This window comes from Notolepis coatsorum (genome assembly GCF_963971535.1).
Source record: "Notolepis coatsorum genome assembly, chromosome: 6".
Lineage (NCBI taxonomy): Eukaryota > Metazoa > Chordata > Actinopteri > Aulopiformes > Paralepididae > Notolepis > Notolepis coatsorum.
The window spans coordinates 86,092,894-86,226,891 of NC_140170.1; the positions used below are offsets into that span (position 1 = coordinate 86,092,894).

Consider the following 133,998-nt stretch of genomic DNA (forward strand, 5'->3'; position numbering starts at 1 on the left):
AGGCCCATCTCTTCATCGTGTGCCACTTTGAGGAGATGTTGCACGTCTCACAGGAGTTTGTGGAGCTGTCCCCGCAGCAACTGGTGGACATCATCGAGAGGGATGATCTGAATGTGAAGAGCGAGGAGACGGTGTTCGAGGCCGTCCTCCGTTGGATCGACCACTCCCGTGAGGAGCGTAAAACACACATCCTTTTGCTGCTGCCCAAGGTAACTAATTGTATTACTGTGCATTACATTAAAACAACACTAGGTTCCCTAGTACAGTGGTTCTCAAACATTTGGGTCCAAACTGTTCCCTAGCAACAGAAACCGTCTACAACCGATGTCTAAGTTGTACCCGCTGTCTGCTTGTCTCTTCCCAGGTTCGCATGGGCTTGATGAGGCCTGACTACTTCAGGAGCAACGTCCAGAACAACCCTGTGGTGAGGGACAGCCACGACTGCAGGCCCCTCATCCTCAGCGTTCTGAACCCCCCTGGCTCCGACAGGCTCCCAAACCCCCTGACCCGCCCACGCCTGCCCCAGGAGGTCCTATTGGCCATCGGAGGCCGGGGTGGCATGGAGCCTTACAATGTCCGAGCCGGTGGATGGATGGACGTGAGCGTTGAGGGGGAGAGTCCCCGGGCCTTCCACGCCATCTGTAGAACCATTACCTATAAGCCTACTGCGAGGGGCAAGTGGGCTGGCTTGAGTTAGACGCGTGCTTGAAGAATTCAATGTCCAGAGAGCTCGTATCATTTTCGATATGCCAATCCTTTTATTGACCATTATCAACCAAAAAATATATACAAAAACTCTTTTTACTAATAACACTGAACGCCGACCTATACGGCACATCAACACGAACACGACAAGACACGGTCAAAAACTGTATGGCTATTCCCCTTTCGCACCTGGGGCTCGTCACCCACTGATCAGTATATATGGGTAACCACTAGGGATGTCCGATATTATCGGCCGACCGATATTATCGGCAGTAAAATGTGATATCGGAAAATATCGGTATCGGGAAAAAAAAATTTTTTACATTTATTTAACCTTTATTTACCCAGGCAAGCAAGTAAGAACCAATTCTTATTTTATTTATTGTCAAAAGTATGCATGTTGGTTTAATTCAACAACAAGAGATATGTAATGTTAATTTTTACTTTTTTAATTATCATATTTTGCACAGATAATGCTTACATTTAGAAAGCCTTTTGAATGCATCCAGTGAAATTATTAATTACCTGAAATTATTCAGTTTTTTGGGGGGGAAACCCTGCATATATCGGTATCGGTTGATATCGGTATCGGTATCGGTATCGAAATTAAGAGTTGGACAATATCGGAATATCGGTATCGGTAAAAAAGCCAATATCGAGCATCCCTAGTAACCACCCCCTGTGGTGGTTGCCATGGTGACTGATAATGCCAAACCTCTGCACCGTGAGTTAAAATAAAACTAAATAAACAGAAGGGCATTTTGGCTCCAACACTCCGGCCCCTAATTGAGAATGGCAGGAGGCCAGGAACAATTCAAAATAATATTTACATAATGGAGCCAATAAATGTATACAAAAGAACTCAAAAAACAATTCTCTGAATTAGAAGCTTTAAATTGCAGCTACTTGAAGCAAGCAAAGTTTAGTTACTGGTCTATTAAATTGCAGCTTCTTGAAGCAAGCAAAGTTTAGTTACTGGTCTACACTCGTGCAGAACGCACCAGTCCTTTCCTGTCGGGATAGGTCTCCAGGACTCTTCCAAGTAACCAGGAACCACATGGGGCTGTAGCGTCTGCGATCAATACAATGTCTCCAGGGACAAGACTTTGTCTCTCCTTACTCAACCTCTGCCGCTCCTATAGCAAAGGTAAGTATTCTCTCAGCCAGTGTTTCCTGTTCCACTTTGTCTGCATCCTCATGACTCCGTTTCTTTTATGACTCATCTCCAATAGAGTCTTTCGTAGTTTCAGGATCCAAGCAACTGACCTCTTCAACCTTTTCTAGTTAGAAAAGTAGGTGATCAGTTGGTGTGTGGCACTTGGTGCATCGACAATTACTGCATTGATGTTGAGATCCTTTTTGACCTCAGGGTCATCAGCAGAAATTGTTGTACTCCAAGATACCATCTGGCCACTCTTCCTCTGGTTTCCAAAGAAACTCAGGGCCCTCAATCCACCTTCTGTTGGTCAGCAAATAATCCACCTTAACTCCCCTTGAAGTTTTGTCAGCAGGGTTCTGAGTGGTATGAATGTACCTCCACTGCGTGACATCAGATGTTCTTTGGATGGCAGAAATCCTGTCTCGGTGGAACTTCTCATCTCTCCCAAACCTCCTTTTCAGTCCAAGGATGCGTTGCCTAGCAACAAACTGATTGTTTGGCAGAGACACTTCTTTCCTTTTAAAGGGAAGCTCCAAGGTGTAATGTCCGTCCTGAAGTTTGCATGAATCAGTCATGATTTCCATGAACTTCATATCATCCCTCGACATTTCCTCTTTGCCTTCTGATGACCTTTCATTAAAATCATGGTCCTCCAGATTAGTTATAGAGATCCTATTAACAATAGCAGCGGGGTAGACACTCTCACTCCGCTGCTCACTGTAGCCTGAAAGGGGACCATTAATGACCCATCCCAATAGGGTCTTAATGGCATATGGCCCATTGCCACGACTGTTCACAACTTCCCAAGGTTCAAGCATTTTGGAGGCATTGGTACCTATCAATAACTCCACATCAGCTTGAATCCGAGGAAGGACAACCCCATCCAAGTATGGCCACTTAGCCAACTCCTCTTTGCTAATGATGTTACTTGTGGTTACGGGCATCCTCTTCTGGGTGTAGACCTTGGGCAGGTCATAGAACTGTTTCCCAGTGAGGCTGGCGATCTCCAAGTCTGTCAGCATGTAGCTGGACACAGATGCCTTTGGGCCCATGGTATGTAAGCTGATTTGTGTTTTCCTTCCTGTAAGGTTCAGCCTTCTCATTAGGGTTTCTGAACAAAATGTGTCAGTGCTGCCTGGATCTAAAAATGCATATGTTGTAATGATGTTGTCTCCCTCGCCGGACTTCACCTGTACAGGCAAGATTGACAGAGCCCCATTGCTGCTTCCGGCCCCTGTTTGTCCACATGTCTGCAAAGAGATCTGTGCGTTACTCACCGAAGGTTTCTTTGGCTGGTTTGTGTTGCTTGCTCTCTCCTTCTGATTTATATGAAGAACACTGGGATGGTTTTGGCTGCACACCTTGCAAGTCAAGCGCTTCTCGCAATTCCTGCTAAGATGTCCAATGCGAAGGCAGCCAAAACAGATTCCTTTTTGCCTTATAAAAGTAATCTTGTCCCTGTGTGTCTTCTCCTCCATCTGAGGACATTGATCCAGAGTGTGGTTTTTAGAGCAACATACACAAGTGTTGGTGTTGTGAGCACATGCATTTCTTTGCTTTGCAGGGGTTTCGATAGTAACTGTGGTTGCAAAACTGTCTCCTGTGAATTTGGGTTTGATTTGGGACTTCATTCTGCTCATGTTCATAGGTTTACTTCCTGTACTTTGTGGTGTATTTTGAATGTCTCCGAAGACTGGGTCTGAGACAATCTTTACCTGGCGTTCAATGAATGTGACAATATCCATGAATTGTGGTCTGCGATGGTGTTTTTCCATTATCGAACATACAGAGACTCTCCAATTATCTCTGAGCTTGTATGGAAGCTTTGAAATCAATACTTTCATGTTCGCTGGCATATCGAGTTCCCTCATGTACTGGACATTCTCCATAGCATTACATCACTCCCGAAGGAAAAGAGCATAGGCTTGAAGAGATTTTATGTCTTCAGCCTTCACTAGCGGCCAGTTGAGCATCTTCTCCATGTAAGCTGCTGTGATTTTATATTCATCTCCAAAGTGTTGTTCAAGTAGGTACTTTGCCATATCATAGCCTCTGTCTGGAGCCATGTGTTGACAGCTACGTACAAGCTCTTTAGGCTGACCCCTGGTGTACTTCTCCAAGAAGTACAAACAATCACCTCTGTTTCTCGTGTTCTTCTCCACACAATGAACAAAGGCTCTGACAAAGGTGCTGTACTGCAGAGGATCCCCATCAAAATATGGAATCTCTCTTGGTGGCAGTAAGTGAGTGGTTTGCTGCTCCACTAGCATTGCTGTTATCTCATTTTGTCTTTTTAATAGGTTGCATACAACTGAGGTTTCATTACTTTGAGGTGAAATTACAGTTGGGGTCGTTAGCTGCACAGGAGGGTCCATGTGAGTTGTATTGTCCTGTTCTCCATCCCAAGACACATGTTGTCTTTGTAAAGATGGCGGTTGTGTTTGAATGAGGGTTGGCTGTAACAGCATAGATTGTCGTCTTTGCCAAAATGGGGGCGGTTGAATGGGTGTTGGCTGCATCAAGTGCATAGGTTGTTGTATTTGCCAGGGTGGTGGTTGTTGAATGAGTGCTTGTTGCTGTTGCATAGCTTGTGGTATTTGCCAGGGTGGTGGTTGTTGAATGGGTGCTTGTTGCTGTTGCATAGCTTGTGTTTCCATAGTGATGGTTGTTGCACATATGATTGCTGTGCAGATGGTTGCTGCAGTTCTGGTGGTTGCATAGACGGTTGCTGTGGTAGTGATGTATATTCTTTTGCATGAGGATTGAGAGTGACTGAGGGTTCCTTTAACCTTGTTCCTTTCCTGTAGTAGGAGTCCATTCCATCGGACTGTGTGAGTGAAAGAGCTTGGTGACTGGGGGATTGTAATACTGCTATTCTTGCGTTGGTAGCTGCCAATTGTGCATCAAGCTCCATCGTTTCCTTTTTCTTTTTCAGGATCTGTTCCTGCTCTTCCAGAGCGTGTTTATCCTTTTTCAGGATCTGTTCCTTGGCTTCCTGAGCGTGTTTCAGGATCTGTTCCTGCTCTTCCAGAGCGTGTTTATCCTTTTTCAGGATCTGTTCCTTGGCTTCCTGAGCGTGTTTCAGGATCTGTTCCTGCTCTTCCAGAGCGTGTTTATCCTTTTTTAGCATTTGTTCCTGCTCCTCCAGAGCGTGTTTATCCTTTAACGCTGCAGCGCGAATCACAAGTGAAGCTCTATCTGCCTCGGCCTGTAAGCGAGCTGCTGAGGTAGAAGATCTGCTGGACCTGCTGGACCTGCTGGTACCAGACCTTGTGTGACCTTTGTGAGCAGATTTTTTACTTCCCACATTAGAAATGCTGTCATTTGGATTAATTAGATGTTGCACATCCTCCTCATCCTTATTAACACTTTCCACATTAGAAATGCTGTCATTTGGATTAATTAGATTTTGCACATCCTCCTCATCCTCATTAACACTTTCCACAGGTTTTGTAATTTTTGTCCATGCATTCATGTGATCAATAAAGTCATTGACATTGATCATTTTGGCTTTGAACCAAATGTCATGTTTTCCCCTTTCCTCAGGAGGTACTATTGGCAACAGAGCCTCCTGGTTTGCTGCTGCTTCCTTGCATATGTGGAGATATTGCATAAATGCGCATTGCACCTCCTGTTTGCATCCACTGTGCATTAACTCCAAAATAGTTTTTTGCAAGTTAGAAGCCTTGTTAAATTTAGATTTATGTAATTTATGTAATGTGTCAATTTTATCCAATAGGGCTTTTGGTGTTAATTTGCTCTTGCGTTTTGTGACCTGCTGATCGGTATCAACATTGTGTGTGATTTGACCTGTGTCCACCTCGGACTGTGTTTTAGCCACTGTGGGGGTGGGCTGTGACTTTTCAACCAATGAAGGTTGTTTACAATGCGTTTCAGCCGTGGCGGGCTGTTCAACCATAACGCTGGTCTCGGTTGGATTCTGAACACCTTTATCAGAATTCATATCAGCAATATAAGACCAACAGATTCAATATGAAACGGTACCTTTGGTTAAATCACAATAAACAAAACCCACAGTTAATCATCACATGACGTTCTAACCAAACCTTAATAGACACACACACACGAACGGGTTGCACAACCATATACCACCAATGCATTGGAATTTTCCCTTTTTATATTTTTCTCAATTGACCCTGTGTGCACACATTTGTTTTTTATATGGCCATATAAGATATACCGGTAGCGCGCTACATACCTGTTCGTTGCGCAGCGCTGTCGGGCCCGTTTGACTTTATTCTTTGAACTTCGAAAAGTCTTCAAACAGCGCTCCTTGTCCGAGCGCTATTCAACTTCAAACAGCGCTCCTTGTCCGAGCGCTATTCAATAAACTGCTTGCGCGCAGGACAGCTCCCTGGTCCGTCCCCTCGCCCAAATGGTGCTGGGGCAGCCAGGTGGTGCCGTCCGCTCCTTGACGGTGGTACCGTGGACAGCTCCCTGGTCCGTCCGCTCGCCCAAATGGTGCTGGGGCAGCTCAGCTGATGCCGTCCGCTCCTTGACGGCACTGGGCAGCTCCTCCTGGTCCGTACGCTCCCCGACGGTGCTGGGCAGATCCTCCCGGTCCGTCCGCTCCCCGACGGTGCTGGGCAGCTCCTCCCGTTCCGTCCACTCCCCGACGGTGCTGGGCAGCTCCTCCCGGTCCGTCCGCTCCCCGACGGTGCTGGGCAGCTTGGTCCAGATTGTCCACGTTCCGCACAATTCCAAGCGAAACGGTGAACCAAAAAGTTGTCACTAATGTCTTTCAGCGGCCTCAAAAATCAAAACACTGTCCCGCTGATCAGCTGTTGAATCTTGAGCGCAGAGCGCGCTGTCTCGCTGATCAGCTGTTTGAATGAATCTTGAGCGCCGAGCGCGATTATCCTCGTCTTCCAATAAGTAACAAAGGCAATTGTCCATTTCAAACGAAGAGCCTCAGTTTTTGACTAATGTAGAACCATTACCTATAAGCCTACTGCGAGGGGCAAGTGGGCTGGCTTGAGTTAGACGCGTACTTGAAGAATTCAATGTCCAGAGAGCTCGTATCATTTTCGATATGCCAATCCTTTTATTGACCATTATCAACCAAAAAATATATACAAAAACTCTTTTTACTAATAACACTGAACGCCGACCTATACGGCACATCGACACGAACACGACAAGACACGGTCAAAAACTGTATGGCTTTTCCCCTTGCGCACCTGGGGCTCGTCACCCACTGATCAGTATATATGGGTAACCACCCCCTGTGGTGGTTGCCATGGTGACTGATAATGCCAAACCTCTGCACCGTGAGTTAAAATAAAACTAAATAAACAGAAGGGCATTTTGGCTCCAACACCATCGCTTATCTCCACGGTCTGGTCTACTGCGTCGGCGGCCGGGACGGCTGGGAGCGTCTCAGCAGTGTGCGCAGGTTCAACCCCGTCACTCGCAGCTGGCTGCAGGCGGCTCCCATGCACTCACGCCGCAGTGAGCTCAGCGTGGTCGCGTTGGACGGCTGTATCTACGCCATGGGAGGGCACGACGGACACGTGGAACTGAACACCGCAGAGTGCTACGAGTCTGAAACCAACCAGTGGACACTGATCTCACCCATGCTGGAGCACAGGACCTACGCCGGGGCAGCAGCCCTCCACGGCAAGGTGGGTGGAACTGAGGGACACAGGGTGCTAGGTGAACACAAGGAACGTTAGATCAGAAATCATAAATGTCTTTATTGCCAAGTAAGCTTGCACATACAAAAGATGTGTCTGGGTCCTTTGGTGCATCAACATTAACAGACAATTAAAGTAGGGACGGCTACGTGGCGTAGTGGGCAAGGCGCTCGCCACGAAATGCTGGAGACGCTGGGCTCGCCTGTTCGAGCCCAGCGCTCCACATTTGCTTTCAGTTTAGCTGGTCGTCCATACTAATACACATTGGCCGTATTAGGGGGTGGGAAACTGATGGGTGAGGATCGGGCGTTGTGGACAGCGACTCCTACAGGTCGGTTGGTGCGCCTGCGCAGTAGAATCAGGAAGTGTCGGGGGCAGCGTGAGCCTCCCACACGTTACTCCTCGCCACTGAGAGATCGAGCTGCGCAGGTGAAAAGATGTGACTGCTGTTACCTCAAGTACCGGAGGGGACTTGTGCTATGTATGACTTAGTTCACATTGCAGCCGGCTTGTGGGAGGCAAGAAACAGCGTCCGTGACAGGGGAGGGTTGAATTGGATGATACGAAATTGGGATGGGAGAAAATATAGAAAATGGGAGAAAAAGTGGATCAAAAAAAAAACAGACAATTAAAGTAGAATGAAATCAAATGGAATATATAAACTAAATTAGAATATTCTTTCTTATTACAGGTTTACATCTGTGGTGGCGACAACGGGGCAGAGCATCGGCTCACAGCTGAGTGCTACAGCCCAGACACTAACCAGTGGACTCTGATCGCCCCCATGAGCAGCAGGCGTGGCGGAGTGGGAGTGGCTGCATACGGAGGACAAGTCTATGCGGTAGGTGCACACAGAGACAAATGCTTTATACTAGATATTTTTATAGATATGTATCATTTGACTTGCAATACAGTGTCTGCCTGCCTGCCTGAGCCACACACTAAAACATTCCTATCATGTGTCCTGTCCTCAGGTGGGAGGGTTTGACGGTATAAACTACCTGCGTAGCGCGGAGGCCTACAGCCCCTTGACTGACTCCTGGAGCGCCCTGCCCGCCATGATCACCCCCCGCTGCTTCTTTGGCATCGCGGTGCTGGACGACCTGCTCTTCGTGGTCGGAGGCGACAATGACTTCACCTCCATCTCCAACGTGGAGCACTACGACCAGAGCAGCGACAGGTGGACTGTAGCTGAGGACATGAAGATCCAGCGCTGTGGCCTAAGCTGCTGCATAATGCATGACCTGCCTAACATGAGCCAGTACGCTGCTCCCCGTGGAGGAGGAGGAGGAGGAGGAGGAGGAGCAGGAGGAGGAGGAGGAGGATGAGGAGGAGCAGGAGGAGGAGGAGGAGCAGGAGTAGGAGTAGGAGGAGGAAGAGGAGGAAGAGGAGGAGGAGGAAGAGGAGGAGGAGCAGGAGGAGGAGGAAGATGAGGAAGAGCAGGAGCAGGAGGAGGAGGAGGAGGAGGAAGATGAGGAAGAGTAGGAGCAGGAGGAGGAAGATGAGGAAGAGGAGGAGGAAGAGGAGGAGGAAGATGTGGAAGAGTAGGAGGAGGAAGAGGAAGATTAGGAGGAGGAGAAGGAGGAGGAGGAAGAGGAGGAGGAGGAGGAGGAAGAGTAGGAGGAGGAGGAGAAGGAGGAGGAGGAAGAGTAGGAGGAGGAGGAGGCAGCAGGGGATCCATCTAAGAACCTTAAACATTTATTAGACCAAAAGAAATCCTAAGAAATTAATAAATTACTATCAGCCAAAGGTGGTGCATTTCTTTCTTCTAGTAATTCAGACAATATCTGTTTTTAGTTTGTGTAATGTAATGTAATATCTGTTTTTAGTTTGTGTAATGTAATGTAATATCTGTTTTTAGTTTGTGTAATGTAATGTAATATCTGTTTTTAGTTTGTGTAATGTAATGTAATATCTGTTTTTAGTTTGTTTAATGTAATGTAATATCTGTTTTTAGTTTGTGTAATGTAATGTAATATCTGTTTTTAGTTTGTGTAATGTAATGTAATATCTGTTTTTAGTTTGTGTAATGCACATAATATGTGACCTTTTATCCATATGGTTGAGCCTGTTAGGAATTGCACCCCCAACCCAAGCAGATTGCAGATCACTCTCTCTATATGGAGGTAAAAAAGAAAATATGGTCAAAATAATTGGCATAAAAAGGGCACTTTTTTATGAGGCACAAAAGGGCAGGTGCTTGTGCACCCATTGGGCTCTATGTGTGCACGTGCCTGCTCGCTGTGCCCTTGAGCAAGGCACAGGTCAAGATACAAGGCAAGGTCTCTATTGATCGATTTATGATAAAGAAATAGGGGGACCTTAAGGCTTAACAGGGTATATTAATATTACTATTGCACTTTACTGTTACATTTGCACTCGGGTTGGATGCCCCACTTATTTTCATTGTAATGTACTTATGCTGTATGATGACAATACATTTCAATGTAATCTAATCTAACTGGTACTATGACCTGAATGATGGTCCTAGAGGTCAGTGATTTGATGCTCTTTTGGTGTTTTGGCGATGGTGGCGTAAGAGAGTGCTGTCTTAACGTAAGAGAGTGCCGTCTTAACAGGTCGTGGGAAATCTCCCATATAGGCATTGGATTGGGTGGAGACCTGGTGACTGCATGCGAATGCCCTCGTATGCCCTGTGTATGGGGCCATGTCACCCATATAGAAACACACCTCTTCAATCAATATCTGAAATGCAAATCAATAAATAACCTTCTTAATAAATATAATATTTATATTGTAGTGGGTTCTATAGAGACATAATTCCCCATGGTATTGTTTTGATGTGTTGATGGGGCACTGTCACTTTAAGGAGGTTGGTTTTGGGGTTGGGCCCTGTGTGGGGTTTCATTGATAAATGTTTGATTACTACGAGCTGTCAGAAGCTAGCACGGCATAGTTCTGACAGCTGTCACTTGTGCTACTGCGAAATAAATGACACGCGGCTTTGTGTTGTCAACTGATAGAAATTGTGCGTTTCTCTATTCCGACGATTTCTACAATATAATATATATATAAATAACTGTCTTTTACTAGTACCTTACTACTATGTACTATGTTACTATCCGTATACTACTACCTACCATGCTAATATGTCTATTATACTATGCACTCAGGGTGTAACACTCAAGTTCAACACTATTTGACGAACAATGCCACTGACCATACGCTGCCAGAGATGCACATCTCCTGCTGACCAGAAAACCACACACTTTTCTGATAGTGGGGTGCCTGGACACTCAGTCATTTAAAATGTATGCGAAAGTTTCGTTTTCACTTCTAATTTGAAGATAAGGATCTATAGAACAATTTGGGCTTGAGTGTCAAGAAACCAGTTGAATTTAATAAAAATGTATCCAAAATGGCCACAATCGAAATCATGAATTCTTTAAAAACGTCTTAATGTTCACACAATTGCTGTGTAATATAATTTTGTATTGCTATTTTAAGTTAATACTGTGTGAGGAATCAACTTGAGAGAAAACGGTGCTTTTTCAATGTATGTGATGTATAGATTGGGGAGAGATGACCACAGCTAAAATGGTAGATCGAAATGTGCATGGAAGCAGGAGACGGTGATAGAACGGTGGTGGAACCAGTGGTTTCACAGGCACAGGCCGCGTCAGCAAGGGTTTTGTTATGAATTCCTTAGAAGAACATCTGAGATTAGAGTGTACTGTCTCCCAGGACATGAGGGAGAGAGGTTCATCTTAATGAAACGTGAGTTTATTAGTGTTAAAGGTTATGCAGTTGTCATGACAACACGTCGCATGACAACCAGAAGGCAGGGCCGTCGTTGCGACGACGAACATCTATAAATCGAACAGTGTTTCCGGGTGTAAGGCAGACTAAAATCTGACTGAGACTAAGAGGGAAGAAACCAGAAGAGACTCTCTCCTCTGATTGAGAGAGAGGGGGGGGGGGGGGAGAATGGCACATCACCAGTAGCTTCGGCTACCACGAGGATGGTCTTAGGCTAACGACTAGGCCTGACCACTATTGGACTGAATAACAAAAGGACAATCTGAACACACCGAGAGATCATTAGAATAGACTCTTCAAGGACGATACAATTTGATAACATCTGATAACATGAGGTTCTGTTTATAGCAATAAAACAACGCTTCTCCTCATAAGGTATCTCACAGTGTCGAAGTGTCGAATTCTTACGGAAGTGGAGAAGTATTATGGTTTATGGATTGCACTAACGGGGGGGAGATAAGGATCTTATCTACCAGTATCGGAGACGTCAGGACCATTAAAAGTACACAACGCAGAGGAATTGGATGGAGAGCCAAACAGACGAAGACGTGATACTGGCCAGTTTGATCAGAATCTTACAGTTGGTGCCGTTGGGACCCGGATTTGCAAGAGATTAAAACAACGGGAACAGTTGGTTGTTGATGACAGCCGGATTTGCAAGAGATAAGAACAACGGATAAAGACTTTTTCAATAATGGGGCGACAGTGGACAACAGTCATCAATGTGTGGGAGAATCATGATCGAAGCAAGGCCGGCCAGCCCTGGGAGAGAGCGGCGAGTCGAGCGGTCTGGAGGCGAACCAGCGCTGTAGGGGAAACAGCGCTCCGATCAAAAATGTGAGTTCACTGTGCACACGGTTGTTTTGATTTTAAGCCAAATAAAAACGAACAGATAGTGAATCCGTAAACGTAAACATTTCTAGTTCGACACAGAGAATGCCAGCTGTAATAATATGAGCAGAGAGCCATGGTGAAAATCGAGGGTGTTATCTACAGAGAATGAAAAGCAAACGAGGCAGGCTGCACAGTTTTGGTTTACGGAGGGTAAATGCGAGATGAGGAGAGGGGGGGGGCGCTTGAATCAGATCGAAAAATTGTTATGGCGGGACTGTTTTCATAACAGAAGGAAAGTCGAAAGGAGATTGTACCAGTGTGTATTATGTCCGATCAGGCAAGAGTATTAGTCTGAGAAAGCGTCCCCTGATAATGGATAGGAAAGAGAGGAAAAACAGCGGTGTTTTCAGGCCTTGGAAGGAAGGGCAGCGGCCGTTTGTTGAGAGAGTAGCCATTTGCACCGAGTCAAAATGGCCGCAGAGCCACGAGGGGTTTAGAATCAGGAAGTGACACGTCAACTAAACCACCATAGAGGAGGAGTAGGTGTGGTGGAGGGGGGGTAGTGCTGGGGAGTTTTCATTACCCATAGGGGAATATTTAGCACAGAGAGTGGATTATTATTATTATTATAATAATAATATTAGATATAGAGTTTAAGCATACAATGGATTAAATAAGAATTGCACAGACAGAGGAGGTGCAGTTATTTGAATGGGTTAATTATGGAATAAAGAGGGAAGTCCAGTGGGGCCTTCTCACACCTAATAAATAGGCAGAGTCTTGAGGGGACACGTCACCAGAAAGAACTGGCGCGCGCTGGGGGTCACCCGTGGGACAAACGTAGAGCGCCGAGTGGGTATCGTTTAGCTGCTGGTGTCACGCCGGAAGACAACAAAACAGGGAACAGCCCTGTAGGATTAGATATGGGTGTGGAGAAGGTGGTAGACTAATAGCAAAACAAGGGAAGTCGAATGGACAGACGACTGCCGGTGTTGTGTTTCTGCTTTCAAGGGGGGAACGACACCGACAGCGATGGAGATGACCAGGAGGACAGACTGGAGGAGGAGGAAGCCGCAGGGGCCAGGCACCGCAGCCTGGTACACAGATGATCCACGACGAGAGGGAGGAGACGGCGGCAGTGGAGGAGCAGATGTGGAGAGGACAGCCAGAGACACTGAGCAGTAGCAGACCAGGGGAGCCATTTTTGCCTAGGGGACCGCGCCCTGGAGGGGGGACCAGCTCAGGAAAGGAGCCGTCACTGAAAGGGGCCCTTGCCTAGAAGACGGGACCGGCCCGAGATGGGAGGTGTACTGTAAGAGAGGGAAGGGAGCGCTCTGATTTGGACGTGGGGTACCTGATAGGGGGGCCGAAGGGTTTAGGTGTGTCGTTTGGAAAGTTGCAATCTGTGTTTTTCTCTGTCTCTCTCTCTCTCTCTCCTCCATGACCGTTGTTTATCCTTTCTGGTTTGGGTGTGATGCGGGTAATGGAAATCAAAAGGAAAACAGCAGACGGCGGGGCCCTAATTGTTATGAGTCTATTTTTGTGTATAATTAATTGAAAAACCAAGTAGTCTTATGATTCTGAGGGGTGATAAGAATCAAGGGGGGATTGAGAGAAAACGGTGCTTTTTCAATGTATGTGATGTATAGATTGGGGAGAGATGACCACAGCTAAAATGGTAGATCGAAATGTGCATGGAAGCAGGAGACGGTGATAGAACGGTGGTGGAACCAGTGGTTTCACAGGCACAGGCCGCGTCAGCAAGGGTTTTGTTATGAATTCCTTAGAAGAACATCTGAGATTAGAGTGTACTGTCTCCCAGGACATGAGGGAGAGAGGTTCATCTTAATGAAACGTGAGTTTATTAGTGTTAAAGGTTATGCAGTTGTCATGACAACACGTCGCATGACAACCAGAAGGCGGGGCCGTCGTTGCGACGACGAACATCTATAAATCGAACGGTGTTTCCGGGTGTAAGGCAGACTAAAATCTGACTGAGACTAAGAGGGAAGAAACCAGAAGAGACTCTCTCCTCTCATTGAGAGAGAGGGGGGGGGGGGGGGGGAGAATGGCACATCACCAGTAGCTTCGGCTACCACGAGGATGGTCTTAGGCTAACGACTAGGCCTGACCACTATTGGACTGAATAACAAAAGGACAATCTGAACACACCGAGAGATCATTAGAATAGACTCTTCAAGGACGATACAATTTGATAACATCTGATAACATGAGGTTCTGTTTATAGCAATAAAACAACGCTTCTCCTCATAAGGTATCTCACAGTGTCGAAGTGTCGAATTCTTACGGAAGTGGAGAAGTATTATGGTTTATGGATTGCACTAACGGGGGGGAGATAAGGATCTTATCTACCAGTATCGGAGACGTCAGGACCATTAAAAGTACACAACGCAGAGGAATTGGATGGAGAGCCAAACAGACGAAGACGTGATACTGGCCAGTTTGATCAGAATCTTACAAACTGGAGTTCAAATATTGATGTTTTGAATATTCTGGTATGGCAAAAATCAAAGATGGCTGCAATTTCTGTATTTATTTCGAATTACGCTTCATAACTTTTATTCTATTGAACCTAGAATGGTGATGTTGGTGCCTGTACCTAGGTTTTCATGAATGAGTAATTGAATAAAAATAAAATAAACATGATTGGAGCATATATTATATGATATTTCACACAATGAGACAATAAATATGTGGAGAACTAGAGTTAGATATGAGAACTGTAAACAACAGTTGATTGTGAAGAACAAATGATACGTTATGAATATAACCGTAGTTCTATGAGTATTAGTGACGCTCAGCGTCAACTGCACATATCTCACTTAGTGCATATGCACTGAATAAAAACTCACAAATGCACCTTTACATACCAACATCCGTCTGGCCACACCCCATCCGCTACCTACATAAGCAGGTGTGTGGCCACACACTCGCCTCCTTCCCAATCTTTCACCACAAGGCAAGATCAAAGGCCACAGTGGCGCCCAGACGCTGAGCATCACTAATACTCATAGAACTACGGTTATATTCATAACCTATCGTTCTATATCGTAGAACTTCCGCTCAGCGTCAACTGCACAACAGGAGCTGAGCGGGAGCTGAAGCTCGACAAATGTACCCCACTGAGGCCCCCCACAACCATCAGAACCGGGGAGGACCGAGCCCCCCGACCCTCCCTAATGGAGGGATACCCCCCCTATTGGAAGACGGGAGGGAACAGATCCGACCGTGCGAAGAGGAACTTGAGCAACTCAACTCACAGGGTGAGCAGACCGTGGCTTGACCCCACGACTACGCACACGCACAACCCGCATGCCACCAGGGAACGAACGGAAGGAACAAACCTCGTTACCGCCCCCAAAATCACGGGGTCAAGAGCAAACTCAACCCCGTGGCAAGGCCGCAGCAGCGGAGCGCGAAGGAAGACCCAGACCCAGAAGGGACTGGATCCCCCCGAAAAAAGGGGGCCTGGAGAGGCCAACGACGCCACAGCATCAAGACCTCACCAGGCGGTCACTAGTGACACCGCCCCCCACATCGCCAGCGTATTCGGACAGGGCCCATCCAAGAGCAGGCCCTTCCCCCCACTAGCACGCCGCCTGGCACACTGACCCTGACATACTCAGGCAGTCAGCATGGCTGTAACTCGAAGCACTCAAGAGGCTACACTACAGCGGGAGCAGGCAGCGCACCGGGGAGACGACCTCCAGAAGAGGCCGATCCCTCAATCCAGGCAGCAGGCACTTGACCCGATCAACTGAAAACAGCACCCCGGCGGAAGGGGCGTATGCTGGCATTGTTGAGCACCATGTCAAAGCCTCCACCAAAAAAATCCCAGACGCTCTAGAGGGGCTGAGGCAGAGAAGGCTGACACAATTGGCAGATGTCATGAACGTGCAGGGGCACACTCAACCGGGTAACCCAGGAGTTGACTCCGCTCCAACACACCAGGGAATCAACCACCCTCTTGGTTCAACATGTGGTGGTTGTTCCTATAACCCTTCAGGAAAAAACTCCAAAACACACCTGCGGGTATACACTGGCTATACCGCAGTACAAGTGTTTCAGTTTTCAAAAAGGGGTTATCCCAGGCCTACGGGTCGACGAAAACAACTTCGGACCGGGCCCGGCGGACCGGGATGCACACAGGGATGCCAGAGGAGTTCTATAAAGACCACCTCAACAGCCCCCTCTCAGCCATGCGTAAGTGGGAGAAGAGAGGGGCAAAAAGAATGGAGAACCAGCCCCTTCATGACAGCACAAGGTACAACATGTACCCAACAACAGTGTCTCCATAACGCCCAACCCTGTGACACCCGGGCCGACCCGGCATTTTTCCGCCTGAAAAAAGCACAAGTCCCTCAGGGTACCAGAACAGAAGATCTGCGTCCCCGGCGGACAACGGGTTAACTGACCTGGACCAGCGTGACCAGAACCAGTCCCGTGCCCTAATCACGCCGACATCCCCAACTCCAGGAGGGGGGGCAAGTACGCGTGTCGATCTAAAACATTATAGAGGGGGTGCCACCCAGACGGTCCCATTCGTACCGCGCTCAGTGGCCCACCCCAAGGGCGTGAGACCCCTCTACCTATGCTTTGATCTATTCCGTTAACATCCCCCAGATATGAACGAGAATTCGTCGAGACAAACCTAGTAAACTGGCGCTCGGAAGAGAAAAACTCCATCCCAGTTGCCCTATAAAAACGCAGTTTTAATAACGAGCAACCAAGGCGCACCAGCCTTATGCGTGATTCCTATCAGAAACACCCAGAGCCAGCACTATGTACGCGTCGAGACCCAAACACATCAATGGATAGTCTAACAAGACACCAGACATTGTTCCTCCAAGTCGCCTGGGAGAACGACAAGAAGCCGTCGCGCTTCATTTCCTCTCCTCTTTTTATTAAAAAAGAAAGAAAACACAGACTGACATGGATCCCATGTGACGCGGCTGAGGGAAAAAATATTTTCATTTTTACACCCCGCCAACCTCACCACAGGGAGGAGACGAGAATCCTCAGAGAGACTTCCCACGTGAGCCATGAATTGAAAAGTCACGGTAACATTGAGCCATGTGACCAACAGACTCAAGTTACACATACATCGAGCGTAGCAGAACACCAAGTTCCTACGCTCTGCCCTGACAACTTGACAATAACAGAGAACCACACATGGGTCTGTAAAAAACTCACGGAAGTCGTCGTCCAATAGAAACGTGCCCAGTGACGTATTCTATGACGGGGGGAATCCCATGACTCAACTGCCCGTGATAGGTGCGGAGTCAGGGAAACCCTGTGAACACGACACCCGTGTTTATGTTGTAAGAACACAGAAGATTTGATAGAGAGAGAGAGAGCGGCCTAAAAGACCGCTGTACCCTTACACACACGAGCATTACTGCAGACCAACACAACAGTGTTGTGGCTCAATATCACCGTTTAAGCAACAGAACACACAACTAACCTCTACCTTTATATGAAGAACCTTCATAAAGTCTTCAGGTCGAGGAAGAAAAAACCCTTTCGACCGAGTGTAAGCTGCAGGCCTTGTTTAAGCACACATGTAATGTAGCGACCAAACAAGACTATAAAGTCTAGCCCTCCTATCAAACCCACACTAGCGAAGGTTCACACATCGTATCCCCATCATATGTAGTGAATAAACACACCGTTTGTAACAAAATACAGTCCCTTTTTATTTGACAAAATCATATGCGGGCCGGGGAAGGGAACAGGGGGAACGATACGGGGAAAAGTCACTCCTAGCGACGCCTGCCACGAGCTGCTCAGGGTTTGCCACCCCGGGGAGCCCCGGAGGGACGGTAAAGGATTGGAGGCTGGTCTCGACGATCCTTACCGTCACCTCCGAGCGTGGATGGGCCGGCTGCGCCCTCTCTCCTCCTGGCCTTCTTCGCCGAAGGGCCAGCAATGGCGGTGGTAGCGGCGGCGGCTTCGGCCGCGGATCCCCGACGACGAGCCTTCCGCCTGACTCCACCGGCGACATCGGGCGAGGGGAAATGAGGCTGGAGCACGGACCGCTCCTCCTGCATTTCCCTGCAGGTTGAAGTCATAAGCTGCAACGCCGACCCGAAGAGCCAAGCATCGGAGAGGGGTGCCGTCAGAAGTGGTGTCCTCTTCTTCTCCGGCACACGCGCCTGCTCCAGCCAAAGGTGGCGCTGGGCTAGAGTAGCCAGGGCGCGTACCTTCCCAGCGGCGACGGCCTGCAGCTGGATCAGATGCAGGATGGCTCCGGCCGCCTGGGTGAGCTGATCACGTTGTATTTCGGTCAGCTCCGTACCGCCCGCCATTACCCCGGACATGAACCTCGCTAGCTGCGCGATGTTAGACGTGGCAGCTAGGGATTGAGTCGTGGCGATGAACGACTGGTCGCTCCAGTTGGCCAACCGCCTTGCCGATTTCCCGTGGGGAACCGGCTTCCGTAAAGGCTCCCACACCACCTCAGGACAAAGGAGAGCTGCCATCGGCCTATCAAGCCAAGGCACCCCCTCCTTCATACCCTCTACCAAACCCACCACCCTTGTGACTCGCACGTAGGCGGGAGTGAGGCCCGTGATGTGGGAGACCACCTGTCCCTGACGGATGTAGGCCTCCATTGAGGGGAAAAATGGGCAGACAACGCCCGTCTCCCTCACAGGACGACGTTGCCATAAATGACCTATGAGATCATCAGGGACAGGAACAGGCAGTGGCTGCGGCAGCGGCACGCCATTTGCGACTGCCGCCGCCGCCATGAGCTCGGGGAACAAACCACGCAGTTCCCCCTGCATACTTTCCCCCACCGAGCCCGCGTCCCTCACATGCGGCAGACTATTGGACATCGCAGAGCCACATTCGGATGTGGCTGATAGCAGGGCATCCCGTCGCTGAGTTGGAGGTTCTAACCCAAAATCAGCATACGAGGGACCCCAAGGAGACATATCACCCCCTGCCAGTTTATCCTGAACGGGAGGCGGACATGTCTCCACCGGGGGGCGTCGAACAAGAACCCATCTGCCTCTACCATGTAATCCTCAGTTTCCATCGGCCACGGAGAAGCAGACGCATCCTCATCCGGCTCCAGCAACTCCCCGAAACCAGGCCGTTCGCGTCTGCAAGCCACCATCTTACGACGGGAGCGAGCAGACGCAAAAAGCTTGCGTCTCAAATCCTCCGCCACAAGAGGAGCCGGCCGCCCAATGGCGGACGACTCTCCGGCGGCAAAGGAACCAGAGCAGGAACCAGGCCATCTCACAGGAGAGGGCGCTGGTGCACCAGCTCCTTGGAGAGGCAAGCTATCCACCAGATGCCTACCGGGCGCGGATGCCGCCCACGACAGTGGCGTCAACCCCGCCCCAAGACGCACGGCAGAAGAGGAAATGGAGAATCGCTGGTGAAGGGTAACGTTGCTAGCGCGACCCCCCGAGGTAAACATTATAGCTTAGCTTTTTTCTTTTAAAAAGTATGAGAGAAAGAAAAAAGCAAGAAACAATGTGAACACTTAACTCAACTTTCTTCAGCTAAATACCCTTGTCAAGTGATTGGTATACAGGCACTCTCTTGTGGTGAAAGTGAAGAAAGAGGCGAGTGTGTGGCCACACACCTGCTTATGTAGGTAGCGGATGGGGTGTGGCCAGACGGATGTTGGTATGTAAAGGTGCATTTGTGAGTTTTTATTCAGTGCATATGCACTAAGTGAGATATGTGCAGTTGACGCTGAGCGGAAGCTAATACGATATAGAACTATGATTGTGAAGAACGTCCTCATCACAAGAAAGGATCTGCATCTCAGCACCAATGTCAACGCCATGCCAAAGACCTGATGGAGGTGTTGCTGAGCAATGGGAATCCCTTTGAGGAGGGCAGTAAAGACCTGGTTACATTAGAAAATAAGGTGTGTGAGTCTGCGGCTGCTGCCGTATCTGTCCATCAACTCGAGTCTACGGGACAAGAGCAGTACAACAATTTCAGGAAGAGTGCTTGAATCAAATGACAGACTTCTGACAGCACCGATCAAGCGAAATAACTTACTGTTGTTCCATGAGAAGAAAACACAGAAGAAGACAGCAAATAAGCTGAGAATGCAGCACTTCAAACATCATGCAGAGCTCTATGGGAAAGCTTTTATTGTGCTAGACACAATACACGTCAAGTAGAGATATTTCTGTTGACGAGGAGTTAGTTGCGCCAGGTGTAACAAGACATTTTCTCATTCCTGTCAAATAAGTTGTTAACAGATGGACAGTTCCCAGATGACAAGGATGTCTACATCACTGCAGGTGATCAAGTCCACCATGTTGGAAACAGTCCACCAATGGATCAATGCAACCATGAGGAAGCTGACACTCGTGTCCTATAATACATCTCCTCCACGCCCTCCAAACATCATCACTTGGGAGGGTGCATACTGGAGATACAGATGTTTGTCGTAATCCTTCTGACTAATTTCCATCACATCAAGCCACTAACAGATACACACCCACTCAGGGACGTGCACAGGACTTTAGAGGGGCAGGTGCTCAAAGGCTGAAAAGGGCACTATACCTGTGTGTGTTTTAACCGAGCGCGCGTAGCGCACAAGCCCGATTTTTAAGGGCCCTTTTCGGGCGGGGCCCCCCTTTTTATGCTTTTTGGGGGGTTTTGGTGATCAAATATTGAATATTGAACTTTATACAACGGCATGCAAATTTCTCGATTCTGATTGGCTGAAACAGTCATTTTACACGTCTTTATTGGCAACAATCCACGCTGCTGGCCCAGGACCCGCCCACAACCGACCCACATCACATCACTCCGCCGGATCACAAGAAGGTGGCCAATAATATTTACAAATGGATATGTTAATGGCGACTAAACGACTAAATATGAAGCGATTCTGTCAAGGGGAATGTGTTAGCCCTTTAAACAATGTTGGATGATGTAATTGATGGGTCTTGAGGCAATCTAGAACAAAAGAAAAATCGCGGTTTGATTGATAGATTAATTGATTGATTTAAATGTCTACTTCCTTCTTGCTACTGACTGCAGCGTTCTCTCTCACTGTCCGACGCTGGCGTACCCACAAACACACACACACACATACACACACACACACACACACACACACACACACACACACACATACACACACACACGCACACACACACTGTGACACACACACACACACACACACACGCACACACACACACACACACTCCTGTCTGCAACAGCGGGGGAGTCAGACTGAGAGAGAAGCAGCGCTGTTTTAAGTGAGCATGGTCTATTGAATTGATTGATTGGTTGATTGCTAATTTTATTACTGTACCCCTGGTTTCCAACTGGTTAAGTTTAGGCTAAAAGAAATAAATAAAAAAATAGGGCGAAGAAAACGTTTTTTTCCTATGCATTCCCTTAACAATTGTGTGTATTGAGCCGTACTGTATTGTACCCATTCTGCATCTGGTAATAAAATTTTCAATCAATCATTCCAATAATACACAGTTGGATGTGTTAGTTGGTTGGATGCACTTCAAGCTGCTTCCACATGAGGCAACTTCTCTCAATCATTCCAATAATACACAGTTGGATGTGTTAGTTTGGTTGGATGCACTTCAAGCTGCTTCCACATGGAGTTGTGGGAACTACTTTTTCTGGCGGATGGTTTTTTCAATAAATCTTCGATTAATGTGTGTTTATTGTATAGAAATAAGGTTGGATGAATCTGGCAGTTGTATAAAAGCTTTACACCACGTGCAGTCGTGATTTGTGACCAATAAACCATGCCTAGGGGGGTCTAACGACCCTCGGCTGCGCCTCGGGCCTAACAACCACCCCTAGGCATGGTTTATTGGTCACAAACCACTCCTGCGTGTGATGTAATGCTTAAATAATAATCAGTGCAGGAGCTCACTTATCCTTGAAAGACACTTTTATCACTGACTTAAAAGGCCCATACATCTCCATAAATGTTCAGGGGGGAGGGAATAAGTGCTTACCCTACAGACCCCAAGAAGTGCTGTATATTCTGTATTGTTTAATATAAATGCATTTTTTATTCCAATCCCGATTTGTATTTGAGATTCCCAAATCCCATCGGACTTGACTTCTTTGTGTAATACCAGCATTCAACTGTATGTGCCACAGCGGTTTCTATCATCATCATCATCATCACCACCCACGCTATGCATAAAATATATAGGTCCGCGGAGAGGCACGCTGAGGAGGCAGTGCAAACTGCAATGGAATATGGAGCATCTCTCTCTCTTTACCTAATATTTTGATTCTATCCTGACATTTTCAGTTGGAAGGGCAGTCTATATGTGTTGAAGTCAGAGATTCTGTGTAGGATTGTTAGTAACTGTCTAACTGCACATATGGCTGTTTACACTGGTAACTGTTTAGTTGCATATATATATCTGTTTCCACTAGAGGGCGCTCTAGGCGGAGCCACTCAGGTACACCACCTCGTGGTGAGTATAAAAGAAAATGTATACACCCACTTCCTTCTCTCCCCCATGTCTCTCAGTAAGAGAAGACCTACAGTGACTGCTGCTTAACATGTGATTAAATAAACCACGCCAGTTTGGGCTCAAGATGGAAACCATGCCTCTTGACCACATTATTGTCGCCCTATAGCCGAATTCTGTTAAAAATATGCGTAACGAATTCTTTTTTTTTTTCAAAAAGGGCACTTTTTTTATGAGGCTCAAAAAGGCAGGTGCTCAAGCACCCCATGGGCTCTATGTGTGCACATGCCTGTCTATTCTGCTAAAGCTAACGTTACCTCTCATTGTGTCTATTCTACAAGCTTTAACGTTACCTCTCGTGTCTATCTGCTGACGTTAACGTTAGCATTAGCATTAGGCTAACAACAAGCTTTAACGTTACCTCTCGCGTCTATCTGCTAACGTTAGCATTAGGTGTTATGTACTAGAGGCTGGTCACTCCTGTGTCACCAGGGCATGCAGGTGAGGGCTGCCAATTAGCCAATTAGTGCTGATTGGTTACCTGCTGGGGAGCTTCAAAGGCAGACCCAGTAACACACATGCACTGTCTGTGCCTAGAGAGAGAGCTGTCAGGTTCTTACAGTCCTTGTCCGTTGGGTTACCAGTACATTAGTTTATAGTGTAGGAAAGCCTGCTAATAAGACTATTTGGTTGTAATAGCCCTTTCATATGTTGTTGTTGACAGGAAAGGGTAACTGATTTATGCCTGTGTAATCGTTCAGTACCATGTGCCCCGATCAAGTGTTGCACTCTAGTCTTCTGATAACGTTACTGACCATTAAGAGTTCTCTCCCTTTAAGTGAGCAAGCCGGTCTCCGTGTTACTGCCTGACGACTACTTCGTTCTGTACCTGCCCTTTAAGAGTCCCTCCCCTTTAACGTGCACAAGCTATTCTGTGTGTTGCTGCCTGATGGTGCGGCTGCTGTAGCAGTAATGCCCGTCCCTTTGAGGAACGTGTGCGTAAATGACCAACACAACCACACACATGGAAATATCCCAACCACACACACCTTTCTGTTCCCAATAAAAGACAATACCTGCAGCACGCCTCTGTGACTCTCTAATAGGAGTTACAACGCCATAGTGTCCGCCAGCTCTATTAAACGCAACCCGTGGAGGCCCTAGCCCTCCGTTTCATGGTCCTTCGAAGCCGGATAGAGCTCCTCCAAGACGCTATGGCAGACCAGGACACCACAGAGACCACCGCTCACCCGCAGAGAGAGCGCCACCTACCAAGCCACCTACGTGACCTCGAAGTGGGTCATGAACCTGAACTCAGTACTCGGATCAGTCAGTACTCGGATCAGTCAGTACTCGGATCAGTCAGTACTCGGATCAGCCAGTACTCGGATCAGTCAGTACTCGGATCAGTCAGTACTCGGATCAGTCAGTACTCAGATCAGTCAATTCCTAGACCCACCATAAGGTCAGATGTCGGCTCCCATCGTTCATACCCGGCGAGTACCACAAGGGCCCCGTATGAAGGTAGTAGGTCCTCACGTCTGTCAATTCCTAGACCCACCATAAGGTCAGCTCTCTCACCAGCCCAGGAAGCTATCCTCCAGGAGTACATCCACTCCCTGGAGCTTGAGCTACAGCGCCAGGTACAAGAAGACTACGACGCCAACCTGGAGTGTAAACGTTTACAACGCATAGAGCAGGAAGCACAAGATGCACGGGAACGCCTAGAGCAGGAAGCACAAGAGGCACGGGAGGCTAGGGTTAAACGCCTGGACAGGCAGAGGCGGCTTATGAAGAAGGAGAAGGAACTTCAAGTAGCCAAACTGGTCACCTCACTTCAAGAGTCAAAGATGAGGGCTCTTGTACGTGCAGCAGCATCTGAGCCGACCTATCCACCACCTGGACAACAGCACCACGTAGTGGCACCTGTGCCTCTAGCCCTTCCTACCGTACCACAGTACATGCATCCCCTGCCGGCTATCCCAGCCGCCATCACTCCAGTGATACACCATCCAGCACAGGCGACGCCTCGCCCTGCTGCTCCCCCTGTGTCGCCAACCCAGCTCCCAACATGCCTGGTTCAATTGAGCAACCTACAATCTCACACAGGGCCCCCTGTAGCTACTCACAGTACCAAGAGTCCTACCTATGGTGCGACCATCCCTAGTACTCAACTCAGTACCCAACCTAGTACTCAACTCAGTACCCAACCTAGTACTCAACTCAGTACCCAACCTAGTACTCAACTCAGTACTCAACCTAGTACTCAGCCCAGTACTCAACCTAGCACCCAGCCTAGTACTCAACCTAGTACTCAGCCTAGTACTCAACTCAGTACCCAACCTAGTACTCAACTCAGTACTCAACCTAGTACTCAGCCCAGTACTCAACCTAGTACTCAACCTAGTACTCAACCTAGTACTCAGCCTAGCACCCAGCCCAGTACTCAACCTAGTACTCAACCTAGTACTCAACTCAGTACCCAACCTAGTACTCAACCCAGTACTCAACTCAGTACTCAACTCAGTACCCAACCTAGTACTCAACTCAGTACTCAACTCAGTACTCAACTCAGTACCCAACCTAGTACTCAACTCAGTACCCAACCTAGTACTCAACTCAGTACCCAACCTAGTACTCAACTCAGTACCCAACCTAGTACTCAACTCAGTACCCAACCTAGTACTCAACTCAGTACCCAACCTAGTACTCAACTCGGTACTCAACCCAGTACTGAACTCAGTACCCAACCTAGTACTCAACTCAGTACCCAACCTAGTACTCAACTCAGTACCCAACCTAGTACTCAACTCAGTACCCAACCTAGTACTCAGCCCAGTACTCAACCTAGTACTCAACCTAGTACTCAACCTAGTACTCAGCCTAGTACTCAACCTAGCACCCAGCCTAGTACTCAACCTAGTACTCAGCCTAGCACCCAGCCTAGTACTCAGCCCAGTACTCAGCCCAGTACTCAACCTAGTACTCAACTCAGTACCCAACCTAGTACTCAACTCAGTACCCAACCCAGTACTCAACCTAGTACTCAACCTAGTACTCAACCTAGCACCCAGCCTAGTACTCAACCTAGTACTCAGCCTAGCACCAAGCCTAGTACTCAGCTCAGTACTCAACCTAGTACTCAACCTAGTACTCAGCCTAGTACTCAACCTAGCACCCAGCCTAGTACTCAACCTAGTACTCAACCTAGTACTCAGCCTAGTACTCAACCTAGTACTCAACCTAGTACTCAGCCTAGTACTCAACCTAGCACCCAGCCTAGTACTCAACCCAGTACTCGACTAACTCAACCTAGGAACTCTCCCAGTCCTCCGCTCCCCGCCGTTGAAGACCTCTCTTCACGGAAAGATCTCGTCCAAGCAACAGTCAGGTCCCTTCACGGTGCGGCTGATGCCCAGACCACTGATCAGCCTTATGAAGCAGCCGACTTCCTCAACGCTGAGAAGGTCCTCCTTAAACGAACCCAGCTGGACTCCTTCCCAGAGGAGATCAAGGCCCTCAAGTCTGACCGACCTCTTCCCCCAGACAGTCGTTTCGCCACTCTATCTCCAGAGTACGACAAGGCTACCTGTCTCCCCAGAGTAGGCGGTAGGCCGCACAGGGCCGAGAACTTGGAGATGGATGACATTCACCCAATCGTCTTGGATCCACATCACCCCCTGACAAAGCTGATCATCCAAGATTATGATCAAACTCTTCTCCACCCCGGGCCTGAGAGGGTATTCATCGATCTCCGATCCCGACTCTGGGTCCTACGTGGAAGAGGAGCAATCCGCAAGCATCAGCACACCTGCCGAGAACGTCACGCCAGGCGAGCAAAGCCTGACATGCCTAAAATGGCCGCCCTTCCGCCCTGTCGCCCGCGTCTCTACAAGCCCCCATTCTATTCCACCAGAGTAGACTGTTTTGGGCCATTTCACACCAAGATAGGGCTCCGGAGAGGCAGAAGTGGAGGAAGGACGGCAAGAAAGTCGCTCGGCCAGGTGGCCCTCATCGTTGACCCGCGGCTTCCTCGGGCACTCTGGCAGCCAGGGAAGGTCACTCAGACTTACCCTGGAACTGACGGGCGCACTCGCACCGCAGCTGTCCAGGTGAAGGACAGAATATACCTGCGCCCTGTGTTCCGGCCGGTGCAGCTCCCGAGTCTCCCGGATACAGAGGACCACTGAGACTTTCCTGTTTAGTTCAAAAGGTCTAAGTAGACTTTTGGGTGCGGCTGTGTAGGAAAGCCTGCTAATAAGACTATTTTGTTGTAATAGCCCTTTCATATGTTGTTGTTGACAGGAAAGGGTAACTGATTTATGCCTGTGTAATCGTTCAGTACCATGTGCCCCGATCAAGTGTTGCACTCTAGTCTTCTGATAACGTTACTGACCATTAAGAGTTCTCTCCCTTTAAGTGAGCAAGCCGGTCTCCGTGTTACTGCCTGACGACTACTTCGTTCTGTACCTGCCCTTTAAGAGTCCCTCCCCTTTAATGTGCACGAGCTATTCTGTGTGTTGCTGCCTGATGGTGCGGCTGCTGTAGCAGTAATGCCCGTCCCTTTGAGGAACGTGTGCGTAAATGACCAACACAACCACACACATGGAAATATCCCAACCACACACACCTTTCTGTTCCCAATAAAAGACAATACCTGCAGCACGCCTCTGTGACTCTCTAATAGGAGTTAAAACGCCATAGTGTCCGCCAGCTCTATTAAACGCAACCCGTGGAGGCCCTAGCCCTCCGTTTCAATAGTTATATTAGTAGTTCCTTGGTTTAGTAGCATTTTTTAGTTAGAGCACAGGGTTTTGGTGTTGATTACACATAGGTTGCGTACCCATGAGCCAGGGTCGTAACAATTGGGCGCTCGTCCGGGATCTTTTACCCCTAGAACTTTGTTTGGTGATTTTTTTGTGTGTTGCACGGGGTGTCATCGTATTATGGTTTGGGTGGTGTTCGTTACATAATGGTGTAACGTGGGGGCTGAGCCATTTCATCAAACAGGTGAGTATGCCGTATTTGTTTGTAATTTGATGTGACTACTTATGCTGTTAAAATATATAGTTTAGTAGGCACCACATGTAGATAGGGATATTATTTTCTGGTTGTTGGTTAGCGTCCGGTGCACCACGTACTCCTGGGGCGGTCAATGAAATGATTGGTATATGATCTTTGACTGGTAGCAGGTGTGGTTGAAGAAAGTTAGGTCTACAGGGCATTAGTTTAAGGGTAGGTAGATTAGGGCGGCCAGGAAACAGGTAGTGTGGTAGGGCTTGATTTAGTGTTTCTTAGGGTAGACATGTGGTAGGCCGGTTTTTTCTGCAGTTTAGACGTAGAAGCATATGTGGTCACATCAGGTTAGAAGGCGCACCTGTTTGGAATATTTTGTTGGATTTATTTTGTTTGTTTAAGTGTTTCGTGAGCATACCTGGTAGCACCTAACACCCTGAGTGTATGACACGTCTATTTGGGGTGGGTGTTTTTTTTTTTTTTTTATGTTTTTTTTTGCGTCCTTGAAATGTGCGCTCCGTAGCACACATTGCCACTGCGTCCCTTTATTATTATTATTAGTGGCTTTGGCATTCTGTATGGTTCTTCAGTGGTTTAGTGTTTCTTTGGTGGCTCGTTAGGTGGATTGTGTGTGTGCTAGGGTGCTTTTGGCAGCTTTTTGGTGACTCTAAGGTGAACGGGTTGTGGCGCTGGTGCAGAAAAGATGGCTTCCGTTAGGGATTTTGTGGATCACCCTTCACATGACATATTGGAGAGGTTTTCAAAAGAACAGCTTCTCGAGCTTGCTGTGCACTACAAGGTCAAGCTTACTCCCAGTGAGAAACGTTTGAAACCATCTGCCTTGGGTGCTTTGAGGGTTTTGCTCATTAGGGAACAGGTGCTTGAGGAGAGGGTGGAGGAGCCTCCTTTGTCTGACGTGTCTCCGCTATTATCTGGTGCTGAGGGTGAGTGGAGGATTAGGGAGTTGGAGTTTAAGGAAAGGCAGCTGGAGCGGGAGCGTGAGGAGAGGAGAGAGGAGCGTGCGCTTAAGGAGAGAAGAGAGGAGCGTGAGTTTAACAGTGAGCGTGAGCTTAAGGAGAGAGAACAAGAGCGTTACTTGAAGGACTTAGAGCACGAGCGTGCGCAGAAGGAGCTTGAATATAAGCATGCTGCCTTGCTGGTGGGTGCTCTGCATCCAGAGTCACGTTCCGGGTTTGATGTAGGCAGGAATATTAGGATGGTGCCACCATTTTTTGAGAAAGACGTGGAAAGATATTTTCCCCTTTTCGAACGGGTGGCAACCACATTGATACCGCCTGGACACTGCTGCTGCAATGTGTTTTGGTTGGTAGGGCACAAGAAGCCTACACTGCTCTGTCCCTTGAACAAAGCGCTGATTATGAGCTGGTTAAAGCTTCCATTTTGAGGGCTTATGAGTTGGTCCCTGAGGCCTATCGTCAGCGTTTTAGAGGTTATCGTAGGTCCGAGGGGCAGTCTTATGTTGAGTTTGGAAGGGAGAAGGAGAACCTGTTTGACAGGTGGTGCACTTCTCAGAAGGCAGAGTCAAGAGAGCAGCTTAGGCAGTTGATTCTCCTGGAGGAATTTAAAATATGTGTTCCTGATACCGTTTCCACACATCTAAATGAGCGTGGGGTATCGAAGATAAGCGACGCCGCTGTCTTCGCCGATGAGTTTGTGTTGACACACAAGTCCGTGTTTTTGGAGGACTACCGTGTTGAGTCCGGGAATAGGCGTCCTGTTCAGGGGGGCCGTTTCCCAAAACCGGTGTCTGCTGGTCAATTAACTTCACCTCCTAGGCGGGGTGGTTCTGCTGGTGCATTCCCAGAAGGGATTATCTGTTTTTACTGTAAGGAACCTGGTCATATCGTTGCTGGATGCCCGGTGCTTGAGCAGAAAAATGTCAGAACCGTGGCTCTGGTAGAAACCATATGCAGGACGCCTATGCCAACGTTAGATGGGGATGGGGAAGGTATCAAACGTGTGGACAAAGAGCTCGAGGGTTCCTCGAGGTTTATGATGAATGGATTTGTTTCCCTGACTAATGCACTAGAGTCCAAACAGGCTATAACAATTTGGAGAGATACCGGTGCTTTTCAGTCCCTCATTCTGGAGGGGGTTTTGCCGTTTTCAGAAAACTCTTCTTTGCATTCCGATGTCGTTGTTCGGGGCTTTGGGGGTGGATTTGTGGATGCACCTTTGCATGAGGTCACGCTCAATTCTCCCTTAGTATCAGGCAATGTTGTTGTGGGGGTATGTTCTCACATTCCCATAAAGGGGGTGTCCTTCATTCTAGGGAATGATTTGGCTGGTGACAAAGTGTTGGCTACTCCGGTTGTAACTCCCATTCCTGTGGTTTCTGAGGTCTCTAATGAGCTGGCACAGAAACATCCAGGAGTGTTTCCTGTGTGTGCTGTGGCACGAGAAATGTCAAAGGACAAAAGTGATGTTGTTGATACTTCGACTTGGGACATTACACTTAGTGACACATTCTTTGTTGAATTAAAAGGTGCACCTGTTGAGAATTTTGGAAAGCACACTGTGGATGTACCTCTGCATAATGATTCTCTTGATTGTGGTTTTGTGTTAGGCCCGGTGGTGAAACCAGAGTTGACAGGCGTGCCGGAGAAGCATGTGACAGGAGATGATATGGCAGCGCAGTGTCTCAAGGTCTTCCCAGCCTGTACGGTGGCTGAGGCCACGAACGAATTGGAGGAGGAGTGTGGGAAGGATGCTATGAGAGGTGCTGTTTTTTTATGTGACACCGTTCTAGTTGGAGGGGCTACTAAGCTTGATTTAGGCTGCCAGCCTTCCCACAATAGCTCTATTGTCCCTAATGTTTCACTTGTGGGCAGGGATGGTCCCAGTATGTCAGTTGATGATTCTGACATTGATCCACATGTCCACACTGATTCTCTGCCATGCACTAGGTGTGATGGTCAACCTAGTTACCTGTGTCCTGTGGAGCAGGAGCCGCCTTCGCGACCTGGTCTGTTGAGTGGCAGCCATTTTGATTTTGATCAGGACAAAGTTATTTTGGGTGACGCCATTTTAGATGGTGTTCCAGACGTTATTGTGACTGTCGTACGGCCAGGTTCCCGGTACACTGGGGCTGTACCTGAGGCGGTACAGCCTACTCTGGATGTTCACGGTGTGCAGTATCCTGAACTGCCAGTGCCAGGTGGGATGGATATGGGTGCGGTGGTGGTATCAGTGATTTATGGTTTTGTTGTGCTGTGTTCTGTTCTGTTAAGTGCAGTTCTCAGGTTGATTTTGGTTTGCAGTATAATTTTGACAGATCGGTATCGGTGGTCGTGTTCGACAGGGGCCGACCCGGTTCTTGCCTTGAACCATTTTTATGTTTACGTTGGATCCTCCAGTTTACCCCTTGTTGTGTATACAGACCATAACCCTTTGGTTTTTCTTCGCAGCATGGTGAATTCGAACCATCGTTTGATGCGATGGAGTTTGTTCCTCCAGGCGTATAACTTGGATATTCGCCACATTCGTGGGAGGGACAACGTGCTAGCAGACGCCCTCTCATGATCATAGTACCGGTGTTTGTGGTACCCGTTATCGCTGTTGTGGTAGAGGCCCTGACACCTAAGGGGTCACAGTTGTTTTTTTGTTTTGGTTTATGGGTTGTTGTGTAGTGGTTGCCTCTTGGGCAACCAGTTTGGTGGGGGAGGTGTTATGTACTAGAGGCTGGTCACTCCTGTGTCACCAGGGCATGCAGGTGAGGGCTGCCAATTAGCCAATTAGTGCTGATTGGTTACCTGCTGGGGAGCTTCAAAGGCAGACCCAGTAACACACATGCACTGTCTGTGCCTAGAGAGAGAGCTGTCAGGTTCTTACAGTCCTTGTCCGTTGGGTTACCAGTACATTAGTTTATAGTTATATTAGTAGTTCCTTGGTTTAGTAGCATTTTTGAGTTAGAGCACAGGGTTTTGGTGTTGATTACACATAGGTTGCGTACCCATGAGCCAGGGTCGTAACAATAATAATGAGTAATAACCGGTTTAAAATGGATGGTGATTACCTCATGTTGTGTCTATTCTACTAGCATTAACGTTACTAGTACAAACAACCAATAGCGAGTTATATTGATCACGCTATGTACGCTAGCCATGCTAAAATGCAAGCACATTAGCACCTAAGCTGCGTTATTTTTTTTCGTAGCCGCATTTTGCGGAGACGCTCTCTGATTGGCCACTGACTGACGCTCTCTGATTGGCCACTGACATGTGCGCCCAATCGCGTGACGAGCTGTGTCTTTGCCCATTTCCGGGTCTAACAGCCTGCAAACTACCTAACGCCTAGTTTATCACTGGTTAAGCTTAGGCGACTCTTTCGAAGTTGGTTAAAGGGGCTATGTACTGCTATTCCTAGCACTATTTGGGCAACTTTACACAATTCCTGTTAGTCTATTGAAGACATCTGTCAAAAAAATGCATTGTTTTATATTTCTAATCAAGTACTCAAAACCATAATTTTTCAGCTCCAAGATTTCAGGCCGTTATGGCCTGGCTCCGCCCATAAGCACTTTGAGTGACAGTCAGTCCACACAGTCTGCGACTGGTATGAATGAATGAATGAATGAATGAAAATGAATGAATAGACAGAGAGAGGTAATAATAATAAATAATAATAAATCAAATTTATATAGCGCCTTTCATAGAACCCAAGGTCGCTTTACAATCAGGACAAAAAATAGGGCAAGGAAAGTAGGGGGGAAGGGGGAAGAGGGGATGAGGGAAAGTAGGGGATAATGGACCTAATTTAATCTAAAACTAACTGATGGGGAAAGCCTTGGTGAAGAGGTGTGTTTTTAGAGCGGATTTGAAGGTGTCCAGGGTTGGGGCGTTGCGGATTTCGGGGGGGAGAGAGTTCCAGAGGGTAGGGGACGCCACGCTGAAGGCTCTGTCCCCAAAAGTCCGTAACCTGGTGCGAGGGATGGAGAGGAGACCTAGATCAGAGGATCGTAGGTTCCGGGATGGAGTGTACTGATGGAGGAGATCAGACAGGTACCGTAGACAGAGAGAGATAGAGAGAGAGAGAGAGAGAGAGAGAGAGAGAGAGGGGGGGGGGTGCGAGAGAGAGAGAGAGAGAGAGAGAGAGAGAGAGAGAGAGAGAGAGAGAGAGAGAGAGAGAGAGAGAGAGAGAGAGAGAGAGAGAGAAAAAAAAAGACAGGCCGGGGCAGATTGAAACCCGACACCTCTGAATACTCTGGAGGGAGAGAGAGAGAGAGAGATAGAGAGGGAGAGAGAGAGGGAGAGACAGAGAGAGGGAGACAGAGAGAGAGAGGGAGGGAGCACTTGGGGGGGGGGGGGACCTGCCGCGCCACACGGGAGAGGGGAGGAAGGGAGACCCCCCCACCCCTCGTTTTCGAGAGGGTCCCACCTCCCGTGTGGTGCGGCAGGTCCCCCCCCCCCAAGTGCTCCCTCCCTCTCTCTCTCTGTCTCCCTCTCTCTCTCTCTCTGTCTCCCTCTCTCTCCCTCTCTCTCTCCCTCTCTCTCTCTCTCTCTCTCTCTCCCTCCAGAGTATGCAGAGGTGTCGGGTTTCAATCTGCCTGCAGTATGAGGAAGTAGGCGGGCATTAGCTCCAACCACAGAGCCAATCGCATCACTGTGCGCTACCCAGCGTCCGAATGACGTGACTCAGACGTTCAAATCAAAATGGCCTGATTTACTGGAGGAGGAAAGGGGCTGAGCTGAATCAGAGCAATCCGCCAATATGGTATTTAGACACTAAAACACATTGATACGAACTCCTATTACTATAATACAATGCTAGAGACTGAAAAATGACATTTATAGTACATGTCACCTTTAAGGTTAGAGTTTGGAATCAGGGCTGGCGTTCTATCGCCCTGCTCTAAGACAAACTCTAACCTTAACCAACTTCGAAAGAGTGCCTAAGCTTAACCGGTGTAGAAACAGGCGTCACACGATTGGGCGCACATGTCACATGAAGTGGCCAATCAGAGAGCGTCTTCGCAAAATGCGGCTACGAAAAAAAATAACGCACCTAAGCTAACAAGCTTAAAGGCCAACCTTCATGTTGTATTTTTGTTCAATAAACAATGTGGACTAGGCCAACGGTGACTTTCATGAAGGACAAAAAAGTATTGAAATTGACGCAGTTTTAGCGTTTTTATCAAACATTTTGTCTGCCCAACACAATCACCACGCACGTGGATATTTTAATCAATGGTTCATAACGTGCGCGTGTAATCGAAATGATGTCGTCACAAGAGGTGCAGGGCACCAGGGGGCTCACCAGGGGGCGCTGAGAGTCACACACAGCTAGTGGCAGGCACTGCAGGCAGAGAGCCTGCTTGCTACTAGCCGAATGAAAATATATCTGTTTCACCTAACAACACTATTGCTCCGTGATCATAGCCATCCATCTCTAAAGCTAACCACTATTTGTAAAAGCCACAACCACGTTACCATATTTGTAATAATGTAAATCATTGTGTCGTTGTACATATTGTGTATACACCGTTAGAAGCTAACATAGCTTAGCTTGGTAGCTATTGTGCTAACAACATATCCCGACGTCCGGCTCGCTGGCCGGCATGAACGGCCGACCCAAAATGGTTCTCTCCTCTCTGTACACCCCCGTCCCCACGGGTACCCTGCCGGGGAGCCCATGGACGCGACAACGGCGGCAGCCGTAGGGTGCTCAAGCCCGCCGTAACGCTAGTGGTACACGATAGCTATGAGCTAACTAACGCTACAGGCTCAAACACCCTACGGCCGCCGATGTTGTCGCGTCCACAACAGTGGCGTCGTTAGCCCTGGGCTTCCGGGGCTTTAGCCCCGGATGTTTTTCTCCTAGCCCCGGACCTTAAAAGAAAAAAAAAGAAAAAATTGTTTACATTTTTTTTTTTTATGTCAGCATCCCCATTGACTGTGCTGAATGTTTGTTAGTGTTTGGTATTTTTTGTTGGTTTTTAGTACTTTTAATCCATTTTTAGTAAGTAGTTTTCATTTGATCCTATCATTCTTTCATTCACCGATTTGTGGACTTGAAGATGTGCACTTTAACACAGCAGCACCTGGAGCCATCCATACCCATGTCCAGTGTCCACTGACAAAGACATGCTCATGATACTGTGATAAACTATAATAAGCTTTAATCGAACCCTGGTTAATTTCCTCGGATAGTCCGGTTGGTTTGGGGTGGTGTGAAAGCTCATTCACTCTTGCAAGTGAACCCTGCTACGGTTCATTTGAGATGTGAATGCAAAGCGGACCAAAGGCAGGAAAAGACCCAAAAATCGAATATTTTTTTTATGAGAAGACTGAAACATAATTATAATGAAACACACAATAGTTTTTTTTCGATTGCTTAAGCATGATTTTGAAAACGGGGCCCGGTGTTTCAAAACACACAATTAGCACAACCACACACACAATTATCAGAACACCTCAGATCCTTTGCTAAATTAAACACTTGTCAAAACCATACACTAATTTATAAAAACTACATTTTGTTACCATATGAAACACACGTTTCATATGACTCAATTCTGTTTGAACCAGTTACACACACTGCTGTGCTTAACCTAAAACACATTTAGCAATTCTACTTCTCAGTGATTAGAGTACTGTAAGTGAAGTATGCAGAGAATGTGCAAATATACAATAAATTCACCAAACACTACACAAGACCAATGCTGTAGAGTAGACTGATGAAAATATAATTTATTTATCTACATACCCAAATCAATGATGCAAACTGCTAAAAAAAACATTTTCTCTCCATATACCCAAATCAATGATGCAGACTGATGAAAATATAAATGTTCTCTCCATATAACCAAATCAGTCAACATTTCAACATGGAGAATCACAACAAAACATGTCCCAGTTTTCATGCTACTATGTGCATAACACTGTAAGCTCAGCAAATATCAGACAAACATAAAATACTGTATCCAGTACAGGTTAAAATGTAAATAGAGTACAGAAAATACTAGACATTATCTCTTTGCCTATGGATCTGGCAAGATAATTTTTTGTTGTGATTCTCCATGTTGACATGTTGACTGATTTGGGAAAATGGGAGAAAATGTATATTTTCATCAGTCTGCATCATTGGTTGTCTTGTGTAGTGTTTGGTGAATGTATTGTATATTTTCACGTTCTCTGTGTACAGTACTTCACTCTCTTTCCATTTTGGTTGAAGACAGGTGAACTCACCTGCTGCATTTTTATAGTGCTTAAACCTGATTGGTGTATCTACAATTAAGCAATGGTGTGTTTGTGCATCTGATGGCTGTGTTTAACCAATTGGCTCATATGTGTGGTAATTTGACATTCTGTGTCTAATGTAATGGAAGTTTGTTTAGTGTTTTGCAAATCACTGTGTGTATTGTTTTGCAAAAAGTGTGAGGCTGACATTGTGCTTATAGGGGTGCAAATCTGGGCCTACGTTTTGCTCCTTGAGTGTAAGGTTTTGATAATTGTGTAATACTTTTGATTTGAGTGTTTATGCAATTGAAGAAAACTGTAAAGACTAGAGATGAACTGTTTATTTCTTTTGTACATAGGCTGTGCATAATGTTTGTTTGTTTATTTGCTTATGTGTATGATTCTTAACTGTTTTTATTTTGTTATTGGTGTATATGTGTGTATGTATGTACAGTATATGTATATATATTATATATATATATATGTATATATATGTGTATATATGTATATTTGTACTCCTGTTGGGGCCTCTTGGACCAGATCAATGTTTTATCTGGCAAAATAAAGGTTAAATAAATAAATAAGAAACTGATGATTTGGTCCTGTTAACTTTGAATTTTCTATGGGAACTGCCCAGATCCCTCTCATGGACATGGACCTCACTTTGAGAACCTCTAATGATTCGAGTTCTTCAGTATTCATCTCTAATTACTCTAAAATTGCGTATTTCTGTGTTTAAAAAAATAATAAAAAGGGGGGGGGGAGCCCCCCTCCACCCCCCGGGCTGAAGCCCCCAATGTTTTCTAACCCTAAAAACGCCCCTGGTCCACAAGCTCCCCGGCAGGACACCCGCGAGGACGGGGGCACACAAAGAGGAGAGAACCACCACACAGGTCTGAGAAGAGGACCTGCACATGATTTTACTCGTTCCCCAAACTCCTCTACATGCCCCGATCTAAAATGGTTCACGACAGTAGACATAATGCTAACGTTAGCCAGCGCCAATTATCCAGTAGTACTATGACCCGGACGGGCATAAGGCATACGTTTCCTGTTGTGACGTCACGGCCCTAGTTAGCGTTTGATAAGCTTAAGCCTAGTTAGCTCATTAATATGCACCTGTAGTGACGTCGGCGTTTGATAAGCTTTTTTGATTCGCGCGTGCATGTTATTCGTGCATGGACCTTTTTAACTCTTTCGGAGTGGCATTTCCAGTGTCAAATGGAAAAAAATAAATAATGAAATTATATACCAATGATGTAAACTACCCATAATTGATCAGTAGGGTTTAACCTGGAGGTTGGGCTTTAACAAATCAGCGATCTTTTTGTGACACTAAACTCTCCGCTCGGTGGTAAATTGGGTTGATGTCGGTTTTGTTTCATCAATAAATGAGGCAGAATACACAGTGAATCTATCCTTTTTTGTTTATTGCACTTGTTCCTGCTGCAAACAAATAATTAATCCTAAGCGAGGCATTAAAGATGGCGGCTTTCTGTTTTTGTGCGGACGCTCCAACGTGTGACGCGTCTCTCTTCTGACCAATCAATGGTCTGCAGTGTTTCACGTCACTTTTCTGGTACCAGTTCTACTCGCTTGGAACCTCGACAGAGCAGGGACTAAAAAAGTACCCAAAAAGTACCCAAAAAGTACCTGGTACCAGGTACTTTGGTAATGGAAAACCGAAAATGCCGAGTAGAGTAGAGTCGAGTAGGTACCATGCAGTGGAAAAGGGGCATTATTATAAGAACTGAACGTGCTCATTCTGTCAGCCAAGTCTGTGTATAGTGGGTGGCAGGGGTTGTCCCTGATGGCATGGAGCTTAGCAAGGCTCCTCTCCGCTACCACCATTAGAAAGTCCATCTGTGTTTTGAATATCAGCTATTTAAACAATCAGTAGTCAAGAATGGTTACACAAGTACTACTGAAATGATTTGCCTGCTCATCCGTGTTGCTTGGAGACTGCTCAGTGGTGCTAGTACAAGATGCTGAAGGGAGATGGGGGCTATCCCACCCCCACGCCCAGATAACCTAGTCCAACATCTATATCCCACATTAGTTCCAACTGAAGGAAGCAATTTTAAGTGACCTTAAGTGACTTACCACACAAGCACACTTATTACATGCACACACTGCTGCTACTTACACCGTAGATTTTTTTTTTCTTCTCTGTTACCTTGTAAAAACATACAGTATACCTTGTATTGTATAGTTTGTATCTGGATTGTTGTGTATTGTGTTTACAAATCTACTACGGTTGAGGAGCCGGGAAAAACAAGCATCTCACGTTTTTCTGAATGTATGTGGCTACATTTAAAAAGTTGTGACAATAAAATAATCTTGAATTTTTTTTATCCACTTTTTTCTCCTTGTTTTTCTATTTTTTCTCCCATCCCAATTTCGTGTTTCCAATTCTCCCCTCCCCTGTCTTGAACGTTGCTTGCATATGCCCCCCACTGGTCGGTTGTAGGGAGGATAGAAGCCTTGCATCACGTGTCCCCTCCGGTACACGAGGAGGCAGCCTGTCACATCTTTTCACCTGCCAGCGCGGACTCTCATTGGCGAGGTGTAACGTGTGGGAGGCTCACACTACCCCCGCTATTTCCTGTCTCTGCTGTGCAGGCGTCCCCAACCGACCTGTAGGAGTCACTGTCCACAACGTCCAGATTACCACCCATTGACTTCCACCCGCTGACTCTGCCAATTGAGCCAGTATGACGGCCGGCCCAAGCCGGAGGCAATGCTGACACCCGGATTCGAGACCGGAGTCTCTTGCATTGGTGACGAGCGCAATCTCCGCTGCGCCACCCAGCCGCCAATTATCTTGAATCTTGAATCTAATTTCAATTTCAGAGATCAAGATATCACTTTATCTGACAAACAAAAAAAAATTAATAAAAAGGAAACAAGAATTTTGTCAACAGAATGTACTTTTGAAACGTGTATATTGTTGGTATTTATTTAAAATCAGAGAAATGTGCCTTTACCTCTGCGCTTCACTTGCTCACCCAGTCGACAGTTTCTCTCTGCACATTTGGAGCACACATGGTCAGAACACAGGAAACCCAGACGGCACTGGCACTCTGTGTTTGCGGTCGCTGTACATTCCCTAACATACTCTGTAGGCAGACGAGGAAACAAGAACCACAGGATTCTCAGAATGTGACTATATAATCTTCAATGAAATGACGACATGAATCTTTTCGACATGAATGAGTCCCTTTTTCCACACTTTTTATCAGAAATATACTGTCATCACTGACATCCATTTGACATCTGTTCTTCCAAAGTGTATTCTCACGAAACACTGTATTTGAACGAAACAATGTTCTAACTAAACACTGTATTCTAACGAAACACTGCATTCTAACTGAACACTGTATTCTAATTAAACACTGTATTCAAAGTAAACATGTATTCAAAGTAGGGATGGGCGTGAGTAATCGATTCGTAGCTATGAGAAAAATCGGGGGGGGGGAATCGAAATTATAAATTTTTATAAAATGTTTTTTTTTATTTTTATTATTTTTTTTACATATATTTTCATAGTATGTGTAAGATTATAACTGTTTGTTGGTTTCCTTAAACATATACGTGAATGAACACAAATTTGAGTAATACACGATCAATCGAGTATAGCATGCATGCGATCAATCGATGTGGATTTTTCTTTAAAATGCCCATCCCTAATTCAAAGTAAACACTGTATTCTAATAACTAAACACTGTATTCTAACGTGCTTGTAATTATGCCATGTTCAGTGTGATCCTCTTGCCAGGAGGGGGAGGTAGCTACTGTACTTAAGCAAAATGTTGAGGTATTTGTACTTTACTTGAGTATTTCCATTTGAGGAGACTACTTTTACCCCACTACCTTACAAAGCAAATGTCCTGCTTTTCACTTCACGACCACTACATCTGTAATACATAATACCTGTAACGCTGTAAGTACCTATTAATAGAGGGGGTTGAATATAAGAAATGCAATTGATTCATAAAAATTACTTTTCAACATTGAGCGAGCCAATGAAGCCGTCGGGGACCATCACCATATTCTCCCAGAAATATGAGGGTGTGTGCCGCGTGAACGATGCCGAACGAGCAGGCTATACCTTCTTTACTTTTTATACTTGATACATACATTCAGTATCAAATACGTGAAAGTATTTGGGTACTGTCATGTGAATGAATGTACTGGAAGTACAATTGTGTGTGTGTCTCTAAGACCAGACCATATTAGGCGCTCATGCGCCGGAAGTAGGGAATTCCATGTATGCTACCGAAACAACGCTGTGTGGAGGTGTCTACGAGAAGGATAATAAACACAACAACCTATGGAGTTAAAGCAGGTCGTCAAGAGTGTTTATTATATCGGTCATAACTTGAACAGGTACTTCTTACCATGTTGGCACGTGCGGCACTGGTGACAGCTCTCCCAGCGGTCCGTGTGCTCGGAGTAGGACCCGTCCTCACAGGGGCCGCAGACGGTGGCCCGGGTCTGTGTGCACGCCTCTTTCACGTATTTACCTTGTACCGTCCACCAGATACAATTAGATGTTCAAGTTTTGTTTTATTTGTCACATAATGTACATTAAAGTGAAATGCTTGGTTCTGTGTCCCCTGAGATTGTGCTTCATACAGTAGAAAGAAAAAGTAAAAAAGAATAAAGACTAAACACTATACGAAATATACAATATACAAACTAAAGTACAACATATAAATATTTAGTAGATCAAATATTGTTACACCATCAAGAGAGCCTCACTATTAAACTGGGATGAAATCGTTCACCATCGGCTATCTCCACGAATTATAGAGTATATAAGAAGAAACTATACGACAATCCAGGTGTTGAATTCAGGATTTGAAGCGTGTCGTCGTCACACAATTATTCAAGCACAATTAGTAACGAATTTTACCTGGAGGGCAAAGCTCACAGCATCTTCCGTTTTTCTCAAACTGTTGATCACCGCAGTCTGTGGCAAAAACAATAGTCCAAACGTTTGACAGACATGTCGCGACTAATAAGACTACGTGCAGCTTCAGTGAGCCCATTGTGATTAGTGGTCAACTCGTGCCCCCGAGGGCTTTTATGTCCTCGCACTGACGTCTGACTGTGCGATGTGGTTGAATGACAACAGCAACATGGAAAATACATAAGAATACAGAAGTGAAAGTCATGAAAGCAAGAAGCACGGTATACTTAGTCAAAATGAAAATGAAAGTGTATAACTGCATATACTGTTACAACTTACACCGGTTCCTGAACCTGACAGGCAGCGAGCGAGCGAACTGGAGACGAAATCGCGCGCGACACTGTCCTGATATGAGGCGGCGCGTGTCCGAGTGTGTCTACCTTAATGATAAGCAAGCAGTGCAAAAATGCGGAAGCATTCGTCACCGCACGCCACTACGGTAAAGCGCCTTTCTTTTCAGGCCCGCTTTGGGAGCTGTCGCGCGGAAATAGGCTGTCTATTGCCATTCTCTTTGACAAACTCTAACCTTAACCAGCTCCTTAACAGCGCCTAAACTTAACCGTTCTAACCTTAACCAACTCCGAAACAATGCCTAACCTTAACCTTAACCTTAACCATGCCTAACCTTAACCATAGAAATTATATTGCCATTCTCTTTGACAAACTCTAACCTTAACCAGCTCCTTAACAGCGCCTAAACTTAACCGTTCTAACCTTAACCAACTCCGAAACAATGCCTAACCTTAACCTTAACCTTAACCATGCCTAACCTTAACCGGCGAAAGAATACACGTTAAAAAAAAATCACGTTAAAAAAAAAATATTCGATGGGATTCGAACTCGCCAGCAAACAAGCCATAGGATCCACAGCCATGTAGTCTTGCCAATTGAGCTATTTCTAGATACTGAATAAGGGGCGGTGACTTATATATATTGAGCTCCGCTCGTGTCGAACCAAGGCGGGATCTCATGCGCATGTGCGGGCACCTCGCGCGAGCACGCCGGCGCACGCACGCACCTGAGCGAGCACGCCGCCGCCGGTGCACGCACGGGCGCTGGGCGGCGGAAAATGAAAGGCGCATTACCGCACGCCACTACGGTAGAATGCTTCCGCATTCTTGCACTGCTTGCTTATCATTAAGGAAAAGGCGTCCGGCGTGTCTGTGTGTGTGTTACCACTTACCTGGAAGCACACGGGGGGCGGGGCCAGAGCCGTATCTGACGGGGGCAAAGCCATTCTCGAAGACACTCTGATGTCACGAGACCGCCGCCATCTTGGTATAGGGGGACCATACGGATTTCTACCATCAAATGCATGCGTTGAGGTCCGTTTTTATTACATGTTTTATCACATTCTTGTTCATTTCATAACATTTTCATACGATTTGTTTTGAAAATATTGAGGCCAACATGGCATTTCACTATTTCGAAAGCCTTTCTGGTGATTCTAAGGCGAGATATGAGTCAAAGATCTCCCCCTGATTGACGACATAATGTCCATACAAAACACCTGCAGACATGGCCATCTCTCGAATACCCAACTTGAAGCTGCTGTGTTACGTTTTGTACTAATAACGAACACAGAAATCCAAATCGCAAGTTTTATATAATACCAGCTGATGCATCACGGAGGAAAAAGTGGCTGGTGGCTAACGTTCGGCTAACTCGCTCTGTGTTGTGGTCGTGGTAGCTACATGCTAAGCTAACAAATGACCAAGTAAGGCTTTGTCAATATTCCAATGTACAGTGTAAAATGTGTGTGTGTCCCCTTCCCAACCCCCCCCCCCCCCCCCCCCCCCCCCCCACCTCCAATGTACAGCCCTCACCCAACCCACCCAACCCCACCCCACCCAACCAACCTCCTCCAATGTACAGTTTCTATGCCAAATGTATATACACTCCTTTTCTGGACACTTTTGTATCACAAACAGTACTGTATTTGCAAATCTGATATGTCATAAATGTATAGATGTAGCAGTACTGTCTATCTGTATGTCATGTATGTCATATATGTTATGATGAATTGAAAATGGGGGACCCTGATGTAAACAAGTCGAAAGTCTTTCTCTGGTCTGCATCCCCTTAACAATTGTATGTATTGAGCTGTACTGTACTGTACCCATTCTGCAATCTGTTAATAAACTTTTCAATCAATCAATCAATAACGTTAATTACATAATATCGAACCGATAGGAGCTTATCTTATCTAATCTTACGTGGTGGTACCACGTGTGCCACTACCCGATCAAACATCCACGTAAGATTAGATAAGATAAGCTCCTATCGGTTCGATATTATGTAATTAACGTTAGCTTAGCATGTAGCTACCACGACCACAACACAGCGCGAGTTAGCCGAACGTTAGCCACCAGCCACTTTTTCCTCCGTAATGGTATAAAACTTGCGATTTGGATTTCTGTTTTTGTCATTAGTACAACGCGTAACACAGCAGCTCTTTGGCATTGTGAAGGACTGAAGAAAATTCCGCTTGATAGTCTTTAATTTGACGCTTTAACGATCCGTTTCTGCACTAAATGAACCGTACACAATGTACGAGGCGGGGCAGTTACCCCCCACGCTGCAGTTGCCTAGCAACAACAGGCAGGAAGTTGACTTCGAGAATAGATATCTATGGGCAAAGCAGCCTGCGATTCTTGACCAATAAAAAGTGTTTAGGGGCGGGACTCGGCCGCATAATCGCTCAACTAGAGACACAGCGAGCGAATATTTGAGGGGTGGACGACATCGCTGCTCAGTTCGCTGTCGCTCGCGGTCAGGATGCCTATAGGTTATTCCCAGCGGAAGAGTGCTGCCGAGTGCTTCCCTGATTGGCTGCGACACGCCCCGCAGCAGCGCGGCAGCCGCAGAGCGGAGCGGAGCTCTGCCGCGGAGCGGAGCGGCAGAGCTTGCGGCATTATGTAGCCGTAATCCCTGATGTTTTTCATTCGAAGCTCAACTGGCAGCGCTGCGGTCCTGCGGTCCTGCGGTATGTTGGTGACAAGTTCGAATCCCTTCAATTTTTTTTTTTTTTTTTTTTAACATGCATTCTTTCGCCGGTTAAGTTTAGGCATGTTAACTTAAGGTTAAGGTTAAGGTTAGGCATTGTTTCAGAGTTGGTTAAGGTTAGAAGGGTTAAGTTTAGGCGCTGTTAAGGAGCTGGTTAAGGTTAGAGTTTGTCTTAGAGAATGGCAATATTCTTTCGGAGTTGGTTATGGTTAAGGTTAGGCATGGTTAAGGTTAAGGTTAGGCATTGTTTCGGAGTTGGTTAAGGTTAGAAGGGTTACGTTTAGGCGCTGTTAAGGAGCTGGTTAAGGTTAGAGTTTGTCTTAGAGAATGGCAATAGACAGCCTATTTCCACGCTGCAGCGCGAGGCAATAGACAGCCTATTTCCGCGCTGCAGCTCTCTCGCGCTGCCGTGGTCACATGGGCGTCATGGCCAATCAGAGAAAACGCGGAAGCACGCGACGCACTCTTCCGCTGGGAATAAGCTACACGCGGTCAGGATAGTCTGTTATGCGTTTGATTCGATTTTATTTTATTATTACGAACGTATTATCATGAATTGTTATTTTATTATCATGGACTACTAAACACTGTATTCTAACTAAACACTGTATTCGAACTAAACTCTGTATTCGAACTAAATACTATATTCTAACTAAACACTGCATTTGAACTAAACTATTCGAACTAAACACATATTCGAACTAAACAATGTATTCTAACTACTGTATTCTAACTAAATACTGTTTTCTAACTAAACACTGAATTCTAACTAAATACTGTATTCTAACTGAACACTGTATTTTACTATACTGTATTCACCTGTTATTGATTACATTGCATCATTTTAACATTGTGCAGTCATATTTCCTGTAACATGGCTTTTCAAGTTGAAACGCATGGATGAATAATATCTTCTGCATGAAGGCAGCAACAATACAGAGACCAGACCACTATGAAAATAAATAAAATATATTTATAAATATATACAATTTAAATGTAATTAATGATTTTTACCCTCGTGAAAACATTATCATAGTATTTCCATCATTTCCTGGTCGCTACCAATTTACGATGGAAGTGGTACCAGTTTTACCATGGAAGTGGTACCATAGCAATACATGCCTTTTACCATGGAAGTGGCATAGCAATACATGCCTTTTACCATGGAAGTGGTAATAGCAATACATGTCTTTTAACATGGAAGTGGTACCAATACATGATCATGCCTTTTACCATGGAAGTGGTAATAGCAATACTTGTCTTTTAACATGGAAGTGGTACCATAGCAATACATGCCTTTTACCATGGAAGTGGTAATAGCAATACATGCCTTTTACCATGGAAGTGGTAATAGCAATACATGCCTTTTACCATATATTGGCTGGCACCAAGGTAAAAGTCAAATGACTATGGAACAATCATGCTAGTTATTTCTCCAAAAGTCAAAAGTTCAGTGGTATACTAAAGAACTATTTCATATTCATACCTCTCAAAATGCTCTCTCCCCCCTCTCTCTCCCTCTCCCCCCTCTCTCTCTCTCTCCCTATCCCTCTCTCACACTCTCTTTCACACTCTCCCTCTCACACACACACACACACACACACACACACACACACACACACACACACGCACGCATGCACGCACACACACGCACACACACACACACACACACACCCACACACACACACACACACATGCACACACCTACTGCAACTGCCAACTGCAAACAGCAACAGCAAACCACACAAGAGCGTCATGATGGTCTTCTTGCTGTAACGTCAGCTCCAGCCAGGTGACCACAGAGAACAACAATAAGCCTTGAATGTCAGACAGTAGGATCCAGCTATAGTGGCAGATACACGGTAAACAGAATTTCCTTTGCAGTGCTGCCATAGTATCTTGACCTTCAGTACGCCTTGTATGCCAGGGCCTTATTACTGTAACAAAATGGGTGATTTAAATATTTGAAACAAAAGATGACAATTTAAATGATGACCTCATTTAAAGAAGACAGTTTTTTCTTTCCACAGGTCAAGTGTTAACGTTTTGCAACATCATACTGTACACACACACCATCTTCTCAGGTGCTGTGTTGATAGAGGATCAATATAATATGAACTAAGTGTGAACCTGGGACATATGTTTGGGAAAAAAAAGAGAATTTTGTCAGACAGTCTGGAGAGCTTGATTTATGACGTGATGTCATTTTGGGACCGGTAACGTTCCCGTCGGGCTTAAGAGGTTTTAAAGAGATCATCTCAGACCATCACCACTGGCATTGAATTTGGAGAACAAAAAAATACAAAAAAGACTTATATCAAGCACTCTTCCTACTATACACTCAACACTGCACCACCAAAGTTTCACAACTGTTTGATGAACATTGTTACGTATACTCAGCTGAAAGAGTTGTACCCTTCCTGCTGACTTGTCATACATAACTTGTAAGTTGCTTTGGATAAAAGCGTCAGCTAAATGACAAAATGTAAATGTGAATGTAAATATCTTGGAACAATCATTGACGATAACCTGACATTTTATGCAAATTCTGATGTGGTCTGTAAGAAGGGAGAGCAACATGTTTACTTCCTCATGAAGTGAAATGCTTTTAAAAATACCTTTTGTTATGTGTCGCCGAGACTCCTTCAGGAATCTGAATTCCATCATTCAGATTCAGATTCAGTTTTATTGTTGCATCTTGTCACATTTACATACAAAAAGAGCAAAGTGGGGGTGACAGTGGCTCGGTAGGTAGAGCAGTCGTCTGGTTATCCGGAGATTCCTGGTTCGATTCCCGCTCCTCCCGGCCAGCATGTCGAAGTGTCCTTGAGCAAGACACTTAACCCCTAATTGCTCCAGGTTGGCACCTGGATTGTAAAGCGATTTGGATAAAAGCACTATATAAATGCAGCCATTTACCATTTATTAAGTCATCTATAAAACCATACTTGGTAAAACACCTCTCTACCTCTCCTCCATTCTGCATGTCAGTTCTGATTACAACCTAAGGTCCAGCAACTTCATCAAACTCACCATCCCCAAAGCCTGCACGGTTTCTGGCCGCAACGCCTTCCGATTTGCTGCTGCATCTGACTGGAACATGCACCTTACAAAACACCCTTAAACTCACTGCCCTCACATCGCTCACTGCTTTTAAACAAAAATCTGCAACAGATCATAACCACCCCTCACCTACCTCTCTCCTTATCCCCCTTTCTTCTCTCCCTCTCCCTCTGGTTCTCACTCCCCCCTTTTCCCTCTCTATCTTTCCTTCTCTCTCCCTTATTTATTGTAATTTTCCTTGTATACTATTGCTATTGTAATTTTGTATTTTATTTACTTATGCATGTACATAACCTTGTTTTTGTTGCAGCCTCGCACCCCCCTGCCCCCCCCCCCCCCTTCCCTCAAAAGGCCTTTGCTTTTTGGTCAGGCTGCTTTTGTATATAATAATTAGTTCTTACTTGCTTGCCTAGGTAAATAAAGGTTAAATAAAGAATTAAATAAAAAATTTATATTTAATAATTTTTTATAATTACATTTCTTATTTTTTATTCTTTTATTTTAAAGAGAGAATTAATTAGGCTATTTTCAACTACAAGTAAACTTCTGTTTCACATCACACAGGTCATGTGAAGGAAACCACCCGTGGCAAGCTTTTGGTTAATGGTTTTGGTTAATGTACGTGTGTTTTATCATGTACGTGTGTTATACCATACTCTGGCTTCCTGGGAAACCAAGCCGTACACACAGTGCTCAAACCAACTGTGTTGTATCTTTAGAGTATATTATGTATGTATATGTATATGTATATAGTATCTGCAGAGTAAAGATGCGTGTGAGAAGCTGCACTCTATCATTCGTCTCCTATGTTCATTTGAAATGAGCAAGTAAAGACCAATAGGCTACTGTTTCTTGTCACCATGGCGCCAGGTGGCAGACTTGACTGTGTCTGCCACAGTCTGTCTGTGTGTCTGACACTGTGCCTGTCACATCCTGAGCCATGTGGTGATGATAGCAATTGTGAAAAAATAACGTGTCTAAACACAGAGGCGGTGTATCGGGGGAAGTCTAAGGCAAAGTATGAACGTTTTTTTTCATGTTTGCAGCCCTCAGACTTTCCAAGGGCTTGAATCGAGAACAACGTTAGAAGAAGTAGTATCTAAGGGTTGAGTTGAATCCACTGGAGGGACATCCCCTGTTTTGTATCTGAAAGCATCTATTTTTACTCTCAACAGTTGTGACCTTAAAACACTCGTCACCAGTGGAACGTGTGGAACTCAGACAAAACATTACAAAAACAGAGAACAAGAAACATGTTAAATAACTTATGCCTACATTAAAAAAAACTAAAGATAATTTATCTTTGCTTATGCTTATGGCAGGGTAATATAAATGATAATGCAAATATAAGAATAGAAATATAAGAATAAAAGGTAAAGAACAAGATAAAATATGAAATAGAAAATAAAGATGAATATGCATCCATATAGTATACATCATACAAGTATTATGTAATAAATTGTAAAACATACGTACTGGCATTTATTCTATTTCAAAATGGTAAAACTATAACTTTTCACCAGAATGCTAAGAACAAGCATTACCGATGACTTCAGTTTGAGGAGGGGGGGCATAGTCATATTTCTGCTCTTCTGACTCTGATCCCCTAAAACAGAATTGCATTTTACAACTAGCCACACAACAATCTACTTAAATCTACCATCTCCTTAAATCTGTGTAGGTATTAAACACTACGATGACACAAAAAAAAACATTGATTTACTAAAGACATTTTTACTATCAATCAATCAATCAGATTTATTTATATAGCACATTTCACATGACGCGTGTCAACCAAAGTGCTGTACAGAGGGTAGATACACAAGATACATATAGACAACAATCACACTCCGTTTTATGGGAGGGCACACAGGCAAACACATAGAAAAACAGGGCATGAGTCAGTGAACGGGAAAGGCTAGTAGGTAGAAGTGGGTTTTGAGCCTCGATTTGAAGGCATCTATCGAGGGGGCGAGCCTAATGGAGGTGGGGATGCTGTTCCACAGTTCAGGGGCTGCGATAGCAAAGGCACGGCCCCCCCTGAGCTTGAGGTTAGACCTCCGGACTGTCAGGAGCCTCTGATCGGCTGACCTGAGGGACCTGGGCCCTGTTTCTCGTACCTGGTTCAACTAAGTCGATCAAGATGTCATTATCCAGATTCAGTTAACCCGATGTTCGAAGCCGGGATTTTCCTGTTCCTCGAAGGTGGATTCAGTCTCGTTAACTCGATTCAGACTTGAGACTCAGGCTAAGTGCGCGCGGCCGCTTTAGGTGAAAAGCCAGCACGTATCGATGGCAGAGATCCTGATTCTCTAACGGCATTGATTGATTAATTGATTTAAGACTTTATTGACAGATTGCAATACGGCTCAATCGCCTCGCCGACAAGTTAAATGCGTTATCTATAGGCTAATTCTAAGTCCCTCATTACCTCAATCAATCAGATTATATTTCTTTAAACTTGCCTGCTGGATTGAATAATCAAATGAGATCTTGCTAGCGAAAATAATTAGTTAAAGTGTTATACAGAATTACGATACGGCTCTCTTACCCATTGATTGATGTATAGTCGATCTTTAACTTATCTCCAATGTGGTCTAACGGGTTGTTCTTTTGACTTTCACGCAGACGACCGGGGTTCGAGACCCTAGTCTTTTCCTTCTTTTTGCAATATAGGAATAATTCAATTTGGTGCACGTTGAGAGCTATATAAAGAATGACATCCTCAATGCATGTAGATTTATAATATTTTAACTTAAAACCAGGCTACTTTGGCGTATAATCATTAATATTATATTCAAAAAAATTATATTGGAAAAACGGGGTTTTGAACACCGGTCGCTGGGTTGGCAGGCTTGAGCACTACCGCTGCGCCACTGGACCAGATGGGATAATTTCATTGTTTATACATTAATGAACGAGAGACCCGTGTTTAGAATATTCTTTATTTTTAATGAAGTTTTATTTCTTTATCCTCATTCATTAATGTGACGTCAACGGCTCATTCAATTTCTCAAATCCGTCAAACAGCGCATCTCATCAGACATCTTAATCCCAGTTACAATTAAAATAACCACATAATGTGTACATCGCACGAGCGAGCGCCACGGTATATATAACGTGCATTATTTAGGACAAAGTGAATTTAGTATCAGCATTTTGGGTCTATTTTACATTTCAAAAGCCTCCTCTGGAAGAATGGAGCACAAAAACGTAATTCAGAATGGTATAATGCAGATCGTAGACTGTGGGAATAATTTCAGGAAACGGGCTGTCACTTTTTTGCGGGGGCGTGGCGATGGTTCAGGCTAACTTGAACTTAAACTCTGCTTTCGACCAGGCTCAAACTTTTGGATCTGTTGTCATGGTGATTTGGAAAATCCAGGTACGGGGAACCGGAAAGTCCGGCTAACTCAGTTATCCAGTTAAAGTTATCCGGCTAACTCAGTTATCCAGGTACGAGGAACGGGGCCCAGGTGTTGGAATAGGGGGATAGGAGGTCTGAGATGTAAATCTCAGATGTACACTGACTGATTGCATTGTGCATCCAAGCATTATGTTAATGGTTTATTCTAGTAGTTCCTGACAGTTGAACATCACAGGAGAGTTAAACGTGTGGAACAAACAATGATACAAACCAATGCATGGGTTTACATCACTCACAGAATATTCCATTGTAATTGAACAAATTATAGTCAAACATTGACAATATTTCAGATCCTGAATTCGACTGCCCCATACAGTTACCATACTGTATACTGGCTGTTTTCCAATCTGCCATTTTGAATCTACCAAAATAATGGTCATCTCCCATGAAAGTCAAGGAACTGGTTGATATAACGTCACGGCTGGAATCAAACAAAGTCAGAATCAACAACAACACCACCAACAACAACAACAACAGCAACAACAAAAACAACAACAACAACAATTTTTTTTTTTTTTTTTTTTTAAAGATAGGCTATACAGCTTGTTTGGCAATTAACTCTAAAATCTAACCCTAACTAACCTTACTGTCATGCACTTGTCCTAATAAACTAACCTACACTGTAGCACTCAACACTTTGATGAACATTGTTACTCAGCTGATAGAGTTGTGCCCTTCCATGACTTGTCATACAGAACTTTTAAGTCGCTTTGGATAAAAGCGTCAGCTAAATGACTAAATGTAAATGTAACTCAAATGAAAAGAGAGGAGGGGATGGGGCTTGTTAGCAGAGACTAGAGCAGATGTAGTAACCACCACTATGATAAGATTTTACATACACACACACACTTTTCACTGGCTTGGTGTCGCCCTGGATGCAGGGGATGATCATCAGCTTACATGTGACAGTGGCTAGTGTTAGAATCAGCAGCAGTCCTATAACTCCAACTAAAGACCTCCCCATTCACACACTGTACACTGTACCAAGTGTTGTTACTGCTGTACCTGCAGGTAAGGTTTTCACCCACCACCAACCCAGCCTCCACCTGCTGTGGTTCTACTTTGTATTGTATGTAACAAGTGCTCTGTGCATGTGATGGAAGAGTGGTCTGAGCATTTGATGGAAGAGTCTTCTGTTCATGTGATGGAATAGTGTTCTATGCATGTGATAGAAGACTGCTCTGGCATGTGATGGAATAGTGTTCTATGCATGTGATAGAAGAGTGCTCTGGCATGTGATAGAAGAGTGCTCTGGCATGTGATAGAAGAGTGCTCTGGCATGTGATAGACAGATAGAAGAGTGCTCTGGCATGAGATGGAATAGTGTTCTATGCATGTGATAGAAGAGTGCTCTGGCATGAGATGGAAGAGTGTTCTGTGCATGTGATGGAAGAGTTTTCTGTGCATGTGATGGAAGAGTGGTCTGTGCATGTGATGGAAGAGTGTTCTGTGCATGTGATGGAAGAGTGTTCTGTGCATGTGATGGAAGAGTGTTCTGTGCATGTGATAGAAGAGTGTTCTGTGCATGTGATAGAAGAGTGCTCTGGCATGAGATGGAAGAGTGTTCTGTGCATGTGATGGAAGAGTGTGCTGTGCATGTGATGGAAGAGTGTTCTGTGCATGAGATGGAAGAGTGTTCTGTGCATGTGATGGAAGAGTGTTCTGTGCATGTGATGGAAGAGTGTTCTGTGCATGTGATGGAAGAGTGTTCTGTGCATGTGATGGAAGAGTGTGCTGTGCATGAGATGGAAGAGTGTTCTGTGCATGTGATAGAAGAGTGCTCTGGCATGAGATGGAAGAGTGTTCTGTGCATGTGATGGAAGAGTGTTCTGTGCATGTGATGGAAGAGTGTTCTGTGCATGTGATGGAAGAGTGTTCTGTGCAGGCAGAGGGTTGTAATTCTACGGCGTTCCCATTAAATACTATGCTGGCCATGTGATGAAGTACACTGCACATTGAATACACAGTGCAATTAACATTAAATGGGGATATTTGAACCAAAACATGCCACAGAAATATTGTCTCATTATGTAATCATTTCACTATTATAAGCTAAGGTTTTCATTGAAATTGGGCACATAAAAAAAAATGCAGAAGGTTAAGTTTCCAGAAAGTTTCCACTCCTTTGCAACCCTAGTTCGGCTGCAACAGCTTTGTAATATAGTAAGAGAATGTGATTTCAGAGCATTTACCATGACTGATGTCTGTGTCACTTGGGCTGAAGGGCCCTTTGCCCCTTGAGGTCGACACAAGGGATTGATTGATTGATTGATTGATTGATTGCTTGATTGATTGATTGATTGAAAATTGTAGAATGGGTACAATACAGTATGGCTCAATACACACAATGGACCTGTCTCAAAACCCTGCCCTCTTTTCTTGATCCTCCAATCACAGCTGTCGCTTACCTCTGACAGCTGTGATTGGAGGATCAAGAAAAGGGGCAGGGTTTGAGATAGGTCTATTGTTAAGGGGAAGCAGACCAGAGAAAGACTTTCGTCTTGATAACATCAGGGTCCCCCATTTTCAATTCATAACATTTATGACATACACGGCATAGAGATATACAGTACTGTTACATCCAGACTGTTATGGTTTGTAACCGACCCCAATCGCACAACACAAGACAGGTATGAGAGTAAGCCAAAACAGGGCATTTATTCATTACAAAACAAAAATCGGCACTGTCCCTTTAAGGGAGAACACAAAAACACTGGAGTCAAAGAAAATAGGGAAAATGCGGCACTGTGCCTTTAAGAGGCGAACAGGCTAAGGGACTAAGGCTAAGGGACAGGGCCAGGGCAAAATGTCCAGGACCAGGACCAGGGGCACTGGAGAGGGGGACAGGGACAGAGGCCCGGAGAGGCGGGCTGGAGACAGGGACAGAGAACAGGGTTAAGGCCTTGGACAGGGCGAGGGCCAGAGCTGCTTACAGGGATGACAGGGTTCCGACGGCGGAGGCCTGGCACGGGAACAGGGGCCCGACGGCGGAGGCCTGGCACGGGGACCAGGGGCCCGACGGCGGAGGCCTGGCACGGAGATCTTCCTCGGATGCTGCAGACGGGCAGCGCAGAACACCGGGGTCCCCGGGGACCGGGGCGAAGAGACGCATCCTCCCGTGGAACTATGAAGCGATGCGCGCCGGCTTGACGTCTGGAGTGGGAACACTGGAAAACCTCCCGTAGAGAATTAGAGAGCGTAGACGGCGTCCCACTCCAGGCAAACGGCGACAGGTGGTGATGTACAGGGGTGGCACGACGTCTCACGCCGGAGACGCGGCAGTAGATTGTAGTAACAAGAACGACCCGACCAGGACTGGAGGGAGGTCCAGGTATTTAAAGCCCTCTGGGGCGCTAATCATAAACTATGACAGCTGCGAAAGGTAGTCCAAGGGTGGGGGCTGGTGAAGAGTAGAGGAGAGTAAAACATTGCAAGGGTGGGGGCTGTTGAGGAGAGTAGACAGGGAAAGTCCAAAGGTGGGGGCTGGTGAGGTGAGGAGACAGGGAATAAAGGTCCAGGGAACAGGCGAATCCTCACACAGACATTTATGACATACAAGATATACAAATATACAGTACTGTTTATTTACAGACAAGAGTTTCTAAAAGAGAATATATAAATTTGAGGCGAAGGAAACTGTATATTGGGGGGGTTTCCAATGGCAGTGTTAAATCTGGATTTAGTAATTTCCTCAAGTTTTTTATGATAAAAGAGATATAATTAGCATTTTTTCGATAAATTCTTATTTTCTGTAAATCTTAAAAAACATTGGTAAAAATGAAAATATACACTTTGACTGCTGTTTTGATAGGGTTAAGGTCTTTACTCTTGGCTACATTTGAAAAAGAAACACAACATTAACCTCTTAACATCCTTGAGGACGATTCTCGACCTGCCACTTTGCCGACCTATAGCGGCTCGGTGTGCATTTCTTTTAATATATATTATATATATATATATATAATTAAAGCCATATTTGTTGCCTGTAGATTGCAGCTTCAGGCGACAAAATCCGTTCAGCGGTTCTCGAGTTACATGCCGATATGTGAGGTGTGCGCCAAAGTAGCTACACATTACCACCTCTGACTCCCAGGGCTCTAGCTCTGTCAATCATTTGGCGATCTCGAATATTTTTTGAATAGGGTTGTAGCCAATGAGTGTGGCTTTCCAATGATACACCAATTGGGGGACCTTACAGCTTAATTAAAGAGATCTCACACAGTATTCCAAAAGAACAGCACAGTATTGAATTGTGAATATGAACATGTCTGCAAAGAGCCTGTTACAATCAAGGCCAGGGCCTCTCTCTCTCCTGATACTTCCACGCCCTTATAAGAGGACGTAACCTACCTGCTGCTCTGTCCATTTCTCTGCCTTGTCCTAACCCTGTCTTCCTGTGTCCAGGATCGCCTGCCGCTCGGTCTATGCTGTCTCCCAAGACACCACCCGCCTGGACGTTCCTGTAATCACGAGGAGTGCTCCTGCTCGCATCTGTCGCACATTCCTGTACATTCATAACACTGTCTGCATGGTACCTTTTTGGAACAGTGCAAGGTTAGGGGAATAATATGTGGGAGGTCTGGTGGAATTTATTTATTCGTTTGTAATTATTTGTATACTGTAGTGATTGTAATGGTACATAACACACCCACGGAAGTTCCGGCCGAACATTCTAGAACATCGAACATTCTGGAACATTTGTGGTGATGTCAAAGCCGACCGTTCTAGAGGTGATGTCACCGTATGATGTCATGACCAATGTTCTAGAACATTTGTGTATGTATATGTATTCGGCAATTCTCTAATTATTGAGTGGAGTGGCGATGAGATGGAGGGTTCCCCCTCTTGGGGGGGCCCTCCAAGAGAGGAGATGATGTTTGTATTGTGATTGTATGACAAGAGGAGCAGAGAAGAAGGAGACAGAGACGATAGAAATGTGTTTTGAAGATGAGAAGAAGAAGAAGAGGAGTGTAAACTTTCTCAAGTTTGGGCGAAGCAAGAATTGTGGAGGGCAGTAATACGCCACGATGCGTCTACACTGCCGGAAATTCAAATAAGAAGAAGAAGAAGAAGAAGAAGTCAGTCAGTCGACTGCAAGCAACATACCAGTAGCATGTTGTATTTCTGTGCTTAATAAATGCTATACGCTCTGCCTCGAGCCACCGTCCGACTCATATCTCGGCACTACAATACATACAATTATCATACATCATTATTTTAGGGAACTTTGTACTTTTACTTTTATTCAAAGTAAATATTGTACTTTTTACTCCACTACATTCATCTGAACCCAACCCATCAGTTACTAGTTACTTTGAAGAAAAAGGTTTTGCATTGAAAACATTGATGAAGATAATGTACTTGAAGCCTGCTGAACTTCAACTGTACCACAATTATAACTGGACCACATACCACTAAAATCACCTTTAGAGGTAATTGGATCGAGGATTAAATCAAGGTTTAAGTCTACCTCATTTGCACCCTACCCCAAGTTTTGTACCTCTGCATTCTACCTCACTGTTACTCATTTTACTCTGTATTGTATATTGTATATTGTATATATGTATTGACTTTACCTACTTTTTACTTCTTAATTCTCTTTACTGTATGTAGCACACTCAGGGGCTCATAAGAAACAAGCATTTCATTATAAAGTATCCTATATTTTGTTCTGACAAATAAAAACACTTGATCTTGAACATGAACTTGAGAGACTAAGGCTCAGCTTCTTCCCTCAGGCCATCAGAACATTGAACACTGATCTCTCCACACACAAGTACACATGAGCACACACATACACACACACACAATACACATGCTGCATTCGCTCACACACAAACGGTCACTTTAAACTGAATGGAAAGGACACTTTCAAGTCAAGTCAAGTCAAGAGTTTTAATTGTCACGGCATACAGGTATACAATGAAATGCGGCTGGTCTTGCCCGCGACGATGTGCAATACAGTGGTACAACATATAATAGAATCCAATAAAAATACAGTGGTACAACATATAGTAGAATCCAATAAAAAACAACAGTGCAATAAACAGGTACATGGTGTGCCATCTTGGTATCTGTACATAGTATTTACAGAGCATATAGGACATGCTAGGTAGCTTTAGTAGTGCAATACACTGTTCCTGATGTTATACTAATTTAAGTGGCCTTTCCTCTGGCCATAAGTGTGCGTGTGTGCGGCATGAGTGTTAAAGTGGCTGCTAGTGTGTGAGCGTGCTCAGCGTGCGTGTCGTGTATGTGCTAGTGTGTGCTTGTGTGTGGATAGTTCAGTTTCTGTGTCTCTCAATGTTCATTGTTCAAGGCTCTGATGGCCTGGGGGAAGAAGCTTAGCCTAAGCCTCTCCGTCCTAGTAGCTGGGGTTCGCAGGCGTCTGCCTGACCTCAGCAGCTGGAACAGGCTGTTATTGGGGTGGTGGGGGTCTTTCATTATCCTGCAGGCTCTGGATTTGCACCTCTTGTTGTATAGAGCCTGCAGGGGAGGTAGCGCAATACCCGTGGTACGCTCGGCTGAGCGCACCACTCTCTGTAGGGCCTTCTTGTCCTGTGCCGTGCTGTTCCCATACCAGGCAGTGATGTTTCCGGTCAAGATGCTCTCTACAGCTCCTGAGTAGAAGGACTGGAGTATCTTCCCCGATACTCTGAACTTCCTTAACTGTCTCAGGTGGTAGAGGCGCTGCTTCGCTTTCTTTACTACTGTGTCTATGTGTGTTGACCATGTCAGATCCTCTGAGATGTGGACCCCCAGGTACTTGAAGCTGCTCACCCTGTCCACGGTAGCCCCGTTAATCATCAGTGGTGTGTGTGTCTCCTGCTGTCCTCTCCTATAATCCACGATCAGCTCCTTGGTTTTACCAATGTTCAGGAGCAGGCTGTTGTCCTGGCACCAACGTTCCAGTACCTCAACCTCCTCTCTGTAGGCCTTCTCGTCGTTGTCCGAGATCAGCCCCACCACCACTGTGTCGTCTGCGAACTTCACTATGGAGTTGGAGCTGAACTTGGCCACACAATCGTGTGTGTAGAGTGAGTACAGCAGGGGGCTTAGAACACAGCCCTGGGGGGACCCGATGCCGATGCTCAGGGTGATGGTGTTGGAGGTCTGACCCCCCACCCTGACCGCCTGGGGTCTTTCACTCAGAAAGTCCAGTACCCAGGCGCTCAGGGCGGAGCTCAGACCTAGCTCGATCAGCTTGTCCACCAGTCTGGTGGGGACTATGGTGTTGAACGCTGAGCTGTAGTCAATGAACAACAGTCTCACATAGCCCCCCTTCTGACGGTCAAGGTGGGAGAGAGTTAAAGGAACGAGGAAAATAAAGGTCACTTTAAGGAAAGAACTGATGTGGTTCTTGTATAGTTTAGAAATAGCAAGTATAGCATAAGGATAGAGTAAAACTGTATATTGTATAGTAGTGTACATAGGACCCAGTGCCTTAATCCGTAGCTAACATTGCATCTCAGGACTTTAGCATGTCTATTTTATCATGCCTATTTTATGTCTATTTTATTTCCTGTTTATTATGTCTATTTTATTATTTAGTATTAATGCACAATCAAAGCGGGCATGGACACCTGCATTTCACTGTATGCCCTAGTATGTATGTGACAAATAAACCTCTTGAATCTTGAATTAAATGCTCCCAAGCACTGGAATACACAAACAACATGTAGAATGTATATCTTTACTTTTGATACATAAGTACATCCAATACCAAATACTCATACTGGAGGAAATTTAATTTGACCAGAGTACTATTTTATCTATTCAGCAGGGATACTAATGATTTTTGGACCCCTAGCCCTATTGCTTATATTACCAGTGATGATGCAGAGTCCTTTATCAGCACACTCCATGTTCTTCCTCATACTAGCTCTGGAAAGTTAGCCACAAACCCCATTGACTTTGCATTAAGATTAAGATTAAGATTTGTTTATTAAGGACAATGCAAATTAATGAACATCATTTACATTAATTGGTTTGTGGCTAACTATCCGGAGCTAGTATGAGGCTTGAGGAACACCGTGGGCTGTGCTGAGAGAGGACTCTCATTACTATCCCTTTAAGTGAAGGAACTGTGTACTTCTTACACCACTGCATATACAGTAAGTTAACTCATAGGTGCTGTTGTAGCCTTAAAATGAACCAATAACAATTAAATGAAAATGGAGAATTAAATGATTAACAGGAGAAAGAAGATCTGTAAAAATATATATATAAACGTCTTACGTTTGTAACTATGTTGCTTGTTCAGGTCATTCATCAACCAGGGTGTTTACCAGCAGTACAGGAATCCTATCATCATCCACGTGCATTGATCACAAAGATACCAACACTGTAGGACTTTGCTCCAAAGCTGCATCTGTTCCCATTGCATTTAGCGAGCATCATAATGATGATAAAGCCAGAGTTCCAAAGGCTGGGCCTAAAATAGTGTTTAAAGGATCATGCTAGGGATTTCACTGTGACTCGTCTGTGGATGATGTTACAATTTGGTTGGTCTGGTGTGAGTGAAGAGGGGGTGCTACACTTGATGTATTTATGAAACTGTTGCTTTCGGTTATTGATAAGTATAGCACCTGTCAGGAAACTGAGCCCTGTGGATTGATGAGGAGTTGAAAGTACAACACATGGTTGAAACAGATGAAAGTGAAAAGATGTGGCAAGTAAGTGCAGCCGCACATCTGAATGGCAGCAGACATGTTGTAAAAGAAGGAACTGATTGATTGATTGAAAACTTTATTAACAGATTGCAGAATGGGTACAATAGTACAACTAGTGACAAAAACGGAAATAAAATAAAAAATAAATTGTATTATGATAAATAATATAAAGCATGATGGAGTACCTTAAATTATGTCACAGGCAGAAAGAGTAACCCAACTGCAATGAGGCATGTAGATTCTCTTGCAAAGATGGGGAGGAATATATCTGTTATAAAGAGGTGCTCTGCCTTTCTAACACCACACTACAGGACCTGTAGACACTAGTTTTCTTTCTTTTTTAAATCTATTTCTCAATTGCTGTACCACCTCACCATGTCCCCTCCTCACCCCCCCCCCCCCTCTCGTCTTTTTCTGTTTGACATTTATTTTGTGCATGTGATTTGATTTCGACTGTTCTTTTAATGCTGTCTGTGTATACTGACAGTTTGAAATAAAGATTTATAAATATATTATAATGAAATAAGTGGGGACATAACACCAATTGGCCAGTAGAGGGCGACGTTAGACACGTCATACGGCATGTCGAAAATACAATTCGAGATACGGCATCATCCCAGTGGTGCTAGTTGCTTTTAGTTGTTGTCAATAAGCTGTCTGACTCTCGCAAAGTTTAAATGAGTTGATTGTTCAGGAATAATATCGGTTTCACTTCGGTGAGGTTTTTCCACAACTTCATCTTAGGTCAAAGCAAAAAATAGCATTTATTTGGTGACACACGACGAACTGTTGTAGTGAGAGCAGGAGAAACGACATTAGCTAGCAGCACAGCGCCGGGCTCGTCCAGTAATCCTGCCCCAGAGAAGCGATGCTGGTGACCGTGTTCTGCGCACCGAGGGAGCGGCCAGAAACCACTTTCGCCCTCGATGTGTCTCCAGAGCTCGAACTCAGAGACTTTGTAGCACTTTGTGAAGTAGAATCGGGAATCCCAGCCGGGGAGATTGAGGTAAGGCTTATAGCATAGATCTGCTGGCTAGCTGTAGTGAGAGCTAGCAGGAGGCTAACGTGACTGTAGCCAGCAGCACGGATCAGACAGAGAGGCTGTTTTGACATCTCGGGGTGTTGTTGCGAAATTGCACGCATCAACAACAACAACAGTCATAGCTAATAATACCCAACGCCACTAACGTTGGCTGCTATCTAGTTATTATGGGCCTACTGTTAGACATTGTATCACAAACAGTACTGTATTTGCATATGGTATGTCATAAATGTATAGATGTAGCAGTACTGTCTATTATGTTATGATGAATTGAAAATGGGGGACCCTGATGTAAACAAGACGAAAGTATTTCTCTGGTCTTCATATTGAGCTGTACTGTATTGTACCCATTCTGCAATCTGTTAATAACGTTTTCAATCAATCAATCAAAGCCCGAGCTTGAGAACTATGGTTAATTATCTCACCTAACTGTTATTAACGTTACGTCTTCCGCAGTAGATTCAGTTGTCAACTTGTCATGTCAGCTCCCTAGATTTATGCGGCTGGTTGCTTGCTAAATACAAGAGTTGTAGATCAGCATATAGCATTATCTAACTTCAAGCTAATCAAATTACTTGAATTTGGGTAATCTAATAATGGGACAGGCACATCGAACATGTACTTTTTTTGTTTCCCACCCCAGGTCTCATATGTAGATCAGCTCTTGAAAGACCCGACCCGTGCCATGGGGACCTATGGGCTGAAGGATGGGGACGTGGTGGTTCTCCGACAGGCAGACAGAAGACCACCACAAACTCAATCAGCATTCCCTGGTAAAAATAGACTGTTTTTTTTTTTTATTTTAAATCTGTTGTCAACTTAGAGCTGAACGGAGAAGTGTACTAATGTGACCTCTGGTAGGGAGGGTAGGGATGTACTGATACTGTACTCTGTAGGGATGCACTGATACTGTACTCTGTATGGATGCACTGATACTGTACTCTGTAGGGATGCACTGATACTGTACTCTGTAGGGATGCACTGATATTGTACTCTGTAGGGATGCACTGATACAGGTGGTATTGGATTTGGATATATTATAGAGATCAAAGCAAAGGGATTAGATTTGCTGCATTTCTAACACATAGAAGCATGTTAGATCTCTCTAATGGAGGCAAATGTATTATTATTATTATAATAATAATAATAATAATAATAATAATAATAATAATAATAATAATAATAATAATAATAATAATAATAATAATAATAATAATAAGTATTATTATTATTATCTCTTAGCATATTTGTCCAATGGCCCACAAACTGGTGGTGGAAGTCTATACTGGACTGGTCAGGAAAAGTGATTGATTGGATCGATACTCATCAACGATACTGAACGTTTAGTACTCTGAATGAGTGATATCGGTGCCTCCCTTAGTGCTCTGGGATGATTATTGGATAATGATGAACACTTTCCGCTCTCTTCCTCCCCTGCTCCTGTAGGTTTGCCCCGTATTGACTTTAGTTCCATCGCGGTCCCCGGCACGTCTTCATCGACCAGCCAACGACCCGCTACGAGGCCTCAGCCGTCGCAGGCCCCACAGCCCCAGGTCGAGCAGCAGCGCTCTCCGCCGCCGCCAGCGCCTCTCACCCTCCGCGGCTCGGGCGCCGCTTCCACTTCCGGCTCGGGCTCGGGCTCTGGCTCCTCCCCGCAGGGCATGGACGACCCCGCCTTGCTCCAGCAGATGCTGTTGGCCAATCCACATGAGCTGTCGCTCCTCAAGGAGCGCAACCCGCCACTGGCTGAGGCCCTGCTGAGTGGCGACCTAGGTGAAGAAAATATAATTGGACATATGATATCATACAGAATACAGATATATGGTTGGTGTAGACTTGGGAAGTAGTCCGTTCTGAGGCCGTGTCTTTGACTGTTTCCCACAGAGCGCTTCACCAAAGTGCTGCTGGAGCAGCAGCAGGATCGAGCCCGCAGGGAGCAGGAGAGGATCCGGTTACTGACCGCTGATCCCTTTGACTTGGATGCTCAGGCCAAGATTGAGGAGGACATTAGGTGAAGCGCTCTTAACACTTGTCGGTAGACTAAGTTAATCTCAAATCTGTTTCTATAATAGTAGTACGGCTCGGTTTCACATTTGTGAAGAGGAACAAGTCTCCTCAAACACCAGAGAGACGAGCCTCTAGTGATGATGTCATCCAGAGACTAATGCTGGAGCCGCTCCTGTAGACGGTGACTCCTGGGCCACCATGACCGTATCCATGGTGATTCTACTGGAACATGGGTACATTTTCGGATTCATAGCTGTAAGCCCTGCATTTAAATACATCTTACTTGGGTGTAATAGCTCAAACAAAAAATATTTGGACCCTCAAAGTTGGTTTCAGTGTCAATGGGCCAACTCCAAAAAAGTGTAGCTTGATGACATCACAAATTCAAGTTCTGATTTCCAGCTTAGGGAGACCGTTGTCCCTGTGTTTATAGATATTGATTTAACTGTCCCAAGAGAATTGGAATAGCACAATGTGAATTCCTTTTTTGGGTGGATTCTCTCTTTAACAACATGGTACTACTCATTGCCCAGTTGCAGTACTGACTGCATGAATGGACATAATGTATGTCACTTTTTCATTTCTCCATTGTTCAAAACGTTTTTTTTAAATATCTGACCAGATTTATGATTCATTAATGTAAATTCCTCTGCCCCACTCATTGGCACCGCCTTAGAACGCTTGACACAATCAGATTCCTGTGTAATTTTCTCTGCTGAATAACCTAGATGGCAGTGATTAAAATATCCTTATATTTCTTAACTAGTCTAAGGCGGCATAGCCAGTTTGATTACCCTCACCAGTGTGACAGCGTGCCACATCATTGATTACCCTCACCAGTGCCACATCATTGATTACCTCACCATTGCCACATCATTGATTACCCTCACCAGTATGTGATTACCCTCACCAGTATGTGATTGCCCTCACCAGGGCCACATCATTGATTACCCTCACCAGTATGTGATTACCCTCACCAGGGCCACATCATTGATTACCCTCACCAGTATGTGATTACCCTCACCAGGGCCACATCATTGATTACCCTCACCAGTATGTGATTACCCTCACCAGTATGTGATTACCCTCACCAGTATGTGATTACCCTCACCATTGCCACATCATTGATTACCCTCACCAGTGCCACATCATTGATTACCCTCACCAGTATGTGATTACCCTCACCAGTATGTGATTACCCTCACCAGGGCCACATCATTGATTATCCTCATCAGTGTGTAATGCCACATCATGGTAGTGAATAAGAGTGTTTTGTTAGAGGAGATACTTTTGTTTTGTTTCACTTTCAAGTTGAAATGTAATATTGGGCAACCGGGTGGTTTCCCACTGTGAGGCAACATGAGTCAGAGACGTGCTCCTTGACGAGAACCTTGTCTGTGTCTATTTCAGGCAGCACAACGTAGAAGAAAACATGACCATTGCAATGGAGGAGGCCCCCGAGAGCTTTGGGCAGGTGGTGATGCTCTACATCAACTGCATAGTTAACGGCTGTCCTGTGAAAGCGTTTGTTGACTCGGGTAATGAAATAGTTAACAGTCCTGTTCTTCGCCGCATCGACTTTTCTCCTCAGGAAACAGTGAAGCTGGTGTTTGTGTCGTGTTGCTCCGTGGGCCTTCTGCCTGAATATCAGTGTATGGATGTTTCAAGAGATTCATTATTTTATTTGTCACATACACACACACACGCAAGACATGCAGTGAAATGTAGGTGGCCATGCCCACCTTGATTGTGCAAGAATACAAATAAATAAAGTAATAAGAATAAAATACAATGTTAAACATAAAAGGTAATAATATACAAATTATACAGTGGGTTCGGATTATTGCAAAAAGTAGTTTTTTTAAAGTGACCTTTTTGTAGTGTATTATGTACAGTATGTAGGGTGTGTGTTCACTGTTCATGTGTGCTTGTATATGGATAAATCAGTATTAAGTGTTCTGATGGCCTGGGGGAAGAAGCTGGATGTTATTGGCCAATATTGCTTACAGATATAATGCTATTTTCATATATTCAGACACTATAGTGATTGATTGATTGACATCATTGCAACATCACCTAAGGTTAATTTCACATTTACACTATACCTTAAGGGGGGAAACATTTTACACAAACCCACTATACAGCTGAGAGGGCTTCTATTTTATAGGTGTGCCTGCTTTGTGTGAAGCTCCTTGCTTTTGATCACAGACAATAAGTCAATATTGACAAAACCACTTGGTTTTGTTCACTGGTTTGTCACCAGGTTGTCATTCATCCATGCTGATCTTTGTGACTTCCCACATTCAATGAGCTCATCACACATGCAGTGTTTCCCGTACATAGAGTTATGTGTGGCGATATCGCACAGGCCAAATGCATTTCCCAAACTGAAGCATTAACGGATTGATTTTGTCTCGTCTTGCGCACACAGTCCTCTCCACTGCCGGCTGTAATATTTATTGTGTATCTTGTCCCTGCTTGAACCAGTGTGGAAACGCTGACTAGCGGCATTGTGAACATTTTCAAACGTCATCATTTCTTCCGAAACCATTGGAGCTCTCTCACAGAGTAGAAGGAATATCTTTACCTTATATCGTTGATCTGTCATGTCGGTCTTCCACATCGATCTGTACTGTCTGTGAGCCATGTGTCCTCATTAGTTCCCTCTCCACTGTTCTCTTCTGGTGGCTCCTCTTACACCCCCCCCCCCCAGGTGCCCAGATGACGATAATGAGCCAGGCGTGTGCCGAGCGCTGTAACATCATGCGTCTAGTGGACCGCCGCTGGGCCGGCATCGCCAAGGGTGTCGGCACCCAGAAAATCATCGGCAGAGTTCATTTGGGTGGGTGTCTGGTTCTTCAAGTTATCTCGCACACACCGAACGACACGAGACACGGCCAGATGCTGGGGGGGGGGGGGGGGGGGCGTTAACCACCTCTCGGTTCTACTTGATGTGTCGGTGCACCTGAAAGGGTTTTGCTTTGTGTTCGACTGATCCAGCCCAGGTACAGATAGAGGGGGACTTCCTGCCTTGTTCCTTCTCCATCCTGGAGGACCAGCCGATGGACATGCTTCTAGGACTAGACATGCTGAAGAGACATCAGGTATGAGGACCCTGTTTCATTCCAACCCGGCGTGCATTAACACATCCACCGCCAAAATCGCTGTTCAGCGTGTTTGCCGGCCATGCGAATTCTGCCAAACCACGCTGTACAGCGATATTGAGATCATATTTCATTTTTTCGCCATGGCATTCATAATTCCGCCACCCAGCCTCTGGTGATACAGTGGGACCCTGCACAATAGTGCAACGCCTCAATACCGCCGCCTGGTGGATGATCGGGCGAGTTACAACCGGAAGTGACCATCGGTGCATCTGGGAAATCCATCCGGCAATCACATATCGTTGCGGGACTACAGACAAACACTGGCGTGCATATGGATCGCTGCCATAACTCAATAATCAATATGATTTGGGCATTTATTGCGCCATACAAACCGGAAATGGATCTAGTAGATCGACGTCAAATAAGTGGGATCTTTTTCCTCCAGTCTCATCGGCGAACGGTAAGAGGACAGTAACGTTACTTTCAGCTTGATTGTTTATTCTTTTCACTGCAAACCGATCTGATCAATATATCACCCATACTACATAGAGCATTTACTGACGATCACGGAATTATAAACGACCCCCCCCCGTTCATCCGCGCATGATGAGTCATAACGTATACGATCATGTACAGTTGAATTTTTTAATATAGTGCGTATCGGCAATAAACAGCAGTTGATAATCTATATATGCGTTTATGCCTATAACTCACATTCTATGAATTACTGCAGAAAACGATAAAAACATACTTATATTCTAGAAGGTATTTTTGGAAGAATCTATGAATGAAAAAGTATAACGTTCCTACATCCTGAACGATAGATAATCGATGTTGAATGGGCCATAGTAATGTCAATTTAGCAATACAATTTAAAAAGTTATAGCCCTGCAAAGAAGGTGAACATCTCCATAGGCTTAGAGTGGTGGCAGAGAGGGGCATGAGAGGGGCAAACTGCAGGTGAAACTGAAATGTGTGGTTTGGTTCTCTGGTGATCACATGACCAACCTCAGCTAGAGTCTTTGGGGCAATCGGGACCTTTATTTCTTTATTTCTTTATTTCAGATCCCCATTAGTCACTGCCTCAGCAGCGATTATTCTTCCTGGGGTCTGGATACAAACATACCGGTATACAAATCAAACAAGAATAATCAATAAAACAACATAAAAACAAAACAAATATCATGTCATGGTTTTGGTCAAATTATCCTCTATTTAGTGTAAATCAGTGTTGTTGGTTCAAGTTGATCTGACACAATTATAGCTAAGAATTATGGACAGGGGTGCTCCAGTAGCACACCATGTACCGCGCTGCGTCGCGGAATACCGTGCTGCGTCACGGACCTGGTTGACTCCGAGTTCGATTCCCGGACTCACCGTCATTTGCCGAATGTCTTCCCCTGCTCTCTCTCCCGTTTCACCCTACATCTGTCGGTCATACTTGACGCTAAAAAATGAAGTAAAAAAAAAAAAAAAAAAAAAATTATGGACAATGTTATATGATTGCCCCAATGACTCCCATTAATGTAGCATTTAGCGTAGGCTAAATGTAGCTGATGTTTGTGTAGCAATTACTGGAGAACCACAATACCTGTTTGATTACTGGAGAACCACAATACCTGTTAGATTACTGGAGAACCACAATACCTGTTCGATTACTGGAGAACCACAATACCTGTTCCAGTTTCACCTGGTGCTTGGACTACTCTCAATCAAATGAACCATCTGAACATCACATGAAACAATACAGGAATTACCCTTTAACCCAGTGTTTCTCAAAGTGGGGTGCGCGCAGAGGCATGACAGGGGGGGCCTTGAGATTTATTAAAAAAAAAAATTGTATTACAGAAAATTATCACTAAAGTGCTATCTGTTGCAGCTGCACTGTTCTCCATGAAAATACCATTTCTCAAAACCTGAAAATCATTATTTAATAAAACACAGAAAAGAATCGCCAAGTTACTCTGGATAAAAAAAAACTTTACAGACAACATTGAGACAAAGCTTCCTGACACATCTCCATCCAAACTCTTGGAAGAACTCTTTGAAATCTCATCTGATACCACCTAGAGAGCTAGTTTCAGAGTGTGGTGCTGAGTACCAAGTATCTCATCTCATGGCCCACCAAGTATCTCATGATGCAGCAGTTAAGGTGTTGATACCATTCAGCACCACATATCTGTGTGAAGCTGGCTTTTCATCCATGACAGCTCTGAAAACAAAATATAGGGCCAATTTGAAAGGTCACGATATTGGTGTTATTTCAATAAATTTAAACATGGCCCATTTCATGACTATTTTGTTGGGGCGAGGGGGGGGGCCCAAAATATTTTGGTCCGCCAAAGGGGGGCCTGACAGAAAAAGTTTGAGAAGCACTGCTTTAACCTCATTATAGGTCTGAGATGTTCACCTCATTATAGTCCTGAGATGTTCTCATTATAGGCTTGAGATGTTCTCATTATAGTCCTGAGATGTTCTCATTATAGACCTGAGATGTTCTCATTATAGGCCTGAGATGTTGTCATTATAGACCTGAGATGTTGTCATTATAGACCTGAGATGTTGTCATTATAGACCTGAGATGTTCTCATTATAGACCTGAGATGTTCCCCATTATAGGCCTGAGATGTTGTCATTATAGACCTGAGATGTTCTCATTATAGACCTGTGATGTTCCCATTATAGACCTGAGATGTTCTCATTATAGGCCTGAGATGTTGTCATTATAGACCTGAGATGTTCCCCATTATAGGCCTGAGATGTTGTCATTATAGGCCTGAGATGTTGTCATTATAGACCTGAGATGTTCCCATTATAGACCTGAGATGTTGTCATTATACGACTGAAATGTTCTCACTATAGACCTGAAATGTTCTCATTATAGACCTGAGATGTTGTCATTATAGACCTGAGATGTTGTCATTATAGACCTGAGATGTTCTCATTATAGGTCTGAGATGTTGTCATTATAGACCTGAGATGTTGTCATTATAGACCTGAGATGTTCTCATTATAGACCTGAGATGTTCCCCATTATAGGCCTGAGATGTTGTCATTATAGACCTGAGATGTTCTCATTATAGACCTGTGATGTTCCCATTATAGACCTGAGATGTTCTCATTATAGGCCTGAGATGTCATTATAGACCTGAGATGTTCCCCATTATAGGCCTGAGATGTTGTCATTATAGACCTGAGATGTTCCCATTATAGACCTGAGATGTTGTCATTATACGACTGAAATGTTCTCATTATAGACCTGAAATGTTCTCATTATAGACCTAAGATGTTCCCATTATAGACCTAAGATGTTCCCATTATAGGCTTGAGATGTTCTCATTATAGGCTTGAGATGTTCTCATTATAGGACTGAGATGTTCTCATTATAGGCGTGAAATTTTCTCATTATGGGACTGAGATGTTCTCACATCGGTGGTGTAGTGGTTAACACTGTCGCCTCACAGCAAGAAGGTCCAGGGTTCAATTCCCGCTTGGGGACCAGGTTTCCATGATGCCAGGTACCCAGGTGGGGTATCTCCCGGGCCTTTCTGTGTGGAGTTTGCATGTTCTCCCCGTGCTCGCAAGGGTTTCCCCCCGATAAGATAAACCCAATGGAAAAACATGCACAACAACAGATCGCTAACGCTGTGACGTCCTTGACGAAGACGGGCAGGAGCACTTGGTTTGGTCCCCGGGCGCGGCCGACGCCTGTCTGCACCCGGCTGCCCTTGGGGGGAAGGACGACAGGATGGGTTAATCGCAGAGACTAATCGCATCGGCGATCCTACAAATTCAATGCATGCGTGTGTGTTCCGGTGTGTGCTAACCACTAAACATTGAGGATAATTACATGCCAATTAACACTATGGTCGCCAAAAACGCTGTACCACGTTATTCCCCGCCATGCTCATTCTGCCAAAGACGCCGTACCACGTCTTTGATATCAATATTTCAAAAATCTGTGATCGAAATCATATTTCTCCCCCGGAGACTTGAGATCTACTGTTGATCCCCTCTCAACTCTCCAACGGTTCAAGAGCGCCATCTGGTGGCCGATCGGCGGATCGCCCAGAGCGGAAACAGGAAATGGAAGCTGGTGCTCATTCCAATTCGGTCCGATCACTCGGTAATAGTCCCAGGACTCGAGCTAGACACAACGGATAGCAATCCGTTACCAATAACTCGATAAACAACATGATTTGGACGTATATACTATTATACAACCTGGAAATGGATCGCATATTTCTACATCCCATAATAGGAATATTTCTGTTCCACGCTCATCGCCCAACGCTATGAGGAAGCTACGGTAAGATTCAGCGTTATTTTTTAACGTGTTCGATACTAACTGCTCTAATGATCATATCACCCACACTAGATGAATCATCTAACGTTGGCCACGGAATTATAAACGACCCCCCCCCATCCGGTCAACATCAGATGATCAGTAGTAACTTCTAGAAGCACGTCCATTTGACATTTTTTATCTCGCGCAGATTCCTATCAAACTGTATTTGATCATCAATATAATGCATTTGGGGCTATAAATCACGTTCTGGAGAAAGCTGCAGAAAACGATAAAAACATACTTATACTTTAGACCGTATTTTAGTATGAATATGTGAATGAAAAAGTATAACGTTGCTACACCCTGAACAATAGATACTTGACGTTGAATGGGCCATAGTAATGTCAATTTAGCAATACAATTTAAAAAGTTATAGCCCTGCAAAGAAGGTAAACATCCCCATAGACAAATAGAGCTGGCGGAGGATGGTATATTAAGAATATAAGCCTGGCGACCAAAGTGTTAAAGACCTCTGAACAGGTCCTGCATTATTATTATTATCTCTTTTCTGTGCTTTCTCTCTCTCTCTCTCTCTCTCACCCTCTCTCTCTCTCAGTGTTCCATCGATCTAAAGACGAGCGCGCTCCTCATCGCCACGACAGGCACCATAACCCGCTTCCTGCCCGAGGCGGAGCTGCCCGAGTGTGCCCGGCTGGCGTACGGGCCGGAGGGGCGTGAGGACGCCCCTGCAGACGAGATAGCCGACAGAGAACTAGCCGAGGCTCTTCAGAGATCTGTACAGGAAAGCGGTAAGAAGGAGTTTTACCCACGGAGAGAGAGAGAGGGGTGGGGGGTTTCTTGTGATTGTTCTCTAAGCTCTGCACATTTAGCCTGTTTTCCAGTGGACATTTCTTATTTTATTTTATTTCTTTAGCTCGACCAAAGAAAATTACATTTGCATGTTTCATTGTTTTCTTTAGCTTCTTACTCGGTACTCCTGTTTCTGCAGTCATTTGAATTTCTCAGTCCCATGATCACTTCATGTCATCACCTCAGCACCGTGTGTTACTGTAAGCGCTAGAATCACGTGAGGTCATGCAACTTGAGGCCTGCTCTCCGGCCATTTTATTTAATTTCAAACAGTCATTTTTTCTCGAAGAGATGTTGAGGTTTCCCTCATTGCCATCACTGTCGAGATTACAGGCATATCAAAACAGGTAAAAACACAAAATAAAGACAAAGAAAATATGTTTAGATCCTTAGACATTGAATACATGACAAAAACACAGATGAGGGGAAAAAGAAAGATCAAAATGAATTAGTTACAAACTGAAGCAGGGAGGTTTGTAATCATGTTTTTAAATTGTCCAGTATAATTATTGATTTTTATTTTTACATGAGTTGAAGATCATTCCCAGAAGCTGGGGCATTCAAACAAAAGGCTGAGTTTTGTTGAATATAAGGAAATATTATATAAGTTCTTTTAGGGAAGTTTGTAAATGCCTATAAATAACTGCATTATATTATTATTATCTCTGCATTGCTGCTACTCTGGTCAATGAAACTCGCTCACAATAGATTGTGAGTATGTGTCCACGCGAGGATATGTTTGGTGTAACATTACGTGATTAGGGATGGGTACCTTTCACATTTGAACCGATACCGGTACCGGTACCTGTGAATCGATACCGGTACCCAACGGTACCTTTTTTCGGTACTTTAGTCTCAAGAAATTTAATTTACCTACCTCAGTCGTAAAAAAAAAATCCAAACTTCAAATAACTACAATTTCGACAGTTTTCGGCTTGTCATTGCTCCGACTGCTTTGTTGTTGAATCAAGTCAAATCCTAGGTAAGCATATATTGTGCGTGTGAACGTTGACATGAAAAAAAAAAAGTGAAAAAAAAATACTCTGTAGTACCGACGTGTTTCGGTTCGGTACCTCAAAAGTACCGAATTCGGTACCCATCCCTATACGAGATTCCACTGAAGTCCCTTGGAGCCAAACCTTTATTTATTATTTAACCAGGCAGTTCAATTAAAAACAAATTCTTATTCACAATGACGGCCTGGCGTAGCTGGCTAGCTGACCTCTCTCCTTCAGATCACAGGTCGTAGGTCATAGTAGTTCTTTTGGCTGACACTTTTCACCACTCCGTGTGGGGAGGTTGACCGTGTGTGGCGCATGCTTTTGTGTGTGTGAGTGCTAACTCTCTGCGTCCCCTTTGCATGATGTGTGCGGTGTGTGACCTAACACGCTGAGCAGGACAGCACTGATGCATTTGGGGGAGACTGCTGGAGAGGGCCCGACCAACCAGGTACTGCAGAATCCACAAGAGAGAATCAACGCTAAGTCACCATCACCATTTCCTTTTTGTTTCCGCTTCAATATGTTGCCGCCATTCTCTGTTAATTGGTGCTTTTTGAAAGGATATGATAAGAGATTGTAAAAGAAGCAGACGAACGAGAGAGCGTATAGAGAAGATGTAGTTAAAGTTAAAGTGTACCTGATCGATGATTTGTCAAGATCTTCAGTGTTTCAATATCGTATTTCATTTCAGAAGCTGGCATGGACGATAAACGGCATGTTTTGCACCATAGTGGTCCATAGCAGGATTCAAACACGGCTCTCTAACTCTCGCGTGTATTTTCTCATCACAACAGACACTGCAGATCGACAAACTACCTCACCGAAATCCCCACCATTCCCATTCAACCAACAACTGTCCCCATCCTCCTCCCCCTCCACCTCCCAAGGCCTCTCTTCTGGCCGGCCCCAGAGTCTGGCCCTGGACCGCTCCACGTCTGCCCCGGGCGCCATGCGCCAGGCCCCAACACCGGGCCAGTGTCGGGGCCATCCTGGCTTCCAGGGCCTTCCTGGGCCTTCGTCCCAAGCAGAGGACACAACCCCCGTGGCCCCTCAGGTTCCCCCTCGCATTCTCCCTTCCCCCAACAGCTCCGCCTTGTCCCCCTCTCCCTTGTCGAAAGAACCGCCCGCATACACACCTGCTACGGAACGGGCCGTGATTGGCTCTCCGACCCAAGGAGATCCGCGGGGCGAGGCGCTGCCCGCCGCAGATATGGGTGACGAACCAGAGGGGTGTCCCTCAGCGGACAACCTGCCCGTCACGTACACACAGGCTACAGAGAAGGCTGCCGCAGGACATCCAGAGGGTAAGGTACCTAACGTGGATATGAGTGGCGAGGCGGAGGGGGCGGTGATCGGCCCTTTGCTCCCACACAGCAAGGAGCCGGTTCAGCCCATGGAGCAGGAGGACGACGACGGGACGACCGGCGCTCAGCACGCCCGTCAGAAGGATCCCGGCCTACAGAGCCAGGATCATCATCCGCTTCAGCACGCAGCCACCAACCCCTTGTCCCTTGACCTTGGCTCTTGTCCCGCTGACCACGCTCCGCCGGGGGACGCCATCGTGGAGCCCGAACCCTGCTCCGCGGAGATGGAGTCCCCCACTGAAGTCCAGAGCTCCGCGGTGTCGTCCGAAAGGGACCAGCCCGAGGGCGAGCGCTGCTCTCGGACCAACAGCATCCCCTCCCTGGCGGCGGCTCTGCTGGAGCTTCACGCCTTGCTGGTGTCCAACAGCCGCGCCCTGTCGCAGGACCGCAGCGCCTCCTGCTCCCCGCACCCCTTCAGGCAGGACGCTGACGGACTGGACGGCAACCCCGGCCCGGAGCCCACCGCGATGCCGGAGAACACCCCACCCGCTCCCTCTACTACTGCCATTACAGTCTGTGCACAACCCAGCGATGCCACAGCCAACCTCCCTGTTGTACTCGCCAAGGGACCATCTGAGTGCGTCCCCCCTGGTCCCTCTGGCCCAGAGCTGCGTCAGCAGGCAGAGGCCACGGAGGGACGGGAACCACAGCCGCAGTGCCCAGGTGTCTCCGCTCCCACGGAGGACCTGGAGTTCAGAGAGCCCCCCGAGGGGCAGCAGGGGAGAGGGATCGCGGACGGAAGAGCCTCTGGCACCGGCACCCCGGACACTCTGGGCCTTCGACCCCAAGCCCCCCTGCAGAGCCCTCTGTCACTGGCTGTGGGCTCCCCCGTGGAGGACTCTGGCATCTCGCTCCCCGCTCTCCCTCCTCTCGCTCAGGCTCCCCGGCCCACCGCATCGTCCCCGGCGCCTTCGCCCTCTGCTCCACACCCCTTTACGGAACAGTTTCCAGCCGAGCACGTTCGGAGGATCCAGGCGTCTGGCTTTTCCGCCAGGGAGGCGGCGGAGGCGCTGGAGCAGGCCCACGGCATCGTGGAGCTGGCCCTGTTGGCGCTCCTCGCCCGCAGTATCACTGTGCCCTCCTAGATCGCCCATCCCCCATTTCCCTCCCAGCCTGCCCCCCCCCTCCCAGTCTGCCCTTTCAGCATCTTGTCTCAGTTCTACTTACGTGCTACAGGGAAGCGCCATCTCTCGGTTTACAACAGACCACCACACGCTAACAAAAGAAAAACTAACCGTAAAGGAGAACTGGTATTATTTCCCTGGATTAAAGCAGAGGTGCGAGGTGTGTTTGCATGTAGATGTTGTGGGTGCCCATCTGTCTCATGGGATTTTGGAGATTCGGTTTGGTAGATTACCTTCTTTTATCTTTGTTTTTTTTGGCCCCTCATCCAGACCCCACGCCATATTGTGATTATTATTATTATTGTTATTATTGAACAACCCACCTATGATGTCATTTCCCAAGTGATAAGTTGCAGACCTTAGTAAAGGTGCTTATTCTTGTGTGTGTAGTGTACAGATTATGGAGAGTAATGATGATAAAGTTGGAACCTCCTAGGCTGTTCCTGGGTCCAATTCACCTATCTCAAACCCCGCCCTCTTTTCTCAATCCTCCAATCACAGCGGTTGCTTCCCTCGGCTCGGACAAACAAAGTTGTGAGTTGGAGGATCAGGGAATGAGGGCGGGGCTTGATACAGGTCTATTTGACTCACTGGCCATTTGTCTGCTGAGCTGCAGAGAATTCCACGTGAATGCGGACATTTGAGAATTAGTACTTTGCCAAAGTCAAGCAACCCGATACAGTAAAATGACTGTGTGGACACTGCTGAAGTATTTTGTGATTGGTGCTTTCGATCACGTGCTGACGACTTAACAAAACAGCCTTTTCTCCTAATAAGTGGAAAGGTTGCAGTTCTGTCTTAATAAGCCTGCGTAGAAGGCACGACGAGCAGAGCCTCAACAACCACTTTTTAATCTGTTTTATATCACCGCACCAAACATCTAGTGTGCTGGGAGAATGTGTTCTGAACTTCTGATACTTGATCGTTGGCATTTACATGATGTAATAATAGATGTTTTTATATATATATATATATATATATATATATATATATATATATATATATATATAAAAACATATATATATATATATATATATAAATCATCATCTCACATGTCTGGAGAGCTTTGATGCATAGGTTAGAGAGCTGTTGGTCGCTGCCGTTCAGATGACATCCTACCTTATTTTTTTTATGTTGTGTTACCAGTTCAGCTTCATCATACATGTCAATAACTTAATCACCCATATCTGTATTTGGCTATATCTGGTTAAAAAGATTGACCCTGCTGTCAACAATGATTTGTCATTAAATATTTTTTTTTCTTTTTATAAATGGCATCATCTGGGTCATAAACCAACAATATTCAGGCAGGTTGAATTATTTACTTTTATCTTGTATTCAATTTAAAATTGCAAATAAAGTGAAACAGTTCTTTGTATTCTGCGTGTGATTGGTATATTTCCTATGAATGAATGCTGACTTAATGTGTGATTAAAGCTATGTTTTGCCAATGTGTCATTTTGTTTGTACTATTCCTTTATCTTAAGAATATTTAAAATAGTCAACGCCAACATTATGGGAAATGCACTTTACAGTCTTCTCCAGAGTCGGACAAGAAGATGGATACCAATTTCCTGTGCGTTCAGTAGAAAGCTAGCTGGCTGCAAGCTAGTCTAATTTAGCACAAATCAATGGAAGCGGATTAGGCTAGGCTAGTGGTCCATATCCGCTTCCATTGATTTGTGCTGTGCTAGACTAGCTTGCAGCCGGATAGCTTTCTACTGAATGCATAGAGAGGAAATTGGTATCTGTCTTCTTGTGGGGAGAAGACGGTATGTGCATTTCCCATAATGTTGGTTGGTGTGTTTCTTTAACCCTTTCAGGTGTGCTATCACTTGTGGGATGGAATTGTTAACTGAACATTCAAGTGATGATCTAACATGGCCACTGGTAATTCAAATCAATGGAGTTCCTGAATGAGATTTCATACATGTTATTTCTATGGTCTTACTCTTAATTAAAGGAACATGCCAACATGATGGGAAGTGTGCTTACCTTCTCCAGAGTCTGGCGAGAAGATCGGAACTCCGGGAGAGTTGTTTCTGGCCAACAGCTAGGCTAGCTGGTCCGTATCCGCTTAGATTAATTTGTGCTGTGCTAGGCTAGCTTGCACCTGGATAGGTTTTTACTGAACGTATGGAGGAAATGTATATCTATCTTTTTGTCGGTAAGCACATTTCCCATAATGGTGGAGTGTTTCTCTAAGATGGTTAAAAATAGGAATAATAATATAAAACTGCTGAATCCAAAAACTAGAGTTCTAAAAGTCTTAACTTGTGATATATGTGGTATAAAGTCTGAAGCTGCTCTAGAGACGAATTGGGAAAGATTGTATAGATGACACTGAAAGCACCCAGGGGCATGTTGTGTGCATATGGTTACTCTTTCAGAATTGAGAACACTACTATAGAATAAAGCTCATGGGTATAAAAACTAAAACAAATATTCTGTGCGTCTGAAAACCCATTATCAGTGGAGCAGCTCCAGACTTAAAAAATATTTATTTGGCACACATCCCAAAACTGTTTTGCACACATTAATCTAGTTTGACAGTCATTTCTTGTGTTGTGTTAATTACAGCTTACGGTATCAGTCCCTACAAGGTATTTCATCTACATAATTTTATGGAGCTGTAATTAACACAACACAAGTATTCAATGTCCCGGATGACAACAATGGTGACCATATTCAAACTAATTTACTTCATAACTAAATGAACGTGTGCAAAAACTGTTAGTGAAATGTGCAAAATAAATCAGCATTGTTTTTGGTGAAGTGTCCCTTTAATACCTGATGACATCACAACTTTTGAGTTGACTTCTCTGCTTTCTGGCTTTGGGAGAGAGTATTTCATATTCACAAATATGAATTGCACTTTCCTAGGCCATGGAAATAACATAATTTAATTCTTAGGGTGGCGCTCCCCTAGAAAGAAAGCAGCAATGGCATTTTGATTTATAACCGAGTATGCAAATGACAGTGTTAAGCCAATTCTGAGCATGCGGTCAGCACCTAAATGTGCACACCTGTCACTAGTTCTTGTAATTGCAATGTCAAGAGGGTGTTGGAGGCTAGTGCTGATGATCAACCCACACCCAACAGAGACCAATTAAGTTTGGGTTGTCCTGTAGCAGGTGAATGATTTTGTGGTAGGGAGGTGGAGAACACACCACCAGAAAACCACATCACTACTGGGCGCTGGTGGTGAGCTTGGTGCGACAGCGGTAGTAGCCCCAAGCCAGATGGAGGACACTATGGCTCAGCTTGATATCCAAGGAGATTCACCCAGAGGAGATGAGCATGGGGCCTGTGGAAGCTTTGGAATGGGCCTTCCTGAGAATCATTTAATAGAAGAAATATCAGAGCGGTTTTGTCCTCCTGATGAGGCTTCCCTGCAAAATGACGCACAGAGTGCTGGGTTCCCTGAGGGTAAAGGCAACAGTCATCTGAACCAGCTCAGAGTCAGGTATGTAACTATATACATGGTGCACTGCTGAATATTGTTACATCTTAAGTCTCTGGGTTGGTGACGGTGTTATTTCCCCCTGTTTCCAGTGGTCCAAAAGACCTGGCTTCAGCCCTCAAGACCTTTGCTTTGTCGTGTGCGTGGGGTTTCGAAGGAATGACTCTGCTCAAGCCGTTCTCTATCCCTGGTCTGAGTGAGAGGGAGGCAGACTCCTTACTACCAGCAGATGAAGATGAACACAATGAAGGGTATGAAAGGGGGACATTATACGTTTTATTTATATTAGGACTAGTCTTTGTATGGATTTGGCAATCTGATGTTATTTAGGCGCTGCGAGAAATGACACACAGGCCTGCTCCTTGCTGTTTGGCCAAGGGTTCACGTCTGAAGATGGAACAAGCCTAAACAAACGGTTCAGACCTGCCTCTACTCATTGATGTCACAATGGGACACGCACTTTGATTCATCAATTAACTTTTTGGAGGTGGGAACACTGCTTACCTAATATGATGTCCCAGTTTGTAAAGGGTTTTTGTGTGCGTTACACCCACCAGAAATGGCACATTCAATACAACCAAAGAAAGATGTGCAGGAAAGATTAGATTTGGACTAATTTAGCAAATTGATTGATTGAAAAGTGTATTAACAGATTGCAGAATGGGTACAGTACAGCTCAATACACACTTTTTAAGGGGATGCAGACCAGAGAGACTTTCGTCTTGTTTACATCAGGGTCCCCCATTTTCAATTCATCATATGACATACAGAAGGACAGTACTGCTACATCTATACATTTATGACATACCAGATTTACAAATACAGTACTGTTTGTGATACACAGAAAAGAGTCTAAAAAAGAGTATATATATTTTACGAAGAAACTACATTGGAGGAGGTTGGGTAGGAGGGGGGGAATAAATAATGTTCCACAGATTCAAGGAAGTCTATTGTTGAAATTATACATAAATGTGTTCCTTGGAAAAACTAATTATGAAACTAAATGATTCATACCTGTGCCATAATCCAGGCAAACGGATTCAACTGAAGACAAATTACCTGCTGCATTTGCTGCATTATTTCAGTCAAAGTACATTCAAGCATGTAAGTATCACTGGGATACTGCTCCCCTTTTCTCAAGGCATCTGGTAATGGCTGCCTTGTGTTTATGGAAGTGAATTTAAATAGTATAGTGTTGAGAGGGTTATTCTTGGTTCCCCAATTGACTGTATCCACACGGTGGCCATTTTCTCTAATGTCATGCTTGGGTTGAGATTCCTTTCCACCCTGTTCCCAAGTGCGATGGTTGTCCTTGGTTCCCCAATATATACCCAAGTTGGGAACAGGGTGGAAAGGAATCAACTTGAGAAATTGCATAAGAGCAAAATGGCCACTGTGTGAATTGCGTCAATTATTCTTCATTCCCTGCAGTCCCTTTGTACCAGGACTATTGTCTGCAGTCTGTGAAAGCGGACTTTCTCCGGGTGAGCCAGAGTCCTCCGTCTGAACTGGTGAGATCCCAGTGTCTGCCGGGTCTGCAGTCCTCACTCCTGCCCACCTCTTGCAACCATATTGGGGTTGGCTATACTCCTTTTCGACCGCAGCGCTTTCTCAAGCTGTTCGTGACCTCTCCTCCAGCCTGCTCGGTGTCCCCCTGGACCCTTTGGCAAGACCTGCCCGAGGTGAAGGAGCATGGCCTGCTCAACACACTGACCGCCAGAGAGATCCGCTTGCAGGAGGTGGGTACTATTGTATTCTAGTGGGTACTATTGTAGGGGCCTAGGTTGTTCACAATCTTGTAGACTGAACATAAAGTCTTTGCCACCTCAACTAACTGAAATAAAATTGGCATGAATTTAGTTTTTAGGCTTTTGATAGTGTTATGTTGAGTATTCAAAATACAACAAAGACTAAAGCAAGAAAACTGTCGAACCAATTGAATCTGAATATTGAAAACGTGAAAAACCATAACCTTGGTATAGGAACCAGAAACGTGTATGGGCTCATACGATCTCCAATGACACCTGCACCAGTGGTCTATAATGAAGGTGTTGCACCAGTGGTCTATAATGAAGGTGTTGACGATGTGGCTGAGAGAAGACATTGACTCGTCCCTCCTGTCCTCCTGCAGGCCATGTTTGAGATGATTGGCTCTGAGGCCTCCTACCTGAGGAGCATCGGGGTCGCTGTCGAACATTTCTACGCATCAAAGAGACTCAGAGAGAAGCTGTCTCGCATGGAGCATCACATCCTGTTCTCCAACCTCCGAGACGTAATGACGGCCAGTGGGAAGTGAGAACACCTCCGTTGTCATTCATGTTGATGCAGGCTTTTTATTGTATAATGAGTGGCTGTTCTGGTACCTTCAGGTTTCTTATGGACCTAGAGGTGCGACTGGGACAGTGTGTGGTGATCTCTCAGGTCGGAGACATTGTGCTTCAACATTGTCCCACGTTCCACTCTCTCTACGTGCCGTACGTGACCAACATGATGTTCCAAGAGGCTCTCATCAGCCAACTGCTGTAAGTCTGTTCCCGAAACATTGCTGCCCATGGTAGGGCCCACCCACAGGACATGGTAGGGCCCACCCACAAGACATGGTAGGGCCCACCCACAGGACATGGTAGGGCCCACCCACAAGACATGGTAGGGCCCACCCACAGGTCAGTAGGGCCCTCTGCAGCACTTCTTTTTTTGCCACTCCAAAGGGTTTCGGGGATTACATGCATACAAAGCATGTTATTAACAAACGCTTGACACGGGACCCAAGAGTCTGTTAAAGACACCGTTATACACTTGTTACATCTAATAAGCAATTCCCCAACGTTTCATACTGTGGCTCGTCATGACCCACCTCCCGCGTTGCCTCCATGTTGAAAAGAGTGGTTACCCTTTAAAACACACGGTACCTAGAAGTCAGTCATGTTTGGTTTTCACTCTTTTCAGACAGGAGAACAAAGGATTTGTACTTGCAGTGAAGAAACTTGAGATGGACCCGGTGTGTCAGAGGCAGGGGCTCAAGTCCTTCCTGGTCCTTCCTTTACAGAGGATCACTCGTCTTAAGATCGTCATGGAGGTCGGCCTCTCGGATATACTTTCATCTCGTGGTTTTTGTTCATCTTTTCACTATCATTTATTTTCCTTTGAAATTTGTATCAGATTTTATTGCGTAAAAATTTAAGGGATGCTACTATAACCCCTTTATTGTTCCTATGTGTATATATAATAATTCATACATTTCTAATTGGCACGTTTGCTGTCATTGCAGAGCATCCTGAGACTGACTGAACCAGACTCTGATTCAATATTATGTCTCAAAGAGGCAATTGAGGCTGTTCACAAGGTGACTGATATGATATCTATTAATTACAGAGTGTTGTATTTAGCTCACATCCGTCTATGCTGTTGTAGTGGTGGGAACTGAACAATTGGGTCAGGCTGACTCCTATTAGTCGACTGAACAATTGGGTCAGGCTGACTCCTATTAGTCGACTAATCGGTCGAAAGGTCGACTGCCAACCTCTTAGTCTAATAAAAAAAATCTTTCCAAAAGAAAAGAAGCCTAGAAGCGTGGCTAACGCTAATGGCACGCATACCAGAGTCTAACTGCCTACGAAAACGGGCACAGAGGCACTGAAAGAAGATTTCACCCATCTAATGAACACACTAGACTAGACAAATATCAAGATGTATCCATCAGTGGACCAATTGCATGCTTTTGCAGATGACAAGAAGCCTTCAGTCGACTCCTTCAGACATGAAGCGCCCCCCCCCCCCCCCCCCACAGCCCAAATGGAATGATAAAAAAAATTAAAATAATAATATACTTTTTATTTATTTTTGTCGACACGGCACATTTTGGCCAGTCATAGTAGACTATCCAAATCCCTTAGTCGGAGACAGCCCTTTTAGTGAATTGAAGGTTATGATCTGCTCGGTGACTCATGAACAAGGGAATTGAATGCGTCCGTGTTATGTTAATTAAGTACCACTAGAGGTCAGCAGTCATGGTCTGAACATTGGCATCGACCACTTTCAATATTGTGGGAACCATGTCTCCAAAAATCCATGAACTGGTGCTGAATTAAATACCTGAAGCCCTTCTAACTTAAATACTGTACCGGATTAAGCCCTTCTGAGATACTGTACCGATTAAGCCCGTCTGAATTAAATACTACACCTGATGAAGCCCTTCTAAATTAAATACTGTACTGGATTAAGCCCTTCTGAATTAAATACTACACCTGATGAAGCCCTTCTGAATTAAATACTACACCTGATTAAGCCCTTCTGAATTAAATACTATACCCGATGAAGCCCTTCTGAATTAAATACTATACCTGATGATGCCCTTCTGGCTAAAATGTTGTTTAATTTATTAGGAAGCACATTAACTGTAGCATAGGCAGCAGCTATTCTTCCTGGGGTTCCTAGTTTGGTTTGGTGATATAAAGCATGTATACTGTGAGAACCACGTAGAACCAGAAACCTAAACGAGATGTCTGCCCTGCCCCTCCCACGTTGTCGAGAGAACAAAGTGAACAATACTGATTTCAGTTGAACAGTCAACTCCGTCAGACTTTCCCGTCACTAATGTGTTGCTCCGAGCAGATCGTGGTGGAGTGTGACGAGGGGGTCCAGAAGATGAAGCGGATCGAGGAGCTGGTGCATCTGGAGAAGATGGTGGACTTTGACAACATTAAGGTCTCTAGAATCAAATCTTAAATCTTAAAGGTCTCTAGAATGTCATTAGTCTCCGGTTTGTCCTGGTGCCAACTCTCTATTGCTGATACTGAGCCATACGCTTTAAGTGTCGACCGATGCAGAGTTCTGATCGATTTTCTTTTACTGAAAAGGTTTTGGGGTTGAGGACAAAAATTATTGTGATTTTTATAATGCATCTTAACCCATTAGAGATCTAACATGCTTCTATGAGCTGAAAGAAAATGCAGACAAATCAATCAAATCACTTTGATTCCTGACGTGTTACACATGGCTCTTGGCATCAAGTTTACTATTGGGGACATTCTCTGATACGAATATCCTGTTTTACGCTGGTGCTGGCCCTGGAGCAGATACTGGTGCTGGCCCTGTATCTGATGCTAGTCCTGGTGCTGGATCTGATCCTAGTCCTGGTGCTGGCCCTGGATCTGATCCTAGTCCTGGTGCTGGATCTGATCCTAGTCCTGGTGCTGGCCCTGGATCTGATACTAGTCCTGGTGCTGGCCCTGGATCTGATACTAGTCCTGGTGCTGGCCCTGGATCTGATACTAGTCCTGGTGCTGGCCCTGGATCTGATCCTAGTCCTGGTGCTGGATCTGATCCTAGTCCTGGTGCTGGCCCTGGATCTGATCCTAGTCCTGGTGCTGGCCCTGGATCTGATACTAGTCCTGGTGCTGGCCCTGGATCTGATGCTAGTCCTGGTGCTGGCCCTGGATCTGATACTAGTCCTGACCGCGTGTATCTCTTCCGCAACGGAATTCGGTTTCCGGGTTCTTCTGATTGGCCGCGACCCCCACGTGACCCGCCCCCCTATCCACCGCAATGCCGCTGCCGCGGACGCGCTCGCTTCCTCAATTTATACGCATGGAAGTATTGAATGAATGAGAACTTTATTTAACAGATTGCAGAATGGGTACAATACAGTACGGCTCAATAAGGGGTTAATTGTTAAGGGGATGCAGACCTGAGAAAGACGTTTGTCTTGTTTACATCAGGGTCCCCCATTTTCAATTCATATAGAACGACGCGATATTTTATTTGTTTGTCATGACAAACCAATTACATAATCCAACATATGTATAAAGGCACAACATATTCCAGTTAACGGTATATTTTTTTAATGATTTGTTACGGCGTAGTCGTTCTATATGAATTGAAAATGGGGGACCCTGATGTAAACAAGACAAACGTCTTTCTCAGGTCTGCATCCCCTTAACAATTGTGTGTATTGAGCCATACTGTATTGTACCCATAGTTTTCATTCATTCAGTCAATGCTTCCATGCGTATAAATTGAGGAAGCGAGCGAGTCCGCGGCCGCTCTCTGCCGCGCGCGGCAGCGGTGGATGGGTCACGTGGGGGGTCGCGGCCAATCAGAGGAACCAGGAAACCGAATTCCGTTGCGGAAGCGATACACGCGCCCTGGATCTGATACTAGTCCTGGTGCTGGCCCTGGATCTGATACTAGTCCTGGTGCTGGCCCTGGATCTGATGCTAGTCCTGGTGCTGGCCCTGGATCAGATACTAGTCCTGGCCCTGGATCTGATACTGGTGCTGGCCCTGGATCAGATACTAGTCCTGGTGCTGGCCCTGTATCCAGTGTTAATTTTGGCAGCTATTAAAATTTTAGTTGTGTCAAAAGCTCCTTCGTTTTTTCATCAGATTTAGGTCACCTTCATTTCTTTTTAGTTTAGTCAGTTTTAGTCAACTACAGGTCTGAGCATTTCAGTTTTAGTCTCGATTTTGTCTTTTTTGTTTTAGTCTAGATTTAGTCGCAGAAAACGGATGACATTTTTGTCTAGTTTTCGTTAATGAAAAAAAGGCTTTTTATTCTCTTGTAATGCAATTCTATGTACCGCTACATTCAGTCAAATTCACATTATTTTCTATTGGGATCATAGATTCATGTAGACGCCCGATGGTCACAAATGGAGGAACTCACCCGAGTTGGCTTCAATATAGTGTCTGTTATCCTTCAACCATGAACTATTGTAATTGAAATTTAGTTGGTTTATAGCCAGTGTTAATTTTCAGCAATTTTTATTTTAGTCTTAGTCATGTGTCAAATGCTCCTTTTTTCATTGTCGTCATATTTCACCTTCATTTATTTTTCATTTTAGTCTTAGTCAGTTTTAGTCAACTACAGGTCTGAGCATTTTAGTCTTGTCAGTTTTGGTCTATATTTAGTCGGGGGGGGGGGGGGGGGGGGGGGGGGTGTGAGGGGGGAAAGCTTTGCTGGCGACTATATTTACTGTAGTCATTTTCGTTGACAAAATTAACACTGCCTGTATCAGATACTAGTCCTGGTCCTGGATCAGATACTACTAGTATCTATTTGTGCATCCCTGATGTGAGCAGACAGAAACTTTATTATTGCTCTACCAATTCTGTCATGTAACAGTGTTGTGGTTTTTTAATGTAACTTCCTCCATGCAGTCGATCCCTCTGATCGTCAGTGGCCGGTACCTGGTGCACCATGGGCCCATGAGGCAGCTCACTATGGAGGGAGCTCAGAGCTGGTGTTCCAGGACGTCCTTCATCGACGTCTACCTCCACCTCTTCAATGACCTTTTGATCATCTCCTTGAAAAGGTACCGCAAATCAAACATTAATTTCACTCCAGTTACATGGATCCAAACTAGGGGATGGGCAATATGGCCAAAATATAATATACACAATAATTTTCATGATAATCATATTTTTTACTTTGCTTTTTGGTGCTATATTTAGCAATTTACTGAACATTACAAAGTGACTGGTAACAATATAGTACCTAATTTGCAGCCAGTTTAGGGTCTAAAAATGGGGGGAGTTAAACCATTTGAGCTTATTAACTCAACTCTGAGTGCCACGCTCTTTTCCCATCTTTACTCAATGATGCCATTGTTATTGACTATTTTAGAGATGTTTGCAGACCCATCGTGTGTTCTGTATTATAGCTATGGAGACAATAGTATGGCTCATTTGACAGGCATTGTTTATAGTCAAGAGTGACTAACCGCAGGTAATTTCTACATACTGTAGTTTGTGCGCTATTACACACTAAACATCGCCCCTTTCCTAAATAATCCAGTCTTTTTTCATAGATCGCAAGATATGACTCGTTATATGCATTATGCCCAAATCGTTCTGGTTGCTCGCCGGAAACCCCAAATACTTCCAAATCAAAGGTATACCATATACATGTGTCATTTTAACTAGAAACTGCGATTGTTACAAAAAGCATGTTTTACGTCCGGTAAACTATGACACTGATTGGTACAGAAGCATCGTTACGTAAAAATACCAGCAGGTTACCTAAGATAGACCTTACCTCAGTCAGAAAGTACAAAATGAATAAATCCCAGTCGATCTCATGGCGATCGCAATTACTTGTGTATATTGGGCATGGCTACCATACGGGAAATAATAGCTCTGAGGCACCAAATCTTCCATTGATTGCTATGTTGTGATCCACTCCTAGGCGGAAACAGCCAGAGTGGATCACAAGACATCCCCAGTTCAAAAGGTAGGCGATACTGCCACCTGGCGAGATTCGATCGTCATTGCAATTCCAACGTAGGCAGATGAGCCAGGGAGACCTAGGGTGTTTAGAAAGGGGATCAAGGGCGCCCTCATGGCGCACCGCATAGTGCCTCGCACACCTACGCGGCTGTCCCGGGTTCGCCTCCCGGTGACATTAGTCTCATGTCTTCCCCGCCTCTTCTCCCGTTCATCCTCTCCTGCTCTGTCGGTCATGTCTGACCATGAAAAAGCAATAAATGCTAAAAAATACTCCTTATTGGCGCTCAACACGGGTATATTCGTTATTGGCGCAGAATGAGTTAAACTTGAGTAAAAGTATCAGGAGTGAATAGAAATTGAGCGTGGATTGTGCAAGAATATCGGTCGGTACATCACAATCTCCCTGTGGATGCATACGGTATTTTAACCAGTGACTTGGCACACTCGTAATCCAACTCCAGGAAAAGTACCTAATTTATTTCCCTGGACATAAGATAAGATATTCCTTGGAGAAATTCAGGCATCATGGGGGAGGGGAGGTACAGGTAGTAAAAACAAGCGGTGTAAACAATATAACTAGTCAATATAACTAACTGAAATATACAGTATTCACAGTATCACATAAGGTGCAGTATGTGTTATTGTCCTTTTTAGGTTCCTAATGTTTGTAGTTGGATGTCTGGCAGCAGTCCCTGCCCCACTGTTGTGGAGCCTGATGGCTGCTGGTATGAAGGACTGGCCCAGGCGGTTAGTTGAGTCTGTGACTGAACATGCTTCTCATCTTCACTAGCTCATCGTAGAGGGTGTGGGCGGGATTCTCCAGGATAGCAGCCAGCTTCCTTCTCATCCCCCTCTCTGCCATAACCTCTAGTCTGACCAGCTTGACTCCCACCACGGAGCTAGCCTTCCTGACCAGCTTGTTCAGTTTGTTGGTGTCTCTTGAGTTGATGTAGCCCCCCCAGCATGCCACAGCATAGAAGAGGACGCTGGCCACTAGACTGGTAGAATGACTGCAGCAGTCTATTGCAAACATTGAAGGACCAGAGTCTCCTCAGGAAGAACAGCCTGCTCTGTCCCTTCCTGTAGAGGGCCTCTGTGTTGTCTGACCAGTCCAGTTTATTGTTCAGGTGTACCCCAAGGAACTTACACCGTACTGTATAGGTTCACCTTAGATCCTCATCCTTCCATCTGTCTTTCTCTCTCTAACTGCCAGGGAGCAGAGGTTCAGTGTACTGGAGTATGCTGTGTTCCCCACACATGTACACATTACAGAGCTTAAGACGGGGGGTCTGGATCTACCCTCGGACTGCTTCCTGCTGCATCTGTCTCAGAATCATGCCAGACAACCAACTGCCCTGATATTTGTCCCACACACAAGGTAAAACATAATAATGTATGTATATTCTCGGGATATTTCCAAATAAAATGATGGTTGCTAAAGTGATACCATTATATAAAGATGGTGACAAACATCTTTTTACCAATTTATAGACCGATTTCCCTGCTTCCTCATTTTGCAAAAATACTTGGAAAAACTTTGTTGAAAGACTAGACAATTTTATTGAAAAGCACAATTTGTTAATGGGCAGCCAGTGTGGTTTCGGATCAGCCAGATCAACTTCCTTGGCATTAATGGAGTTAGTAGAGGAATTAACAGGATGTATTGATAACTAAGAATATGCAGTAGGAATATTCATTGATCTCAAAAAGGCATTTGACACAATTTGATCATGACATATTACTTAATAAATTGGGACGGGTATGGTATCAGAGTGGTCCCTTTCAATTGGCTCAAAAGTTATATTGAAAATAGGCAGCAATTTGTTCAGATGGAAAAACACAAGTCGGGGTGCCTCAACATTACCTGTGGGGTCCTACAGGGGTCAGTCCTGGGTCCCAAATTATTAATTGTATACATGTGTGTATTGGGGATGTTCCCATACCAGTATTGGTATCTGATCCGATACTGTGCTCATGTACTCGTAAAACTACTTCGATACAGTGCCATGTTTGTTCAAGAAAACGCAAAGTTGAGTGTTAAAGATTTTATTTAATTTGTTAGTCAGAAAGTGAGGACCATCTGATGAAAATAAAACGTATTTTCAAAGTCATTAGAATTATAATGGTATGGGCGGCTGGGTGGCGTAGCGGAGATTGCGCTCGTCACCAATGCAAGAGACTCCGGTCTCGAATCCCGGTGTCTGCATTGCCTGCGGCTTGGGCCAGTCGTCATACTATCTCAATTGACGGAGGTAGCGGGTGGAAGTCGATGGGTGGGGATTGGACGTTGTGGACAGTGACTCCTACAGGTCGGTTGGGTGACGCCTGCACAGCAGAGACGGGAAGTATCGGGGGCAGCGTGAGCCTCCCACGCGTTACTCCTCGCCACAGAGTCCGCGCTGTCTGGTGAAAAGATGCGACAGGCTGCCTCCTCGTGTACCGGAGGGGACACATGATGCAAGGCTTCTATCCTCGCCACAGCCGACCAGTGGGAGTCAGTCTAGCAACGTTCAAGACAGGGGAGGGGAGAATTGGCAATACGAAAATTGGGATGGGAGAAAAATAAGGAGAAGGTGGATACATTTTTTTTTTTAATAATGGTATTAAGTACTCTAAGTTGTACTTGGTCTGAAGAAAAGGATATCCCTAGTATGTGTATGTATATATGTGAGAATCTATTCCTTTTAATTTGCCCTTTCAATCCTAACATTCAAACACTTGTTTCATGTACCTGTAAATCCTCAGTAATAGGCTTGTAACTGATTTTATCTCATTTTGCATCCAGGTCAGATAGAGAGCTGTGGATGAAGGCACTGTCGACATGTTGATGCACAAAGAGACACTTGGGTTTTAAACTGATGTTTTAATGATTTCAAGCAGTTATCAAATGTGTCACTATAACTTTATTATTATTATTACTTTCACTTGAATCTGTGCACTTGGTTCATAGGTTATTGATGGAACACTATCATTTACTAAATGTTTTACTTGCACACTTGAACACCCGTATTCACTTGAATCTGTGCACTTGGTTCTCTTGGGTTATTATACACTAAAGCACATCACAAGAGCATTGGACACCATGCAAAACCCAACATTTCACACTTTATTTGTAGATGCATTAAAGGATACGTAATGTAAATATTCAGTTGTTTCATGTACCTGCAAATTATAAATCAGTAATAGGCTTGTAACTGTTGCATCCAGGTCAGAGGTACTGTCCTCAACATGTTGACGCACAAAGACTGTGTGAGACACTCAAGTTTTAAACTGACATTGTCTTAATGACTTCAAGCGTTTAGAAAATGTTATTACTTTATTATTGTTATTACTTTCACTTGAATCTGTGCACTTGGTTCTTAGGTTATTGGTGGAACACTAATCACAAGAGCGTTGGACACCACGTTATACCAAACATCACAATTTATTACTAGATACATTAAAGGATATGTAATTGTTCTTTTTTTTTTATATATATATGCTCGTTCTGTCATTCTTGTCTTGATACGACTTCCATTTTGTGCCGATTCATCACTTATGTAGGCTTCCAGTGTGAAAGTGTACCTAAACACCTTTTTTTTATGGATGCTAAAAACTTGCGACAGAAATGGCATGCTAACCTGTGGTTTTACACTATTGACCAAGTTGCTTCATCATTCCATAAAACATTTATCTCAGAATCAATTCTCCCTCATCTTGTGCTCTACTACAGCACAAAAGGACCATACTGATCTCATTTGGACTTCTCACCATTACCGGCGGAGATTGTCTCAGTCTTTGGCTAAAACACACGCCACATAGTTATGAACACTAAATGAGTTAAAACACCCTCCGCGCTGCCGTTTCATTGACGTTGAAAAGGGGTGAGAAATGCATCAGACGGGAAAGCTACTAGGCATATTTTAATTCACCCTTGTGAATACCATGGAGCGTTTGCTAACGCTCTACTGCAAGCCTCGCGTGAACCTTCCACATTCAGTTGGGTGCGCCCGATTGATGTGCCAATTTGAATGGCTTGTAATACAGTAACGTTGGTGCAAGTAAAAGGCACTGTTTCACAAGGCTGAGTTATCCATCTAGTATTTCCCCACCCATTGAATGGCGGTGCGAAAGGCAGGCTGAGATCTACGATATGCGTATTGTACACACACTTTGCTTAAGACTGGGACAATCGATGTTAATGGTAGAAATGTCATTAAACTGGTATGGCAAAGTGTAGACTTTTTTTTTTTTTTTTGTATACGGGGCATTGGACTTTGCTGAGGTGCTGGTGCTAAAAGTTTATTTGCAAGTATTCAGTCAGACCACATAACAGAATATAATCAGAACAGCATGATACAATATAAATCATTCCACAACCCATTATCGGCTAACTAAATAATTTAAAACTCCACCTTCTGTAACTATACTTCTTTTTTTGTATCCACTTTTTCTCCCATTTTCTATATTTTCTCCCATCCCAATTTCGTATCATCCAATTCAACCCTCCCCTGTCACGAACGCTGTTTCTTGCCTCCCACAAGCCGGCTGCAATGTGGACTAAGTCATACATAGCACAAGTCCCCTCCGGTACTTGAGGTAACAGCAGTCGCATCTTTTCACCTGCGCAGCTCGATCTCTCAGTGGCGAGGAGTAACGCGTGGGAGGCTCACGCTGCCCCCGACACTTCCTGATTCTACTGCGCAGGTGCACCAACCGACCTGTAGGAGTCGCTGTCCACAACGCCCGATCCCCACCCATCAGTTTCCCACCCCCTAATACGGCCAATGTGTATTAGTACGGACGACCAGCTAAACTGAAAGCAATGTGGAGCACTGGGCTCGAACAGGCGAGCCCAGCGTCTCCGCATTCGTGGCGAGCGCCTTGCCCACTACGTCACGTAGCCGCCTCTGTAACTATACTTCTATGAGAAGTGACATCTGCTAGTGACCGCCACCACCAGTCTTAAGAGGAGGGCAGCTATGTAGCAGTTGGACAGTTGTTTTTCAAATCAGAATCCCAACATCTTCCCGTGAAGTGTGGCCATCTGGCCTAGTAGCTGCCCCATGGTCCTGGTACCACAAGTGCTCTGCCAAGCAGTCGAGGAGAGGTGCGACGTCACCCAGCCCATCGCTGACCTCTCCCCCCGTCCGGAACACCGGTATGCCCAAAGTCTCCTGGAACCTGCTCACCTCGCTCTCCGTCACGTCGGTGTGCATGAACAGGTCAAATCTGAAGACTCACGTCAAGGACAAAACCATAGACATATAAAGGCTAGATGACTCACCCACGCTGTTGGCCAATTGATATGGGGGCCATCTTGCCACAGACAGCACACCCACTCATAACATGAATGTCTATGGTGCATGTACTATTGAAATAACCATAGCTTGCAAAATTCTCAAGTTTGTTATAAACGTTGGATGTACTTATACTGCATACTTATAATGGACTTTCTTTTTTTTTAAACTTTATTTTTTAGCGTTTATCGCTTTTCTGGTCAAGCATGACCGACAGAAACAGGTTGAAACGGGATGTAGAGCAGGGGAAGACATTCTGATAAATGACGGCGGGTCCGGGAATCGAACTTGTGTCCACCAGATCCGTGACTAGCACGGTTTTCCCCGACGCAGAAATAGCGCCGAGATATGCGGTGAGCTACTGGAGCTCCCCCTATATAATGGACTTTCATATGAAAATTATTTCAACATGTCCAAGCATCATGAATCATAGCCACGTTAATAACGTTTGTAATAAACCAAACTGTTTGTAAAAGATTTCAGCGAGTTGAAGGGGCGGCTGGGTAGCGCAGTGGAGAACACTCGCCTACCACCGCAGAGACTTTGGGATCGAATCCAGCTGTCAGCGGTACCTCCGGCTTGGTCAGTCGTCCCTACTAACACAATTGGCAGTGTTAGCGGGTGGGAAGCCGGCGGGGTATGTGTCCTGGTCGTTGTAAACTGCGGTTCCTACTGGTCAATCGGGGCGCCTGTTCAGCAGGGAAGGGATCGGGGGGAAATAGTGTGAACCTCTGCACACGTTACATTCCCCCCAGTGAGTCATCACTGTCAGGTGAAAATAAGTGGCTGGCTGACTCCACATGTATCGGAGGAGGCATGTGGTAGTTCTACACCCTCCCTAGGCCGACCGTGTGACAATGCGTGCAACGACCAGGAAGGGAATTGGTATAACGACTAAATTGGGATGGGAGCAAAATACAGAATAAAGTGAGAACAAAAAGATTATAAAAAATTAAATAAAAGATTTCAGCGAGTTGAGAGTATTTTTGTTTGTGCAGATCACTTGCCTTACAACCGCTACCATAGAGCGTACCAGAATAGTTGACTGTGACAAGATGGCCGCCGGTGAACTACGCTGGAGACTCCGCCTTGCACCATCTAGTTATATCTATGGACAAAACTGGTTAATGCGGATGTAAACACACCAAACACATCAAACTCCAACACATCACCAAGACAGCCTCCAAAATAATTGGCTGCCCCCTCCCCTCTCTAGACTCCATCTACACCTCACGCAGTCACCCGCTCTGGTAAAATAGTCAACGATCCCTCCCACCCAGCACACCACTTATTCCAGCGCATGCCGCATGCCCTCAGGTCGCTACAGGTCCATTTTAACCAGACACACATGCTTCACAAACAGTTTCTTCCCCACAGCAGTCCGAACACTAAACACCCTGGCCCGCCCCCCTTTGCACAGACGGGCAAGCATCCGTCACTGACTGACACTGTTACATGTGACTGTCCTGTATGTATTTATATATATGTATTTATTGTGGGGATTGGGAGATGGGCGTTTCATGTCTTATGTTTCATGTCCCAGTGCTTTTAACAAACTGTACCGCAAACAATTACCACCAACCATTATCCATTGTGTATTGGGTTTCACATTTGTGTGCGATTTCAATTTCGGTCACTGTAAAACAACCACACATGAATTAAACATTTTGCAGGCAGTCAAACACATAATTATGCAGAAGGATACTTGGTGCCGACCACCAGTTTCACAAATCTGTCCGTCGACCCAGACGCCTTGGTGATCTGATTGGATAAATCATCAAACGAGATCTTGTCCGTGAAGGAGAACAGGAAGAGGATGGCATCAACCTGCTCCTTACAAGACTGAGATGAGAGGCGGGGAAATGCACAAAGTGTTTGACAAAAGGATGTGGTCAATCAATGGTATTCTTCATATGAAAAACTAGGGACTTATTGTTTTATTCATGAATCATTACACCTATGTTAAAGGGATAGTTCTGATTTATTTTGGAGCCCTAGCCCCATTCCCTACTTACCAATGATGTTGATTGGTAATGTTCTTACTCGGCACAATACATGCTGTTCCTCTTACTAGCTCCGGCTAGTTGGCCACACACCAATGCAAAGTAAACAGGGTTAAGCTCCCGTCTGTACAAGCTGAATGAAACTCACTGAAATAAACTGTGCACTGTGGAGTAAGTTTCAGTTGGCTTGTACAGACGGGAGCTTGAATCCCATTGACTTTGCATTGGTTTGTGGCTAACTAGCTGGAGCTAGTACGAGGACTCTTACCAGTCAACATCATCATTGGTAAGTAGGAGGAGGTAGAGGTCGAGAGGTTCCCGGTTCAGTTCCGGCTCCTCCCGGCAGTGTTGGAAGTGTCCTTGAGCAAGACACTTGACCGGGCCCTGACTGCTCCAGATGAGCAGCTTGGTACCTTGCATGGTTGCCTCCGCTGTCTGTGTGTGAATGGATGAATACAACATAAGTTGTAAAACATTTATCATAAAAGCGCTATATAAATGCACTCCATTTACCATTAAGTAGGAAATGGGGCTAGGGTTCCAAAAATCTCAACTATTCCTTTCAGTGTGCCTTTACAGTCCTGTGCAAACGTGTGTCATTCCATGCATACCGGCAGCAGGTGGTCAAATCTACGCAAGGCGTTCTCGCCACAGTCCCACAGCTGCAGGCGGAAGAAGAGCACACAGCCACTGTCTCGCAGCTTCACCGGCCAATACACCACTGTGGTCTCAATACCTGTAACAACAGTAAGAGGACAGATGTCATATCGTTACCTCGTCAAGTGTTGATGTGGAAAATAGTTTTGGCGATATGTGACTATAAAGGCTAGGATGCGACCGGGTTGGACTAGATTATATTCCTTTTCAGGTTAATGAGATACAGATGAGGCCCAATCAGTGATCCAAACATTAACAACAGAGTCTATGTCTGGGTCTCTTAATATGTCATGATGTGCTCTGTCCTTGTGTCCATGACTGTATTGTGACCTGTATCCCTACTATGTCTATGTGCTTTTGTTGTGTTTTTATTCTAATGTTATTTATCTTGATTTTATTCTGTTTTTATTGCTAACCTTTTTTTTTTTACACAGGATTTTAGCCTGTACCTTCTGGCAGGGGGACTGCCAATGGAAATTAGCCTTTTGGCTAAAATTGGGTGCATTTACATCTGTAAAATGTTTTATTAATGTACACTGTCCCCCTTGAACAAATAAAGTAAACCTAACCTAACCTAGTTAACCGCAACACCAAAGATGAATGAAAATGAAGAAATATTTTCATGCTTTAGTAAGATTGACGGAGCTCTTCATAAAAGGACTAAATTGTATTTGCTGTATTTGTGGCAGTACATCTTTCAAAGTTCAGGACAAAAATAAATGTTTAAGCAGAACCAGCATGAATGTCTGCTGGTTAAAAGTTAATGCATCAACAAATTTACATTATCAAGCACCGAGATACAAGACTATAATAGACTTTACTTTACTTTAACTGTTTATACTTAAAGCCCCAATCCCTGATTTCTTACCATAAATGTGGGGTATATTCACGTACCATACTAGTCCATCAGAGTATTATTTTTTTTTTAAACAGATTTGTGTACTTTTTCTACCAGTGGTGAAAGAAGTACACATTGTATAGTAGATAGACTGCACTCTATCTATCACAAGGACTAACACTAGCCAGCTTGAGAGGTTGGCTCAGGATCGGGATGCTTGGAGAACCCTTGTTGACGGTATAAGTAAGTACCGGTAAGTAAGAAAGTTCCAAATGGGGCATTTTCCATCAACGGATCCGACTCCTCAATAATGTCTGTGAATGTACCACATTGATATGGATTTTGGGGCGTTGATGTTGAAAAGCACGACGTCCTATCACTGGAGTGTGAAGTGCAGGCCTGCCTGCCCATACCTACCTACCGGTAGTTTCATAGTGCATGTTGGGAACATTCAGTCCTGCGAGACGTGCAGCGAGAGCCGTCTTCCCTATGCCACTCTTGCCAGAGAGGAAGATGTTGTAGTGAACCGTGTCCACGGCGAGATGAGGAGGCATGACTGGGGCCTCCAGAAGACCTAGAAAACGGATGCAAATGTGAAAGGAAACCAAGTTTTGTGATAGCCCCTTTCGGGACTGTGATGCACCGAGTGAATACACCGTCCCTTATACCTTCATAGAAAAATCCCATAATTAACTCTGTCTCGCTTTTTTCTATCGAAACACTCGTCATACAAGTATCGCAGATACATTTCAAAGGTACTCACAGTTGCACAAGGGTTTCGGACAGACAAACGCTAGGGTTTGAAAGCTCGGCGTGGTACAGCGTAGGCGCATCAGGCAGCTAAAGCCGCTTTGAGCAGTGTTGACCAGTTTATAAAAAATATTTAAAATGTTTATTAGCAATGCTGAGCTTTCAAACCCTAGCGTGTGTCTGTCCGAAACCCTTGTGCAACTGTGAGTACCTTTGAAATGTATCTGCAATTTAGTATAATACATTATAGAATAAGGGACATTTACATACGGGTCCCCCATTTTCAATTCATAGTGACATTTATGACATACACAAGTTACACAACATACATGACAATTATGACATAGGGACATACATGACATACAGGTATATAGTACTGTTACATTTGTGACATATACGATATGCAAATATACAGTACTGTTACCCAGAGATCCTGACAGAAAATACATATGGTGGGGAGGAGACTGTTGTAGGATATTGTGAATATCATGAAGAACGTGCTCAGTCAACTGCGGTCCGGTTAATAAGGTTTATTAGCCAGATAGAATATATACAAGATAGTTAGATACATGGCTATTAGGAGGGGATGGGGGGGTGGGGGGTTGGACATTTACGGTAGCCAGTTTCGAATTGCAGCCTCCCGTAGGTGCTCTTTAAGAGCGGTTTTGAATGTGGGTAGGGATTCACATCTTTTTACGGCTCTGGGTAGGGCGTTCCGTTGTGGCATAATTGCTAAACGTGTTTAGTCCCTTGTTTGTGCCGAATCTGGGTTGCACAAGATTTGTGGAACTCCCTCTGGTGTTGTGGGCGTGGTATTCACTGACCTTTGGGAAGTATTTCGACATGTACATGGGTACCTGTGTGGTGTAGTGTATCTTGTAGACCAGGCCCATTGCAAGTTGCTGTACTCTGTCATCTACTCTAAGCCATCCTAGGTAGTCAAAGTTGGTAGGGGTGAGGTGGGTTTTAAGTCAAGTAGTAGTCTGACCAGTTTGTTTTGTGGTGTTTGTAATCTTGTTTTTAGCGCCTTTGAGGTGCTTTGGTACAAGCATAGTCGTAGTACCCTTGAATAAGTGCTCCTGCCAGAGTCTTCAGGGTATTCTTGTTTACCAGTGAGGAGATCCGGTACAATAATCTAGTTCCTTGGTTGACCTTTTTTTTATTACATTGGATGCCATTTTGTCACAGGAAAGATTTGCCTCTAGGATGGAACCTAGGTATGTCATTTCATCTTTCCTTGTGACAATATTGTCACCCACTGTAACCGAGAAGCCGTCGGTCTTGCCGAGTCACATCACAGTCCCAAAAGGGGCTAGTTTTGTGAATGTTGTCACTCTGTCAGGACTTTGTTGACTTGGAGACAAGCTTGTTTAACCTTTTCCCACGAACATGTGGTTACTGGCAATGGACACTTCTCTTCGGTTCAAATAACAAACTCAGCAAGACCGACGGCTTCTCAGTTGCAGTGGGTGACAATATTGTCACAAGGAAAGACGAAATTACCTACCTGGGTTCCATCCTAGAGGCAAATCTTTCCTGTGACAAGATGGCATCCAATGTAATAAAAAAAAGTCAACCAACGAACTAGATTCTTGTACCGGATCTCCTCTCTAGTAAACAAGAATACCCTGAAGACTCTGGCAGGAGCACTCATTCAAGGGTACTATGACTATGCATGCACCTCATGGTACCAAAGCACCTCAAAGGCGCTTAAAACAAAATTACAAACATCACAAAACAAACTGGTCAGACTACTACTTGACCTGAACCCCAGAACCCACCTCACCCCTGCCCACTTTGACAACCTAGGATGGCTTAGAGTAGACGACAGAGTACAGCAACTTGCAATGGGCCTGGTCTACAAGATACACTATACGACTGGGGTGCCCATGTACATGTCAAAATACTTCCCAAAGGTCAGTGAATACCACAACCACTACACCAGAGGAAGCTCAACAAATCATGTTAAACCCAGATTCGGCTCAAACAAGGGACTAAACACGTTTCGCAATTATGCCACAACAATGTGGAACGCCCTACCCAAAGCTGTAAAGGAATGTGAATCCCTGCCCACATTCAAAACCGCTCTTAAAGAGCACCTACGGGAGGCTGCAATTCGAAACTGGCCACCGTAAATGCCCAAAACCCCCACCACCTCCTAATAGACAGTCTCCTCTACTCCCCACCGCATGTATATATTCCCTCCCCACCGTATGTATATTTCTCTCCCACCCACCCACCCACCCCCTCCTAATGTACAGTCCCCTCCCCATCATATGTATATACTCTGTCAGGATCTAGGGGTAACAGTACTGTATATTTGAATACCGTTTATGTCACAAATGTATCAGTACTAAATACCTATATGTCCCTATGCCATAAATGTCATGTATGTTGTGTATGTCATAAATGTCTATATGAATTGAAAATGGGGGACCCTGATGGAAACAAGACAAACGTCTTTCTCAGGTCTGCATCCCCTTAACAATTGTATGTATTGAGCCGTACTGTATTGTACCCATTCTGCAATCTGTTAAATAAAGTTCATTCATTCATTCATTCATTCATTCACACGACAAGTTAAGGCTAAATAAACAATTTCATTTACTTCATGGCAATAAGGGACAGTGTTGAATGTTCACTAATACAAAATGAGCTGTCCTAGGGCATATACATTTTAACAAGTTAATTCATTGTATTATTTTACGCATGATGAGCGCGTAATGTGTGTAACTTGTGGACTATGCTGTTTGTAATGAAAGTGTACATACTGGGGTGGATAATAATTCGATTCTAACACTAAAGTGGGTTGTCATCGTCATACCAAAGTTTCTGCGCCGTTTCTTGTGCAGAATTTTGCTGAAGAAGTCCTTGCTCTCTGCGCAACGGTGCCAATCTGGCACGACGATCGACCCAGGCTGCAAGACTTGTGCCATGGTGGGGGTCTTGGCAAAGAGGTGGCTACTGGCTAGCTAACGTTATCGTAGTTAGGCTAGCCCTAGCATTACACTAGAAAACACAAATATACGTATCTCAACCTCTTAATAAACTAGATACAACTGTGATCGTTTCTAATCGTGGAAGTTTCAGCTACTGAAGACAAGAAAGATAACAAAACTTCCGTCAACTAAAGCGTCCCTTGACAACTAGGTTCAATCGTCACTTCCGTATTATAAGGAAACCACTTGGTTGGCTGCAGTTGCTCATGTGAGCCACGAGAGGCTGCTAGTAGTTAGGGATTGCTAAACCAATTTATTTGATTATTTATTTATTATTTTTGTCAAATTATTTTTACAAACAGTCACGGCAAAAACAAATCTACATCAAATGACATACAATAAATAACCTCAAATTTAGATCTTACATACATGGTTAATCCAAAGAATATCATGGTATTTCCCCAAAAAGTATGATATTTACATTATTTTTGTCAGTGTCCAAAAATTATGGAAATGGTTTAAATTGGATACAATACAAAAGTGGTAGGCTACTATGGCGGTGAGTTTTATCATGGCAGTACCATGGTCAATGGTTGAAACAATGGCTAGTACCATGGTACTTTTTTGTATAGGATCATTCTATAGGTTAAGCATCCCAGTTTGCTGGGGCCAGGGTGACTAGCTGGTTGGCAGAACTATAGGGGGTTTACAACACTCAAATTAAACTTTGCACATTTTAAGAAATGACAGATACAAGAAAATGATACGTTGTTTTGATACATTTTAATTTAAGGCGAGACAGCCTAGGTGAATAGGCAAAAAAAACATTTTAATAGATATCACTATGAAACTTTCCCAGTTGTGTACATAACAAGTAAGAAAAAAATTTGTTGTACGTTTTTTGAGATTTTATGTTTATATTTGCAAAATAGACATTACCTAATTAAATATGCGCTAATTTGCATCTATCGCCAGGAAAATAATCACCAACATTGGATGATCCCAGATAATAAAAAAAAATCATTATGTTAACACATAACACAATGGACTTTTTTCATAAAAAAAATAATTTGTCAGGTTTTTTGTATAAATGTACTATAAATCAGGCTATGAATGATATATCAAGAAGCAGGATATATAGGAAGAAATGTGGAAAGTATGGTGTGTGTAGGTGCTAGGGAAATGGATAATTTAATCTCTTACGTGTAAGAAAAATGCATACAAATTCATTTTTGGGAAAATGCCCTCAAAGTTCTGTATTGTAATTGTGATTTATGGACACAATCAGACTAAATGAAATAAAATAAATAACTAATTGTGTGTTTTTTATATTTTATTGCCACTAGTTTGAAATAAGACATGTAAGGAAACAAAATATAAAATAATCTAAAAATTTACCAAAAGATAATAATTTGCCTATTCACATATAGGCTGTCTCGCCTTAATTTCCCAGGCAGAGAGAGAGAGAGAGGGAGAGAGAGAGAGAGAGAGAGAGAGCGAGAGAGAGAGAGAGAGAGGAGAGGAGAGAGAGAGGAGAGAGAGAGAGAGAGAGAGAGAGAGAGAGAGAGAGAGAGAGAGAGAGAGAGAGAAAGAGAGAGAGAGAGAGAGAGATTAGGCTATTATCTTTTCTTGAGGATGTCCCTCTTGGGCCAGGGCCCTGCGAGCTCTGACAGTCAACGTCCCGTCACTTCCTATTGATGAGGTCACTGACGTGGCGTCCACATCCACTGGTAACTTGCATTTGTGGGCAAAGGTGTGTGTGACTGAGCCATCTTCTGCCAACTATTAACAACAGAAGGGGTAATCAAAGTATAATGGTGCAAGGGCTGAAAGTACACCAACACTACACCAACATGATACTTTTACACAAGTTCTGTACTTAAGTTGAGTATTTCCATTTTAGAGAACTATACTTTTATTCCAAAGAAAATATCTAACTTTGTACTTGTGTTTTTTTTGTTTCCATACAAAACATGATATGTTGAAGATGCACTACTTTCAGGATACACATAACTTTTTAAGAAGCTGGCAGAACCAGCATGAATGTCTGCTCTTTAAAAGTGAACGTTCTCAAGCACTGAGATTCTTAGTTCTACTAATCTAAGTTGAGAAGTATTTGATATTGAATGTACTTAAGTATCGCAAGTAAAAGTATATTTTATATGACATTCAGTGCATGCCTGGGATTCAGTCATTCATTAATTCATTCAATCCTCGATCTATTGACATCTGAAGTTGAAGTTAAAGTGGTCCAGTTATGCTGCTCTGATTATGTCCTCTTTAGGATTGCTGGTTTAACATTTTAAAGTACTTAATCTTCATCAATTTATGCAAAAAATGTCTTCAAAGTAATTAGTAACTAATGGGTTCAGATAAATGTAGTGGAGTAAAAAGTACAATATTTACTTTGAAATGTAGTGGAGTAAAAGTGTAAAGTTCCTGAAAATGAACATACTCAAGAAAAGTACCTCAAAATTGTATTTGAATGCAGTACTTGAGTAATATTTTCCACCGCTGCCGTCAACAGGTAATACTGTAATGTCTGAGCTATATAGGCCTAGTGTGTAGTAGTGTGTGCCATAGACATAAAGGCTAGATGACTCACCCCACATGGTGGCCATCTTGCCACAGGCAGCACGCCCACTCATAACATGAATCTCTATGGTGCATTGGTGCATGTACTATTGAAATAACCATAGCTTGCAAAATTTCCAACCGATTTTCAAACGGTTTGGTTTGTTATAAACGTCAGAGATGTAGTTATCATACTGCATACTTATAATGGACTTTCATATGAAAATTATTTCAACATGTCTGTAATAAACCAAACCAAAATTTTATGTTTGTAATAAACCAAACCGTTTGTAAATCGGTTGAAAATTTAGCAAGCTATGGTTATTTCAATAGTACATGCACCATAGACATTCATGTTATGAGTGGGTGTACTGCCTGTGACAAGATGGCCACCGGTGAACTACGCTGGAGACTCCGCCTTGCACCATCTAGTTATATATATATATATGGTGTGTGCTGCTGCTTACCTTCTCAGCATGGACTCCTATGAGGTTATTGGTGGATGTGATGATGACGGCCTCTGGAGGGAATTCACTCACATCTAGCATGAACTGGAATATATTCCCTATCGTCTCAACCCTTCCTGTAGGAAATGAGTGACCTGAAACAGTCACAACCACAACTCTGTTGGGCTACTCTCTTTAACCGGCATACAGTCAATATACAGTGTCCGATTTGTGATATTATATTGTTTTGTTGACATTTTCTTTTTTTCTTTAGGATGGTTACACTGATGAATTCAATTACATGTTTCTCCACTTGTGAAACCTGTGTATCAGCTCAACTGACCTGGGAATGTAGTATTCAGCCGACATGGCGATCCAGAGTCTTCAGGAATCCCTTGAGGTTTCTCCATAGAGGCCATTCTTCTTTTACATGCGGTAAGGGTGGATTTTCCCCCCCGTTATGCACAGAGTACAACTGGTTATCGATCTGTGAGCAGCCTCTGTCTTTCAAAGTCTCTGTCCCTTAGTTCTCTCTCCTAAAATGTCACCATCACATAAACCCACTCCGCTTTTTATACTGTGGGGATGCGGGATTGTAGTCGGCGGGTGTGAGACGGGGTGTGGAAATGTTTTTATGAAGAGGAGTAGGCTATATTTATCAGGCTAGAGATGTAACTAGGAGGTCATAGCTGTCACAACGCCATTGCTCACATTCAGAAGTAGCCTTTCGAAATGTGCCAAATGACCATAGAACATTAGATACAGAATACACGTTGTGGTGTGCGAGCGGAGACTAAGACTCATATACAGATGATCAGGAAAAAAACGCGATCACAATGATCAACCACAAATGAAAATTGGGAGGGGGGGGGTTATTTTGCACGACTAGATTATTCACAATATGAGGTCAGTGTTGCATGGAAACGCTACATTCCAAACTCCCGTGGTAGTCACCGCCGGTGATGATCAAGCAAGTTAGCTCACTGTATGAAAAAGGAGGCGATTCATTCGTAAGGCGTCACTGATTTATTGAAAAAGGAGCAATACATAGTAGACATTTCAAACATGTGCCAGATCAGTGTTACGACCCATTAGAAACTAAATGACATAAATAGGACATAAAAAATAAATATTAAATAATAAAGGGAACATTGTTTTGTAGTAAGACAAGGTGGAGAGTAAACAAACTCTTTTAAAAACAAAACGACTTAAAGAAAACATATAAGTACATGAGGCGAAAGGTATGCAGACGTACAGAAACTACCAATCTTAAATAAAAAATAAAAAGGTATCTGATCCGTTGCCCTGAGTGGAGTGACTCTCGTTTATCAAATTCTTAAAAAAATGTATGTACAAAACCCCACAAAACCATTTTGGGGGTCCGAAAGTCACGTTTAAGAGAAGAAGTGAGTGCTCAAAGAGGTAGTCCCTTAGTCCTGGAGTGCCCCAAACAGGCCCTTGCTTTTAAGACTTCCAGTCGGGTCATAAATACAAAGCAAAGCAGTCCTCCCTTATCTCAGGTTTCACACTTACTTATTTTTTAAGGCTTTTATTTCCTATATTACATTACACGTTTATGTTCACTAGTAGCCTATAAAAGTATTTATTTTTTTACACTATACATCATTTCCCACCGCATCTGTTGTCATCAAGTACTTCGGTATGTTCGATCTCAAAGTCTTTTCCGAGTGTCTCGGGGGGGATTTGAGGGGGGGGGGGGGGGGTCCTCTTCTTCAGTCATGCCACACTCACATGCCAAATAAAGGCATTATTAGTTCAGTCGTGGGTTGACCCCTCCCGTCTGTCCTCTCCCTCCGTTGAGTCAGTGAAATGGCGCGGTCTGGTCTGGTCAGTGCAGGCTTGGTTCGGTGGAATGCTTTGAGGTCACACGGCAAACACACTGAGTGAGCTGGTGTGGTCTTTGAGGCCCAGGATGCTGTAGGCTATCCTCTTCATGTGACCTGGCAACCGCACGCCGATGTTCCTAATGTCCCTGAGAAATGAAAAGAGAGTTTAGAAAGGTTAAGTTAAATAGAATAGAGTAGAATAGAAATACTTTATTCATCCAGAGGGAAATTTGGCACTACAGTAAACAGTAAACATTTAGGTAGACAAAAACAAAGTCACGAATAAGAATAAAAATAAGCCTAAAGCAAGTAGGGGATGGGAAAGTGTCTGTTTTTTTTTTTTTTTTTTTTTTTTTTTTTTTTAGAATCACTGATGACGAATGCTCCTTTGAACTGAACTAGTGAAAACACACGATGGCATACTCCCTGTGTATTACTCATCCTCCCCCGTTATATGTTTAGGCTAAGGGGAGTACAATGGAACCCCCCCTAAGGGCGGGGCAGTGGAGAATGAATGATAAGAATGACACACGACTGTAAAATTCCTTCCCTCAGGATGTCGGGAGAACACATGTTGAGCCCGAGATCTCAATGCCCTCTTCTGTGGCCAACGTGGCAACGCGCCAGATAAGCAGACGGCATTGTGGTAAAGCCGACATATGTGCACTTACTCGTGCCTCATGGCGACCACCTGCTCCATGGTGGTAATTCCAGCGCAGGCGAAGCTCTCGCTGTACTGGTGCATCTTGATGGACTCCAGCCACTCTGGCACCGACTTGAACATGGTGCCGTCTCCGCCGCTCGTGCTGGGCAGGCGGATGGACACTCTGCGGGGAGAGAGAGAAGGAAGAAAGTAGAGGCTCGTTATTCGCTCTTCACTCTACCCACGGTGGGGGGGTATTTGCGTTTTGAGGAGGAACCGGTTTCTATCGTTAAAAAAAACCTACCGCGGATCAAAGTCGGCGATGGTTTTCAGCGACTCAGGGCTTTGGAGCAGCTTGTTCAGGATGTTGACGATGTCCTGGAAGCGCGGGCGCTTGGAGCGGTCGTGCAGCCAACACTGGAGCATCAGCTGGTAAATGGCGGACGGGCAGTCCATCGGAGCGGGGAGCCTGAAGGCCTCGTTGATAGCCTTCATCACCTGTGGCAAGAGGAGGAGGTTGGCGGCGTTAAGGCGGTGCTTTTTGTTCAAATGATATTTATGGGAGTATTCAAGTCACCCGCTACTGTTTCAACACGCTAACAGGGGAAATGTGCGCTGTGTGTTATTCATACATGGACAGGGACAGTTTTATTAAGAGGACTATGTGGGAACTGTTAAGGCCCGGGGGGGCGTTATTTTCAAACACCCACCCGACACAAACCCTGCCGTGGCTCTACACTAGAGGCCCCTCGTGTTGACCTAGGCCACGTCTTTCATTTCCCCTACAGACGAGGAGCGAATGGGGCATTTGACAGGAAGAAAAACGTACCTCATGGTTGCTCATGTTCCAGTAAGGTCGCTCTCCAAAGGCCATGACCTCCCACATGACTATGCCGAAGCTCCACACGTCGCTGGCTGACGTGAACTTCCTATAGGCGATGGCCTCCGGGGCAGTCCAGCGAATGGGGATTTTCCCTCCCTGATAATGGAGGAACATAAACAAATCATGTTTTAACGGATGGCGGGAGTGGAAAAACAAGGCTCAGAAAGGGCAACAGTTAAGATGGTCGTACACTTGAGAGCGACTGGGCCTTTTATTAGTCCCACGGGGTTGAATTAAATGTTCCTATCGCCGTCCAACATTTGAGATACACCAATACTACTTTTTTTCACTGCCGATACTGATTCTGACTCCTAAACTTTAGGTATCAAGTACTAAATAATAATAATAATATCTGTACTGAATAGTATAGACTTTGACTGCATGGGGTCATTGGACAAAAACAAGATATAATAAAATTTGTCTCCATAACAGATCTACAGTAACATGCTTCCACACCCAAAAAGGCAGAAAATCTAGTGGCGTTGCTTTGATTTCTGATATGTTAAACATGACTCATAGCATATTTTAGTATTGGTGGGAATTGTCTTGATATCTGATCTTTTGGTGCTTCCCTGTTATCCAACGCGGTTCAGAGATGTACGTGGCGTTTAAAGACTCACGCTGGTCGTGTAGGTTCCCTCAGGGTCGTCCTCCAGCACACGCGACAGGCCGAAGTCAGACACTTTACACTCCAGGTTGCTGTTCACCAGGACGTTCCTTGCCGCCAGGTCGCGGTGGACGTAGTTCATGTCTGAAAGATACTTCATGCCGGCAGCGATGCCGCGCATCATGCCCACCAGCTCGTACGAGGGAATATCCCCGTCGTGGTCCTGGAGAGAAAATGTACGAGTATAATTAGTGTCTCTGACTTTAGTTCACGTGCTTAAAACTCTAGTAAATGAATAAATAAAACCTCTATTGCCCCTGAGAGAGAGTTTGTTTTACACTAAATGTAATGTAAATGTTAATTGCACAGTCAATACAATAAAAGCATGTATACTGCGTGACGGTGTTGAAGTCAAAGGTCCATTAACAACAAAACACTGTAAGTGCACTTACCCGTAGGTAGATGTCGAGAGCGCCGTTCTCCATGTACTCTGTCACAATCATGGCATGTTTGACTGAAAACAAAAAGGGGGAAATGATTTAATTCATGAGAAAAGGAAGAGGTATCTTGATAGAAAGACCACAATGAACACTTCAGACAAACTCCATTTGAAACCTTCAGATTAACTATGTCTTCAAATTATCTTAAGATGGTAAGTTGGAGTGTTGTGTTCATTCAGTTAAAGACAATACTTTCAAGTACTTTCTGGTGATATACCACAGTGATTTGGATTGACTTCACAGCTGCAAATACATAAGCTGTCCAAAAAAAACAAAAATGACGTGTATAGTTCTTCATCTGAAGGGTTCAACTAATGTAACATCTCTCCACGTCGTGTCCGAGTTGAGGACTCACATTTAGTGACGACTCCCTCCAGACGAATGATGTTCTGGTGGGAGAACTGTCCCATGATGCTGGCCTCGCTGAGGAAGTCCTGCCTCTGCTTCTCTGCGTACCCTGGCTTCAGGGTTTTGACAGCCACCGCCACCTCTCCCCGCCCCGGAGACTTCATCACCCCGCGGTACACTTCGCCAAACTCTCCTGCGTCATCAGAAACCAGAGAGAAGCGGTGAATCACAGCCCTGTGGTTCTTGTGCAATAATAAGAATGGAATATACAGTCGCAAAATCCTACCTGCACCAATGACTTTTTGTTTAGTGATGGCAGTGGGTTGAATCTCTGTGGCGAACTTCATGATGGCAATGTTGGGATCCTCGTACATGTGTGGGTCGACATATGTCTTCAGAGGCTTCAGCTGGTCTGAGGAGGGAACGACGATGAGATTATTAGACAATGTATGGTCACGGCAACGGTTCCAGGGTAACATAATGGTTTTAGATGGACTGTTGCACTGGCATAGATTGAAGTTATAATAGGAAGACTAGGGAGGGGGCTGCTCAGCGTGCTATACTGTAGGTCTTCCAAGGGAAGGAAGATGTGTAACCACAACCAAAAGATCAATGGTCATGAGCAGCACCACAGAGCCTCTGTTCATGCGGACTTAATATATTTAATCCATCCGCTGGGTCTCAGTGCCAGAAGCAGGAATGCACTCACTGATACCCAGCACTGTGACCCCAGATGATGGGATAAACTGATTCAATGCGCGTGAGCAGCAGCAGCTCAATGGCCACTCCTGCTTTTAGGCCAGATAGTGATGCGGTCAGCTACCCATCCCGCTTGATCTCAGATGAGACCGGAATATAGTTTGCTTCCACATTGTATGGATGGATGCTGTGGTTACCTGTGACGAAGTATGGATCTTCTGGTCCTCCTCTGCCACGAGAGTTCAGTCTCCTGGGGGGGGGGGGGATATCCAGAATTACTACAGGGCTAAATATCATGTGCTGCCATCTAAGTAATGGTCTTCCTCTCCAACGACCAGGGTGGCTTTTCAACAGCGACACTGACTATTACTGATAAACCCTCCGCAAGACATCAATGCAGAATAGCCTCAATTTACTTGGGCCTGCGTGGTATGTAATCACACGGTTGGAGACTGCATTTATTTCAAAACACACACACACACACACACACGTGCACGGGCGGTGTGGACGGATGCGAGGAGGGGTTGTTACACACCGTTTACGCAGCAGCAAAACCACCACCACCACGAGCAGCATCACGGCTCCTCCCACCACGGCCCCCAGCACCACCGTGGAGTTGTTCTGGATCTGAGGCTCTGCTGGACGGACAACACAATCAGCAGGTCAGTACGCTGAGCTACACGATCCAACGTGAAGGCTGAAGTCGTGGTTACTAGATTCTTACTTTTTACTTACTTACTTTTTCTTTCTCTATCATCTGGTGTCATATAGGTCGATTCCAACCAAATGATGTCTAAAATCTCATCGATTGAATGACGGTATGGGCGAGTTGTTTTATTTCTGGGCACTCAAGTTGTTCTTTGGTTGTTTCCAGCCAGAAAGGCTGCAACCAACTTGAGCACCCAGACAAAAACAACCCATTCATCCGTGGTCAAATCGACAAAGACTTTTGCTCAGAATCGATCGGTGTGATGACAGGTGATATAAAAACAAGCTCTCTAGGTTGAAAACAACCAGAATGAACCTTTATCAAATCTTAAAGACATTATAGTTGAGCACCGAGACAACACTATTCCATTTTCACTATGCTAGGTATTTCTACGCTAGCTCTTACCCAACGGTAACGTCCAGAACTCGTGCTCCATGCTGTAGCTGCCGGGGTTGCCCTCTGCACTCAGAGCCTGGACCCTGAACATGTAGGCGGTGTCCGGGGAGAGCTCGCTGATCTGGACCAAGCTCTTCTCCAGAACCAGAACTGTGTATGTGGTGACATCACTCTCACTGTCAGCCTCCTGCCAAGGGACAAAGAAAAGGACATTAGGTATCTGTATGTCTATCTCCCTAGTGATCTGTCTATCTCTCTTTCTCCCTCCATCTATCCATCCGTCAATGTCAACAATGATAGCCTGGATGGTGAAAAGAGTGGATGAATTTAGTTAAAAAAAATATATATATTATATATATATTAAATGGGATGGGTCCAGTCCTACCTTTCTGCGGTACATGAGCTCATAGCGGTGGCTGATGTGGGCGGGAGAGCGGCGAGACGGGGCCCAGGACAGAGAGAGGCTGGTGGGGCTGCGCTCATCCAGACGGATCAACGTCACTTTGGGAGGATCTGATGGTGGTCGGAGGAAGGAGGGATATAATAATAGGGTGTGAATGTACATTTGACAAAGCAAGACTATGTAATGCAAACAGTCCAACCAGGGCCAACTTGACACGCACAAGCGAACTGAACACCTGCGTAGGGCCACCAGGGGGCCCCCCACGTTTTTTTTTCTTCTTTTAGTTTAGGACAATTTATTTTTAAATCAATACAATAATACAGTTTTAAAAAAACAGGATACAAGCAAAACAAGGTACACAAAAAATATAAAACACAGTAGCTCTGGAGCTGTATGTGTGTGAATGTTGCTTCCTATGCATTGTGTTTGAATTTTGAATATTACTATTACCATGTTGGCAGGTTCCTTTCATCTGTAGCTTTATTATCTATGTTCTCTAAATTAATTTGCATTGTGCAAATATTTTTTTATTTGAATTTATGCAAAGGAATGTATGCAACGTTTCAAAGGGAAAGACAAAGAGATTAAGAGGTAAAGTGCCAGACAACGCAAAACACCCCCTCACAAATTATTTGACTAGGGCCCCATAAAGGCTTGGGCCGGCCCTGAGGCCAACGTTGAATTACTCCATTATACATTGACATTTAGTCATTTAGCTGACGCTTTTATCCAAAGCGACTTACAAGTTCTGTACAACAAGTCAGCAGGAAGGGTACAACTCTGGCAGCTAAGGGTAAGTAGTATTGTTCGTCAAACAGTGTCGAACTTGTGTGCTACAGTGCATAGTAGTATAGACATATTATATATATAGTATAATACTTTTCTGTGATACAACCACTTCTACACTACACCAATCACGGATATCATATATTATCAAATAAAAATCATCATGTAAAATATCAAACCCTTACCACACGATTGCATAAGAAACATGATTTCTAAGTGCGCTGGAGCTAACCTGTGTAGCGGAGAGCGGTGGTGAGGGTGGAGACGGGCTTCCGGCTGCTGTACTGAGACACCCCGCTGTGCGCCTCCACGGTGAAGGTGTAGTTGAGGTGAGAATCCAGGTCGCCGACCACGACCGAGGTGTCCTGCAGGCCGGCAGGGCCCGGCTCAAAGCGGATCTTCTCGCCGCAGGGCAAGCACAGGGCCCCGTCGCAGCGCTCACACACCACGCTGTAGGTGAGGTCACCGCGGCCCCCTGTCACCAGGGGAGGGCTCCAGGACAGCTGCAGCCTGCCCTCTGCCGACAGGGTGGCGGAGGCCAGGTCACGGGGGGCACTTGGTGGGGCTGTGAAGGAACGCACGACACGGCGGTTAGTGGATGATGTCAGACTGTAGGACTTGTGAATGGATGGAGAAGCCCTTCACTAGTGTACCGCAGTCATTTCCTTAAAGGGGAACTATCATATAAATGGCCTTTTTCAGTGTTTAGCATTGTTTCCTAGCTATGTGGACTTATATTAATAGGATCTATGTCTCTAATTCTCATATTGGCGCATTCTTCCAATTCTCCTCTCACAATATTCACCCTCACTGAACTGAGTCATCTGAAAATGAGCATATCTGTGATGTCAGAGGTTTCTCAGCTGCATAATAATGTGGCAGTTGGTGTGGCAGTTGCCACCAGGCCACACAGTGGTTGGAGCCCAGCCTCAAATGGCTTAAGATCTTGAGGTAGAAAAATGCTGTTTTTGAGTACTTGATTAGAAATACAAAACAATGCATTTTTTGGAAAAAAAAACCTTACAGAGGGGTTCCATAGACTCACAGGCATCGTGTAAAATTGCCCAAATAGTGAAAGAAATAGTAAAATAGTTCCCCTTTAACATTTTGGAAATCAGATGTTAAAAAAAAAGCCAGAATGTTACGCCCCGGGCACATACAACGCGCACAAAGTTTCCGCGTGGGTTCCGTGCGAGATCGCGCGCCTGGCCTGGCACACCAAACTCCGACTTCAGAGCGGGCGGACGACAGACTGCAGCGCGGAGCCCTCCATAGAACCAAAGGAATTCCCAGCAGCAGCAGCATGAGCTCTCTCTCTCCCTCTCGCTCTCTCTATCGCTCCCCCCTCTCTCTCTCTCTCTCTCCCTCTCTCTCTATCGCTCCCCCCCCCCTCTCTCTCTCTCTCTCCCCCTCTCTATCCCCCCCTCTTTCTCCCCCCCCCTCTCTCTCTCCCTCTCGCTCTCTCTCTCTCCCTCCCTCTATCTCCCCCCCCTCTTTCTCGCCCCCTCTCTATCCCCCCCCCTCTTTCTCCCCCCCTCTCCCTCTCTACCCCCCCCCCCCTCTTTCTCCCCCCCCCCTCTCTCTCTCTGTCTCTCTCTCTCTTTCGGGTATTTCTATGTTTACTTCTCAGTTCTCACAACTATTGGACTTTCACGTGTCAGGCCAGGCATGGGGGGGGGGGGGACACTGTACAACTGTACAAGCAAAACTGTACATTGGAATATTGACAAAACCATACTTGGTCATTTACTGTACATTGGAGGGGGTTGGGTTAGGACATTTACAGGGGCCAGTTGGCTTCATGATAGTGTTCCTTCAGAGACTAGATTCTAGGCCCACTGTTCTTCAGACGGATTCCTACGCCACTATAAAACTACATTATCAATGGTTTGGCTGAACAAACAGACAGACAGACAGGCAACCAGATATATAGACAGATAGCAAAACAAACAAACAGATAGACAGGCAACCAGATATATAGACAGATAGACAAACAAACAAACAGACAGACAGACAGGCAACCAGATATATAGACAGATAGCCAAACAAACAAACAGACAGACAGACAGGCAATCAGATATATAGACAGATAGACAAACAAACAAACAGACAGACAGACAGGCAACCAGATATATAGACAGATAGCCAAACAAACAAACAGACAGACAGATAGACAAACAAACAGACAGACAGGCAACCAGATATATAGACAGATAGCCAAACAAACAAACAGACAGACAGATAGACAAACAAACAGACAGACAGGCAACCAGATATATAGACAGATAGCCAAACAAACAAACAGACAGACAGACAGACAGACAGGCAACCAGATATATAGACAGATAGACAAACAAACAGACAGACAGGCAACCAGATATATAGACAGATAGCCAAACAAACAGACAGACAGACAGGCAACCAGATATATAGACAGATAGACAAACAAACAGACAGACAGGCAACCAGATATATAGACACTAGACAGATAGACAAACAAACAAACAAACAGACAGACAGGCAACCAGATATGACAGATAGACAACCAAAGCGGAAAAGATAGCTTGCCGCCCGCGAGGCGCGCGCCCGCTTGCGGCCAGTGTGCACAGCTCCGCCCGTTAACATGGGAGTGAAAGTGAGGCGGCAGTTGCCCGTCCGTCCGTCCGTCCGTGTTCATTCGCGTTGGGTGTGCCGGGGGCGTTAGGCACAACCACCAATGGAATGTGATGATTTGGTTGCCGTGGTAACATGTCAACTTTCTAGGTGTAGTACTTGCGCTGTACACCAACACAGATTTCCATGACAACCATAGCAAACATTCATTTTGAGGTGTACCAGAAAGATTACCGCTCAGGAATGCGCATTTGAATGGGAGGTAGCCGTTCTATCCATTACATTTCTACGTGCTGGATACACATAGATGGATACTTCTGAGTGGTCGATTATGACTGAATGTAACTGAACAACATACTGTAGGTATATAAGTGACTGTGAACATGGCTCTTACCGGAGCAGGCCGATGTAGGTGGGTCCGTAGGGGAACGGTAGAATCCTTCCTTGCACGGACACAAGGAGGCGCTAGACGTCGAGACCTTGGTGTTATCTGGACAAACCCGGCAAAACTCGCTGGATACAGATGGCTTGAAGTAGCCTGGCTGGCATGCTGTGAAAGACAAGACAGGGCGTTAGATAATATTACAGACATGTAGGCACATGCATAGGACACCACACACACACACACAGGAAGGAATGATTGATTCATTTCCTAACAATGAAATTGTGTCTCTTATCAGTTCCACCCCCTACGGCTCAGCAGGAAACAGTTGCTATGGGTTAGCCTGTAATCACGGAGCTCTTGTATGTGAAGAAGGGATGAGATGGGATTTCCCTCGTGATTTGCCTACACTTGTCCTCCTCGCCTGGGGTCCTGTTCTCAGGTCACACTGAAGGCATCAAACGGGTAACACCGAAACACCTTTTCAGATGTGGGTTTTTTGTAGGACGGACTATATTTAATTTCCTGCCAGTTGTTGAGATTAGCGAACACCGCAAACAGGAAATAAATTGTAGTCCTGGCCGTCTCCTAGCAACACCACATCAAACATTCCGGTGAATCTCCATGGCTTTCGGCGGCCGGTAGCCACGGTGACTTTGTCGTTAGAAGGTTCAGTTCTCAAAATTCTAATCTCACGTATGAGATAGTCATACAGCAGGTAATCAGTTCTGCTATTATCTGCTGTTATCGACTCAAATCGTGTGTTCTGGCACGACACATGGGTTGTTTTTGTGAAAGGAAATAGCGGCTTGGATATGGGCGATGGTGTTAAGGTCTTTTAATTGACCTTAGAGAATAAAAAATTTAAAAAAGTCCATTCCAGAGTATTAAGGGTTAATGACTGTGGATTGGACAGAAAACCAGGATGCAAAGTCTGTCTGAGAGGCCATGCTTCCTTCCTTCCTTCCTTCCTTCCTTCCTTCCTTCCTTCCTGCCTTTCCTTCTTCCTCCTTTCACCCACTGGTTGTTGCAAATGACAACATGTACGGGTGAAACAGTTTGGAGAGAGAAAGGATGAGGAAGCCAGGTCTAAGGTCCAGAGGCCAGAGTGACGCTGTGTTTATGGAACCAGAACACATTATCAGAGAAAAGAGCGACATTTACAAAAAAAAAGAAAACATGAAAGAAAATGGAATGGTTTGAGAAATTGCGAGTGGCTCTGGTCTCTCTCTGGTCTCTTTCCCTCCGTTCTACCGTCCCTCTCTCCGGGGAGTCGTCTCTCTTTTAATGTGGTCCACTCGTGGCTGGTGGCCCAGGGGAGAGGAGACGCGGATCTGCGGGGCGGCGGGTTACTCAGAAAACCACCGTGGCAGAAGGACCTTTGCACTACAACTCTCGCCCACAATAGAAGAAATAGGAGTTGGAGTAGGGAAGGATGGAGATGAATAGAGGGTCGGCTTGGGGGGATGGGGGAAAGGTCTGGAGGTCCAACAGAAGTTCTCCCTGGGGAGTCACTTTGGGGAGTGTGGGGGTGTGTATAGGCCGGGTCCTTTCGCATAAGAAAAGGGGGCCAGGCCATTTCATCTTGAGCCGGAGCAGCAGGACCTCTGTCACGAACCAAAGAAAGGACTCGGCTCTATTCATCTATTGTTTCTGAGATTGGACAGAGTGGTGCCACAAACATGCTGCATTCATCTCTACAGCACGGAGAATAGTGGCCTGTGTCTGCGGTGTGTGTGTGAGAGCAATCATAATAAGTTATGAACTTTAGATATGATGAATTCAGATACCAGAAGAGTAAACCTGTGACAAATTGTTTAGTTAATTAGAAATTACTGAATGAACACGTCCTAAACAAATAAGTTTTTGAGAACTGAACATTCTTCTTATTTAATTTTTTCTTATTACTAAAACTTTTATTTGTTTTTCCAACAAAAGAAGAAACGAACATGAGACAATATATTTTAAATCTATACCACCATAGATACCTATACGATGATAATAATAATAATAATAATAATAATAATAATAATAATAATAATAATAATAATAATAATAATAATAATAATAATAATAATAATAATAATAATAATAATAATAATAATAATAATAATAATAATAATAAGAGAACTGAACATTCTAATGATGCTGTTACTGAGAAAGAAAACCCTTTAGGCTACACCTGAAAGGGTTAAGCTTCCAAAAGCGTCTCAGTTCATTACTTGTTTGTTGACGGAAACCGTGCTCCTAATTGTCCCGCGTTCTCTCTTTTGAATATGGACCCATGTGAACGGGACTCAAGTTTTACGCACCAGTGCATCTGTTAATTGAATCTGTTTTGGGCTCTTTGTGTCGGTGTCAGCCCCGTTGTTCTAATGACTGGGAACATGGATTAGGCAGCTCATTGCGTGTGTTACCGAGCGGATGAAAGGCCATAGAGGAGTAAAGAGGGGGATGTCATTGGCTAACAGCTGTCCTGTTGGTCTACTAATCCTCTTCACTAAATTACACTCCACACCTAACTAAGCAGCCGCGGAAGGAACTAACCACCCCTCATGTGCCAACTGTCGACTAGCACTCCCCACACCCTCTGACTCAAGGACAACCTGCTTATTTGCATCAGTCAGCGTTCCTCCTCCTCCTCCTCCTCCTCTCGACTCCCTCAAATTCTTGTTCCCATAACAGTCGGGAACAGTGGATGTGAAACGAAATCCTCAGTGAAATCCGCTTCGCAGACACCGTGGCTGCCTAGGACGGCAGTTTTTCTTGTAATAATAAACCAGTGTGGCTGTGAGAAGCACACGTTTTACCCTCGTTGAGGAGGAGTGTGCGCAGAAGGCCGTGAATTGCGGGCCATGTCGGCTACAATGCGAATGCGGTAACCGTGTTTGTACAAGAGGTGACAAAACATGCTTCCTGTATCCTAATAATAAGGTCATCCTCCAGACCTTGGAATCAGAGGTTCTGTTCCTGTCTTTAATATTTCCTCTTTCACCGCTCCACGGTTTCCCCGCCCGCATCCGTTTCAGGTGGTTTGTCTCGGTGTCTGCCAGTGGTCAGGAACCTCACAGTCTGGAACATTCCAGAGCTGTGCCTTCCTCCTTCCTCCTGGCTGTCTGCTCCTTTGAAGTGCTTCTCCTGGGGTGGAGTGGAGCGTTCATTTCACACTCTGACTCGGACTATTAGGGCCGGGTATCGCTTGAGAATGTCACTATCTTGCGTTTGATACCGATACAACAGTGATGCATACTGTAGGCAATAATGTTATTTGTGTTAACTCAAACATGTCTAGTATAGTCAAACGTATAGCCTAATTATGTTTTTTAGGCTAAGTGTGTCTATAAAAGGAAATGTATCTAATCTATCTAGCAAGTATCTAATGGGTATGATCGACGTGATTCTCTTTTTCGATACCCAGCCCTGCTTAATATGAATGAAAAACGCTTTCAGTTCCCTATTCCCAAGTCTCAGTCTTAGGAATAGATTCCAAGAAATTAAACCTACTCCGTTAGTCAAGGTGACTATTCCTCAGTCATAGAAATAGATTCCAACAACTGAAACCAACTCTGTTAGTCAAGGTGACTAGGCCCATCCAGGGACCATATACTCATAAACCACAGCCTGACTCAGTCGGCCCTGTGATAGGCGTGTCGGAACCATCCCTGTAATCTGTGGTTTTTTTGTATCCGTGGCAACGGAGGCACACAAATACTTGTGTGGAGAAGACATGCCACTCAGGTGCTCTTTCTGGCAAGTTCACACGGCCCTCCCTGAGTCAATCAGTACGGTAGGTGACGTGACGGTGAAGGAATTCCTTTCAGAAATCCCCAGCTTACAGCGCCCTCCCCCTCTCTCTCTCTACCCTCTCCTCCCACGTTTCCTCCAGATAGCTCGACACACCACACCCCGGAATACCAGAGACAGGCCAACTTCCATACAAACAATGAGAGCAAATATGAACACCGCAGGCACGTCCGTGACTGTACACAGTGCTGTATTCTCTATTGACATTCTCCTTGCCAGCCACATCGACAACACAACAGTCCTACCTATCTACCATAGTGGCGGTATGAAATGGATGTCTGGTTTACATAGCCTCATTTCTTTATATCAACTTCCCCACATACCCTTTTTCTTTTTTTAAAGGCTATCTCCCTGCATACTTTCTTTAACCCTTTCACTACCACACGGGGCGGCTACGTGGCGTAGTGGGCAAGGCGCTCGCCACGAATGCGGAGACACTGGGCTCGCCTGTTCGAGCCCAGCGCTCCACATTGCTTTCAGTTTAGCTGGTCGTTCATACTAATACACATTGGCCGTATTAGGGGGTGGGAAACTGATGGGGGGGGATCAGGCGTTGTGGACAGCGACTCCTACAGGTCGGTTGGTGCGCCTGCGCAGTAGAATCAGGAAGTGTCGGGGGCAGCGTGAGCCTCCCACGCGTTACTCCTCGCCACTGAGAGATCGAGCTGCGCAGGTGAAAAGATGCGACTGCTGTTACCTCAAGTACCGGAGGGGACTTGTGCTATGTATGACTTAGTCCACATTGCAGCCGGCTTGTGGGAGGCAAGAAACAGCGTTCGTGACAGGGGAGGGTTGAATTGGATGATACGAAATTGGGGTGGGAGAAAATATAGAAAATGGGAGAAAAAGTGGATAAAAAAAAAAATTCACTACCACACTACAGAAGGTTAACCTTTCACTACCACACTACAGACGGTTAAAAAGGGTTGACCTTCTGTAGTGTGGTTGTGAAAGGGTTAAACCTTTGTCGTGTGGCAGTGAAAGGGTTAACCCTCTGTATTGTCACGGTGAAAGGGTTAACCCTTTGGTGGTGTGGTAGTGAAAGGGTTAAAGGCTACTTAGGTTAATCTAACCTCCCCATTACTCTCAGGTCCCTTGAAAACAACATCCACACCTTTCCGTAATATCACCTTTGGCTATTTCCCTCATCCATAAACTGCTGTCCACACCCCACCCCATTCCTAAGTCCTGAGATAGAGACACAGTGGAAAGAATGTATTGGCCAACAGGTACGGAGATGATTCATAAACGAGATACATTTCCACCGCAACCAGGTCACCTGCAGCAGCCTACTTTTCTTTCCAGTGCTATATGAAGCAATAGCCACAAAATTAAAACTAAACAAACCAGTTTAGACCCCCCCCCCCTACGAACACACACACACATTATGCGCAATCCTGCCTTACCTGGCCTGGTTGTGTGTGAGAGATCTCCATACAAACTGTCTAGTGAGGTGTGTGAGAGATCTCCATGCAAACCGGCTACAATTAACATTCCTGTGCACTCATTTCTCAAAGCTTGGCAGAGTGGCGGTTAGACATTCTTTTTTTATTGCTCCTATAACACCCACAACCACACACATAAATACACACGCACACACCTGAGAGCTCTGTGGCATCGCTTACCTTGGCAGGAATCACCCTTGGCTTCATATCCAGCGCGGCACTGGCACTGCCCCACAGGCACCACCCACTCCCCCTCAGTGGAGCAGTAGATTCTGGGGGTGGTCTGACTGACCGCATTCTCCACGCAGGACCCCTCCACCTCCCTCAGGGAGTCGGCCACCGTCTCCGGGAAGGCGGCAAGGCTCTGGACCGTGGACGGGCATGTCTTGTAGTACACTCTGACGGAGAGCAGTGCCACGCACGCTCCCATGTCCTGGAAGGCCAGATAAAAGCCCTTGCGGGACAGAGGCCCGACAGTCCTGGTCTCCAGGTTGATCTTCAGCGCACCGCGGCCCCGCGTGATCTCGTCCGGAGCTATGGTGGCCACTTTGTGGAACTGGCCCTTGCGGAAGTTAGTGCCCACGTCTGCGTCCGCTTCCGCCATGAACAGGTTGAAGGTCTCTTTACAGGCCAGGGAGGCACCGTCGAAGGTGTTGCAGTCTCGCACCACGAAGCGGAGCTCTACGGCGACCTTAGCGGTGCCCGGGTGCCGCTGGATGAAAGTTGTGCGTAGCCAGTTATCCTGGTCGCTAGCGTCTATGTTACATACACTGTAGGTATAGAGGAGGGAGCCGTTCACCACGGTCTGGACTATCTCCCACTGCAAGGGAGAGAGAAGGAGAGGAGGGGGGTGGTTAAGGGGGCAAGGGTCAGTGTTACCACGGCACAATAATGAAAGGAGAAAGAGCAGATTTTCCCAGAGACTAAGTGTAGGGTTCGCGGGGCTTTGTTCTCGCCTGGGACCAGTTTTATAGACGAGACAACTCTTAATTCATGCTGTGTGTGGGAGGCCCGCAAACAGCAGAAGCGAGAGAGACTTGCTACTTTTTTCCACACACCAGGAGGAGAGAGTACGTCTGGACATGTGCTGCACTCACACAACGTGTGTGGTTTCCACTAAAACACTGAGGGCCCATGTGCGTACGTCTGTGTGTGTGAAACAAACGCAGTACTACTGTGGAATACCAACCGACGTTTATGACGGTTAAGGGAACTTTATAAGCTCAGCGCAAAAAGGCACAGCGGTGATATTGGCGGTAATTAAGGCGCTTTAATAGAGGGGAGAAATGGAAAAACTCGCAGGGTAGAAACATTAAAGAGCCCCCGTTTTAACCGACGTGATTTTATTTAACGCCCGGCTGGAATAAATGCACACTTCAGGAATCAAAGTAGGGGGTCACATCTAATTTAACTGGAATTAAGAGGGAAAGAGGCGACAGGGAATGTTTGCTGTAGCCTATCAAGCAGCACAAAATCTCCATTTCAACAGGCCAATGCTTTCCTAATTTTGGGAAAGTCGGACGAGAAACGTCAAACATTGTGAAGACGGCGGGAAGGAGGGGGAGATCCTATATAGTACAATGAGAACTGGATCTGTACACTAAGTACAAGAAAAAGTAGCCCGAGAACTCTGGAACTGGCCACGTCCTGTTGCTTTATTTAGATGGAAAGCCACAGTACTATAGATAGAGGGATGGCTGTCCCACACACACACACACAGTTTCCTTTCTTTTGCTCATGTCTTGTATTCTACCACCACAGCTGTCCCGAATCCCGATCCTCTCATATTACTATATCGTTTCTTAAAGTGTGAGGGGTGGGGGGTAGAAGAAGAAAAATAGGTGACTATAGATTTTTGTGGTTTAGCATCGGAATGATAACAACCTGTTGTGTGTTTGTGGTATTTAGAGGAGCGCACTCCTGTAGGTTACCGGCAGCCGGGATGCAGCTTGAGACGTGACATTTTAATGGCGTTCACGGTTTCATTATGAAAGGGTATGAGCTCTCTAACACACGAGTAGAGCCAAGGCATTGCATTTTCCAACTGCCACTTGTTCCCAACTTTCCCGGAACGCTATTCTGGTGGAATAAACACAGAGGGCGACGCTTTCTGTCATTATTCTAATTAGGGCTGCCCCCTTCTCAAGTCGGTTAGTCGGTCGGGTTTGGTTCTTAGTCGATTAGGCTGTGACGTTTTTTTAAAGGCTTTAATGCTTTTTAATGGGTTATTTCCTGAAAAATTATGAACAAATCTCTGGTAGGCCGCCGGTTTCCAAATGGCCCTTCTGCATGGTTGTGTGTGGGAAACACATCCTTGTGAAAAAGGGTATCATGGTATTTTCCATCCTTTTTGGTAGTGTGGTACAATAATGGTATGGTGTGGTGACCACAAAAGGGTGGAAATACCATCATATTACCATCGGTATCATGGTTTAAATTGGATTAAACCTTGGGATTATTTAAGTGATGGCTTTTACCAGGGTAGTACCATAGTAAATAGTTTATACAAAGGCCAGTATCATGGTAAAAAATGTAATTACCATCAAACTGCCATGATACTTTTTCCAAGGGACAATTTGACAGATTTGGCAATTCAGTCAACATAGTCCTACAACTATTAAGTCCTGCTTCTAATTCTTACAAACAAACAAGCTGTCTGTTTACAGCAGAGCAATATGAAGGGGAAGGGGATCCTCAAAACAACCTGGGAAGTCTAGGCGTCTTTAAAACGTCTCCTGAGGTATAAATACTCACCCCCTGCTCAAATGGCCAGGTCAACCAGCCTAACTCTCCTCCTGAAGCTTTCATGTCCAGCAATACTTCTACAGGAAGACACATACAAACACGTAGAAAATGTATAAAAACAAACACAAATAAGCCAACATGGTACAAAACGCTCAAATAAGATACATAAATAGTCAATAAATAAAGGAATGGCAAAACAGCATGGATTATCATAGTTATACTTTAAATTGTCTAACGTCTCATCTGTACCTCTGTGGCTATTGGGTCAAATATATTTTGTGTACTATATAGTACTTAGACTGCTCAATGATTGGGAATCACAACGATTTCTATAATATCCTACAATAAAAAAGGAGCCCACCTTTCTGCGCCTCTCGTTCTAACAATTTCCACGGGGGGTGTTGGGGCATGCCTTCTCTTGACAGTTTAATCAGGCATGTCGTTCTGATTCAACATCTCACTGACCGTGTCCCCCGTGTTATACAGGACCTAGGTCTAATAATGGCTGAGAAATGTTGCTAGTTAAACTGCATGACGCGTGAAAGCAATGAATCCGAACATAAAGTTAAAATCCACTGGTTAGGCACGTTAGTCATCACAGTTACCGATCGCCCATATCGCTCAACTTTCATGGGTCGGAAAATGTCCTTAATATATATGTATTTAGACCCATCAAAATACCCGTCAGAACTAAAATGGTTAAAATAAGATTGTTCCGTTTTTAAGTGAAAACATTGTCATGTTGAAAATAGGGCTGTGCTGGAATAGTTTTTTCGTGCCATATAGATAGGCCTACTGCCATTACAGATTAATAAACAAAACATATACTTTGGCCAATTCGTTTAATTAAGAAACATTTACTAACCAAGTCATATATAAGCCAAATAACCAAGAAATCACATAGCAGCCCAAAATACCAAACTTCTCCTCCTGCGCCATGCGGGAAGAAAACGCGTAACCATCTCAGTATGTGTCGATATGAAAAGTACTTACGTTCTTTCAGTTGGAGGCTGATAAATACTTGATTGATAAATAAAAAGAAAAAGAAAAAGGAAAATAACTTGACACGACGGAAATCCATGTTTCTGCGCTTTAATAAATCATCTGTAACCAAAGCTCGTTCTGTCCGCCTGTCCGCCTCACAGCTTCTCGGAGATCACTCACTATACTGTCTGAGTGTCTGGGAGGCAGCAGGACTCCGAGCTGCAGAAAGACCATTGAGAGAAACAGGTGGCGTCATGGGCTCCTCCTTCACACTTGTGGAATGTGGTGCTTGTCCAAATATGGCAGGCTAGAGAGGTGTGGCCAAGTCCCTCTGATCATACCTGTTCATTGATAAAGAATGGTAGACATGACAACAAGTGCTATGCAGAATATGCGTTTGTTTTTTTTGTTTCGTTTTTATTGGTCACATATAATGTACAGCGAAATGCTTGGTTCTGTATGAGCCCCCCTGATATTGTGCTTCATACACTCAAACGTTAAAGGTCAAACACTGTACAAAATATACAATAAAAATAAAGTACAAAGTGAAGTACAAAATGCAGACAATAAAGTACAAATGCAAGCTTTGTTAAATGCAAAGATGCAAGGATGAGGTAGGGATGTTGTGCAAATCTTGTAATAAATAGATAAAAAATATGGCGTATAGGCGTACATCTTGTCTGTTAAAGAACCAACAGGTGTTTGTTTTTTTTACCATAAATGTAGGGTGTATACATTCTCGAAGACTTTTATGCCTATCTGTAGGTGGAAAATACACTTTGTGGGACTTTCTTAACCCATAATAAAGCAGAATGTAGGTATATTTTACTCCAATGTTTTAACATTACCAACATAAACAAACCATTTACAGCCACATAATACAGCAGGTAGCCTACCATTAAAACGAATAGGCCTCTGTTGAATCAGGAGCTGAGTCATCAAATGGCTGCATTTATATAGCGCTTTTATCCAAAGTGCTTTACAACTTATGCCTCACATTCACCCATTCACTCACACATTCACACACTGACCGCGGAAGCAACCATGCAAGGTGCCAACCTGCTCACCAGGAGCAGTTAGGGGTTTAAGTGTCTTGCTCAAGGACACTTTGACACACTGCAGGGAGGAGCGGGAATCGAACTGCGAACCTTCCAATTTCCAGACAACCGTTCTACCTCCTGAGCCACTGTTGCCCCCAGTGTTGCCCATATCAAGAGAATAAAAACCATGTATCCATTGCTAGTTTTAATTTTTGGTGGTGGGGATACCTATTTTGTTTACTTTTGGATCACTGACCTACAATGTTACAACATAATTTGTGCCCTATTATCAAAATAAAGCAAACAGTGATCCGTGATTAAGACGGGGAGGACGCGACCCTCTCTGCGCCGCCCCTGTGCCTCAAATAGATTCGCTATCAGCTCTATCTTCAATCTTTCAAAATGTTCAGTTGCTATCGCTATCAGCTCTATCTTTAATCTTTCAAAATGTTCAGTTGCTATTGCATGCACTCATCTGTGTTTCACTACACACTTGAGTGCATGCTTACCAACTGTCCGTCTGCAACACTATATACTATCACCGACATCTAAGAAGGGAGATCCCCCCTTGAATGGCCCTTCTAAGGTTTCTCTCCTCCACACTGCCTGTGGAGCATTTTTACCTATTGTTAGGTTTTAGTGAGTTTTTCCTTACCTTCGCGTGGGGTATGTCTGGGAGTGCTTGCATTCTTTCATTTATTTGCATTTATTTTAAATTTGTTGGACGTTATGGTGTCCTTGTTCTGTTCTTGACTTATTGTTATGTTTTCTTCTTGACTTGTTTAAAGAAGACCTGTACGGCCCATGGGGACATTAACGTGTGTTGTTGGGCCTTATAAATAAATTTGATTTGATTTTGATTTGATCCCATCCCTAAAATACAGTTGGACACAGGTTTACATTTAGTCATTTAGTTGATGCTTTTATCCAAAGCGACTTACAAGTTCTGTACAACAGGTCAGCAGTAAAATTGTTCATCAAATTTGGGTGCTACAGTCTTGAGTGCATAGTAGTAAAGACATTCGTATAGTAGGTAGTAATATAGGCAAGGAAGATTATATAGTGGAAAAGTGCATGATAGTAAAAGACAGTACGAAGGTCAGTTTCTATTTTTTCTTTTTTTGTTAGCGCGTGCCCGAGAGAGAGAGAGAGAGAGAGAGAGAGAGAGAGAGAGAGAGAGAGAGAGAGAGAGAGAGAGAGAGAGAGAGAGAGAGAGAGAGAGAGAGAGAGATGTTAAAATGATATACAAAGTGGGGGGAAGCCATGTTGAGTATTAGGTATCGGCTATAGACTAACTAAATAGCACAGTTTATGTTTGTAGCGTTGTGTACTGTTCCTGTTTGAATTGTATTTTAAAGTAGTTTTAATTGCAAGTATAAACAGTATAGGCATACAACACACAAGATAATTAGTAGCCTAGGCTACACACAAGAGGAACTGGAATGTGCTTTCCCCAAACTACATCAGAGGGAGGATTAGGAAAATGAGTTTCCAATCCTCCTTTGTTGGATTTATATTGATCCCATTCAGATTGGGAATTCAATGCAAAATGTAAATTGGATCTTAAATCCCAGTAAGGCGCCATGTCTTATTTAAATAAGATAAGATAAGACTAGATAAGATAAGATAAGATTTGTATCTACATTGTAATTTTCATACCAGGTATAATGTCAACATTCTTCAATGTGGATCACAATGTTGATGAATGAATGAATGACCTTTATTTATATAGCACCCTTCACAGCACGAATGCACAGGGTGCTTTACACTACAGCTTAATATAAAAACACAATAAAAACAAAATCAGAAATAAATGACAACAGACAAACAGCAGTTCTGTATCGTTAGTGGCTTAGCTTGGCTTCGCCTTCTGCACTATCTCGCGTACGTGCACGCGTACTGAATAAACCACAAATGTACCTCTAATACCAGTATTAGTCTGACCACACCCCTCATCAGCTTACCTTCATAAGCAGGTGTGTGGTCACCTGCTCTCCTCCTTCTCGCTTTCACCACAAGGAAGAGGTGCCTCGGTAGATCCCCACACTTGACACCATGATGGAAGAAATTGGATTAGGAACAACTTGGGAAACAAGGATACGTTGACATCATATCTTTATTTTCTCTCTCACTATTTTCGAGAAAATACGGCGATATTGTCTTCGTACTGGAGTGTCTAGAAGATGATGATCATTCTACAAACCCTCCACCGGTTTTCGTATTAGGAGCACGCCGCTGCATGCTTCTCAACTGCAGTTCCTTGCTGTGTTTGTTGGGGTGAAACCTGTCAGGCCACAGCTGAACTGTCGGACATGCCGCTGTTGTGAGGAGCGGTGCGTTCCAGGTTGGGTGAGTAGTGTTTGCTGGCGGGCTCCACTTGTCTGTTAGTGCTATGGGGGCTACTAGACAAAGTTTATGGAAACCGGCCCCAGGCTAGGGTCCTTTGTTTAGCCGTCTAGGCGACAGATGGCCTTGGTCTGGCGACCATTATAGTTTTAACTAGTGGGCCGCGACCATTGACACTGGTGATCCCTGTGTGTTCTGGACGAGTGGATTCTCTCTGTCACCGTGTTAAGACCCCATCTTTCATATCCAAATGAGAGTATTCCTTCACGAGGGGATATGTGCATGTAATGTGCGATAGCGGCAGATTCATGTTCAAAGTCAGCTATACAGGCCAGTTGGTACTGTGCTGATTCCGCCGGACGTGTTAATGTCACCGTTGTGAAGCGGTGTTGACGTCTTGTTTTCTCTTTTCTCTTAAAAAGTGAGGAGGGTTCAGAACGGCGGCCTGTCTGGGTGAGTGTTATGTCATTGTTTACATGTTCATAGCTTACGGTTAGCCGGTCGGTGGCCTGGCGCGGGGTAGCTTAGGCTTCTCGCGCGCCGCCGGGAGCTCGCTCCTGATCGCGTGCGTCGTAGATCGGCGTCTCGCGAGCGGAAGCGATAGCACCAGAACGGTTGGAGCAGCCGTTAGCTTGATGCTATTCTGTTGAACGTGCTTTGATTTTTAACATGTTTTACACTCTTGACCACGACGTCATCTTTGACAGGGGATGTTCGTCAACCCTGCCTGAGCCTAGACGGGGATTGCGTCAACAAAGAGGGCTGTGTTCTACGGTGGCTTATGACTGCACTTCGCTGATCTGCGTTCCGGGCAGGTACGGGGTTGGCCAGACCCTCATAACACGTCTTCTGGTTTTACCTTGCTAAATGTATTGTGAATGACGGTGTTTTTTCCCAAAACGTGTGTTGTTGCAATGCATTTGAGATACGTTGCGGGTTGTGTGTGAGCTGTTTTTGTCACTGGCAGTAGCTTCTCTGTGCAGGTCGTGATGTATTGATCTGGTTGTTGTGTGAGAAACATCATGGTGTTTATGTGTACCGTGTACTCACTACTAAGGCAACTAACCTATGAAGCTATGCTTGGTGACGAGTGAGTAAAAGAATGTTCTTTCTCAGACTGTAATGACAATGGACAGTGAGTTCACACATTAACAGGTTTTCCTGTTTTAACTGGCCGTATTGAGGGTAAAATAGGAGGATTGTGTTTTTCCCCCCCCGGTTCCCTGGGGACTTTATCACCTCCTATCAGACATGTTGTGCATTAATTGTGTCTTTTGTGTGGTAGGGATACGATGTAACTCTCAGCTTGATTGCTGAGGTTGTGCTAAATCTGCTGGAGAAACTTATTTCCTAAAGGGAAATTGGTTTGGTTGCTGTCATGTGTGCTTAGCAAGGCCTGTGGTCGATACTAATCAAGAATGATGTATTCTCTCATTGTGATGATGATGGGTTGTGTGTGTCATGTGACCTGCAACTGGGTTGTACTGACCACAGAAGCACATGTGTATGTTGGACCGGGGTTCTTAGAGCCCTCTCTATTCTGTGTTTTTCCTTAGTAAAAATCAGATAGCAGGTTAGCTCGTGCGCTGTGTGGAGCTGTGAAACGCTTCATAGGGTTGACTATGACTGTGTCATATTCTCTTTTTGTCGTTACGTCGTATCATGGGTGTGGGGTCGTAAAGGGGTGAACTGGTAACCTTTCCTCTCCCCGTTGTTCTGTCGGTCAGGGGTACACCCCCTGTCCTTCAAGGTTCCCGTCACGTGGCGGTTCGGCACGTTACGGGGGGGGGGGGGGGGGGGGGGGGAGGGAGTTCCTGGTCCCACGGCCTGGTATATTGGGCGTGTGCACCGCAGGAATTCCCCCGCCATAGAGTACGTCACCGTGCGCGTCTCTGTTGGTAGGACTTCCGTGTGCTGTTCAGGTCCATGTGATGGATCTGTTTTCAGGGGGGGTGGTCAGGGCTCCTCCTCACCAAGCGCCTACTCAGGCCTTCTGTGAGTTCGGACTCCTTCTTCCATGTGATCCATGTGAGGAAGCCTCCATCAGAGTACAGAGCCTTCCTCCTCAGATTGTCAAAGTGAGTGGACCCTCTAGAAGGGTCCTTTTCTATTGTATGTATATTCGATTCAATTCGTTTATTGAGTGTGTATGGGTTCGGTGCCTCTTCCCCGGAGGCCCTAAAACCAGTTTTTTACATGGCTCAAGGTGCAATATATTCTTTTCAATCTGTACAGCTCGCGTGGGAAGTCTCTCTGGGGATCCCCGTCTCTTTCCTATGGGAGGGTGGTGGGATGTAAAAATGTGAACATTTTTTACCCCGGCTGTGTAGACTGGGATACATACTGTTGATGCTTCCTTCTTTCTATTCCAGAAGTGTTGGAGTTAGGGAGTGTCACACCCCTCTTGTCGTTCCCCTGGGCGCCTTGGGGATTCAATGGCAGGTCTAAATAGCCTGTTCATTGATGGGGGTGTGTCCCGACGCACGTATAGTGCTAGCTCGCTGTAAACAGGCGATTGACTGGCACGCCTTAGTTGCTTGTGGTTGAAACAGCGTTTTTATAAAGCAACTGAGATGGGGGTTTTTCCTCTTCCGGCGACCACATCCCATGACCTGGGTGGGTTGTCGACGGATCCTCGTTCATGTCTGGGGGATGATGACGGGATGGATCTGAACATATGTAGTGGGGTCTCACGCCCTTGGGGTGGGCCACCAGGCGCGGTTCGTCCCGACGTCTGGGTGGCGCCTTCTTTTCATGTTAAGATCAACACGCATATCTGCCCTTTTCCTGGGGCATGTCGGCGTGGTTAGGGCACGGGACTGGTTCTGGTCACGCTGGTCCAGATCAGTTGAACCCGTTGTCCGCCGGGGATGCAGATCTGCTGTTCTGGTACCCTGAGGGACTTGGGCTTTTTTCAGGGGGAAAAATGCCAGGTCGGTCTGGGTGTCACAGGGTTAAGCGCTATGGAGACCCTGGTTGGGTATGTTTTTACTCAGCACTGTCGTCATGGCTTACAGCCATGCCATTCTGTACGCGCTCGATCTCGTCGGATCTCGGCCGCTACACAGGTTGGTCCTGGTTAGTACTTGGTTGGGAGACCGCCGGGGAATACCAGGTACGGTGTGCTTAGGGGCTGGTTCTCCATTGTTTTTCGCTCCTCTCTCACGCATGGCGAAGAGGGGCCTGTGGGGGTGGTTTTTTGACCTCCTCTGGTGACCCTGTGCTTCCCGTACCGCCAGGCCCGGTCCGAAGTGATGTTTGCGACCCGTAGGCCTGGGTTAACCCTTTTTGGAAACTGAAACACTTGTACTGCGGTATAGCCGGTGTATACCCGCAGGTGTGTTTTGGAGTTTTTTCTTGAGGGGTTATAGGAACAACCACCGCATTGGGTAACACCGAGGTGGTTGGTTCCCTGGTGTGTTGGAGCAGTGTCAACTCCCGGGTTCACCGGTTGAGGGTGCCCCTGCACGTTCATGACGTCTGCCAATCGTGTCAGCCTTCTCTGCCTCGACCCCTCTGGGTGGGGGTTGTTAAATGGAGGCTTGGTCATGCAACACCGCCAGCTTACGCTCCTTCCGCCGGGGCGGCTGTGTTCAGCTGTCCCCTCTGGCGCCTGTCTCGTCCGCAGTCTCCAGGCTAGGGTTAACAGCCTGTTGCCTGGTTTTTCCCCGGTGCGCTGCCTGCTTCCGTTGGTTAACCTTTTTTGTGTGCTTACGGCCATGCTGACTGCCTATTCTGCAGGGTCAGTGTGCCAGGCGGTGTACTATTGGGGGGACGGGGCCCGCTCGGCTTACTGGCCTGGTTGGTTCCGCCTGGGAATACCAGGTGCAGTAACTGAGGGGCCTTTGTCCGAATACGCTGGCGATGTGGGGGGCGGGGCACTACGTGCCCACCTGGTGGGGTCTTGATGCTGGCATCATGGACTTCTCCGGGCCCCCATTCCAGGGAGTCCAGTCCTTTTGGTGGGTCTGGGTCTTCCTTCGTGCTCCGCTGCTACGGCCTTGCCACGGGGTTGGGTTTGCCCTTGACCCCGTGATTCTGGGGGCAGTAACGAGGTTGTTCCTCCGTTCGTTCCCGGGTGGCATGCGGGTTGTGCGTGTGTGTAGTCGTGGGTCAAGCCACGGTCTGCTCACCCTGTGCGTTGAGTTGCTTGAGTGCCTCTTCGCACGGTCGGGTCCGTCGCCCTCCCGTGACGTCCCTAATAGGGGGGCTACCCTCCATTAGGGGGGGTCGGGGGGGCTCGGCCCTCCCTGTTCTGATGGTTTTGGGGGGCTGTCAGCGGGGTGTATTTGTCAGCCAAGTGGCTCCGCTTGGCCTCCCTTGTGCAGAAGGCGAAGCCAAGCTAAGCCACTAACGATACAGAACGTTAGGTTATGACTATAACCAAGTTCTGTTAGTTAGGGGCGATGCTTGGCTTCGGACGGCCGCTGCAGCCCTTGACCTCACCTTGTGGTGAAAGCTTGGGAAGGAGGAGAGCAGGTGACCACACACCTGCTTATGAAGGTAAGCTGATGAGGGGTGTGGTCAGACTAATACTGGTATTAGAGGTACATTTGTGGTTTATTCAGTACGCGTGCACGTACGCGAGATAGTGCAGAAGGCGAAGCCAAGCATCGCCCCTAACTAACAGAACTTGGTTATAGTCATAACCTAACGTTAAAAACAGTGAAACCAGATAGAAAAAGTAGAATAAAAGAATTTGGATAAAATCATGAGTCACTAATTAAAACAACACTATAGAACAGTGAGGACAAGAAAAAGGCGCCTATGTGTGATCAAAAGCCTGCCTGAACAAATGTGTTTTTAGTTGTTTTTTAAAAGAGTTCTCAGAGGGGGCAGTTCGCAGGTCCAGGGGGAGAGCGTTCCAGAGCCTTGGTGCTGTCACCTCGAAGGCTCGATCACCCCTTGTTTTTAGCCTGGTCCTGGGGATCACTAGGAGGTGCTGATCTGCAGATCTGAGTGAGCGGGTGTTGGTGTAGGGATGGATGAGTTCCGTGATGTAGATAGGGGCCTGACCGTGAAGTGCTCTGAAAGTGAAAGTGAGGACTTTGAAGTGAATTCTATAGTGTACCGGGAGCCAGTGCAGGGATACCAAAATGGGAGTGATGTGACATGATTTTTTTGACCTTGTGAGTAGCCTGGCTGCAGCATTTTGGACCATTTGTAGTTTATCTGTGGATGATTTGGTGAGACAGGTGAAAAGTGAGTTGCAGTAGTCAAGCCTAGAGGAAATAAAAGCATGCACGGATAGTTCTAGTTCAGAGTGAGATATGATGGTGCGCAGTTTTGCAATGTTTCTGAGGTGAAAGAAGCAGGTTCATGGCCTGGTCAAAGACAACACCCAGGTTTCTCAGGTGGGGACGTATGTTGTCTTTAAGGGACCCCAAGTGAGTGGCCACTCTAGCTGCAGTCTTTTCAGCTGCTACGATCAGCACCTCCGTTTTATTTGCATTTAACTGGAGGAAGTTACTCCCCATCCAGCTCCAGCTCTTTGTTGAAACAATAGTTTCAACAAAACATCTCTTTAAACCATGTTGACAAATCCTATTTGTACCTGTGACTAAGCAGCTCGTCTAAATGGGCCTGTTCATCCATCAGCGGGGCTGTCTTTCAGAGGCTGTGGCACGCTAATTATTTAAGCTAGACAATCTAAGGTGTCCATTGGTACCAATCTTGTCATGCTAGCTTGTCGGGAAGGGGGCTAATAATGCTGAGAGGAAAAGAAGAAAAAACATTTTCAAATGTATTCAAGATATCTGAATGAAAGGTTTTTGATGTGTACCCACGAGTCTCCCCTTTACAGACATGCCCACTTTATACCAATCCCATGCAATTTCTGGACAAGAACCATGCAGTTCAAATGTGTTATTTTAACCTATTCTAAAATGGTGTATTTGAATATTTCTGCATACTGGGGTCCCTAAAGAGTCATAGAATTGCATAAATTGGGTATGACTGGAAAGTTGAGACTCTTGTGGATCCAATTAGCCTCATTGTTTTTATGTGTGATGATGTTATTCCCCATAGTAGCCGTTTCATTGTATGGAAACCATTTTCAGAAAATTTGACCTCACTGTATAAAATGTGACCTCAAGGATAATCACAGCCTCATGAAACTTTACAACCACAAACTAGAGATCTTTGGAATTCAAAGAATGTATGGCTTTCCCAGGTTTACTGACAACAAGAGGGGGGGGTTCTGAGCAATTTCCAGAACAGAGATGCTTGCCGTCCAATCACCGGAAAATGCAGTCAAAAGTGTCTTAATGTGGTATTTTGGAAAGATTCATGACCATATTTATCAATTTGGTCAGAGTGGTCAAAATTGGTTGTATTTTGCACCAAGTCTGTGTAACAAAATGGTATTAACCCAGAAATTGCTGCAACAACGTATGAGACATATTCGAGCATGGTACTGGGCTGGCCATCATACACTTCCATCATAATATTGTAATCCCTTATACACTCTAAACCTTCAACATTTGAATGGGCGCCTAATCAAAACACAATGTTTATAACATATTTATGACTAGAAAGACCTGACACACAGCGCTGATGCTTCGATGTGGCATCTACTGTTGACCTGTTATCTTCCTCTAAAGATCCCCTGCCCCCCCCCCCCCTAAAAAGACAGAAATGGGTCTTCGTGGGTTTTTTTTTTTTTTGCCAAAACATAGTACACGATGGATAGAGACATGACATTTTGTCACAATAGATAGATATTGGTGTGCCAATGCATCACAACTAATATCATCATCAAGCGGCCAGATGGTGGCGCTATAATCAAAAGTCAAAATGTTAAACTTTGAAAATCCATAACTCGCCACAACACGGTTCAATTAGACCATGGAGATGTCCATGACTTGGTCAGGAACAAGGTTTCTTCTTTATCGTGATGAAAGACTTAAGTCAGTGAACATCTTCCTGTATTGGTGATGTTGCCTTTTCAAGCGTTTATATCGCACAGCATTTATCCACGTTGGCACAGTGCGCAGTGACCCAGGGTGCATTTGCTTCTAGCGGGCGGAGCCCATTTAACCTGTTAAGCTCTAGGATCCCCCAATTGGGGGTTCTCATCATAAATCGATCAATACAGACCGTATTAATTAATGTTGTGTTTCTTTTTCAAATGTAGCCAAGAGTAAAGACCCTAACCCTATCAAAACAGCAGTCAAAGTGTATATTTTCAGCGCTAAGTTTGTTTACCAATGATTTTTAAAAGTTTTCTAAAATAAGAGTTTCTCTGTATAATGTGAATTCTCTGTGCATTGCATCGGAAACTAAATCCAGATTTAACACTGCCATTGGAAAGAGGAGATTTGGCCCTATCCATAGATGTATGACTTGGCCATAATAAGGTAATTTATTCTATATTCAAATGCATTATAATTCAAATTGCATGCGTCCGGATGGCAAAATTCTATACTGTATAAGCTGTATGTATTCTGTACTGTATGAGCTCAGTGAGAGAAATTCCTCCAACCTCAATGCATACCTCAATGCAACCTCAGCATGGTGTTATTCACCGTCAAAGATGCAAAGAATGTTTTTAATTTATATTCTCTTTGTTTCATCACAATTGACTCAAGCATAGTAACAGACATAATATTTCTGACACTGGGGATACATTCCCTGAGGTCCATAGATGTTCCTAGATACCAAGAACATGCTAATTGACCCTGTAGAAGTAGATCAATCTTCCATTTACTTGGGCATGTACTTTTAGGAAGATTTTCTGAAAATAGGGCTAGAGCTTAACAGGTTCAATTGAAACGTGTGAAACATAGATAAGGCCACCTATGCTCGTACATACAAGTCAAATTGACACCAGACTTGATACACATACAGCTGAGTCTGTCCTTGGTCAACAACTTTACTAATAGGACCGCCCATGTCCGCCATATTGGATTTTCTGTAATTTCGCTGTTTTTGAAAATAACTTTTTCCCTAGTACTAGGACCAACATCCTTCATTGTGTAGTTCTGAGAGTTGCTAGGCCAAACCGTACGACTGACACTCCCAATAAAATGTTGGTGGAAAACGTGTTGTAAACAGGAAGTGGCGTACAGTATTACTCATGAACATCTCGTCTGATTTGCACCAAACTTTACACAAGTCTCCTGTGTGATGGAGAAGATGTGTGCAGTCTTAAAGTCTTGAAGTCGTGTGTAATTCAGCATCATGATGGCGCTGTTTACAAAAACAACATGCAATTTGCCATAATGACATAATGTGTAACACCTCACAACACACTACACACCAGTTGGCCAAATGGTAGCACTGAAATCAAAATGTGCAACTTTGAAAAACCTTTACTTGTACAACTGACACAAGATTTTGGACACATATTCAGCTATCATAGCCTACAACACTGGTCATCACCACTAGATAATTGCATAAAGATAATAAATACAGTGATTAGATAAGATTAGATTAAAATGTATTGTCATTATACAGCACAAGTACAGTACAACAAAAATAAGTTTGGCATCCAACCAGAATGCAAATGTAACAGTAAAGTGCAACAGCGATATACAATGTACAGGTGACTACACTGGGTAGAATAATATGTGCACATGTCCAGGCAACATTCATTCATCAGTATAAATGGGGGGGGGGGGGGGGGGGGGTCCTGCAGCCAAATTGGTCCTAGCTTATCACAAATTTCATGCTAGTTTTTTTAAGTGTTATTTCATCACTAATCAGTGTGAGCAAGTTGGGCGATCTTTTTTTGACTGTCTCTACCAAGTAATTGCCAGAATCTTCCACAATATCTTGTCCAAGACTCGTCTTTCCCACGGCTAGGGAAGGAGGGGTCAAGTGTGTGTATGTGTGTGTGGGGGAGGGGGGTTGGGCTTGGGGTTGGTCGGAATGAATATATAACTACTAATGAGACCGTCTCCATAAAGAGCCTCACAATTTGGGTATGAATATGTGACCACAAAAAAAAACGGCCTAACAATGTCATCGCCTAGCAACTCTTATCAGGAGGAATTTCAGAGTCAAGTCTTCTATGCAGGCCGGCGTGCTCTTGGAGAGGAGGAGAGAGCCCCTTGAGCCGAGAGCCAAACACAGCCGTCTGTCTTGACACAAAGACACACAAAAACACCAGAAAAAAACAACAAGTGAAGAGACGGACATTGTCTTGTCCTGCGTTAACATACACGCACATTAATCATACAACGGGGCAGAGTGAAAGTTGTTGGTTAAAAAAATGGATTAACAAGTTAAGTGGAGCTGGGACCTGGCCTTTTGACCCTACGCTGACAAGTCGTCCAGATTGACGAGTACAAATGCTACACGGTATAGAAGCTGACTCACCACACCACAGCATTTTCAAATCCAACTTTGGAATTATTTTCCCTGCCCTCCCTTTTTTTCCCCATGTAATTTAGCGGCCATATTTCAAAGATGGGGAGATAAGGAAAGAACAACGTTTGGTGTGAATCAGTGTTATGTCTCTCCCGAGGGCAAAGCTTTGTCATCTGTTTTCAAACCTCAAACGTTCTCTCTTATTATCAACTATGTGGGGGAGCCCATTGTGGTGGGAGATCCAGAAATACTTCAGTTTGAAAGTGTCTGACACACTTCTCTTTGAATGCAATCCGGGCCCTCGAAGGAAACTTCATCTAAGCGCTAAGAGGAGGCTTTTTCTTCCCCCCCTGGCTCTCGTGTTTATCAAGTTGGTTTTGATTAATCACACTGAGGTATACCGCAAGGTGTTATTTTTCAAGTGCACCAACGCTTTTGGCTCTCCTCCAAGAAGAGGTTTCTGTTGTCAGCCATTACTCAAACGTGTCAAAGGTTAACACCCTCTCTAATGCACAAGTATGCAAATGCTTTGGTTACAATACAGCCTCCTTTTCATTCACCTATAGAGCATGCG

General features: G+C 45.0%; 5 protein-coding genes across 8 annotated transcripts in view; 1 reads left to right on the forward strand and 4 right to left on the reverse strand.

Moving 5' to 3' along the window:
• tnfrsf18 (tumor necrosis factor receptor superfamily, member 18) overlaps positions 1 to 2,916 on the reverse strand; it is a gene marked incomplete at its 5' end in the record, with an annotated part of 24,013 nt that extends 21,097 nt beyond the window's left edge. Inside the window, one exon of the mRNA XM_084315666.1 lies at positions 2,793 to 2,916. Within this exon, the coding sequence (XP_084171792.1) occupies positions 2,793 to 2,916 (124 nt within the window). The remainder of the gene's footprint in view (positions 1 to 2,792) is intronic.
• Positions 2,917 to 59,576: 56,660 nt separating this feature from the next.
• Positions 59,577 to 74,724, forward strand: ddi2 (DNA-damage inducible protein 2). 3 transcript variants are annotated; one of them, XM_084316986.1, is made up of 10 exons: positions 59,577 to 59,961; positions 60,641 to 60,770; positions 61,444 to 61,770; positions 61,882 to 62,008; positions 63,415 to 63,542; positions 64,718 to 64,846; positions 65,005 to 65,108; positions 70,016 to 70,208; positions 71,667 to 71,718; positions 72,065 to 72,201. In XM_084316986.1, exons 1-9 carry the CDS (start codon positions 59,824 to 59,826, stop codon positions 71,675 to 71,677), a joined length of 1,287 nt encoding a protein of 428 aa, XP_084173112.1. In that variant the 5' UTR covers positions 59,577 to 59,823; the 3' UTR covers positions 71,678 to 71,718; positions 72,065 to 72,201. The 3 variants fall into 3 exon arrangements, with proteins under 3 accessions (XP_084173112.1, XP_084173113.1, XP_084173111.1); XM_084316987.1 differs by lacking the exon at positions 72,065 to 72,201 and adding an exon at positions 71,962 to 72,054; XM_084316985.1 differs by lacking the exons at positions 59,577 to 59,961; positions 60,641 to 60,770; positions 61,444 to 61,770; ... (2 more) ...; positions 64,718 to 64,846; positions 65,005 to 65,108 and having other exon boundaries at positions 70,071 to 70,208; positions 71,962 to 74,724.
• A 15,482-nt stretch (positions 74,725 to 90,206) lies between these two features.
• On the reverse strand, positions 90,207 to 98,105 carry cplane2 (ciliogenesis and planar polarity effector 2). The gene is made up of 5 exons (XM_084316993.1): positions 97,798 to 98,105; positions 94,645 to 94,797; positions 93,340 to 93,464; positions 92,431 to 92,567; positions 90,207 to 90,657 (listed from the first exon to the last, which is right to left on the reverse strand). The coding sequence occupies exons 1-5, from the start codon at positions 97,907 to 97,909 to the stop codon at positions 90,432 to 90,434; spliced, it is 753 nt and encodes a 250-aa protein (XP_084173119.1). The 5' UTR covers positions 97,910 to 98,105; the 3' UTR covers positions 90,207 to 90,431.
• A 1,418-nt stretch (positions 98,106 to 99,523) lies between these two features.
• On the reverse strand, positions 99,524 to 101,351 carry LOC311229592 (heat shock protein beta-7-like; the record flags this gene model as incomplete). Its single annotated transcript, XM_084315667.1, has 3 exons — positions 99,524 to 99,694; positions 100,954 to 101,087; positions 101,276 to 101,351. The coding sequence occupies 3 exons, from the start codon at positions 101,349 to 101,351 to the stop codon at positions 99,524 to 99,526; spliced, it is 381 nt and encodes a 126-aa protein (XP_084171793.1).
• A 601-nt stretch (positions 101,352 to 101,952) lies between these two features.
• LOC311230636 (ephrin type-A receptor 2-like) lies at positions 101,953 to 120,898 on the reverse strand. 2 transcript variants are annotated; one of them, XM_084316981.1, is made up of 17 exons: positions 120,736 to 120,898; positions 119,752 to 119,819; positions 117,178 to 117,817; positions 111,761 to 111,916; positions 108,986 to 109,318; positions 107,950 to 108,077; positions 107,574 to 107,751; positions 106,995 to 107,094; positions 106,657 to 106,709; positions 106,047 to 106,172; positions 105,768 to 105,953; positions 105,365 to 105,426; positions 104,926 to 105,135; positions 104,252 to 104,401; positions 103,727 to 103,920; positions 103,451 to 103,606; positions 101,953 to 102,925 (listed from the first exon to the last, which is right to left on the reverse strand). In XM_084316981.1, exons 1-17 carry the CDS (start codon positions 120,821 to 120,823, stop codon positions 102,817 to 102,819), a joined length of 2,937 nt encoding a protein of 978 aa, XP_084173107.1. In that variant the 5' UTR covers positions 120,824 to 120,898; the 3' UTR covers positions 101,953 to 102,816. The 2 variants fall into 2 exon arrangements, with proteins under 2 accessions (XP_084173107.1, XP_084173106.1); XM_084316980.1 differs by having other exon boundaries at positions 106,995 to 107,097.
• Between the last annotated feature and the right edge of the window lie 13,100 nt (positions 120,899 to 133,998).

Bases quoted from the DNA above. Each gene is read 5' to 3' on its own strand.
- ddi2 (XM_084316985.1), top strand. From the start codon at position 71,677: ATGCATTTGGGGGAGACTGCTGGAGAGGGCCCGACCAACCAG. The intron at 71,719-71,961 runs GTACTGCAGAAT...ATTTCATTTCAG, and splicing joins GAGAGGGCCCGACCAACCAG to AAGCTGGCATGGACGATAAA.
- cplane2 (XM_084316993.1), bottom strand. From the start codon at position 97,909: ATGGCACAAGTCTTGCAGCCTGGGTCGATCGTCGTGCCAGATTGGCAC. The intron at 92,568-93,339 runs GTATGCATGGAA...CTCTCATCTCAG, and splicing joins GATTTGACCACCTGCTGCCG to TCTTGTAAGGAGCAGGTTGA. The intron at 90,658-92,430 runs GTATCCTTCTGC...GTGAGTCTTCAG, and splicing joins AAACTGGTGGTCGGCACCAA to ATTTGACCTGTTCATGCACA.
- LOC311230636 (XM_084316980.1), bottom strand. From the start codon at position 120,823: ATGGATTTCCGTCGTGTCAAGTTATTTTCCTTTTTCTTTTTCTTTTTA. The intron at 117,818-119,751 runs GTGAGTATTTAT...TCTCCCTTGCAG, and splicing joins CCTGGCCATTTGAGCAGGGG to TGGGAGATAGTCCAGACCGT. The intron at 105,427-105,767 runs GTGAGTCCTCAA...TTTTGTTTTCAG, and splicing joins GGAGGGAGTCGTCACTAAAT to TCAAACATGCCATGATTGTG.